Genomic DNA, 144,179 nt, shown 5'->3' with positions numbered 1-144,179 from the left:
AACAGCACCCAGGGTCTAATTACTTAAATCAAGGGTTAAAGTTCCTTATAAATGTAATGATGGGTCACAGAGTCAGCTCAAGACAAAATAAAGTGCATGTAATATTCACAAATGGCCATAAGGTGGTGCTATAGTAGCAAAACCACGCATATCAAGTAGCCTAAGCATATGAAGCTATCATTGCTAATAGAAGCATAGCTGACAGCCGTAGAAGATCACGATCAAGACTCACCCATAAAGTGCACTGGTGCCTGGATGTGTTAGAACGCCCCGATGAGCGTTTTGCATCTGGCTTCCTCAGGAGGAATTTAAGAATAAAATTTGTTACATTATAAATGGGACTCTGATACTTTATGTACTGACTGTGGGATTTATTGTTATGGGGTGCAAAATATTTCATTTGAATTTTGAGTATGCAAGTGTATAGGGAGTTGCTCCACTATCGATTGAATTAAAGATGATCGATCCTTGTGTCTCTAAATTGTATGTACCACTTATCCTCAATTGTAGCTTCCCCTTAAAAAAAACAACTACATGACTGATAGGTGAGCTTAGTATTTTTCTTTACTTATGGTCATTATCTTTTGCTCATTTGTGAGTTTTACTAGTGAATATTGATGCAGATTTATCTTTATTACTTTTAGATATGATGCATGTATTAGCTTTGATATAGCTATATACTTATATGTTATTGAGTAATAATTCATACTTATCACCACTTTTATATACGATAGGTTTATTTTGCATTAAAAGGGTTCCCACGGTTACTGACCCACCAATTTAGGTCCTTGTTTGCATCGCTGAGATTATTTTTTATATGATGTTTTTTATCAATTGTACCTAATAAAGTTTTAAAAAAAAATTGTTATGAATAATTTTTTTCCTGACACTAAATTTTATTTAGGTTGCTTCTATTGATACCTGAGAGCAATAAAAATAAATCTACATCTTTATCAAGTATATGGAACATTTTAGCAGTGCATTTTACTACAAAATCAAGCATGAACAAGAGGCGTATCTAGGGTAGGGCTGGCGGGGCATGTGCCCCGGGCGCAGTGTCAGGTGGGGGGCGCTGTCATGCCGACTGATGCAGCACTTAGTTTCCCCGGCGGCCATGGCTAGCGTCAGCACCTGGCTGTCAGCAAGGGTGGCAATAAAAATAAATCTACATCTTTATCAAGTATATGGAACATTTTAGCAGTGCATTTTACTACAAAATCAAGCATGAACAAGAGGCGTATCTAGGGTAGGGCTGGCGGGGCATGTGCCCCGGGCGCAGTGTCAGGTGGGGGGCGCTGTCATGCCGACTGATGCAGCACTTAGTTACCCCGGCGGCCATGGCTAGCGTCAGCACCTGGCTGTCAGCAAGGGTGGTGATGTATGCTGCTGCCCCCGGGCCAAGTTCCGGGGACCGCAGCCCTCCTGCCAGCAGCCCGCACTTTCCTGGTTTGTTGACTTTTAACTCCTCACTTGCACGGAGCTTTCACTACTGCGTGCAGGTCTGTGTCTGTGGGCGGAGCTAGCACGCACTGTGCACTGTGCTCCCCGTCCAACAGATGAAGGTAGATACTAGAATGTATAGGATCCTTCCAGGTATGACTTAATTTGTAATGAAGCTGGTCACACCCACTAACATGGAAGGAGCCCATACATTCTAGGCTCAACCCACAGAGGAGCCGAAGCATCTACATACCACTGAGCTGTATGTCATCCTTCCCACCCCAGTGCTGTATACCCCAAGTACTATCTGTCCCATGCCCCCCAGTGGTGTATACCCCCAGTACTATTTGCCTCACGCACCCCAGAGCTGTATACCCCCAGTATTATTTGCCCCACACACCCCAGACCTGTATACCCCCAGTACTATTTGCCCCACGCACCCCAGAGCTGTATACCCCCAGTACTATTTGCCCCACGCACCCCAGAGCTGTATACCCCCAGTATTATTTGCCCAACGCACCCCAGAGCTGTATATCCCCAGTACAATTTGCCCCACGCACCCCAGAGCTATACACCCCGAGTACTATTTTCCCCACGCACTCCAGAGCTGTATACCCCAGTACTATTTACCCCACGCATCCCAGAGCTGTATACCCCCAATACTATCTGTCCCACGCACCCCAGTGCTGTATACCCCAAGTACTATCTGTCCCACGCACCCCAGAGCTGTATACCCCCAGTACTATCTGTCCCACGCACCCCAGTGCTGTATACCGCCATTACTATCTGTCTTATGAACCCCAGAGCTGTATACTCCCAGAATTGTTTGTTTCCACCACCTTAGAGCTGTATACTCCAAGAACTGTTTGTCCCCCCACCCCAGAGCTGTGTACCAGAAGAACTGTTTGTCCCCACCACCCAAGAGCTGTATACCCCGGAACTGTCTGCCCCCCACCCCATTGCTGTATACCCCCAGAACTGTCTGTCTCCACCCCAGTGCTGTATATGCCCAGAGCTGTCTGTCCTCCCACCCTAGAGCTGTATACCCCCAGAACTGTCTGTCCCCCCACCCCAGTGCTGTATGCTCCCAGAACTGTCTGTTCTCTGACACCAGTGCCGTATACCCCCAGAACTGTCTGTCCACCGACCCCAGTACCATGTACCCCCCAGAAGTGTCTGTCTCTACAGTACAGTGTGCTATACCCCCAGAACTGTATGTCTCCCCACCATAGTGCGGTATACCACCCCACAGCTGTATAGCCCCCAGAGCTGTATCTCCCCACCCCAGTGCTGTACACCCCAATAGCTGTATGTCCCCCCACCCCAGTGCTGTATACCACTTCAGAGCTGTATGCCCCCCCCGGAGCTGTATGTGCCCTCATTGTTGTATGTCTCCAGCCTCTCCTCTGTTGTATATAGCAGTGTCAGTGTGCTCTGTGTGTGGCCATGTCTGTTAGCCATGGCCACCAATAAGCGCAGCACAACCACATGCCCAGGAGGAGATGGATGGGAGACAAGCTGGGGAGGTGAGTGAGGCTGCTGCCGGCTTCCCCTTATTAATATCTCTCTGTTGGGTGTTACAATTATGTATTTCTGTACAGGGCTTGTCTAAGTTTGAGATGAAATTCTGCAGTCACTCTAGGTGACTTCAGGTTTCTGAATTCTCACAATGCATGCTCTGCACACTTTTGTGATTCTCCGATGCCAGTGGCAAGAGTGGACGGTCATGTGATCGCAAGTATGATATTTTATATTTCTGGCCACATTCTGATTTGACGTGTCCAGCCTCTCTCAATTCATTTTAAGTAACGCCACTCATGTTTAGTCAGCACGTGACCACATATATGTAAATCACATACTTGTAGTTTCATGATCTCCCACTCTGACCATCGGCACCAGAGAATCCTGTGGCAGTGTGTGCACTGTGAGAATTTAGAAGTCTGTAGTCACATAGTATCTGCAGATTTTCATCTCAAACCTGGACAACCCCATTACTTATAAAATTAAGCACTGTATATCAATCATAACAGCATCTAATATACTCCTTGTCAGGATACAGCTCTGCGTTTGGTTCCAGCAGTCATTTGGCCACTCCACTCATATGTGATTTTCATACTTGCATGTGACAATTGGCTTTTTTTCATATGTTTCTCTTTTAGCATTAAGAGAATTAAATTATTAAGAGCAGCTCGTCATCACGTGACTGTGAGTGTGCAAATCACATATGAATGATTGGTCACATGGGGGGGGGCGCCAAACTGAAGTCTTGCCCCAGGTCCCAGAAAGCCTAGATACACCTCTGCATAAAAGACTTACTAAATGAAGACAATTGACTTTTTCCAGATAGATTTGACTTCATATATTTATTTAGATGAGTTAATTCCACTATTAAATCTCTTAGCGTATCTGAACTCTAAAATGTTCTATACTTCATAATAATAATTCATTTCTATATTCATAATCTAAATCCGAATAACTGTCTAAATACTGCTGATTATTCTTCTGCTATGCCTGAACATTTGTCTAACATCAAACGACATAGTCCAAAGATACTGCACTTCAACAATGCTTTAATTCTGTTTTTAAGTGGTACCCAATATATTTAGAATGTCCTAAAACCATTAGTGCAATACAAAAACATAAAATTGCCTAGATCATCTATAAAACATCTTATTTCTTGAGTAGCAGAGTAAACAATTCTCTATTTTTTTAATTTTATATGTTCAGATAATCTGCAGAAGAGAGGAAAATGTGTTCATTTATAAATATTAATATTCCCTTAAGAAAATAAGTACAAACAAGATAACAAATCTGGAACCCTTCTGGCAAAAGACAGAAAACAAGAAAATGAAAACTCCCTATAAATGCAGGCAATTATTATTTAGAAGATACTTAACCACCAAGGGATTTTCAATAGTTTTAGATATTTCTAGCAAGCAGATTAAAATGATTTTTCCAATGTCTAACCCACTCTGATTCTAAGGCTAGGTTCACACTAACACAATTCTATCCTCTGAGCATTACGTCAGGGTTTCTGTCAGAATCCTAAAAAAATAGTATGGGAATGTCAACAGAGCCTTTCACCTCAGCAAAGCTGATAGACTCAATTTCAATACTGTCTGGCTTCAGACTTGGTATTGTGCGTATTTTTCAGAAATACAAAAATATATCAGACAGGGGGTGTGGCTTGCCGATGGCGGGTTAAGCTGTGTGAAAGCTGGGCTCCTGCACACCTGCAGCACAAAACAACAAAAAGAGAGAACAGCAAGACCCCAAACCTGGCAATGGTCTGCAGTGTGGGGCTAGGCATCCTGTATTTCCCAGAGAACCTGCAACCATAAATAACATACCCAGACAAAGCTATCCCCAATTAGCAGAAAAGGACTGGGACTGGAAGACTCATATAAGGGCTATCCCTATTAAATAAGAAATGGATTCCCTCTTGTGCAGGCTGGAAGCTGCTCATGCACACAAGATATCTTCACCTGAAAAATGGAGACTTAGCAGGTGGGGCTGTGTATGGTGGGCATTGAAACCACTCAGGAGCAGCTATTTAATCACCTATATTCACAAAAGTGGGTCCTACAGAAACACTCTTTACAGATAACTGACATCTTGACTAATGATCGGCGGACCCGGACTATAAAAGTCCAGATCTGTACAGTTTCAAATGTACCCGAGTACCGGGCCCAGGATTCTCAGAGAATTCTGGGTATTGATCTGGATATAGCAACTCGAGAAATAAAAAAATAAAGAAGAAATAAAGAAAATAAGAATGAAGCAAGCTCTTCATACTTACAGAAGCTGCAGCGTGGCTGTAACTGCTCCTGCGGTCTCTTTGCTGTCCCTGCCTGTTTTCTTTAAAACTTTTAATGATCATATCCACTGTCATTTAATTAATGTTATTCAATGTATGTTTTTCATGCTTGTCCATTGCTGCCATCTACTGGTTAGGCCCTTCTGTTCCCCTGGTTCTTTAAGTCCAGCCTGTGGGAGTGTTTTCAGCCCTGCATGTGACCTCACATCCTGTGACCTCACATCCTGCCTCGATCTTAGTTTCACTTTTAGTCTGTGCATTTGTGAGGAGCACATCTATTTCTCCTTTGGACTTCAGAAAGCAAGGTTTTTGAACAGTAGGACAATCATCACAAGTTACCACAGTTACAGCCACTTGATCACTGTACTGCTGCACGTTTTTGTTCATGGAGGAAAAAATAATCCATGTTTGCTTCATCTCAGCGTGTGTACATTTGAATCCATCCACCCTGGAGCGCTCTGGTCATGTCTGCCTCATCTAGTGGAAACAAAGGTAAGACTCTTCACATCTCTACCCAACTACCTGCCTTCAATCACCTCTAAGTGGGGATAGAACAGTCAAAAACCCCTTTACAGCCCGAAGTCAAAAACTTCCTTAAACCCCAAATCAGTCACAAGACTCATTATCAGCCCAATACCCCGGCTACAGATCCCTAAAGACCTTGTATCCCTCTCTGTATTCTGCCTAGCAACAGGCCTTGTTCAGTAATCTGCCTGCAACACTGCATGCCTGGACAAGCTAAAGGGGAAACTCTCCCAACTGCCATGTCCTGAGTCACCTCTGCCTGCATTGTAGAGGAACAGTTTATGCCCCTGCTGTTTCCCTCTAGCCATACCCCTTCTATAGACTTGCAGTATATCATACCTCATTGCTGCAGATTGCTGGGCTGCAAAACCCTAAGATTCGCTAAAAACACCTTGGTAATCTCATCAGGGAGTCCTTACAGAGCTGCACAGCGATTTTCGATCCCTTATTCAAAAGTTGAGTTTCTTAAAGATACAATACACCTTAAATCAAAATGGCCAAAAAAGTTGTCCGACCAAGATGCTCTTCCAAACCAACGATAAAGGCCATTAAAAACTACCACACTATGGAAGATGAGCTATGTGAATACCTGAAAGAACAATGGGAACGAGTCTCCTATCACATGTCAAGACTTGAATCCTCTTCAGGTGATGCCGCAAGCTTACAAGCCACTATTGAACTGCTGAATACAGCTCAAGAAAGATACAAGAAACTGTTCACAAGGTACACTACCTTTCTAAAAGACTCTAAAATTGATAAAGCTCTTTATGACTTGAGAAGGCAGAAGAGGTGGACAGAGAAAGAGACGCCAAAGTGCAAAACGCCATAGACAAAACGGAGCACCGCATCTCTCACCAGCAAGAAACCAAATCACACCGATCAACCTCATCTAGATGTTCCCCTCAATCATCTGGGTCATCATCCTCAAGAAGCTCAGCCCTAAGCGACAGAATACTAGAGGCCCGCATAAGAGCAGAGGAATCCAAGGTGAGACGTTCCTTCACAGAAAAAGAGGCAAAAGCAGAAGCCCTTGCTAGAACAGAAGCAGTGAAAGCAGAAGCCAAGAGGGCAGAAGCAGAAGCCTTCACTAGAACGGAAGCAGTGAAGGCAGTGGCCAAGAGGACAGAGGCAGAAGCCCTTGCTAGAACAGAAGCAGTGAAAGCAGAAGCCTTCACTAGAGCAGAAGCAGTGAAGGCCGAAGCCAAGAGGGCAGAATCGGCAATTCAGATAAAGATTATTCGGTCACAGATGGAAGAAGTTGCGCTAGCTAAAATAAGGCTACTCGAGCAAGCATTTAGCCAATGTCCTGATCCAGTTTACTCGCCACCACTGGAAAGAGACAATCCAGTTGATCGCACCAAAGTCTATGTACTGAATCAGTTACCTGCAGCAACCCTGGTTTGCCATACCGTCAAAGCCGACAACACTGAAACCTCCAAATCAGCCCTACAAGCGCCAGTGCCATCCACAGCACCCGAGCAAGTCAAAAAAAGTCACCAAGAGGTGCCTTCTCAAACACAGTCACAGCAAGATGGCAATCAAGTGTTTCCTGACCCACCTCCACAGCTCAAGCAGCAGTTATCAGAATGTACAGAGGCTAAACCACAGCTCAACCTTGCAGCAACATCATTCTACCCGGGAACATCTCATCCTTTCATGCCAGGCAGCCCATTTGCCCCAGGGGCATCACGAGTCGTCGTGACAACAAGCGGTGAGAAATCAGATACGTCTGAGTTTGACAGGTTCATGGTGAGCAGAGAGCTGATCAATACTAGTCTCACAAAATTTGATGATCATGCAGAGAGCTACAGGACCTGGAAGGCAACTTTCAAGGCAGCCATCGCCAATCTCAACTTAACTGCAGAACAGGAGCTCGACCTCATGATCAAGTGGTTGGGCCCAGGCTCTACAAATCGTATCAAGAAACACGTGTTGGTTTGGCGTCGGCACGGCAGCAGGACATGACCGCAGGTAACGTCTCCTGATGATCCTTTCTGCCATTTGGCTTTACTTACCGATTTGTTCGGTTTTATATTCTCTGCCTCATATGGATGAGTGATGAACCTCCTCTTTTGTCTAGCACTGGTGCAAACAATAGATAGGAATTCCACTTGGATTCACTTAAATATATACTTCACTTAGTGCATATTACATATTTTGCACTATATTTGCACTTTATTGTACTATATATTTTTCAATACACTTTTTGATATATTTATACATATTATATAATTTTCTAATGTATTCCATCAATTTGTAAATCCAGTGTTATGCATAGTGATTGGCCACTTGGCACATATTTATATTAATTTTGCTCTCACTCTATATTATTGCGGAGCAGTTTGTGATTGTGTCCTTGTCCTCTGTCGTGCTGTCTCGTGCTATTTTGCACTTTTATACATTTTATTCATTAATAAAAACTATACCTTATTATTATTATTTGTTTAGTGGCTGTATTTTTCTATTGGTTTAAACCGTATCAAGAGTAGAGATGACCGAACCGGTCGTGGTTCGGCTCGAGTTCGGTTCGTCGAATGGAGGTCTCGTTCGAGTTCAGTTCGGCGAACGTTCGACGAACCGAACTCGAACCGCATAGGAAACAATGGCAGGCAATCACAAACATATAAAAACACCTAGAAAACACCCTCAAAGGTGTCCAAAAGGTGACAAACAACTCACAACACAACACAAACACATGGGAAAGTGACAAGGACATATACTCATGCGAAAACAAAAGAGCAGGACAAGGAAAAAGACGAGGAGACACAGATATGAGTATATGCAAGGAAACATCGATGCCATTACTGTGCAACTTGAGCCCTGCTCATTTTAGGCTTCCAATCTGGATAAATTGCCTGAGCTCACCACGTACGCCTTGGGGATCTTGTTGTGTCCCGCAGCCAGCGTTTTCTCGGAACGTGTCCACAGTGCTGCTGGGGGTTTGCTGACAGCTAAGCACACGCATCTGTCCACTGACAATGTGGACAGACTAACGGTCACCAAGATGAACAAGTCATGCCTCTCAGAGGACTTTTCTTCCCCTGGCTCAGCCAGGGGAGGTGAAAGGCACGCGTATTTTTGAGAGTGCTTCATGCAAAGCATCTTTTTCATCTTGAAAATGGGGTCAACTGATGCCAGTTAAGTGGGGTGTGTGTGGCCCAATAAGTGGAAACGAGGTAGACTGTGGTTGGAGTCCCCTCGCTTTTGAAAAAAGAACCAAGATGAACAAGTCATGGCTCTCAGAGGACTTTTCTTCCCCTGGCTCAGCCAGGGGAGGTGAAAGGCACGCATATTTTTGAGAGTGCTTCATGCAAAGCATCTTTTTCATCTTGAAAATGGGGTCAACTGATGACAGTCAAGTGGGGTGTGTGTGGCCCAATTAGTGGAAACGAGGGAGACTGTGGTTGGAGTCCCCTCGCTTTTGAAAAAAGAACCAAGATGAACAAGTCATGGCTCTCAGAGGACTTTTCTTCCCCTGGCTCAGCCACGTGAGGTGAAAGGCACGCGTATTTTTGAGAGTGCTTCATGCAAAGCATCTTTTTCATCTTGAAAATGGGGTCAACTGATGACAGTCAAGTGGGGTGTGTGTGGCCCAATTAGTGGAAACGAGGGAGACTGTGGTTGGAGTCCTCTCGCTTTTGAAAAAAGAACCAAGATGAACAAGTCATGGCACTCAGAGGACTTTTGTTGCCCTGGCTCAGCCAGGGGAGGTGAAAGGCACGCGTATTTTTGAGAGTGCTTCATGCAAAGCATCTTTTTCATCTTGAAAATGGGGTCAACTGATGCCAGTCAAGTGGGGTGTGTGTGGCCCAATTAGTGGAAACGAGGGAGACTGTGGTTGGAGTCCCCTCGCTTTTGAAAAAAGAACCCAGATGAACAAGTCATGGCTCTCAGAGGACTTTTCTTGCCCTGGCTCAGCCAGGGGAGGTGAAAGGCACGCGTATTTTTGAGAGTGCTTCATGCAAAGCATCTGTTTCATTTTGAAAAAGGGCATCAACTGATGCCAGTCAAGTGGGGTGTGTGTGGCCCAATTAGTGGCAACGAGGGAGACTGTGGTTGGAGTCCCCTCTCTGTGTTTTACATGCTTTTCGAAGGGCATGACATGCCTAAGAGGTTGCGTTTCAGCATCTGCAACTTGTTGGCTACAGAAAGGCTGCCTTTACACCCTTTTGAGACCGAGGATTTTCGAGACCTTATGCCCATTGCAGTGCCCCAAGAGCCGATGGCCATTCGCCACTCCTTCTCCAAGTAAGGCATGCCCGCGCTACCACAGCAGGTCGCACACAACATCACCGATTCCTCGAGAAACTCTGTGTGTGACAGGGTGCATTTCACCACAGATACTTGGACCAGTAAGCATGGACAGGGGAGTTACATGTTGCTGACTGGGCACTGGGTAACTATGGTGAGAGATGGAGAAGGGTCTGCTGTACAAGTCTTTCCGTCCCCACGAGTTGTGTGCTTTAATCCTTCCTCTGTATGTACAAGTTCCTCCACTGCTTCTGCCTCATCAACCTCGTGTTGTTCCTGCACCTCAGCTCAAACCCTTTGTGGTCAGGCCACCCTTCCTTGTAACTGCGCCCAAGGAATCCCACACACCTCCTTACTATGCTGGCAGCAGAGCTCAAGGCCATCATGCGGTCAAATGTTTACTTTGAAATGTAGGGGAAATGTGAGTCACACGGCTGAGAAGTTGTGGACGGTTAGCTCTGGAGACCAAGTTTTATCAATGGTTGTCTCCACTCAACCAACAGACAGGGAAGGCCGGGTGTGACAATGATGCAAACATGGGTGCGGCCCTTCGCCGTGACAATGTGACACACGTGCCTTGTGTGGCTCACGTATTGAATCTAATTCTCCAGCAATTTTTAAAACACCATCACGGCCTACATGGCCTTATGCAGCGGGCACGCTCGCTATGTGCTCACTTCCATCGTGCGCACACAGCAGCTCAACAACTTTCGTCGCTACAGAAGTCTTTAGGTCTGGTGGTTAAACGCCTGAAATGCGATGTGCCGACACGTAGGAATTTGAATCTGCACATGTTGCAGCGTTTGTGGCAGCACCGCCGAACCCTGCTGCAATACGTTATGACATATAGCCTGGGATAACTTGATCCAGAGGTGGTGCAGATCACGCTGCTGGAGTGGTGTCAGATCAAGGACCTATGCACCCTGCTACACAGTTTATAAATGTCGACGAAGATGTTTAGCACTGGTGATGTCATTCTCAGCGTGACAATTCTGGTCATCTACATGATGGAGCACACTGTAATTATTATTCGGAGTCAGGTGTTGGGACAAGTGGAAGGGGAGGAAGTACAGGAGGAGTCATATGCGGAAGGGATAACAAGATCTACGAGGTCCAGATGGTCAGCGGAACCTAGGCGGCAGTCATGGTGAGGGAGAGGGATTAACAAGGGCGCATAGTATCAGCAAAAAGTGTTGAGGAAGGTGCAGGAGCCCATGAAGAAATGGAGGACGAACTGGCGATGGGCATGGAAGACTCAGCAGATGAGTGAGAGCTTGTTCACATTTCGGTTGTGTGAGATTGTGGGGAGAGGGCAGAGGAAGGAGGCACGATTCTCACCTCTCTGCCACCAACATACCAAGGACTTGGTCCTCCTGGATGCACAAGACACATGAGCGCCTTCTTGCTGCACTACCTACAACATGACCCTCGGATTGTACGAATTCAAAGTAATCCTGACTACTGGGTTGCCACACTGTTAGATCCCCGGTACAAGACAAAATTTGGCGAAATAATTCCTGCCATAGAAATGGACGCACGTATACAGGAGTATCTGCAGAATGTGGTACGCAATCTTAGATCTGCTTTTCCACTAAACACCAGTGCTGCACAGAGTGAATCTCAACGCTTTGTCATGGATAGGAGGAAATGGTCTTTTACTTGTCCACATCTGAGGGACCGAGGGCTGGCTGCTGTGCTGAGATGGCATTTAGTACGGTGTCCCTGCAGAGTTGCACTTTTGGTCATATACCAAAATGAGTTGAAAAAGGACAGATGCTGGTGGAAAGGGGAACAGGTGTGTTGGAAAGGGGAAAAAAGTTTTGGTCCGTGGATTTGGTGGTTAAGCAACAGTAACATTTGCTGAAGAAACACCATCTGTTACAGTGGGACTGGCAGATTTGGATAAGGTGGTATATACTATGTTACCGCTATATAATGAAAATTAATAAGAAAAGAAAGAGAAAGGTATATATCCCCATCAGCAGTCAGTGTCCACCGTGCTCCCAGATGGAAAAGGAGAGGTTGGCAACTGGAAGGTTTGGTGGAGGATACAGAGCTGTGTGGCTATGAAACTAATAGTAGCCTGAACTGAGTTGGACACCATTCGGATCTGAAGACTGGGAGCCCTGTTAGCGTCACAGGGTCCACATGCCCACCCAGCCCAGGAACTCCCTGTTAACAACACAGGGGCCATTGAGTACGCTGACCGTGTGCGTAGGCGCCACACTTGTGGACAGCAGGCGCATCAGCAGCAGCAGGCCTTTTAATGCCACTGGGCTGCACAAGCAGGACTGGTAGGACAGGAGCTGGTCTTAATCGTTCTGCGTTACCAACTGTGGTGGTGGCCTGCATCGACACCCTATCCCTGCCTACCTCTGGCCTAAAGCCGCAATGGGTTCAACACATGGAGGTGTGCTCTTTCGGAGCATAATAGAAGACTGCGCACCACCTTGTTGGCTCCAGCCCCTTTTATAACCTGGGTCCGCCCCAAACCAGGGTGAACCACAATGCACCTCCTGGAGACAAAAGCAGAGTGACACGTCATGAGTGGCATAACTAGCGTCCTATTTGGAACCGCAACTTCAATGATGACCTCATGGCTGCCATGACCCAAACACCTCACAAGTCATCGTCTGACCATCAATAATGCGGTGACAAGTCATAGGGGTGGGCCTCTGCAAGCCATTTGGGAGTGGCCTGGCCACATCGTCAGGACACCTGATGCCCTGTGGTCTATATGGGACCCCCACATCAGGGGCAGGGCCAAAGAGTTCATTACCGGACCTAGTCTCTGATGCAGTAAGTGCCTGAGAATGCTCAGTAGCATGAAATACAGTCTCTGAAAAATGACTATCAGCTTTAGCATGGTGTCTAGGCACAAAACAGGACTTAGACCCGGCACGGAATGCAAGTACCTGTGCAAAGAGGCTTTTCACACTAAGTGTGGGAGCATGCGCTGTATCCCGAAATGAAGACTTAGCCTTAGCAATGGCACAGTCAGGCAGAGCATACTCACTAGGCGAAACACTGTAGTTAGGCTGCGGCTGGGGTAAATCGGCACACGCATGCGCACTAGCTGCCTCTCCACACTTAGACGTGGAGGAGAAAGTAGCCAGCTGGACAACCCAAGGCACAGCCCTAAATGGCAGCTGACGCCTGGGCGCAAATGAAACCGCAGCAGGTTTCAGGTTACAGGTTTTGTAACAACAAATACCATCCAAAAGAACAGGTGTACTTCTTCCCATGGATAATCTGATATGATCCTTTTTTTCACTGACACAACCATCGCTAACAAATGTAGATGAGGCCAAAACAGCAGCTGCTTCAATGGATCTCAAGTGCTCCATAAAGTGGCCTCTCCTCCACCCCAATTTCAAGATCCCAAATACTCCATTCCTCTGTGGTGTCAATCCAATCGCACTTGCTTCCTAACAGCTCTCAAGTTTCCACCAGCCCTGCTGAGTATGGGGTAACAGAGATGGTTGAGTTTGCATAGCTGTTCAGTCGCACTATAGCCTGGGAATCAGAGGTCTGCTCCAAAGCTGCAATGAGTACAGACAAGGAAGTTATTATTATTTTTATTATTATTGATTTATAGAGCACCATTGATTCCATGGTGCTGTACATGAGAACGGGGTTACATACAGAATACATATACAAGTAACTATAGACAGACTGGTACAGAGGGAAGAGGGCCCTGCCCTTGCGAGATTACATTCTAAAGGATTTTTGGGAGGAGACAGTAGGAGTGGTTTAGGTTGAGCGTCAAGTACGTATGGTGGTGGTGTCATTGAAGGTTATAGTCATTTCTGAACAGATGAGTTTTCAGATTCAGTGTGAAGCTTGCGGATGTAGCAGATAATCTGACGTGTTGAGGTAGCGAGTTCCATGAGACAGGGGAAATGATCTGCGCAGATGGCCAGAAGCTTTGTGAGTGGGATCCAGGCCCCGATGAAGTAGGTGCTGAGCCTAATCTACACCCTCATTTCCAAAAAGTAAATCCTCCTGGTGGAGACAATGGGGAACATGATGAGGAGCACAGATACCTGATTGGAATGACAACTTTACTATTCGGTCAGGGCAGGAAGAGGTTGTCTCGGAGGACTCAGGACGAGGGGAATGAAAACACACAGGGTTATTGATGAGGTTGGAGACCACACTTACTGTCAAACCAAAGTCAGCCAGTCGATGACGTCAGCAGAGGAGGTGGAGGAGGATGCTACTGACAAGGAGGTTACGTTGCGTCTTCCTGGCCAGAGACAAAGTACTGGAAGCACGTCAACAACTGAATCCTGGACCACAACTTTGACTCTGAGCAGAAGTCGTGTTGGCTATGCAGGTCGCATGGGCTGTAAGCCTTGCCTAGCCTGTGAATTTTTGGACATCGCAAAGGATCACCCAAGTCATGGAATCTGTAAGATTTGTCAACAATCTGTAAGTAGAAGGCAAAAACTCACACCTTTGAGTAGTTCCTCCATGAAGTGTCACATGGATATGAATTGATAGCGTGAAGCTGTATTGCTCAGCTTTAGCCACTGTCAATGCAACATGCTAATTTGCCATTGCATGCATTGTTGCAGACTACACACAAGGGGCTGCTGTTATTTTGGATCTGCCTTTGTTTGGTCACTATTAGTGATGAGCGAGTATGCTTGTTACTACTCGGTACTCGCACGAGTATCACTGTACTCGGGCTACTCGGCGGGTACCGAGTAATTTTGCAATACTCGTGCTTTACTCGTGGTCTTCATCCCTGCATGTTGGCACTCTTTTGAGAGCCAGCCCTCATGCAGGGATTGGCTGGCAGACCACTGCAATGCCACAGCCCTGTTAGTTGTGGAATTGCAGTGATTGGCCGGCCTGCACAGCGTGACCGAGCCTTTATACCGGCCGGCGCGCTGTGCTCTGTACACAGCCATCTCATATTCCCTGCTTTCCAAGCCCACAGGCGCCTATGATTGGTTGCAGTGAGACACGCCCCCACGCTGAGTGACAGGTGTCACACTGCACCCAATCACAGCAGCCGGTGGGCGGGTCTATACTGTGCAGTAAAATAAATAAATAAATAATTAAAAAAAACGGCGTGCGGTCCCCCCAATTTTAATACCAGCCAGATAAAGCCATACAGCTGAAGGCTGGTATTCTCAGGATGGGGAGCTCCACGTTATGGGGAGCCCCCCACCCTAACAATATCAGTCAGCAGCTGCCCAGAATTGCCGCATACATTATATGCGACAGTTCTGGGGCTGTACCCGGCTCTTCCCGATTTACCCTAGTGCGTTGGCAAATCGGGGTAATAAGGAGTTAATGGCAGCCCATAGCTGCCACTAAATCCTAGATTAATCATGTCAGGCGTCTCCCCGAGATTCCTTCCATGATTAATCTGTAAATTACAGTTAAAAAACACACACACCCGAAAAATCCTTTATTAGAAATAAAAAACACTAACAAAGTCCCTCATTACCAATTTATTAACCCCGACAAACCCTCCATGTCCGGCGTACTCCACGGACTCCGGCGTCGCGTCCAGCTCTGCTGCATGGAAGTGACAGGAGCTGCAGAAGACACCGCCGCTCCGGTCACCTCCACGCAGCTAATGAAGGGAATAGCGCGATCAGCTGCTGTCAGTCAGGTAACTCCCGGCCACCGCTGGATCCAGCGGTGGCCGCGATTAACCTCAGTGACAGCAGCTGATCGCTATACTCACCTCAGTTGGTGCATGGAGCTGACTGGAGCGGCGGTGAGTAGCGCGATCAGCTGAGCTGTCACTGAGGTTACCCGCGGCCACCGCTGCATCCACCGCTGGATCCAGGTAACCTCAGTGACAGCTCAGCTGATCGCTATACTCATCTCATTAGCTGCGTGGAGGTGACCGGAGCGGCGGTGTATTCTGCAGCTCCTGTCACTTCCATGCAGCAGAGCTGGATGCGACGATGGAGGACTGTGGAGTACGCCGGACATGGAGGGTTTGTCGGGGTTAATAAATTGGTAATGAGGGACTTTGTTAGTGTTTTTTATTTCTAATAAAGGATTTTTCGGGTGTGTGTGTTTTTTAACTGTAATTTACAGATTAATCATGGAAGGAATCTCGGGGAGACACCTGACATGATTAATCTAGGATTTAGTGGCAGCTATGGGCTGCCATTAACTCCTTATTACCCCGATTTGCCAACGCACTAGGGTAAATCGGGAAGAGCCGGGTACAGCCCCAGAACTGTCGCATCTAATGTATGCGGCAATTCTGGGCGGCTGCTGACTGATATTGTTAGGGTGGGGGGCTCCCCATAACGTGGAGCTCCCCATCCTGAGAATACCAGCCTTCAGCCGTATGGCTTTATCTGGCTGGTATTAAAATTGGGGGGACCGCACGCCGTTTTTTTAAATTATTTAATTATTTATTTCACTGCACAGTATACACACACCGGCTGCTGTGATTGGGTGCAGTGAGACAGCTGTCACTCAGTGTGGGAGCGTGTCTCACTGCAACCAATCATAGGCGCCGAAAAGCAGGAAAGCAGGGAATAGGAGATTGATTAATGAGCGGCCGGCTTTTTCAAAAGAGGAAAAGCCACCGGAGTTTGAACAGCTGTGCAGCGCCGCGGCAGTGATCGGGGAACGGTAAGTAAGAGAGAACTGACCGACAGACTGTGAGAGGGGGACAGACAAGACAGAGAGAGACAGACCGACGGACTGAGGGAGATAGAATAAAAAAAAAAAAATGACCGACATCGCTAGTAAAAAGCACAAAACGTGCGTTTTGGACATCGGAGTGCCACACAAGGTTTTCATGTAAAATCTTTCATGTATTAATCTCAAAAATTAACATACACCAGCTCTATCTCACTATTGGGTATGTGCCCTTAACATTTCCGCCATGAAAATTCATTTTGGTGTCATTTTGGAAGGTTTTCTGGTGAGTCCGTAAAAATGGCGTAAAACTTGGACAAAATTGTTCACAGCTGTGACTTTTGAGTGATAAATGCTTCAAGGGGTCTTCCCCATGCTGATGCCATGTCATTTGAGCACTCTTCTGAGACTTTTGTGACATTTTTAGGGTTTCTACATGCTGCCGGGGGGTCATTTCACAAAAATACTCGGGTCCCCCATAGGATAACATTGGGCTCGGTGCTCGGGCCGAGTACACGAGTATCTTGGGAGGCTCGGCCCGAGCTTCGAGCACCCGAGCTTTTTAGTACTCGCTCATCACTAGTCACTATAGCAATATCAAATTGCTCTTCGGGTGTGGACTTGGAGATGCTGTCTATGAACAGAAGGAAAAGCTAAAGGTGTGTGTTACAGCAAGGAGCCACCGCGGAAACACTTCGTTCAATTGTGAGGGGAGTCATGTTGTACTTTGATGATGAACCCCGTAATGCCAGTGATCAGCATCCTGTGCCACAGACCAACATTCTTACAGTGCTGTCTATACTGTTTACCGTGAGAGGAGCGTAAAGTCTGTATTTCTGGCAACTGGACATCAGAGTACCCGGGTACGGTAGGCTGTGCCCAGACAATAATGCGGGCACGCAACACTTTGTTTTATTAGCAAAACATATAACTGTTATGGGTAGGCCGACTATTTATAGACAATAAGACTTGCTGCCTCTGCACTGTCAAAATGTCACATACAGTTTAAATCATAGAGGGACAGCAACACATGTTTGCATTGACTTTTGCTTTCCAAGATTTCCATGACTGTGTTGCAGAGCTGTGTGGTTTGCATTCACACTGTTATCATCTGCATTATCTGTGAGGCTTCAGCTAACAAGGGTATTCAGGGGGGGTAATGTGTTTTGTCTATGTTTAGGTAGGTAACTTGGAAGCTCTTGTGATGCGCCACTGGTAAGTCGTGTTCGCACACACACACACACACACACAGGCACAAACACACAGTTACTGCTACACAGAGGGATTAGCAGGTAGTAGGCAACAGAATAGATTGTTCAACTATTTAAATTGTATGCATGGTTCTTATTGTTTGTTTTGGTAAAGTTAAACAATCATTTATCAACCCAACTGCCTAGAGTCATTTTCCTGCTGCCTGGTTTTGCTGCATACTGGGGAGCCCACCCTGTACACGACTTAAAATGAAGCATAAGTCGCAATGTGAATTTCACTGTGCTACAATGCAGCCTAGCGTGCCTGTGCAACCACCGCCTGCCCCATCAAGTGCATCTGCGTGCTCTTCATCATCTGTGACTGTGGGGACAGCAGTCACACATGGTTTTTCACACTGAACTTCCACTCCTTTACCCGCAACAGGGAGTGTGATTGGCAGGTCATCACTTGTTTTGGAAGTGGAAACAGAAGGTACTGTTGAGCTGTCAGACATCGAGAGAACCATCATTGGATGCAGGCTACATTATATCCACGCCTGCACCTTCGTCACAGATTGGCTGGACTACCTGCAGTTAATAATTGCATTCCAGAAAAGGAAAGGAGTGTAGAATGCACATGTGTTGTACCTTGCTTGGCAGCAAAGGAACACTAACTTAGTATTCCAAACAATTTTAGGATGGCAGAAAAAGAGTCAGCTCTTTGGGCAAATTAAATAGCGTGGCAAAAGTGGACAGATGGGTACAGGGGCCGTGTTCTGTGGGTACCAGGACAGTAAAAGAAGCCTCACTTTCTATCCCTCCTAATGATCAAATGCAGCAAGGAATTCCCTGAGTTTGCTATAAAATTAGCATAGCTAAATGTGCATGAGGGTAGAATGCAGAGGTGCTTGAGATTGCTTGGCACAAGTGGCACAATAAAGGAGTCCAACAGCCAGTTCTATGATGCCACTAAATGGCAGTATTTTTTGCTATCATTATAGCTTATTAAAAACAGAGAAGGAGGGTGTCCTGCACAGGTGCTAGAAATAGCTTGGCACCAGTGGAGCACTAATGGAATACAACAGCCAGTTCTATGATGCCACTAAATGGCAGTATTTTTTGCTATCATTATAGCTTATTAAAAACAGAGCAGGAGGGTGTCCTGCACAGGTGCTAGAAATAGCTTGGCACCAGTGGGTCACAATAAAGGAGTCCAACAGCCAGTTCTATGATGCCACTAAATGGCAGTATTTTTTGCTATTATTATAGCTTATTAAAAACAGAGCAGGAGGGTGTCCTGCACAGGTGCTGCACATAGATTTGCACCAGTGGGGCACTAATGGAGTACAACAGCCACTTCTTGTATGCCACTAAGTTTACTCAATTTTTGGTATTATAATGTCTTAGTAAGTAACAATGAGTTTGAGTGTGCAATGCAGGCAGATGTGCTGCAAATGTCTTTGCACTAGTGGGACTAGACAAAAGTCCAATAGCCACGTTTAGGATGCCACTAGGTACACTGAGTGTTTACTAGTATAAAGGCATAGTTATAATGATTTGGAGTGTGCAATGCAGGCAGACGTGCTGCAAATGTCTTTGCACTAGTGGGACTAGACAAAAGTCCAATAGCCATGTTTAGGATGCCACTAGGTACACTGAGTGTTTGCTAGTATAATGGCTTAGTTATAATGAGTTGGAGTGTGCAATGCAGGCAGACGTGCTGCAAATATCTTTGCACTAGTGGGACTAGACAAAAGTCCAATAGCCACGTTTAGGATGCCACTAGGTACACTGAGTGTTTGCTAGTATAATGGCTTAGTTATAATGAGTTGGAGTGTGCAATGCAGGCAGACGTGCTGCAAATGTCTTTGCACTAGTGGGACTAGACAAAAGTCCAATAGCCACGTTTAGGATGCCACTAGGTACACTGAGTGTTTGCTAGTATAATGGCTTAGTTATAATGAGTTGGAGTGTGCAATGCAGGCAGACGTGCTGCAAATATCTTTGCACTAGTGGGACTAGACAAAAGTCCAATAGCCACGTTTAGGATGCCACAAGGTACACTGAGTGTTTGCTAGTATAATGACTTAGTTATAATGAGTTGGAGTGTGCAATGCAGGCAGACGTGCTGCAAATGTCTTTGCACTAGTGGGACTAGACAAAAGTCCAATAGCCACGTTTAGGATGCCACTAGGTACACTGAGTGTTTGCTAGTATAATGGCTTAGTTATAATGAGTTGGAGTGTGCAATGCAGGCAGACATGCTGCAAATGTCTTTGCACTAGTGGGAATAGACAAAAGTCCAAAAGCCACGTTTAGGATGCCACTAGGTACACTGAGTGTTTGCTAGTATAATGGCTTAGTTATAATGAGTTAGAGTGTGCAATGCAGGCAGACGTGCTGCAAATGTCTTTGCACTAGTGGGACTAGACAAAAGTCCAATAGCCACGTTTAGGATGCCACTAGGTACACTGAGTGTTTGCTAGTATAATGGCTTAGTTATAATGAGTTGGAGTGTGCAATGCAGGCAGACGTGCTGCAAATGTCTTTGCACTAGTGGGACTAGACAAAAGTCCAATAGCCACGTTTAGGATGCCACTAGGTACACTGAGTGTTTGCTAGTATAATGGCTTAGTTATAATGAGCTGGAGAGTGCAATGCAGGCAGATGTGCTGCAAATGTCTTTGCACTAGTGGGACTAGACAAAAGTCCTATAGCCACGTTTAGGATGCCACTAGGTACACTGAGTGTTTGCTAGTATAATGGCTTAGTTATAATGAGTTGGAGTGTGCAATGCAGGCAGACGTGCTGCAAATATCTTTGCACTAGTGGGACTAGACAAAAGTCCAATAGCCACGTTTAGGATGCCACTAGGTACACTGAGTGTTTGCTAGTATAATAGCTTAGTTATAATGAGTTGGAGTGTGCAATGCAGGCAGACGTGCTGCAAATGTCTTTGCACTAGTGGGACTAGACAAAAGTCCAATAGCCACGTTTAGGATGCCACTAGGTACACTGAGTGTTTGCTATTATAATGGCTTAGTTATAATGAGTTGGAGTGTGCAATGCAGGCAGACGTGCTGCAAATATCTTTGCACTAGTGGGACTAGACAAAAGTCCAATAGCCACGTTTAGGATGCCACTAGGTACACTGAGTGTTTACTAGTATAATGGCTTAGTTATAATGAGTTGGAGTGTGCAATGCAGGCAGACGTGCTGCAAATGTCTTTGCACTAGTGGGACTAGACAAAAGTCCAATAGCCACGTTTAGGATGCCACTAGGTACACTGTTTGCTAGTATAATGTCTTAGTTATAATGAGTTGGAGTGTGCAATCCAGGCAGACGTGCTGCAAATATCTTCGCACTAGTGGGACTAGACAAAAGTCCAATAGCCACGTTTAAGATGCCACTAGGTACACTGAGTGTTTGCTAGTATAATGGCTTAGTTATAATGAATTGGAGTGTGCAATGCAGGCAGACGTGCTGCAAATATCTTTGCACTAGTGGGACTAGACAAAAGTCCAATAGCCACGTTTAGGATGCCCCTAGGTACACTGAGTGTTTGCTAGTATAATGGCTTAGTTATAATGAGTTGCAGTGTGCAATGAAGGCAGACGTGCTGCAAATGTCTTTGCACTAGTGGGACTAGACAAAAGTCCAATAGCCACGTTTAGGATGCCACTAGGTACACTGAGTGTTTGCTAGTATAATGGCTTAGTTATAATGAGTTGGAGTGTGCAATGCAGGCAGACGTGCTGCAAATGTCTTTGCACTAGTGGGACTAGACAAAAGTCCAATAGCCACGTTTAGGATGCCACTAGGTACACTGAGTGTTTACTAGTATAATGGCTTAGTTATAATGAGTTGGAGTGTGCAATGCAGGCAGACGTGCTGCAAATGTCTTTGCACTAGTGGGACTAGACAAAAGTCCAATAGCCACGTTTAGGATGCCACTAGGTACACTGTTTGCTAGTATAATGGCTTAGTTATAATGAGTTGGAGTGTGCAATGCAGGCAGACGTGCTGCAAATGTCTTTGCACTAGTGGGACTAGACAAAAGTCCAATAGCCACGTTTAGGATGCCACTAGGTACACTGAGTGTTTGCTAGTATAATGGCTTATTTATAATGAGTTGGAGTGTTCAATGCAGGCAGACGTGCTGCAAATATCTTTGCACTAGTGGGACTAGACAAAAGTCCAATAGCCACGTTTAGGATGCCACTAGGTACACTGAGTGTTTGCTAGTATAATGGCTTAGTTATAATGAGTTGGAGTGTGCAATGCAGGCAGACATGCTGCAAATGTCTTTGCACTAGTGGGAATAGACAAAAGTCCAAAAGCCACGTTTAGGATGCCACTAGGTACACTGAGTGTTTGCTAGTATAATGGCTTAGTTATAATGAGTTAGAGTGTGCAATGCAGGCAGACGTGCTGCAAATGTCTTTGCACTAGTGGGACTAGACAAAAGTCCAATAGCCACGTTTAGGATGCCACTAGGTACACTGAGTGTTTGCTAGTATAATGGCTTAGTTATAATGAGTTGGAGTGTGCAATGCAGGCAGACGTGCTGCAAATGTCTTTGCACTAGTGGGACTAGACAAAAGTCCAATAGCCACGTTTAGGATGCCACTAGGTACACTGAGTGATTGCTAGTATAATGGCTTAGTTATAATGAGCTGGAGAGTGCAATGCAGGCAGATGTGCTGCAAATGTCTTTGCACTAGTGGGACTAGACAAAAGTCCTATAGCCACGTTTAGGATGCCACTAGGTACACTGAGTGTTTGCTAGTATAATGGCTTAGTTATAATGAGTTGGAGTGTGCAATGCAGGCAGACGTGCTGCAAATATCTTTGCACTAGTGGGACTAGACAAAAGTCCAATAGCCACGTTTAGGATGCCACTAGGTACACTGAGTGTTTGCTAGTATAATAGCTTAGTTATAATGAGTTGGAGTGTGCAATGCAGGCAGACGTGCTGCAAATGTCTTTGCACTAGTGGGACTAGACAAAAGTCCAATAGCCACGTTTAGGATGCCACTAGGTACACTGAGTGTTTGCTATTATAATGGCTTAGTTATAATGAGTTGGAGTGTGCAATGCAGGCAGACGTGCTGCAAATATCTTTGCACTAGTGGGACTAGACAAAAGTCCAATAGCCACGTTTAGGATGCCACTAGGTACACTGAGTGTTTACTAGTATAATGGCTTAGTTATAATGAGTTGGAGTGTGCAATGCAGGCAGACGTGCTGCAAATGTCTTTGCACTAGTGGGACTAGACAAAAGTCCAATAGCCACGTTTAGGATGCCACTAGGTACACTGTTTGCTAGTATAATGTCTTAGTTATAATGAGTTGGAGTGTGCAATCCAGGCAGACGTGCTGCAAATATCTTCGCACTAGTGGGACTAGACAAAAGTCCAATAGCCACGTTTAAGATGCCACTAGGTACACTGAGTGTTTGCTAGTATAATGGCTTAGTTATAATGAATTGGAGTGTGCAATGCAGGCAGACGTGCTGCAAATATCTTTGCACTAGTGGGACTAGACAAAAGTCCAATAGCCACGTTTAGGATGCCCCTAGGTACACTGAGTGTTTGCTAGTATAATGGCTTAGTTATAATGAGTTGGAGTGTGCAATGAAGGCAGACGTGCTGCAAATGTCTTTGCACTAGTGGGACTAGACAAAAGTCCAATAGCCACGTTTAGGATGCCACTAGGTACACTGAGTGTTTGCTAGTATAATGGCTTAGTTATAATGAGTTGGAGTGTGCAATGCAGGCAGACGTGCTGCAAATATCTTTGCACTAGTGGGACTAGACAAAAGTCCAATAGCCACGTTTAGGATGCCACTAGGTACACTGAGTGTTTGCTAGTATAATGGCTTAGTTATAATGAGTTGGAGTGTGCAATGCAGGCAGACGTGCTGCAAATGTCTTTGCACTAGTGGGACTAGACAAAAGTCCAATAGCCACGTTTAGGATGCCACTAGGTACACTGAGTGTTTGCTAGTATAATGGCTTATTTATAATGAGTTGGAGTGTTCAATGCAGGCAGACGTGCTGCAAAAATCTTTGCACTAGTGGGACTAGACAAAAGTCCAATAGCCACGTTTAGGATGCCACTAGGTACACTGAGTGTTTGCTAGTATAATGGCTTAGTTATAATGAGTTGGAGTGTGCAATGTAGGCAGACGTGCTGCAAATGTCTTTGCACTAGTGGGACTAGACAAAAGTCCAATAGCCACGTTTAGGATGCCACTAGGTACACTGAGTGTTTGCTAGTATAATGGCTTAGTTATGAGTTGGAGTGTGCAATGCAAGCAGACGTGCTGCAAATATCTTTGCACTAGTGGGACTATACAAAAGTCCAATAGCCACGTTTAGGATGCCACTAGGTACACTGAGTGTTTGCTAGTATAATGGCTTAGTTATGAGTTGGAGTGTGCAATGCAAGCAGACGTGCTGCAAATATCTTTGCACTAGTGGGACTATACAAAAGTCCAATAGCCACGTTTAGGATGCCAATAGGTACACTGAGTGTTTGCTAGTATAATGGCTTAGTTACAATGAGTTGGAGTGTGCAGAGGACAGGAGGGTACAGTGCCAGGGTTGTGGGGCTCTGGGTAGAGGAAAGGAAGCCTGCCTTTCTATTCCCTCCTAATGGGGAAATGCAGCGACGAAATCCCTGACTTTAGCTACACAGACGCTGTCTCTGTTTTCAGGACCTGTCACCTATGGATCTGACCCTGCCGGTACGAGCCCTTAAAAGGACTGATAGAAAGTGCTCTCCCTAAGCTGTCCAGCGCTGTGTATGGAGCGCATACAGCAGTATCGGCGATAGGACAAAGGACGGAGCTGCGCCAGTGATGTCTGACACCAAGGACGCAGAAGGCAGATAATGGCGTGCTGTAGGAAAATGTCCAGTTTTATAATGCAGGGACATGTGACATGGACATCCTATCACACATGCCGTTGTTTCTCTGGCTAAAAGTCCACTTAGCTGTGTGTGTGTGGGATTGGCTGACATGCTGGCCCGCCCCACAAGACGCGCGCGCTTAGGGAAGGAAGACAAGAAAAAAAAAAAAAATGGCGATCGCCATTATACAAACAGCAGTGATCTGAAGGCGCTGTTCACGCACACTATACACTGAAATTTCATAATAGTGTGAGTCACAGAGTGACTTACACTATTACAGCGGAAAGCCAGCTAGGAATTAGCTGTTTTTTTGCTGCTAGAACCATTATCGAACGTTTCTAGAACTATCGAGCTTTTGCAAAAAGCTCGAGTTCTAGTTCGATCTAGAACAGGCCCCAAAATCACTCGAGCCTAGAACTGGAGAACCTCGAACCTAGAACCGCGCTCAACTCTAATCTTGACTTCTGCTTTGCAGACTGATGTCCCGGCGACAACGCGGCTCACTTCTGGTGCTGCTGGAGAGAACACAGATCGCTCCCTGTCATCTTCATGTAGCAGAGCTGACAGTGTTGTGTGGATTACTTCGGACCTGGATTGTTGTTTGGGGATTTTAATAAAAAGGTAAATGAGGTTTTATTTGTCTTTTATTCCAAATAAAGGATTGTTCGCTGTGTGTGTTTCTTTACTTTCACTTTCAGGTTATCATGGAAGGTGTCTCGGGGCGACGCCTGGCATGATTAACCTCTTATTACCCTGATTGCAACCACACCAGGGCAATTCGGGATGAGCTGGGTGGAGTCCCGGGACTGTCGCATCTAATGTATGCAGCAATTCCGGGCGGCTGCTGGGTGATATTGTTAGGCTGGTGGGCTCCCCATACCATGGCGCTCCCCATCCTGACAATACCAGCCTCCAGCTGTGTGGCTTTATCCTGGCTGGTATCAAATATGGGGGAAACCGCATTTTTTTTTATCATTTATTTATTTTACTGCACGATATAGAGCCGCCCGCCGGCGGCTGTGATTGGTTGCAGTGAGACAGCTGTCACTCAGCGTGGGGACGTGTCTGACTGCAACCAATCATGGGCGCCGGTGGGCAGGGAAAGCACGGAATAACTAATTGAATAATGAAGCGGCAGCCATTTTCAAAAAAGGAAATGCCGCTGGAGATTTGTGACAGCCGTGTAGCGAGACGCCCGTGATTAATGAGTAGGAAAGAGAGAGGGATTGTACTGGGGACGCAGGACACATGCAGATACGAAAGGTGCGCACATACTTACTGTGAAGAGCCACTCTTTTGGTGCTCGAACCATTCTCGAACGGAACTCAAACTCCCGAACTTTTAGCAAAAGGCTCGAGTTCGTCGAACATCTCGAATACCCCCTAAAATCACTCAAACATGAAATTGGCGACCCTCGAGCCTCGAACATCACTCATCTCTAGTGATGACATTCTCCTGTGTTCATCAATTGTCTGGCCTTTTACGAATGGTGGCAAGATGAAAACCTTTTCTTACAAGGAAACATATCCCAGACCAGTTATGTTTTGCAAATACTCAAATCAAGTTTGCCTAAACCATGTGAGACAAAATGTTACAGTTTGACTTAACTTTTTGATTATAATTCCAAAATGTATGTTTGGCACAAAGCCCACACTGTGCATCACCAAAAAACACCATACTCACATTGAAGCATGGTATGGGCAGCATTATGGTTTGGGCCTCTTTTCGGAAGCTCGAATTGAGGCTTTATTTAAGGTAAATTATGAAAAGTTCCAAATATCAGTCAAGTTTCAGACCTCGGCCAAAATGCAGAAGATGAAGAGGAATGTTACATGCCAGCACAACCATAACCCTAAGTATACCTCCAAATCAAGAAAAAATGACTTCACCAGAAGATCAAAAGTTTTGAAATGGGCTTGCCAGAGCCCAGACCTGAATCTAATTGAAAGCTTGGATTTTGCCCTGAAGTGGGCTGTACAAATGGGATGCCCCACATTCTGGCAGATTGGGGGCAATAGTGCAAGAAAGAGAGGGTATTAACCCTAGAATGCGCAACAATAGAAATCTACAATAGAAAACAAGTAACCTAGCAGGCCTGTGAGGCCCCAGGTATACGTTCTAGGGTTAATTGCCAATTCTAGACTCCTACCAAAAAAAAGAGAAAATGCTGTCATAAATTCAAAGGGTATTTCAGCAAGCAAATCGTTTATCGGTGTGTTTATTTTTCTGCAACTTCATCATTTCTTTTTTCACTCAAAAAGATTTTGGTTTTGTTTTCAACAGAAATATATAGATTATGGGTGAAATTAAAGGTGGAAAAAGTTCTTAAATTTTCTTTTTGGTATGACTTTGATTACATGCAAAACTTGGCATTTTAGAGATGCCAAGGATGTGTAGATTGTTTTTATACTCTATAGTTCTCTCTTGATATATTTTGCTCACATTATAATTTTAGTTTAACGAATCATCTCATTTATTTATACTGTGTGATCTTTATAAAAATACTGACAACCAAAACACTCAGTTTACTGTTATAAATTGATGAACTGTTACCTTGTACCATCTATCTATTGTTTTATTGACTCATGATGACTTTCAAAGCATTTGCATCATGATTCATTAAAAATATTTTAACTTTGTTTGTTTACTAGATTCTAAAAAGAGGCTCTTATAATGAATTAGTTTTTTCAGCTTCTTCTCTCAACAAGTAAATACATCATTAAAACAAAGACAACTATAGGGATAAATATTTAACATTCTTGATGTCCTTTTTGTTATATTCTCATTTAAAATCCATGAGATTTATATGGCTGAGCAGAATCCTTGAGATTGGAATGTGACCTCAGGGTAAGAAGTGTTCAAAAAAAATTAGTGTTTATCCAGCACAATTTTCATTTTACACAATGCAAACAAACTTCCTAAATAGTCCACTGAGGCCTAAACTTCTTATTGTATGTCTTCACCGGTTCCAGATTTTAAATATTTTTAAGAACTTCCAATACATTGCTTCCAGGAAAGTGCTGTTGACAAGAGAGTGGTGGTTTGCAAGATGTGCCATCAGAACCTAAAGCATGGGAAAAAACTTCTCAACCTGAGCACCGCCAACATGATGAGCTATCTCTCTTCTAAGCACAAGGTGCTGTGGGGTTTCTTGAGAAATCAGGAAAGAAATTCAGCTCTTTCTTCTCCCTCTTCTGCTGCGTGGGTGACCTCTTCAGCTGCGGTGCAGCATCTTGCATCCACTCACGATCATCAAGGCCACCTTCCTCCCCACAAGCACATGATGTGGCAGCAACAGAACCAACACAAACACCAGCACCATTACCAACATCCTCTAATATATCAATATGGAAGTCTTCATCACTCCATCCCACAAACCCTAAATAGAAAGAGAAAATACCCCCCATAGCAACGCACGAGCACTGGCCCTGAATGATAGCATTACTAAAGTGCTTGCCTTTGAATTTCTGCAATTCAGGCTGGTAGAGACAGGCAGTTTCCAACAAATGATCTCTCTGGCTCAACTGGAGTACATTGTTCCCAGCCGCCATTATTTTTCCAGCCATGCCAACCCTGCCCTGCACACACATGTGGTGGAATAAATCCATTATTCTGCGGATAATTGGGCCAGTAAACATGGGCAGGGACAGTATATCTTTCTAAAGGGTGCTTTACACGCTACGACATCGCTACCGATTGCTAGCGATGTCGAGCACGATAGCTCCCGCCCCCGTCGTACGTGCGACATTTGGTGCTCGCTGCTGTAGCGATCATTATCGCTATGGCAGCATCACATGCACATACCTTGGCAGCGTCACACGCACATACCTTGGCAGCAACATCGCTGTGACTGCCGAACAATCCCTCCCTCAAGGGGGAGGTGCGTTCAGCATCATAGTGACGTCACTGCGGCGTCACTAAGCGGCCGGCCAATAGAATGAACATCCCGCCCACCTCTTCCTTCCTCTTTGCCGGTGGACGCAGGTAAGGAGATGTTCGTTGTTCCTCCGGTGTCACACATAGCGATGTGTGATGCCGCAGGAACGATGAACAACATCGTACCTGCAGAAGCAACGATATTAAGGAAAGGAGCGACGTGTCAATGATCACCGTTTTTGAACGATTTTGCAATCGTTGATCATCGCTCCTTGGTGTCCCACGCTGTGATGTCGCTACCGGCGCCGGATGTGTGTCACTAACGACGTGACCCCGACGATATATCAGTAGCGATGTTGCAGCGTGTAAAGCACCCTTAACTGCACCCTGGGTGAACATAGTGGCTGCTGGGCATGAGGTGCCAGGCATTCAAGCGCATGTCCTATCACCATCTCGGATCGCTGTATGTTTGACTATCAGTGTTGCTTTATCTTCCTATGCTGCTTCCTTCACCTCCTTCTCTTCTGGTTATCAGAATCAAACTTGCACCACCAACTTCAGCACAGGCAGGTAAACGACAGCAAGCCGTTCTTAAACTCATCTGCCTTGTGGACAACTTCATACTGCATAGGAGCTGTGGATTGGCATAAAAGAAGAAACAGATGAGTGGCTTTTGAAGGTTATCCTACAGCTCGGCATGGTGGTGCGCGATAATGGACAAAATCTTCTCACAGCTCTGGGCCTAGGCAGCTTGACACACATCCCTTGCCTGGTGCATATGCTAAATTTGGTGGTGCAGAGCTTGCTCAAAAGTTACCCACATACTGTATGTCAGAGCTTCTGCTGAAAGTGTGGGCAGTATGTGCGCACTTTCAGCATTCTCACCCTAATTCTGCTCACCTGTCTGTGCTGCAGTCACTTCATCCTACCTGCCCACCGCCTTATATGCGACATACTAACAAGGTGGAGCTACACCTTGCCTATGCTGGAGAAAGTGTGGGAGCAGCAGCAGGCAATAGTGGAATTTCAGCTGCAGCATGCATGGCATAATCGCTCTGTGGACCAACCCCACTTCACTAGCAACGACTGGGCCTCCAAGTAAAACCTATGTGTGGTGTTGAGCTGCTTTGAATACTCTACCAACAAGGCTAGCACTGATGTTACCATAATTAGCGTCACTTTACCAATTTTATGCCTGCTGGAAAAAACACTCGAGCATATGATTGACAAAGTAGTGCCACCAGCGGAAGAGGAGCAGGAGGAAACATTGACTCACTTACCTGGGCTGTCATCCACATAGGACTCCAATGTACAGTTTATGTGCTGAAAGCAGTCATGACAATAACTTTCCAGCCAGTGGACAGTTTTGGAGGAAGAAGAGGAACCATCTGACCAGCAGGGGGGTTGGGAAGTTAGGTCAGGGGCATCACTGCAGCATGGTTGGGGCCATAGAGAGGAGCCATTCCCCACACCTGTGACCAGGACAACTCGTCATTGCCTCTGGAAAGCCTGACACACAAAAGCCAATACATGCTGTTGTGCCTGTGCAATGATCCTCAAATTGCAAGGATTCTGACCAGTGGTGATTACTGAATGGTGACCCTGCTGGATGCACATTACAAAGACAACACAGCATCGTTACTTTTGGCATTGGAATGGGATAAAAAAAATTCACAAATGTAAGGCCAAGCTGTGTAACACTGTACTTCCACCAGACATCGGGGGCACCATGGAAGAACAAGGCAGTGTAGGTGGAGGAGGAGAAAATAAACAATGCAGAGCTTCACAGGAGCCACTATAATCCTTTTCTACTCCTTCATGATGACTTTTGATGCTGGTGGATGTTGAAGACCTTGCGCTCCTCCACCTTAAGCTTGAGAAGGCCCCACATATACGCAACAGGGTTTAGGTCTCAAGATTTATTTGGCCAGTCCAGTACCTTTACCCTCATTTTCTTGAGCAAGGCAGTGGTCATCTTGGAGATGTGTTTGGGGTCATTATTATGTTGGAATATAAAGGGAGAGGATCATGCTCTCATTCAATATGTCACAATACATGTTGGCATTCAAGGTTCACTCAGTGAACTGTAGCTCACCACAGCCGGCAGCACTCATGCAACCCCAAACCATGACACTCCTACTGCCTTGCTTGACTGTTGGAAAGACACACTTGTTTTTGTACTCCTCACCTAGTTACTGCCCCCCATGCCTTACACTTTCTGAAACAAACAAGTTAATCTTGACCTCATCAGACCACAGGACATAGTTTCAGTAATCCATGTCCTTAGGGTACCATCTCACTAAACGATGTACCAGCGATTCCAACCATGATACGACCTGGTCAGGATCGCTGGTACATCACAACAGGGTCGCTAGTGAGCTGTCAAACAGTCAGATCTTCCCAATGACGCGGCAACGATACGGCGGTCGCTGGGATCCTGTCACATAGCACGATTCAAATCTTGATTATTAACATAGGCATGCATCTACATTGCCTTTACCGTGCCCCCTGTGCTCCGATTGGTGGTCATAACTACGTTGTGACTGGACGGCCTTTCCTTTAGAGAAGGCAACATAATAGCGCTTCCATCCTTCTTCATCCTTGTCCATCCTACAGTCCCGATGCAGAATGGACTGTATTACGATCTGCTGCTACATGTGGTCCGGGACAAGTGAATTCAGCCCTCTGAAATGTACTGCGATCTACAATACAAAAAATAGGATGGAAGCGACCAATCCGAACGCATTAGCGATCACCAATCGGAACAGAGAGGGCGCAGAAAACAACGAAGATGCACGCCTACGTGAGTCGCGAACAAGGTCGTTGGGTAAGGTGTCAAACACACCGATGCGTGCTGCCCTGCGAGAGCCCGACAACCAAAAAATGAACCAGAACAGTGTGTAATGATCAGCGATTTCGCAGCAGGGGCCAGGTCGCTGCTTAGTGTCACACACAGCGAGATCGCTGATTATGTCACTGGTACTTCACAAAACCTGTGACTCAGCAGCGATCTCGCTATGTGAGAAGTACCCCTTAGTTTACTTGTCTTCAGTAAACTCTTTGTAGACTTTCTTGTGCATTATCTTTAGAAGAGGCTTCCTTCTGGAATGACAGCCATGCACACCAATTTTATGCAGTGGGTAACATATGGTCTCAGCCCTTATGGGTGGACTCCCCCATCTTTTGAAACTCTGCAGACATGATGGTAGCACGCATACATTTATTTTAAAAAGATAACCTCTGGATATGACGCTGAGCAAAAGCACTCAACTTCTTTGGTCGACCATGATGAGGTCTGTTCTGAGTGGAACCTGTCTTGTTAAACCGCTACATGGTCTTGGCCACCGTGCTGCAGCTCAATTTCAGAGTGTTGGCAATCTTTTTATAGCTTAGGCCATCTTTATGTAGAGCAACAATTCTTTTTTTCAGATCCTAAGAGAATTCTTTGCCATGAGGAGCCATGTTGAACTTCCACTGACCAGTATGAGAGAGTGTGTGATCGATAACACCAAATGAAACACACCTGCTCCCCATTCACACCTGCGACCTTGTAACACTAATGAATCACATGATTGTGTGGAAAGAAAATGCCAAATTGGGCACAATTTTACCATTTTCACTTAAGAGGTATACTCGCTTTTATTTGCAGTGTTTTAGACATGAATGGTTTTGTGCTCAGTTATTTAGAGGTCACCAAATTTACACTATTACACAAGCTGTACACTGACTATATTTCATTGAATCAAAGTGTCATATTTTTAGTGTCGTCCCATGAAAAAAATATAATCAAATATTTACAAAAATGTGAGGGGTGTACTCACTTTTGTGAAATACTTTTTATAGGCAGATTCTGCAAAAAATGCATTGAAAATGGATGTATCAGAATACTTAAAAACAACTCACTGAAACTACATTCCTCATTCAATCCTTTTGGAGAAATTGTATCAAGGGGATACATCTATTATACTTCTCTTTGTAACAATCTCTTTTTTCTCTGTTTTACATAAAAAGTAAAATAGAAAGGAAGATATACCAGTAACATTGAGGCAAAGCAATTCTTTTGATGCAGCAATCGAATGTAGTTTATTGCAGTCATTACAAGATACAGTTATGAGTGAGGTGAAGAAAAAGTGAAATAACTAACAAAAAGTGTTCATAATTTAACTAAGGATGAAAAAGTAGCTTTGAATGGTTTAAGGGGGACTGAATCAATTGTTATCAAGAAAGCGAATAAAGGTGATGGAATAGTAGTTCAGAATAAAATGAATGACGCATTTAACCAGCTTGTGAATACAAAGATTTATAAATTACTTCCCAGTCATACCACTACCTTGATCAAACAAAAAATTGACTCGGTTATGCAAGAGGGAGGCAGCTCTAGTATTATTGACTTTAATACTAAAAAAAAATCATAAGACTTTAAAACACCATTCATGCAGGACCATTGTGTCTGTGTCCAACAGGTTGTGGTCTATGTAGATGGGTTCCTTCAAAATGTTTTTTTTAAAAAATCCTTCCAAATATCTTGATGTATACAGAGCACTTTCCCTCTAGAATAGAGACAGTGAAGTTATCACATGTACAACTATTGTGTATATTTGATGTGTTTAGTTTCTACGCTAATATCCCTAAGGCGGGCTTTGCACACTACGACATCGCAGGTGGGGTCAAATTGAAAATGACGCACTTCCGGCATTGCATGCGACATCGTAGTGTGTAAAGGCTCGATGATACGATTAACGAGCGCAAAAGCGTCGTAATCGTATCATCGGTGCGGCGTCGGCGTAATCCATGATTACGCTGATGCGACAGTCCGATGTCGTTCCTCGCTCCTGCGGCAGCACACATCGCTGTGTGTGAAGTCGCAGGAGCGAGGAACATCTGCTACTGGCGTCACTGCGGCTTCCATAGGATATGCGGAAGGAGGTAGGTGGGCGGGATGTTTACATCCCACTCATCTCCGCCCCTCCACTCTGATTGGCCGCCTGGCGTGTGATGTCGCTATGACGCCGCACGACCCGCCCCCTTAACAAGGAGGCAGGTCGCCGGCCAGAGCGACTGTCGCAGGACAGGTGAGTCCATGTGAAGCTGCCGTAGCGATAATGTTCGCTACGGCAGCTATCACAAGGAAATCGCTGCTGCGACGGGGGCGGGTACTATCACGCTCGGCATCGCAGCATCGGCCTGCGATGTCGCAGCGTGCAAAGTACCCCTAAAGAAGAAGATATTTGAGCAGTGAAAGACCGATGTGAGGATCCTAGAATTAGTAATCAAAACACATAGTTTATTTTGTCACTGTTAGACATAATTTTGAGTAAAAAATATTTTAAATTTGGTAATAATCAGTGATGAATGAGCGCACAAGTGCTTGGGTGATTTTCCTGGGACCCTATACTGTTATGTTGCAGGCAGGGGTGACCAACCACGGCAGGGAAGGCTACTCGAGGGGCTCGGATCCAGGATCATGGCTTTGGCTTGAGTGGCAGCCGGATCCGGGGCTCACGCAGCAGCCCGCCACCCACAACAATTAAAAGGGGGTATTTACAAGGGAAGAGTTTGTCAGTGACGCCACCCGTGGGTGGCGGTGATGGTTGGTGGCACCGCCGCTGCCTTGGTATGGGGCACCCGGGGCTGATGGAGCGGGGTAGCAGGATGGTTTCAACTCCACGGGTAGGGGAGGGCCCAGGTGTACGGGGGAAGGATGCTGCGGAGCATATTTTGCAGGGCTAGACCGGGTGATATTGGTGTACTCACAGTTCTAGAGAAATTCACACAAAGTCCAAGTGGTAAACCAAATTGCCAGTGACCGGTGACCTCCGGCGGGTGTATTCGGGTCCCACACCCTGGTACAGCAAACAGGGGTCCCTTCCTCCTGCACTTAGTGTTTGTTTCCTTAGTTTGAATACTCCGCTTGAAATGGGGAAGTCCACTCCCGGTGATTCTGTGTGTTGGGAACTGTGAGAACTGACCCGTGGGATCTTAGCAGGCAATTGCGGAGCCCTATCCCCCTCATTGGGCTTCCGTCTCGCTCTCTGGGCTTGCTGGTGGGACGAGATGTGGAATCTTGTACCCTGCTGGCTAATTGATAAGGGGCTTGAAGCAGTCCTCGCCCTAGGGTCCAGGCACCTCGACTGTGCATGGCCTCCGGACCGGATTCCAGCTGTCGGCACCGGCGGGCTACAATCCTGCCCTGGTCCACTTAAGGTCTCCCGCGACTGGATCTCTGTCACCTGTGGCCCTGTCTGCCGACTGCCACCTAGTCAGTAGTCCGGTAGTCCAGGGGCTCCAACCCCTTTCTACCCTGTCACTCCACACTCCTCTCACTTCCTCTCTCCGCACTGAACTGAACTCCCTTGTTTTCTCCCAGAACGCCTGAGGACCCCTAGGTGGGCATCACCATTTCCTTGGCCCCGCCCACTGGTGTGTCCCTATTGTCATGGGGGTGACTAGGCTTTGCTGGCTGATGTAGTGTACCTGGGTGTGGGTTTGTGTTGGTATGTCAAGGAGGATGGATTCCTGCACCTGGAAGATTTGTGCAGTCTCTGTCACAGTTACAGTCCTCAGTCACCACAGTCCCCATCATCCCCATGTAGCAGGCAGCAGACATTGCCCTGCAACCTCCTTTCCATATTTACATTCGCCACAGTCATCCATGTACAGCTGGCATCACCCGGTATGTGCCGTCCAAATGATAATCCCCGGCCAAATCCACTGTGCAGTTAGCTCCTCTCGAGTCCCTGTTCCAGAAAAATATAAAGAGATAGAGATTTATTATCTGGAGAGAGGACTATAGTGGAACAAAGCACACAGTTACTTTGACCAGAGTTGAACATTTGGATGGTGCACATTGAATAGAAGTTGCATGGAAATACTAGCTGCACATTGTTGATATGAACTGTGGTGGCCATGAAAACAGAGCAAAAGTTGCCGGGCGATATCAGTGTTACCTGCTACACATGGATGATGGGGACTATAGTGATCGGGGGCTATGTCAGGGCAGGTAACAGAATTGGGACTCAAACATTTAGCTCAAGCACCCCTGATACTCAATTGAGCCCCTATATGCCGAACACCCTGATGCTCAATCAATCACTGAGCAGTGCTGAACATGCTCGCTCATTACTAGTAATATAATCACTTGCAGCTATAGGGGACTACGATGGGGTCCCCTGCAGCTTCACGTTTTGCTAATATGTTCATCCAGAGTTTGAAAAGAAGTATATGTTTACTCGTGTGTTTCGTTCACATATTAAATTATGAGCCTGATTTGTGGATGATGTATTTATTTTTTGTTCTGCACCTGTCGATAATATCCTTGTTTTGATCAGTATATTAATAGATGTTATCCACTCATTATGTTAACGCTTGAGAGATATTAGAAGGAATTGAGATTTAAGGATGTTAAAGCTATGATTAAAAATGGCTCATTAACCCCTTTACTACTAATCCTGGTTTTCACCTTCCTGACCAGGTCATTTTTTTTCAATTCTGACCAGTGTGAATTTACAGGTTATAACGCTTTTACAGATCTCGGCGATCCCAGTGATTCTGAGACTGTTTCTTTGTGACATATTGTACTTTATGATGGTGGTAAATTTAAGACAATATTTTTTGTGTTTATTTGTAAAAATATCGGAAATTTAGTGGAAATGTTGACATTTTTGTCATTTTGAAACTTTGAATTTGTATACAATTAAATCTGAGTTATGTCACACAAAATAATATATAACATTTCCCACATGTCTTATTTACATCAGCACTATTTTTTGTTAGGAAGTTAGAAGGGTTCAAAGTTCATCACCAATTTCTGATTTTTTTCATCAAAATTTACATAATTAATTTTTTTAGGGACCACATCACATTTGAAGTGACTTTGAAAAGCATAGGTGACAGAAAATAACCAAAAGTGACACCATTCTAAAAATTGCACCCCTTAAACTGCTCAAAACCACATCCAAAGAGTTTATTAACCCTTTAGATTCTTCACAGGAACTATATCAAAGTGGAAGGATAAAATTATTATTTTTTTTTTTTTTTTTACTGGCTCAGTGGTTAGCACTGCAGTCTTGTAGCCCTGGGGTCCTGGGTTTAAATCTCACGAAGGACAAGATCAGCAAGGAGTTTGTATGTCCTCCCCATGTTCCTCCAGGTTCTCCGGTTTCCCCCCACACTACAAAGACATACAGATAGGGAATTTAGATTTTGAGCCCCAATGGGGACAGTGTTGCTGATGTATGTAAAGTGCTATGGAATTAATAGTGCTTTATAAAAGAAAATTATTATTATTACTTAGCCCCAAATTTTGCATTTTCACAAGGGTAACAAGTGAAAATGCACCATAAAATTTGTTGCGCAATATCTCTGTTGAGGTGAGACTACAAAGGGTCTCTTAAGGTCTGACTGCTGTGTTCCGATTATATTGTCATGTGTGCGCATGAGACTAAAATAACGGACTTACAGTCAGTTATAACTATCTCCATGACAGACACCAGAGCTTCTGTTCATTTAGGCTATGTTCACACACTGCGTTTTTTACCTGCGTTTTGGGTCCGTTTTTGCTGCAGAAATTTCTTGAGAAATTCTTGTAATCTTTCTGCAGACATTCCCCAGCAAAACCTATGGCAAAAAAAATTAGCTGTGCGCACACTGCGTTTTTTTCTTAAGAAAATTTTTTCAGTAGATTTTCTTAAGAAAAAGAATGAGCATGTCACTTCTTTTCTGCAGCTAACTGCGTTTTTTGCCATAGATAATTGGCACAATAACGCAGGGAGCAATTAGCGGTAAAAACGCACCAAAAACGCACCGAAAACGCACCGAAAACGCGGCAAAAACGCAGGTGCGTTTTTGGTGCGTTTTTTAACGCAGGTGCACTAATCCTTCACTCTTAAGAAATTTCTTAAGAAATTTCTTAAGAAAAATCATTTTTCTAGTGTGAACATAGCCTTATTGTTCCCAAAACATTTTATAGCTCTAGGGAAGAAAAGGGGGTAGACAAAATATAGTCCAATCAAATATCGCAGGCTGGACTCAGGATGTATAGGAATTTGCATAGTTTCTGCTGGATTGGTTGTTCCAAACTTTAGGAATTCCTCTGTTTCTCAACTTCTTGGGCGTTGTCCAGGATGTAGGAGCCATCTTTAAGTTACATGTGCTGGTATATTGTATTAAGGAAAATCACTGATCAAGAAATTGATAAGGGTGCCCATACTTTTGCACCGGTAAAATTTTGTTTAAATGCAGATTGCACATTTTCTGTTAGTACAATAAACCTCATTTCAATCCGGAAATATTACTGAGTCCATCATTTATTAGATATATGAAACTGAAATAGCTGTTGCAAAAACCCAAATTGTTATAAAGAAAAAAGGTTAACAATTAATAGGGGTGCCCAAACTTTTTCATATGACTGTATATAGTAAGAAACAAAAGCATTCATAAATATGTGTGTTAGGTTACATCAACTAAACTACATACCTAAGTCTATGAAATGGCTGAACAAAGTATTTTTGGTTACTTAATTCTTATCCTCAACATCTCATGTGTACAGTAATAACCCACATATGCTGGAGATCTACTGGTTTTGTGCTCGGCAGGGCTCGGAAGTAAAGGAGCACCATTTGACTTTTTGAATGCAAAACTAGCAGTTAGTGGACACCATGTTACACTTAGAGAACCTCTGATGTGCCTACACAGTGGAGCTCCCCTACAAGAGACCCCATTTTGGAAACTAGACCTCTCGATGAATTTGAAATTGAACCCCCAGGTGTTATAACATTAGGCCATTAAACTGAAAAAATACATTTTTTCCACAAAAATGTTGCTTTAACCTCAAATATTTCATTTTCACAAGGGTGACAGTAGAGCATGTAGTGTAGAATTTGTTGTGCAATTTCTCCCAAATATGCTAATACCCCAGATGTGGTGGAAATCTACTGTTTTGGTGCATGACAGGGCGAAGAAGTCAAAGAGCGCCATATGAATTTTTTTTTTTTTTTTTAAATCAGATCTTTTTTTATTAAATCATTAGGGATTAGTGATGAGCGAGTACTAAAAAGCTCGGGTGCTCGAAGCTCGGGCCGAGCCTCCCAAGATACTCGTGTACAAAAACAAAAAACCGAATATAGATAACCAGGTAGAGTATACTTGACAAAAACCGAAAAAATCCTTTTACCTAAAATCACAGTATTTATTGAACATATATGCCACAAACAGAGTACATACAAACATAAAATTGGATTAAATTACTGACAAGAAGGTGAGAAAAAGAGTGTTTGCCCTTCCTCACCCTTCCTTACAAACGGAGGTCGGCGTTCTAATTGATAATAACGCCCCCGTTCCACGTCGACTGATATCCTATCCTGACCCTCCACTCACTTTCAAAAGGACAGAGTGTGTCTAAATAGCAGTGGGTAAGGTGTCAAGGGAAAAGAGCCCACAAAATTATGAACACACATTAAAAATGTGCAGAAGAAAGATGTGTCCGTCACTAATCATCTGTCATAAACTAGTGGGGATCTTAATAATAGTGATAAAAAGGAACACCCAGATGGAGTACACATCGTTACCTGGGGACGTTTTTCTCACCTTCTTGTCAGTAATTTAATCCAATTTTATGTTTGTATGTACTCTGTTTGTGGCATATATGTTCAATAAATACTGTGATTTTAGGTAAAAGGATTTTTTCGGTTTTTGTCAAGATACTCGTGTACTCGGCCCGAGCAACGAGCCCAATGTTATCCTATGGGAGACCCGAGTATTTTTGTGAAATGACCCCCCGGCAGCATGGAGAAACCCTAAAAATGTCACAAAAGTCTCAGAAGAGTGCTCAAATGACATGGCAACAGCATGGGGAAGACCCCTTGAAGCATTTATCACTGAAAAGTCACAGCTGTGAACAATTTTGTCCGCGTTTTACGCCATTTTTACGGACTCACCAGAAAACCTTCCAAAATGACCCCAAAATGATTTTTCATGGCGGAAATGTTAAGGGCACATACCCAATAGTGAGATAGAGCTGGTGTATGTTACTTTTTGAGATTAATACATGAAAGATTTTACGTGAAAACATTGTGTGGCACTCCGATGTCCCTGAGAAGAGACGTACATGAAGGCCTCTTGAGTCTAATGTGCCCATTTTGAGGAAGTGAGTCTTTGTAGTATTTTCCTTTGCCAGGGCAGCCAAAAATTGGGAGGCTCCACGTTGTCCCTGGATAGAGACGTGCATGAGGGCCTGTAAACCTGAAGTGACCATTGGAAGGAAGTGGGTCTATTGTAGTATAGCCCTTAGGCAGGGCAGCCAAAAATTGGGAGGCTCCACGTTGTCCCTGGATAGAGACATGCATGAGGGCCTGTAAACCTGAATTGCCCATTGGAAGGAAGTGGGTCTATTGTAGTATAGCCCTTAGGCAGGGCAGCCAAAAATTGGGAGGCTCCACGTTGTCCCTGGGTAGAGACGTGCATGAGGGCCTCAAAACATTAAGTGTCCATTGTCAGGAAGTGGATGTATTATAGTATAGCCCTTAGGCAGGGCAGCCAAAAATTGGGAGGCTCCACGTTGTCCCTGGATAGAGACGTGCATGAGGGCCTGTAAACCTGAAGTGCCCATTGGAAGGAAGTGGGTCTATTGTAGTATAGCCCTTAGGCAGGACCAGCCAAAAATTGGGAGGCTCCACGTTGTCCCTGGGTAGAGACGTGCATGAGGGCCTCAAAACATTAAGTGTCCATTGTCAGGAAGTGGGTGTATTATAGTATAGCCCTTAGGCAGGGCAGCCAAAAATTGGGAGGCTCCACGTTGTCCCTGGGTAGAGACGTGCATGAGGGCCTCAAAACATTAAGTGTCCATTGTCAGGAAGTGGGTGTATTATAGTATAGCCCTTAGGCAGGGCAGCCAAAAATTGGGAGGCTCCACGTTGTCCCTGGGTAGAGACGTGCATGAGGGCCTCAAAACATTAAGTGTCCATTGTCAGGAAGTGGGTGTATTATAGTATAGCCCTTAGGCAGGGCAGCCAAAAATTGGGAGGCTCCACGTTGTCCCTGGATAGAGACGTGCATGAGGGCCTGTAAACCTGAAGTGCCCATTGGAAGGAAGTGGGTCTATTGTAGTATAGCCCTTAGGCAGGGCAGCCAAAAATTGGGAGGCTCCACGTTGTCCCTGGGTAGAGACGTGCATGAGGGCCTCAAAACATTAAGTGTCCATTGTCAGGAAGTGGGTGTATTATAGTATAGCCCTTAGGCAGGGCAGCCAAAAATTGGGAGGCTCCACGTTGTCCCTGGGTAGAGACGTGCATGAGGGCCTCAAAACATTAAGTGTCCATTGTCAGGAAGTGGGTGTATTATAGTATAGCCCTTAGGCAGGGCAGCCAAAAATTGGGAGGCTCCACGTTGTCCCTGGGTAGAGACGTGCATGAGGGCCTCAAAACATTAAGTGTCCATTGTCAGGAAGTGGGTGTATTATAGTATAGCCCTTAGGCAGGGCAGCCAAAAATTGGGAGGCTCCACGTTGTCCCTGGGTAGAGACGTGCATGAGGGCCTCAAAACATTAAGTGTCCATTGTCAGGAAGTGGGTGTATTATAGTATAGCCCTTAGGCAGGGCAGCCAAAAATTGGGAGGCTCCACGTTGTCCCTGGGTAGAGACGTGCATGAGGGCCTCAAAACATTAAGTGTCCATTGTCAGGAAGTGGGTGTATTATAGTATAGCCCTTAGGCAGGGCAGCCAAAAATTGGGAGGCTCCACGTTGTCCCTGGATAGAGACGTGCATGAGGGCCTGTAAACCTGAAGTGCCCATTGGAAGGAAGTGGGTCTATTGTAGTATAGCCCTTAGGCAGGGCAGCCAAAAATTGGGAGGCTCCACGTTGTCCCTGGGTAGAGACGTGCATGAGGGCCTCAAAACATTAAGTGTCCATTGTCAGGAAGTGGGTGTATTATAGTATAGCCCTTAGGCAGGGCAGCCAAAAATTGGGAGGCTCCACGTTGTCCCTGGGTAGAGACGTGCATGAGGGCCTCAAAACATTAAGTGTCCATTGTCAGGAAGTGGGTGTATTATAGTATAGCCCTTAGGCAGGGCAGCCAAAAATTGGGAGGCTCCACGTTGTCCCTGGGTAGAGACGTGCATGAGGGCCTCAAAACATTAAGTGTCCATTGTCAGGAAGTGGGTGTATTATAGTATAGCCCTTAGGCAGGGCAGCCAAAAATTGGGAGGCTCCACGTTGTCCCTGGGTAGAGACGTGCATGAGGGCCTCAAAACATTAAGTGTCCATTGTCAGGAAGTGGGTGTATTATAGTATAGCCCTTAGGCAGGGCAGCCAAAAATTGGGAGGCTCCACGTTGTCCCTGGGTAGAGACGTGCATGAGGGCCTCAAAACATTGTTCCCATTGCAAAGGAGCGGGTCTCCTGTCGTTGTAATGTCCATTCTGCAAAGAATGGGCGAAAAAATTTACCACTGGGGGTATACCTGAAACAAAGGCCTAAGTATTGCAATTTGTAACGGTCATCATGGTGGCGCATGAGGAGAAGGAGGAGCAGTCCAGTGATTATCCAAAGTCCAGAAGTGTGTACCCATGGGTGAGTGGAGGTACATGGCAAACTTTAAATTCCGCTCTCATTTGCTGGTGGTGTGGTGAAGTCTGGCCCAATCCAACCCTTGTTCATCTTGATCAGAGTCAGCCTGTCAGCATTTTCAGTTGACAGGCGGGTGCGTTTATCTGTAATGATTCCACCTGCGGCACTAAAAACACGCTCTGACAAAACGCTAGCGGCAGGGCAGGCCAGGACTTCCAAGGCGTAGAGAGCCAATTCATGCCACGTGTCCAGCTTGGATACCCAATAATTGTAAGGCACAGAGGAATGTCGGAGTACAGTTGTTCGATCTGCAAGGTACTCCTTCAGCATCTGGGCAAACTTAGGATTTCTTGTGGCACTACCCCGCACCTCAGGGGCTGTGGTACGTGAGGGGCTGAGAAAACTGTCCCACATCTTAAAGACTGTTCCCCTACCTCTGGCGGATTGGACTTGTGCCTCTCTCGGCTGTACGCCTCGGTTGTCCACTGATTCCTGACCTATGCCGCTAGCGTTTTGTGAGGGGAATGCTTTGCCTATTTCCGTGACTATGGCCTTCCAGGAACTGCTGCATTTTGGTTGACCTCTCCTCCACGGGAATAAGAGACAAAAAGTTCTCCTTGTAGCGTGGGTCTAACAGTGTTACCAACCAGTAATGATTGTCGGCCAAGATGTTCTTAACGCGAGGGTCACGAGACAGGCAGCTTACCATAAAGTCAGCCATGTGCGCCAGACTCTTAACAGCCAGGACTTCAGTAGCCTGACCAACAAGATGACTGAACATGCTGTCCTCCTCCTCCTCCTCCTCATCTACCCTGTCCTCTGGCCAGCCACGCTGAACCGAGGATATGACTGGTGTGCATGTCATATCCTCAATTTGGCCGGAGAGTTGCTCCATGTCTTCATCCTCCTCCTCGTCATAGTCCTCCACTGCACGTTGTGATGAGACGAGGCTGGGCTGTGTGTTATCATCACCCACACCCACTACTGTTTCTTGCTGCAACTCATCGCGCTCCGCCTGCAATGCATCATGTTTGTTTTTCAGCAGAGACCGTTTTAGAAGGCAGAGTAGCGGTATGGTGACGCTAATAATGGCGTCATCACCACTCACCATCTTGGTGGAGTCCTCAAAGTTTTGGAGGATGGTACATAGGTCTGACATCCATCTCCACTCCTCAGGTGTTATGTGTGGAGTTTGACCCATTTCCCGACGGCTTAGGTGATGCAGGTACTCAACAACTGCCCTCTTCTGCTCACATATCCTGACCAACATGTGCAGAGTTGAATTCCAACCCGTGGGGACATCACACACCAGTCTGTGAGCCGGAAGATGCAAACTGCGCTGAAAGCCGGCAAGGCCGGCTGAAGCAGTAGGTGACTTTCGAAAATGTGCAGACAGGCGGCGATCTTACCAGCAGATCAGACAGCTCTGGGTATGACTTTAGAAACCGCTGAACCACGAGGTTGAGCACATGGGCCACGCATGGAACATGTGTCAGCTGGCCTCGCCTCAAAGCCGCCACCAGGTTCCGGCCATTGTCACACACGACCTTTCCTGGCTTTAGGTTCAGAGGTGTGAGCCAGTGATCTGCCTGCTGTTTCAGAGCTGTCCACACCTCTTCTGCATTGTGGGGTTTGTCACCTATGCAGATTAGCTTCAGCACAGCCTGTTGCCGCTTCGCCGAGGCAGTGCTGCAGTGCTTCCAGCTTGTGACTGGTGTGGAGGGTACAGTGGATGAGGATGCGCAGGAGGAGGAGGAGGCTGAAGAGCATGACATTCCGGAGCTGTAGAGTGTGGGTGAAACACTGACTGAGGTAGGGCCTGCAAACCTTGGTGTGGGAAGGACGTGTTCCGTCCCTCGCTCAGACTGGGTCCCAGCTTCCACAATATTAACCCAGTGTGCCGTCAACGAGATGTAGCAGCCTTGCCCACAAGCACTTGTCCACGTGTCTGTGGTTAGGTGGACCTTGGGTGAAACAGCGTTGTTCAGGGCACGTGTGATGTTTTGTGACACGTGGTTATGCAACGCGGGGACGGCACACCGGGAGAAATAGTGGCGGCTGGGGACTGAGTAACGTGGGACAGCTGCCGCCATCAGGTCACGGAATGCTTCTGTCTCCACCAGCCTAAAAGGCAACATTTCCAGCGCAAGCAGTCGCGAAATGTTAGCATTTAGAACTGTGGCATGTGGGGTGTTGGCAGTGTATTTGCGCCTGCGTTCAAAGGTTTGCTGAATGGATAACTGAACGCTGCGCTGGGACAAGGACGTGCTTGATGATGGTGTTCTTTCTGCGTAGGCAACTGCAGGTGCAGGAGTGGAGGAGGCTTGTTCGCAGGCAGCATGGACAGGGGATTGGCTCGCATGCACAACCAGCGAAGACGTAGCAGTGACATCAGCAAGCACTGCTCCTCGACTCTGTTGTACTTCCCACAAAGTCGGGTGCTTGGCTGACATGTGCCTGATCATGCTGGTGGTGGTCAGGCTGCTAGTTTTGGTACCCCTGCTGATGCTGGCACGGCAGGTGTTGCAAATGGCCTTTTTTGAATCATCTGGATCCAACTTAAAAAACTGCCAGACTCGGGAAGACCTAACATTTGTACAGGCACCTTGTGTCGTCGTGTTGTTCTGGGGAACGGTTGCCTGACTTCTGCCTGGGGCCACCACCCTGCTTCTTACTGCCTGTTGTGATGCTACGCCTCCCTCCCCCTGTGCACTGCTGTCCTCGCTCTGCATATCCTCCTGCCAGGTTGGGTCAGTTACTGGATCATCCACCACGTCGTCTTCCTCTTCCGCACCCTGCTCCTCCTCCTTACTTCCTGACAATTGTGTCTCATCATCGTCCACCACTTGTTGAGACACGTTGCCAACTTCGTGAGAACGTGGCTGCTCAAATATTTGGCCATCTGTACAGACGATCTCCTCATGACCCACTTCAATATGAGCTGGCGAGAGGCCAGAATGTGTGAATGGAAACGTGAACAGCTCTTCCGAGTGTCCAAGTGTGGGATCATTAATGTCCGAGGAGGACGTGTACTCAGCCTGGTGGTAGGAAGGAGGATCAGGTTCAGAAATGTGCGGTGCAGTATCACGGCTACTGACACTTGACCGTGTGGAAGACAGAGTGTTTGTGGTGGTGCCAATCTGACTGGAAGCATTATCTGCTATCCAACTAACAACCTGTTGACACTGGTCTTGGTTCAAGAGCGGTGTACTGCTGCGGTCCCCAAGAATTTGGGACAGGACGTGCGAGCGACTAGATGTGGCCCTTTGTTGTGGCGAAATTAGAGCTTGCCCACGACCTCGGCCTCTGCCTGCACCACCATCACGTCCACTTCCTTGTTCCTTGCCAATGCCCTTGCGCATTTTGCAATGCTGTGCTGACGTGTATATTCACTACTTGTGCGTTATATCAAAGTTTGTGGAAATTGCACACAAGTGCACCTGTACGCTGCCACCGACAGGCACACACGTGCGGTTTTAAAAACCAAGCACGGACGCAATAAGAACCTAACAGGTTTTTTTGGGGAGCGACAATTACAGACAAGTCAGACACTATCTGGACTGTTTTAGACTGTGTACACCAGCCCCAGATATGATGAAGGCTGGTATACGGTCACCACTAGGAATGGCTATATATACCCTGCCTGCCTGCCTGCCTGTATACTGGTACAATAGTCCTGACAAGGACTCTTCTGGTCACTAGCCTGTATTCAGACCTGGCTATACCCTGCCTGTATATAGCAACAATAGTCCTGAGAAGGACTCTGCTACTGTACTCCGACCTGGCTATACCCTGCCTGCCTGTATACAACTTGAATAGTCCTGAGAAGGACTTTTGGTCACACTGTTTGCAGCCCTGCAACTGAAAAAGCTATAAAGGGCCGCAAAGCTTTCCCTGAATCAGCGACACTCTCCCTGCACTCACTGTCTGGATAGCTTTGAGCAGAGCACAGCGCGCCGGCCGGTATAAAGGCTCGGTCACGCTGTGCAGGCCGGCCAATCACTGCAATTCCACAACTAACAGGGCTGTGGCATTGCAGTGGTCTGCCAGCCAATCCCTGCATGAGGGCTGGCTCTCAAAAGAGCGCCAACATGCAGGGATGAAGACCACGAGTACAGCACGAGTATCGCGAGATTACTCGGTCCCCGCCGAGCAGCCCGAGTACAGCGATACTCGTGCGAGTACCGAGTAGTTACAAGCATGCTCGCTCATCACTATTAGGGATCAATACAGAGAGTATTTCACTTTTCATATAACTGATAACAATAAACAGATAAACACATATGATTTATAAATCAGGTTCTTTCTCTGCATATATGTAAATATAATAATAGAGTTCTCAAATCATAATTATATTATATAACTTGAGCCTACAAACCTCGTGGCTCTACAAATAAACAAAACTTAAATTATGCAATAATGCCTCAGACTAACAGGAACACCTCCTCCATCAGCCGTGTCGCTCCACATCATATTGCTATACTCTCCCGCCCCTCCCTCTCCGTGCAGTCATCCATGAAACCGTTCCAGTCCTCTCTCACCTCTTCTTTCAAAGTCCATTTCGCCACAGAAAAAACTAGTTTTAATTCCCTTCCTCACCCATGCCATCACTGCAGGCACAACAGTAACCGGTCCAGCATTGCATCCCGAACCAGTGCACTAGAGGGTAGGCCCGGCAACTCCATCCATGGCCGCCAAATGTTGTAAAACTTTTTCAATGTTTTTCTTTTTAAATAAACTCCCCTTTCCAATCTTATGACGTTATTTAATTTGTTTTTGAGCTCTGGTAATGTTGGTGGTAGAGGGTCTAACCAGTGATATGCAAGTAGCTTTCTTGCTTGGTACAAGATACGTGCTATTCCCAGGGCTGTTGGAGAATCCGGATCCACTTCTCCTTCCCATAGACTCAACAGGCACAGGCGGGGCGACGGTGGTATTGTGATATGATATATTTGACCTATAAGTCCCAGGGTTTGGTTCCAGAAATCACCAATGTTTCCACACTCCCACATAACATGCATCAAATGGGCATCATCCTGTCCACACCTAACACACTGTGTGTTTGGTCTGAGTCCCATCTTAAATAGTAGACTGGGAGTTTTATATACCCTGTGGATGAGATATATTTGAGACAGCTTTTGGCACTCCGATACCGCCAGTTTAGGAACTTGTTCCAATATATCAGACCACTGGCCTTCCGTCAGGGGACCGACGTCTCGTTCCCATTTGCTTTTAACAAGCAATGGATGTGTTTCCAGATGGGCAGGTAGTAATTTTTTATATAGTTCCGAAATAAGACCCTTAGAGGACTCAGATGTAAGCAGCCTATGTAATGTTTGATTATGTGTCACTGTGACCGGGTTTGTCCTCCCCTGTCTTTCCAGTGCGTGTCTCAGCTGTAAATACTGATAAAAGAAGACATGCGGAAGGTGAAACTCCGTTCTCAGTTGTTCAAAGCTTTTAAGAGTATTATTTTGTAGTACTTGTGACACTAAATGGATCCCTTTATCCTCCCATCCTCTGAACCCTACTAATTTTTTAATTTCTGGCAAGTCGGGGTTCTGCCACAGTGGCCAGAGCTCTGTAGGTCCGCTTATCCCCAAAAGAGACTTACCCCTGTCCCACACCCGGAATATCATAGCCAGTGTGGGATATCGTGCCCCATTTATCTGTCTTTGTCCCACATCCAACCGGCAACCTGGGTACTTCCATACTGATCCCTCTCTCACTATATCACCACTGGTATCATACCCTCCTTCTTTGCCCCAACCCCTCAGATGTTGCATCTGGGAGGCTATATAGTATATATATGGGTTTGGTACCGCCAGTCCTCCCTTCTCCTTTCCCCGCTGTAGCACTTCCAGTCGAATCCTAGCTTGCTTTTTCTTCCAAATAAGTTCCCGGAATATTGTATTAATTTTTTACAAAAAATTCCCTACATATCCACACTGGAGAATTATGTATAAGGTATAGTAATTGTGGCATCATTACCATTTTAATTAAATTGGATCTGCCGACATTTGATAGCGGCAAACGGCACCAGGTATGCACTTTTGCTCTGAATCGCTGTAACAGGGGTTCCAGATTTAGGGCCTGGAAATCCTTCGGGATTGGGCTGACAATTACTCCCAGATATTTAAACTCCCGGACCACAGGAACTGGAATCTGTAAGTCCGAAAAGTCCCCCGGAAGGGGGTCCAACGGCATTAAAGCCGACTTGGACCAGTTGATTAGTAGACCAGACCTCTGTCCAAATTCCCGAATGATATTCATTGCCGGCAAAATTGAGGAACGTACCCTGTCTAAATATAAGAGTAGATCGTCTGCGTATAATGATATCTTTTGTTCCACGGCTCCACACCGAAATCCCTCTACCTCCCTGGATTTCCGTATTGCCACTGCCAACGGCTCCACTGCAGTCGCGAATAGCAAGGGTGAAAGCGGGCACCCCTGTCTAGTACCTCTTCCAAGAGGAAAAGACTCGGAGACCCTGCCATTAACCCTAACCTTTGCCACCGGTGAGTCATATAGCAGTTTTACCCAATTTATGAATCTATGTCCAAAGCCCATTTTCCGAAGTACAGCCCACATATATTCCCATTCAAGGCTATCGAACGCCTTAGCGGCGTCTAATGACAAAATTGCCCTTTCCCCCGGTTCCTCAGAACTATGTTGAATTCCCAAATATAATTTCCTGAGATTCATAGATGTGGCTCTGCATGGAATGAAGCCTGTCTGATCACTCTGCACTATAGATGAGATGACTCGGGACATCCTATTGGCGAGCACCTTGGCCAGCAATTTAATGTCTGTTTGTAGGAGAGAGATTGGGCGATACGAATCCGGGATCTCTGGATCTTTTCCAGGTTTTAATATTAAGACTATTAAGGCTTCCCTCATAGAGGGCGGGAGGACCCTCTGCCTTTCAGCCTCTTCAAATACCTTAAGTAGTTTGGGTAGCAGTAAGGGTGCATACGCTTTATAAAACTCTCCAGGCAGGCCATCCGTTCCCGGGGCTTTTTCATTTTGTGTCTGGCCGAGCGCTTCCTCCAGTTCTTCCAATGAGATGTCCCGGTCCAGCAATTCCCTGTTTACATCACTCAGTGAAGGAAGAGAGAGAGCATCCAAATACTGCTCAATCTCAGTCTCCGTGAGGTCACAGTCTGATGTGTATAGCCGCATATAATACCTCTTTATTTCTCTTATTATATCCTCGCTTTCTGTTACAAAGTCACCTGATTCCGTCTTTAACCTATTTATATAAGAAGATCCTTCCTGTGCTCTAATGACTGTGGCCAGTAGGTGCCCCACGCCCTCCCCCGCCATAAAATAATTTTGTTTAAGGAAATAGCGTTTATTTTCTGCCACCGACATGAGATTCATATGAATTTTTGAATGCAAAATTAGATGTAATTGTTAGCGGACAACATGTCGCAATTGGTGACCCCCTGATGTGCCTAAATAGTGACAATAACTGATCATAGATCAAACAGTTAGTTTATAATAGGAAATGGGATTATTTTTTTTTTGTAAATTTTGTACTTGTATGTGTTTAATTTAATAAAGTAGTGTTTTCATATTAAAAGGGAAAAGGACTCTTCAATGTTTTGCAAATGCTTCTTTGGGGAAGTATGTGCGAAATGTGCGTCGGGGCGTGAGTCAGTGAGCTGGGACACATTACTCTGATGGGTAATTATTAGAGATGAGCGAACCGGCCGTGGTTCGGCTCGAGTTTGGTTCGTCGAACGGAGGTCTCATTCGAGTTCGGTTCAGCGAACGTTCGACGAACCACTCGAACCGCATAGGAAACAATGGCAGGCAATCACAAACACATAAAAACACCTAGAAAACACCCTCAAGGGTCCAAAAGGTGACAAACAACTCACAACACAACACAAACACATGGGAAAGTGACAAGGACATATACTCATGCGAAAACAAAACAGCTGGACAAGGAAAAAGAGGAGGAGATACAGATATAGGCATGGCACGCCCTTCTAAAATCATGTAAAACACCGCAAGGTGACTCCAAGCGGAGTTCTCCCTTTTTTCCAAAAATTGGGCCACACAGACACTCACCCCTTCAGCGGCAGCATTTGTGCCCCAGTTGTACACTTCACAGCTAGATTTGCATCAAGCACATTCAAAAATACGCCATCCTTAACCGTCCCCAGGAGGACACCGGGGTAGGTAGCAAAGTCTTTGCTGATCCTAGATCTGTTCATCTTGGCTCCTTTTAAAAAAACACAGCAAGGGTTACTCCAAGCGGAGTCTCCCTTTTTTTTTCCAAAAATTGGGCTACACAGACACCCACCCCTTCAGTGGCAGCACTTGTGCCCCATTTGTACACTTCACAGGTAGATTTGCATCAAGCACATTCAAAAATACGCCATACTTAACCGTTCCCAGGATGACCCCGGGGTAGGTAGCAAAGTCTTTGCTGAACCATGACTTGTTCATCTTGGCTCCTTTTAAAAAAACACAGCAAGCAAGGGTTACTCCAAGTGGAGTCTCCCTTTTTTTCAAAAAATTGGGCCACACAGACACTCACCCCTTCAGTGGCAGCACTTGTGCCCTAGTTGTACACTTCACAGGTAGATTTGCATCAAGCACATTCAAAAATACGCCATACTTAACCGTTCCCAGGATGACCCCGGGGTAGGTAGCAAACTCTTTGCTGAACCATGACTTGTTCACCTTGGCTCCTTTTAAAAAACACCGCAAGCAAGAGTTACTCCAAGTGGAGTCTCCCTTTTTTTCAAAAAATTGGGCCACACAGACACTCACCCCTTCAGTGGCAGCACTTGTGCCCTAGTTGTACACTTCACAGGTAGATTTGCATCAAGCACATTCAAAAATACGCCATACTTAACCGTCCCCAGGAGGACACCGGGGTAGGTAGCTAAGTCTTTCCTGATCCCAGCTCTGTTCATCTTGGCCCCTTTTAAAAAACACAGCAAGCAAGGGTTACTCCAAGTGGAGTCTCCCTTTTTTTTTCCAAAAATTGGGCCACACAGACACCCACCCCTTCAGAGGCAGCACTTGTGCCCCATTTGTACACTTCACAGGTAGATTTGCATCAAGCGCATTCAAAAATACGCCATACTTAACCGTTCCCAGGATGACCCCAGGGTAGGTAGCAAAGTCTTTGCTGAACCATGACTTGTTCATCTTGGCTCCTTTTAAAAAAACACAGCAAGCAAGGGTTACTCCAAGTGGAGTCTCCCTTTTTTTCAAAAAATTGGGCCACACAGACACTCACCCCTTCAGTGGCAGCACTTGTGCCCTAGTTGTACACTTCACAGGTAGATTTGCATCAAGCACAATCAAAAATACGCCATACTTAACCGTTCCCAGGATGACCCCGGGGTAGGTAGCAAAGTCTTTGCTGAACCATGACTTGTTCATCTTGGCTCCTTTTAAAAAACACAGCAAGGAAGGGTTACTCCAAGTGGAGTCTCCCTTTTTTTCCAAAAATTGGGCCACACAGACACCCACCCCTTCAGTGGCAGCACTTGTGCCCCAGTTGTACACTTCACAGCTAGATTTGCATCAAGCACAATCAAAAATACGCCATACTTAACCGTTCCCAGGATGACCCCGGGGTAGGTAGCAAAGTCTTTGCTGAACCATGACTTGTTCATCTTGGCTCCTTTTAAAAAACACAGCAAGCAAGGGTTACTCCCAGCGGAGTCTCCCTTTTTTCCAAAAATTGGGACACACAGACACCCACCCCTTCAGTGGCAGCACTTGTGCCCCAGTTGTACACTTCACAGCTAGATTTGCATCAAGCACAATCAAAAATACGCCATACTTAACCGTTCCCAGGATGACCCCGGGGTAGGTAGCAAAGTCTTTGCTGAACCATGACTTGTTCATCTTGGCTCCTTTTAAAAAACACAGCAAGCAAGGGTTACTCCAAGTGGAGTCTCCCTTTTTTTCAAAAAATTGGGCCACACAGACACTCACCCTTTCATAGGCAGCACTTGTGCCCTAGTTGCAAACATGATGTTTTGATTTGCATCAAGCACATTCCAAATCCACAAGCATTTACTCTCCCCAGGATGACACAGGGGTAGTAAATTCCTTGTGGATCCATGACTTGTTCATTTTGATGAACGTTAGTCTGTCCACATTGTCACTTGACAGACGCGTGCGCTTATCTGTCAGCACACACCCAGCAGCACTGAAGACACGTTCAGAGACAATGCTGGCAGCTGGACACGACACAATCTCCAAGGCGTAAGTGGAGAGCTCTGGCTATTTTTCAAGATTTGAAGCCCAAAATGAGCAAGGCACCATTTGCAAAGTCATGGCATCAATGTTCATTTGGAGATACTCCTGTATCATCCTCTCCAGCCGTTGACTATGTGTCAGACTTGTTGTGTCTGGTGGCCTTGCAAAGGAGGGTCTAAAACAATTATGAAAAGATTCAATAAAATTGCTGTTACCAGCATCAGTTACGGTGCTACTGGTACAGGTAGACTGTTGAAGATGACGAGACCGTCCCATTTTTGTCAAGTTACAACTGGGAGATTCACTCCCTGCACGGTTGTTTGGTGGAAAAGCCGAGCAAATATCGAGTAACAGCTTCTGCTGATACTCCTGCAAACGTGCGTCCCTTTCTATGGCTGGAATTATGTCACAAAATTTGGACTTGTACCGGGGATCTAATAGTGTGGCAAGCCAGTAGTCATCATCACTTCTAATTTTGACAGTACGAGGGTCATGTTGGAGGTAGTGCAGCAAGAAGGTGCTCATGTGTCTTGCGCAGCCATGCGGACCAAGTCCACTCTGTGTTTGTGGCATAGAGGTGCTAACCGTTCTTTCTTCCTCTGACATCTCCCCCCAACCTCTTTCAACTGAAATTTGATCAAGGTCTCCCTCATCCGCTGAGTCTTCCATGTCCATGGACAGTTCGTCCTCCATTTCTTCATGTTCTCCTGCACCTTCCTCAACATTTCGCCTGCTACCATTCGCACTTGTTGATCCCTGTCTCCCATGGTCCCATGCCTGCCGCGTTGGTGATGATGAACGTCTGGACCTTGGTGATGTTGTTGTCTCTTCCGCATATGAATCCTCCTGTAGTTCCTCCCCTTCCTGTTGTCCCACCCCCTGACTCTGAATAGTGTTTAGCGTGTGGTCCAGCATGTAAATGACTGGAATTGTCAGGCTGATAATGGCATTGTCAGCGCTAAACATATTCGTCGCCATGTCGAAACTGTGCAGAAGGGTGCATAGGTCCTTGATCTGAGACCACTCCATCAGGGTGATCTTCCCCACCTCTGCATCTCGTTGGCCCAGGCTATACATCATGATGTTTTGCACCAGGGCTTGGCGGTGCTGCCACAGTCGCTGTAACATGTGGAGAGCCGAATTCCAGCGTGTCGCCACATCGCATTTCAGGCGATGAACCGGCAGGCCGAAAGACTTCTGGAGCGATGCAAGTCGCTCAGCAGCGGTGGTTGAACGGCGGAAGTGAGCAGACAGTTTTCAGGCCCTGTTCAGAAGGCCATCTAGGCCGGGATAGTGTGTTAAAAATTGCTGGACAACAAGGTTCAACACGTGATCCATACAAGGCACGTGTATCACCTTGCCCAGGCGAAGGGCCGCACCCAGGTTTGCAGTATTGTCGCACACGGCCTTACCAGGCTGCAGGTTGAGTGGAGACAACCATTTATTAAACTCAGTCTCCAGAGCTGCCCACAACTCAGCCGCTGTGTGACTCTTATTTCCAAGACATTTCAAGCTAAAGACCGCCTGATGCCGTTGCGCTCTGCTGCCAGCATAGTAATGAGGGGTGCGTGATTCCTTCTGCGCAGTGAGAACGCTGGTGGCCTGACCAGGCAGGCTTGGGGTGGAGGTGGAGGACCCAGATGAGGTGGAGGAGGCAGAAGCAGTGGCGGAACTAGTGGAAGTGGGACACTAATGGAAGTCCAACAGCCACTTTTAAGATGCCACTAAGTTTACTCAGTGTTTGAAAGTATAATGGCTTAGTAAAATTGAGTTTGAGTGTGCAATGCAGAGGTGCTGCAAATATCTTTGCACTAGTGGGACAATAATGAAGTCCAACAGCCACTTTTAGGATGCCACTAAGTTTCCTCAGTGTTTGCTAGTATAATGACTTAGTAACAATGAGTTTGAGTGTGCAATGCAGTGGTGCTGCAAATCGCTTTGCACCAGTGGGACACTAATGGAAGTCCAACAGCCACTTTTAGGATGCCACTAAGTTTCCTCAGTGTTTGCTAGTATAATGGCTTAGTAACAATGAGTTTGAGTGTGCAATGCAGTGGTGCTGCAAATAGCTTTGCACCAGTGGAACACTAATGGAAGTCCAACAGCCACTTTTAGGATGCCACTAAGTTTCCTCAGTGTTTGCTAGTATAATGGCTTAGTAACAATTAGTTTGAGTGTGCAATGCAGTGGTGCTGCAAATATCTTTGCTCCAATGGGACATTAATGGAAGTCCCACAGCCACTTTTAGGATGCCACTAAGTTTACTCAGTGTTTGCTAGCATAATGGCTTAGCAACAATGAGTTTGAGTGTGCAATGCAGAGGTGCTGCAAATAGATTTGCACTAGTGGGACAATAATGAAGGTACAACAGCCACTTTTAGGATGCCACTAAGTTTCCTCAGTGTTTGCTAGTATAATGGCTTAGTAACAATGAGTTTGAGTGTGCAATGCAGAGGTGCTGCAAATATCTTTGCACTAGTGGGACAATAATGAAGTCCAACAGCCACTTTTAGGATGCCACTAAGTTTCCTCAGTGTTTGCTAGTATGATGGATTAGTAACAATGAGTTTGAGTGTGCAATGCAGAGGTGCTGCACATAGATTTGCACCAGTGGGACACTAATGGAAGTCCAACAGCCACTTTTAGGATGCCACAAAGTTTACTCAGTGTTTGGTATTATAATGGATTTGTAACAATGAGCTTGAGTGTGCAATGCAGAGGTGCTGCAAATATCTTTGCACTAGTGGGACAATAATGAAGTCCAACAGCCACTTTTAGGATGCCACTAAGTTTCCTCAGTGTTTTCTAGTATAATGGCTTGGTAACAATGAGTTTGAGTGTGCAATGCAGTGGTGCTTCAAATAGCTTTGCACCAGTGGGACACTAATGGAAGTCCAACAGCCACTTTTAGGATGCCACTAAGTTTACTCAGTGTTTGCTAGTATAATGGCTTAATAACAATGAGTTTGAGTGTGCAATGCAGTGGTGCTGCAAATAGCTTTCCCCCAGTGGGACACTAATGGAAGTCCAACAACCACTTTAAGGATGCCACTAAGTTTTCTCAGTGTTTGCTAGTATAATGGCTTAGTAACAATGAGTTTGAGTGTGCAATGCAGTGGTGCTGCAAATAGCTTTGCACCAGTGGGACACTAATGGAAGTTCAACAGCCACTTTTAGGATGCCACTAAGTTTACTCAGTGTTTGCTAGTATAATGGTTTCGTAACAATGAGTTTGAGTTTGCAATGCAGAGGTGCTGCAAATATCTTTGCACTAGTGGGACAATTATAAAGTCCAAAAGCCACTTTTAGGATGCCACTAAGTTTCCTCAGTGTTTGCTAGTATAATGGCTTAGTAATAATGAGTTTGAGTGTGCAATGCACAGGTGCTGCACAAAAATTTGCACCAGTGGGACACTAATGGAAGTCCAACAGCCACTTTTAGGATGCCACTAAGTTTCCTCAGTGTTTGCTAGTATAATGGCTTAGTAACAATTAGTTTGAGTGTGCAATGCAGAGGTGCTGCACATAGATTTGCACCAGTGGGACACAAATGGAAGTCCAACAGCCACTTTTAGGATGCCACTAAGTTTACTCAGTGTTTGGTTTTATAATGGATTTGTAACAAAGAGCTTGAGTGTGCAATGCAGAGGTGCTGCAAATATCTTTGCACTAGTGGGACAATAATGAAGTCCAACATCCACTTTTAGGATGCCACTAAGTTTCCTCAGTGTTTGCTAGTATAATGGCTTAGTATCAATGAGTTTGAGTGTGCAATGCAGAGGTGCTGCAAATATCTTTGCACTAGTGGGACAATAATGAAGTCCAACAGCCAATTTTAGGATGCCACTAAGTTTCCTCAGTGTTTGCTAGTATAATGGCTTAGTAACAATTAGTTTGAGTGTGCAATGCAGTGGTGCTGCAAATATCTTTGCACCAGTGGGACATTAATGGAAGTTCCACAGCCACTTTTAGGATGCCACTAAGTTTACTCAGTGTTTGCTAGTATAATGGCTTAGCAACAATGAGTTTGAGTGTGCAATGCAGAGGTGCTGCAAATAGATTTGCACTAGTGGGACAATAATGAAGTCCAACAGCCACTTTTAGGATCCCACTAAGTTTCCTCAGTGTTTGCTAGTATAATGGCTTAGTAACAATGAGTTTGAGTGTGCAATGCAGAGGTGCTACAAATATCTTTGCACTAGTGGGACAAAAATGAAGTCCAACAGCCACTTTTAGGATGCCACTAAGTTTCCTCAGTGTTTGCTAGTATGATGGATTAGTAACAATGAGTTTGAGTGTGCAATGCAGAGGTGCTGCACATAGATTTGCACCAGTGGGACACTAATGGAAGTCCAACAGCCACTTTTAGGATGCCACAAAGTTTACTCAGTGTTTGGTATTATAATGGATTTGTAACAATGAGCTTGAGTGTGCAATGCAGAGGTGCTGCAAATATCTTTGCACTAGTGGGACAATAATGAAGTCCAACAGCCACTTTTAGGATGCCACTAAGTTTCCTCAGTTTTTGCTAGTATAATGGCTTAGTAACAATGAGTTTGAGTGGGCAATGCAGAGGGGCTGCAAATATCTTTGCACTAGTGGGACAATAATGAAGTCCAACAGCCACTTTTAGGATGCCACTAAGTTTCCTCAGTGTTTGCTAGTATAATGGCTTGGTAACAATGAGTTTGAGTGTGCAATGCAGTGGTGCTTCAAATAGCTTTGCACCAGTGGGACACTAATGGAAGTCCAACAGCCACTTTTAGGATGCCACTAAGTTTACTCAGTGTTTGCTAGAATAATGGCTTAATAACAATGAGTTTGAGTGTGCAATGCAGTGGTGCTGCAAATAGCTTTCCCCCAGTGGGACACTAATGGAAGTCCAACAACCACTTTAAGGATGCCACTAAGTTTTCTCAGTGTTTGCTAGTATAATGGCTTAGTAACAATGAGTTTGAGTGTGCAATGCAGTGGTGCTGCAAATAGCTTTGCACCAGTGGGACACTAATGGAAGTCCAACAGCCACTTTTAGGATGCCACTAAGTTTACTCAGTGTTTGCTAGTATAATGGTTTCGTAACAATGAGTTTGAGTTTGCAATGCAGAGGTGCTGCAAATATCTTTGCACTAGTGGGACAATTATAAAGTCCAAAAGCCACTTTTAGGATGCCACTAAGTTTCCTCAGTGTTTGCTAGTATAATGGCTTAGTAATAATGAGTTTGAGTGTGCAATGCAGCGGTGCTGCACATAGATTTGCACCAGTGGGACACTAATGGAAGTCCAACAGCCACTTTTAGGATGCCACTAAGTTTCCTCAGTGTTTGCTAGTATAATGGCTTAGTATCAATGAGTTTTTGTGTGCAATGCAGAGGTGCTGCACATAGATTTGCACCAGTGGGACACTAATGGAAGTCCAACAGCCACTTTTAGGATGCCACTAAGTTTACTCAGTGTTTGGTATTATAATGGATTTGTAACAATGAGCTTGAGTGTGCAATGCAGAGGTGCTGCAAATATCTTTGCACTAGTGGGACATTAATGAAGTCCAACAGCCACTTTTAGGATGCCACTTAGTTTCCTCAGTGTTTGGTATTATAATGGATTTGTAACAATGAGCTTGAGTGTGCAATGCAGAGGTGCTGCAAATATCTTTGCACTAGTGGGACAATAATGAAGTCCAACAGCCACTTTTAGGATGCCACTAAGTTTCCTCAGTTTTTGCTAGTATAATGGCTTAGTAACAATGAGTTTGAGTGTGCAATGCTGAGGGGCTGCAAATATCTTTGCACTAGTGGGACAATAATGAAGTCCAACAGCCACTTTTAGGATGCCACTAAGTTTCCTCAGTGTTTGCTAGTATAATGGCTTGGTAACAATGAGTTTGAGTGTGCAATGCAGTGGTGCTTCAAATAGCTTTGCACCAGTGGGACACTAATGGAAGTCCAACAGCCACTTTTAGGATGCCACTAAGTTTACTCAGTGTTTGCTAGTATAATGGCTTAATAACAATGAGTTTGAGTGTGCAATGCAGTGGTGCTGCAAATAGCTTTCCCCCAGTGGGACACTAATGGAAGTCCAACAACCACTTTAAGGATGCCACTAAGTTTTCTCAGTGTTTGCTAGTATAATGGCTTAGTAACAATGAGTTTGAGTGTGCAATGCAGTGGTGCTGCAAATAGCTTTGCACCAGTGGGACACTAATGGAAGTCCAACAGCCACTTTTAGGATGCCACTAAGTTTACTCAGTGTTTGCTAGTATAATGGTTTCGTAACAATGAGTTTGAGTTTGCAATGCAGAGGTGCTGCAAATATCTTTGCACTAGTGGGACAATTATAAAGTCCAAAAGCCACTTTTAGGATGCCACTAAGTTTCCTCAGTGTTTGCTAGTATAATGGCTTAGTAATAATGAGTTTGAGTGTGCAATGCAGCGGTGCTGCACATAGATTTGCACCAGTGGGACACTAATGGAAGTCCAACAGCCACTTTTAGGATGCCACTAAGTTTCCTCAGTGTTTGCTAGTATGATGGATTAGTAACAATGAGTTTGAGTGTGCAATGCAGAGGTGCTGCACATAGATTTGCACCAGTGGGACACTAATGGAAGTCCAACAGCCACTTTTAGGATGCCACAAAGTTTACTCAGTGTTTGGTATTATAATGGATTTGTAACAATGAGCTTGAGTGTGCAATGCAGAGGTGCTGCAAATATCTTTGCACTAGTGGGACAATAATGAAGTCCAACAGCCACTTTTAGGATGCCACTAAGTTTCCTCAGTTTTTGCTAGTATAATGGCTTAGTAACAATGAGTTTGAGTGGGCAATGCAGAGGGGCTGCAAATATCTTTGCACTAGTGGGACAATAATGAAGTCCAACAGCCACTTTTAGGATGCCACTAAGTTTCCTCAGTGTTTGCTAGTATAATGGCTTGGTAACAATGAGTTTGAGTGTGCAATGCAGTGGTGCTTCAAATAGCTTTGCACCAGTGGGACACTAATGGAAGTCCAACAGCCACTTTTAGGATGCCACTAAGTTTACTCAGTGTTTGCTAGAATAATGGCTTAATAACAATGAGTTTGAGTGTGCAATGCAGTGGTGCTGCAAATAGCTTTCCCCCAGTGGGACACTAATGGAAGTCCAACAACCACTTTAAGGATGCCACTAAGTTTTCTCAGTGTTTGCTAGTATAATGGCTTAGTAACAATGAGTTTGAGTGTGCAATGCAGAGGGGCTGCAAATATCTTTGCACTAGTGGGACAATAATGAAGTCCAACAGCGAATTTTAGGATGCCACTAAGTTTCCTCAGTGTTTGCTAGTATAATGGCTTAGTAACAATTAGTTTGAGTGTGCAATGCAGTGGTGCTGCAAATATCTTTGCACCAGTGGGACATTAATGGAAGTCCCACAGCCACTTTTAGGATGCCACTAAGTTTACTCAGTGTTTGCTAGTATAATGGCTTAGCAACAATGAGTTTGAGTGTGCAATGCAGAGGTGCTGCAAATAGATTTGCACTAGTGGGACAATAATGAAGTCCAACAGCCACTTTTAGGATGCCACTAAGTTTCCTCAGTGTTTGCTAGTATAATGGCTTAGTAACAATGAGTTTGAGTGTGCAATGCAGAGGTGCTACAAATATCTTTGCACTAGTGGGACAAAAATGAAGTCCAACAGCCACTTTTAGGATGCCACTAAGTTTCCTCAGTGTTTGCTAGTATGATGGATTAGTAACAATGAGTTTGAGTGTGCAATGCAGAGGTGCTGCACATAGATTTGCACCAGTGGGACACTAATGGAAGTCCAACAGCCACTTTTAGGATGCCACAAAGTTTACTCAGTGTTTGGTATTATAATGGATTTGTAACAATGAGCTTGAGTGTGCAATGCAGAGGTGCTGCAAATATCTTTGCACTAGTGGGACAATAATGAAGTCCAACAGCCACTTTTAGGATGCCACTAAGTTTCCTCAGTTTTTGCTAGTATAATGGCTTAGTAACAATGAGTTTGAGTGTGCAATGCAGAGGGGCTGCAAATATCTTTGCACTAGTGGGACAATAATGAAGTCCAACAGCCACTTTTAGGATGCCACTAAGTTTCCTCAGTGTTTGCTAGTATAATGGCTTGGTAACAATGAGTTTGAGTGTGCAATGCAGTGGTGCTTCAAATAGCTTTGCACCAGTGGGACACTAATGGAAGTCCAACAGCCACTTTTAGGATGCCACTAAGTTTACTCAGTGTTTGCTAGAATAATGGCTTAATAACAATGAGTTTGAGTGTGCAATGCAGTGGTGCTGCAAATAGCTTTCCCCCAGTGGGACACTAATGGAAGTCCAACAACCACTTTAAGGATGCCACTAAGTTTTCTCAGTGTTTGCTAGTATAATGGCTTAGTAACAATGAGTTTGAGTGTGCAATGCAGTGGTGCTGCAAATAGCTTTGCACCAGTGGGACACTAATGGAAGTTCCACAGCCACTTTTAGGATGCCACTAAGTTTACTCAGTGTTTGCTAGTATAATGGTTTCGTAACAATGAGTTTGAGTTTGCAATGCAGAGGTGCTGCAAATATCTTGGCACAAGTGGGACAATTATAAAGTCCAAAAGCCACTTTTAGGATGCCACTAAGTTTCCTCAGTGTTTGCTAGTATAATGGCTTAGTAATAATGAGTTTGAGTGTGCAATGCAGCGGTGCTGCACATAGATTTGCACCAGTGGGACACTAATGGAAGTCCAACAGCCACTTTTAGGATGCCACTAAGTTTCCTCAGTGTTTGCTAGTATAATGGCTTAGTATCAATGAGTTTTTGTGTGCAATGCAGAGGTGCTGCACATAGATTTGCACCAGTGGGACACTAATGGAAGTCCAACAGCCACTTTTAGGATGCCACTAAGTTTACTCAGTGTTTGGTATTATAATGGATTTGTAACAATGAGCTTGAGTGTGCAATGCAGAGGTGCTGCAAATATCTTTGCACTAGTGGGACAATAATGAAGTCCAACAGCCACTTTTAGGATGCCACTAAGTTTCCTCAGTGTTTGCTAGTATAATGGCTTAGTAACAATGAGTTTGAGTGTGCAATGCAGAGGTGCTGCAAATATCTTTGCACTAGTGGGACATTAATGAAGTCCAACAGCCACTTTTAGGATGCCACTTAGTTTCCTCAGTGTTTGCTAGTATGATGGATTAGTAACAATGAGTTTGAGTGTGCAATTCAGAGGTGCTGCACATAGATTTGCACCAGTGGGACACTAATGGAAGTCCAACAGCCACTTTTAGGATGTCACAAAGTTTACTCAGTGTTTGGTATTATAATGGATTTGTAACAATGAGCTTGAGTGTGCAATGCAGAGGTGCTGCAAATATCTTTGCACTAGTGGGACAATAATGAAGTCCAACAGCCACTTTTAGGATGCCACTAAGTTTCCTCAGTTTTTGCTAGTATAATGGCTTAGTAACAATGAGTTTGAGTGTGCAATGCAGAGGGGCTGCAAATATCTTTGCACTAGTGGGACAATAATGAAGTCCAACAGCCACTTTTAGGATGCCACTAAGTTTCCTCAGTGTTTGCTAGTATAATGGCTTGGTAACAATGAGTTTGAGTGTGCAATGCAGTGGTGCTTCAAATAGCTTTGCACCAGTGGGACACTAATGGAAGTCCAACAGCCACTTTTAGGATGCCACTAAGTTTACTCAGTGTTTGCTAATATAATGGCTTAATAACAATGAGTTTGAGTGTGCAATGCAGTGGTGCTGCAAATAGCTTTGCACCAGTGGGACACTAATGGAAGTCCAACAGCCACTTTTAGGATGCCACTAAGTTTACTCAGTGTTTGCTAGTATAATGGTTTCGTAACAATGAGTTTGAGTTTGCAATGCAGAGGTGCTGCAAATATCTTTGCACTAGTGGGACAATTATGAAGTCCAAAAGCCACTTTTAGGATGCCACTAAGTTTCCTCAGTGTTTGCTAGTATAATGGCTTAGTAATAATGAGTTTGAGTGTGCAATGCAGCGGTGCTGCACATAGATTTGCACCAGTGGGACACTAATGGAAGTCCAACAGCCACTTTTAGAATGCCACTAAGTTTCCTCAGTGTTTGCTAGTATAATGGCTTAGTATCAATGAGTTTTTGTGTGCAATGCAGAGGTGCTGCACATAGATTTGCACCAGTGGAACACTAATGGAAGTCCAACAGTCACTTTTAGGATGCCACTAAGTTTACTCAGTGTTTGCTAGTATAATGGCTTAGTAACAATGAGTTTGAGTGTGCAATGCAGAGGTGCTGCAAATATCTTTGCACTAGTGGGACATTAATGAAGTCCAACAGCCACTTTTAGGATGCCACTTAGTTTCCTCAGTGTTTGCTAGTATAATGGCTTAGTAACAATGAGTTTGAGTGTGCAATGCAGAGGTGCTGCACATAGATTTGCACCAGTGGGACACTAATGGAAGTCCAACAGCCACTTTTAGGATGCCACTAATTTTACTCAGTGCTTTCTAGTATAATGGCTTAGTAACAATGAGTTTGAGTGTGCAAAGGGCAGGAGGGTACAGTGGCAGGGTTGTGGGTCTGGGTAGAGGAAAGGAAGCCTCCCTTTCTATCCCTCCTAATGGGGAAATTCAGCGAGGAAATCCCTGACCTTAGCTACACAGACGCTGTCATCTTGTGTAGCTGTTAAAATCTGTTTTCACGGACCTGACTGTCACCTATGGCTCTGACCCTTCCGGTATTAGCCCTTACAAGAACTTATAGAAACTTCTATCCCTATTCTGTATAGCGCTGTGTATAGAGCGTACACAGCAGTATCGGAGACAGGAGCTACGCCAGCGGTGACTGACACCCAGACGCAGAAGGCAGATAATGGCATGCTGGAGGAAAATGTCCGTTTTTATAATGCAGGGACATGTGACATGGACATCCTATCACACATGCCGTTGCTTCTCTGGCTAAAAGTCCACTTAGCTGTGTGTGTGTCTGGGATTGGCTGACATGCTGGCCCGCCCCACTACACGCGTGCGCTTAGGGAAGGAAGACAAGGAAAAAAAAAAAATGGCCATTATCCAAACAGCAGTGATCTGAATGCGCTGTTACCGCACAATATACGCTGAAATTTCATAATAGTGTGAGTCACAGAGTGACTTACACTATTACAGCGGAAAGCCAGCTAGTAATTAGCTTGTCTTTTTGCTGCTAGAACCGTTCTCGAACATATCTAGAACTATCGAGCTTTAGCAAAAACTTTGAGTTCTAGTTCGATCTAGAACACCCCCCAAAATCACTCGAGCCGCGAACTGGAGAACCACGAACCGCGAACCGCGCTCAACTCTAGTAATTATCAGTTATAATTACCGTATTTTTCGCTCTATAAGACGCACCGGATTATAAGACGCATCCCAAGCTTAGACATAAAAAAAGGTAAAAAAAAGAAAAATGGGGTCTGTCTTATAATCCGGTGTTCTCTTACCGGAGGGGGGCAGCAGTGGTGGTGAAGCGGGGTCACAGGAGGCAGAGGTTTTGCTGGCAGGCACTGCAGGTGAGTGGTAGCGGGGTCCGTGGTGGTGGCGGCAGCAGCGTCGGCGTCGACAACGGCGGGTGAGTCATGCAGCAGGCCGGTGCAGTGAGTGTCCCAGTGTCCGCGGTCCCGGTTCAAATAATGGCGCCTGCGCAGATGGAGCTCTCATCCAAGGGCTCCATCTGCGCACGCGCTGACTCCCGGGGGGAGTGCGTGCGCAGATGGAGCTCTCATTGAAGAGCTCCATCTGTGCACACGCCCGCTGCCATCATTTGAAACTTGGACAAACTGGGTAACTTGCTGCACAGCCGCCCGCCCCGCACGCACAGAGTGGCAGCCAGCAGGCTGCCCGCCCACCCTGCGTGTAAGAGGCCGGGTACCTGTGCTTGCGTGCGGGTGGCAGCCATCTGCCACCCGCACAGGCACCCGACCGCCGCCCACACACAACACCCGGCCGCCGGCCGATGCCCGCACACAGCACCCAGCCGCCACCCGCACACAGCACCCAGCCGCCGGCCACTGCCCGCACACATCACCCAGCCGCTGCCCGCACAGTGCACCCAGCCGCCGCCCGCACACAGCACCCGGCCGCCGGCCGCCACCCGCACACAGCACCCGGCCACCGGCCGCCGCTCGCACACAGCATCGGGCCACCGCCCGCACACAGCACCCGACTGCTGCCCGCACACAGCACCCGGCCGCTGGCCGCTGCCCGCACACAGCACCCGGCCACCGGCCACAGGCCGCATACAGCACCCGACTGCCGCCCGCATGCAGCCACGGGTACCCGGCTGCCACCGCATTCAAGCACAGGTACCCGGCCGCTTGCACGCAGCCACAGGCACCTGGCCGCCCGATCACCGCACAGACAGGACCCCCAGGTACCGCTATATTCGCTTTATAAGACGCACCCCCCATTTTCCTCTCAAATTTTTGGGAGGAAAAGTGCGTCTTATAAAGCGAAAAATACGGTATGTGGTCTTATGGTGGAAAAAAAATATTTTCTTGGCATTTCATACTTATGGCTTTGTTGTTTTGTGTGTTACATGAGCCATCTTGTGGCCAGTATAGGCTATTACAATACGGTTTCCTCACCTGACTATATTATTTGTCTTTCTTTACTTTTTTTATCAGGACACTGTTCCTTAGATTATTTTGCATCTGTGTCCTTGGCTACTTTCTTGTCATCGGTCCTTACCCTGAACCTATTATGTATTTTGTACATTTTGATATGTTTATTACGGTATATCATTTTAATAATGATTTTGCAATAAAGATAATATTTTGTTAATTTTGTTGTTTAGCATTAATTGCCCATTTTTGGTTAGGGAGCTCTTAGCCTGTTTAGGGTCCATTGATTACATGTCCCCTGATTTGTCCATCAGTGTGTGAATAAGGACGCAGTGGGAAAAGAAACTTTACGCCCCTGATCACAAGCACTTGTGCACATATACAGTAGGTCTTTCAGGGGACATTGCGATTAACTGCGTTGGTCACAGCACGGGTGATATTATAATACACTTTGTTGTTGTGGGGCAAAAAATAGTGGTGGCTGACGAGTATTTCCCGAAGGCCAGTCGCTGCCATGAGACTGTGGCAAGCATCAGTGTCTACAAGCCTAAATGGTCTCATTTCCACTACAAGCAGTCTATAATTATGTCAGTTTAGTGTTTGGGTCTGTGGGTGGGTGGGGGCTTCTTTGGCTGGCTATAGATCTTTGTTTCCATGTCAAGGCCTGGATTGGATATCTAAACGCTGGTCTGGGAAAAAAATATCTGAGAACGTTGCTGATTGTGCTTCCAAATGTGCAATGCCAAGAGGGCTCTGTGCCTGCATCCTGGACAGAGGATTGGCAAGCATGGTAGCACCCTGTCATCACCGCCTTGGTATTTTCTATATATTTTTGTAGAAAATCACAGATCTCAGACATTTATGTTCCCTACTCAATTCTTATGTGTGGAAGCTGACCCTGATACCGTATTCCATATTGTAGCTGTTGTAGCAGAATGTTTGTGCCATATACTGTATATAGAAAACACATCTGAAAACCTATATGTTGTTTCCCAGCCACCTCCAGTGAGAGCTGGGAGCATGGATTAGTATATTTGCTAATACAGCTGTGAAAAGCTCCTCCACAGAATTTGACCCTATAGAAAAAAATGGAGCCATATAAATCACTACCAAGATTGAAAAAAAATCATGTAAACTTTATTAGACATAAATACAAACAATTCAAGTCAATAAAATACAGAAAAGTGCATGGTGCAGGACTACAGGCAAAATAAAGTGCTTACTGCCAAGTACCAAAAATCCTTAAAGAAGGAATCATGTCTCCAATGGGATATGTATACACATAGTAAAGTCAAGTAAATGTAACCGCTGAGCAACAGAATAAACACAGGTCAATATTTAGTGCACTCACCCATAATAATCTCAGTCAGTATATGGCACTGCTATAACCCCTGCACGTTTCGCATGGGCTTCCTCGGGGGTCTCAAGAGGCTATGTCCTCTAGATCTTATATACCCAGCTGGCCCTGTTATTAATCACGCATGCGCAGTCCCGTCAAATCAGTTGGGTGTCAGACGCCTCAGCGGTCACATGAGTTCATTCAAAGAGATTCCCTCCTGTCATCAGGGGAATCTAAGAACTCTATAGGCTGAGAGCAGACCAGATGGACTGCGCATGCGCGACTACGGTGCCATGTTGAAGACTGAATGCACAGTAAACAGATGGAGGATGCCATGATTCGGGGGATCCTGGAGATGCTTGCAGAGACCAGAATTGGAACACAGGTTTGAAAACATATAAAAAGCCCTTCTACAAAGGGATTAACAATATTGATGAAGTCATCAGGAATAGCAAAAAATGCAGTCTTACATGCCTCTGAGAGTTCATTTAGATTCTTTGATTTTGTCTTCCAAGCTTCCTCTTTTATCCTACCCCAAACATGCTCAATGATGTTCATGTCTGGTGACTGGGCTGGCCAGTCCTTGTGCACCTTGATCTTGTTTGCCAAGAGGAACTTTGTTGTAGAGATGAATGTATGAGATGAAGCACCATCCTGCTGCAGAATTTGACCGCTTTTATGATTGGGAAAGTAAGAGGTAGCTAATAGTTCTTGATATTTTAGGATATTGATATTGCCTTCTACCTTGCAAATGTTTCGCACACCCCCATATTGAATGTAACCCTAGACCATGATCTTTCCACTGCCAATCTTAACTGTTTTCTGGATCCATACGGGCTCTAGTAGATCTCCTGCAGTATTTGTGGCAGCTGTGGTGTAATTCAACTGAAGATTTATCAGAGAAATCCACCTTCTGCCACTTTTCCAGCATCCATCTGTTTAGCAGGCTATGGGACTTGGCAAATACCACACAGTTTTTTAATTGCCTTTTGTTTAGTGCTTGCTTCTGGGCACTGATTCAACCATGGAGGCAATTTCGAGACAGACTCCTACAAACTGTTCAGGTTGACACAGAGACTTGAGGTGACCAGGCCTGTTGGAGCTCTGCTGCAGTGGAAGAGGGTCTGACTTTGGATTTTCTAACCAACAAACGTTCCTCCTGAGCAGTTGTCTTGCAGGGTCTGTCAGACCTGGGCTTGTCAAAAACATCTCCAGTCTCTTCAAATTTTTTTTTAATTCTTTATACTTGACGCTGAGACACATTAAAGGTGCCAGCCACCTCTGCAGTGGATCTGATCTTCGGCCTTTTGATAATCAAGACTTTGGTAGGAGGGTGGATTTTTTTGCATGTTGTCAGAGGTCAAGTTGCAGTTCAAGTGAAGGTTTGCAGTGCTGGGTTTCTTTTTATACACGCTCACTAATTAACCGATCATTTAGTGAGCACAGGTGAGGATGTAAACTATAATTGGGTGCATTATATGACAAAGCAACAAAACTTTTGTCTTGCCAAAATCTGACCTTTCTGTGCTCATTAAATGATCAATATTTCAGCTTTGCAGCAACTCTATTTTCATTTTCTAAACCAAATTTGGGAGGGTTTCAGCTTTCAAAAGAGTAATTTATGAAACCAATGGATGAATTTAAAGTCAGGTTATAAGCAGTCACGGTATTTCCATAACATGGATAAGCTAAAGGACTTCTGCCAGAGGCTGTATGTATATATATATGTATATATATATATATATATATATATATATATATACAGTTAGGTCCAGAAATATTTGGACAGTGACACAATTTTCGCGAGTTGGGCTCTGCATGCCACCACATTGGATTTGAAATGAAACCTCTACAACAGAATTCAAGTGCAGATTGTAACGTTTGATTTGAAGGTTTGAACAAAAATATCTGATAGAAATTGTAGGAATTGTACACATTTCTTTACAAACACTCCACATTTTAGGAGGTCAAAAGTAATTGGACAAATAAACCAAACCCAAACAAAATATTTTTATTTTCAATATTTTGTTGCGAGACCTTTGGAGGCAATCACTGCCTTAAGTCTGGAACCCATGGACGTCACCAAACGCTGGGTTTCCTCCTTCTTAATGCTTTGCCAGGCCTTTACAGCCGCAGCCTTCAGGTCTTGCTTGTTTGTGGGTCTTTCCGTCTTAAGTCTGGATTTGAGCAAGTGAAATGCATGCTCAATTGGGTTAAGATCTGGTGATTGACTTGGCCATTGCAGAAGGTTCCACTTTTTTGCACTCATGAACTCCTGGGTAGCTTTGGCTGTATGCTTGGGGTCATTGTCCATCTGTACTATGAAGCGCCGTCCGATCAACTTTGTGGCATTTGGCTGAATCTGTGCTGAAAGTATATCCCGGTACACTTCAGAATTCATCCGGCTACTCTTGTCTGCTGTTATGTCATCAATAAACACAAGTGACCCAGTGCCATTGAAAGCCATGCATGCCCATGCCATCACGTTGCCTCCACCATGTTTTAGAGAGGATGTGGTGTGCCTTGGATCATGTGCCGTTCCCTTTCTTCTCCAAACTTTTTTCTTCCCATCATTCTGGTACAGGTTGATCTTTGTCTCATCTGTCCATAGAATACTTTTCCAGAACTGAGCTGGCTTCATGAGGTGTTTTTCAGCAAATTTAACTCTGGCCTGTCTATTTTTGGAATTGATGAATGGTTTGCATCTAGATGTGAACCCTTTGTATTTACTTTCATGGAGTCTTCTCTTTACTGTTGACTTAGAGACAGATACACCTACTTCACTGAGAGTGTTCTGGACTTCAGTTGATGTTGTGAACGGGTTCTTCTTCACCAAAGAAAGTATGCGGCGATCATCCACCACTGTTGTCATCCGTGGACGCCCAGGCCTTTTTGAGTTCCGAAACTCACCAGTCAATTCCTTTTTTCTCAGAATGTACCCGACTGTTGATGTTGCTACTCCAAGCATGTCTGCTATCTCTCTGATGGATTTTTTATTTTTTTTCAGCCTCAGGATGTTCTGCTTCACCTCAATTGAGAGTTCCTTAGACCGCATGTTGTCTGGTCACAGCAACAACTTCCAAATGCAAAACCACACACCTGTAATCAACCCCAGACCTTTTAACTACTTCATTGATTACAGGTTAACGAGGGAGACGCCTTCAGAGTTAATTGCAGCCCTTAGAGTCCCTTGTCCAATTACTTTTGGTCCCTTGAAAAAGAGGAGGCTATGCATTACAGAGCTATGATTCCTAAACCCTTTCTCTGATTTGGATGTGAAAACTCTCATATTGCAGCTGGGAGTGTGCACTTTCAGCCCATATTATATATATATATATATATATATATATATATATATATATATATATATATAATTGTATTTCTGAACATGTTTTTGTAAACAGCTAAAATAACAAAACTTGTGTCACTGTCCAAATATTTCTGGACCTAACTGTATATATATATATATATATATATATATATATACATATATATATACATACAGCCTCTGGCAGAAGTCCTTTAGCTTATCCATGTTATGGAAATACCGTGACTGCTTATAACCTGACTTTAAATTCATCCATTGGTTTCATAAATTACTCTTTTGAAAGCTGAAACCCTCCCAAATTTGGTTTAGAAAATGAAAATAGAGTTGCTGCAAAGCTGAAATATTGATCATTTAATGAGCACAGAAAGGTCAGATTTTGGCAAGACAAAAGTTTTGTTGCTTTGTCATATAATGCACCCAATTATAGTTTACATCCTCACCTGTGCTCACTAAATGATCGGTTAATTAGTGAGCGTGTATAAAAAGAAACCCAGCACTGCAAACCTTCACTTGAACTGCAACTTGACCTCTGACAACATGCAAAAAAATCCACCCTCCTACCAAAGTCTTGATTATCAAAAGGCCGAAGATCAGATCCACTGCAGAGGTGGCTGGCACCTTTAATGTGTCTCAGCGTCAAGTATAAAGAATTAAAAAAAAATTTGAAGAGACTGGAGATGTTTTTGACAAGCCCATGTGTATATGTATATATATATTAATATATACAGTGCTGGCCAAAAGTATTGGCGCCCCTGCAATTCTGTCAGAGAATACTCAGTTTCTTCCTGATAATGATTGCAGTCACAAATTCTTTGGTATAATTATTTTCATTTATTTTGCTTGCAATGAAAAAACACAAAAGAGAATGAAACAAAAATCAAAGCATTGATCATTTCCCACAAAAATCCAAAAATGGGCAAGACAAAAGTATTGGCACCCTTAGCCTAATACTTGGTTACACAACCTTTAGCCAAAATAACTGCGAACAACCGCTTCCGGTAACCATCAATGAGTTTCTTACAATGCTCTGCTGGAATTTTAGACCATTCTTCTTTGGCAAACTGCTCCAGGTCCCTGAGATTTGAAGGGTGCCTTCTCCAAACTGCCATTTTGAGATCTCTCCACAGGTGTTCTATGGAATTCAGGTCTGAACTCATTGCTGGCCACTTTAGTAGTCTCCAGTGCTTTCTCTCAAACCATTTTCTAGTGCTTTTTGAAATGTGTTTTGGGTCATTGTCCTGCTGGAAGACCCATGACCTCTGAGGAAGACCCAGCTTTCTCACACTGGGCCCTACATTATGCTGCAAAATTTGTTGGTAGTCTTCAGACTTCATAATGCCATGCACACGGTCAAGTAGTCCAGTGCCAGGCAGCAAAGCAACCCCAAAACTTCAGGGAACCTCCGCCATGTTTGACTGTAGGGACCGTGTTCTGTTCTTTGAATGCCTCTTTTTTTTTTACTGTAAACTCTATGTTGATGGCTTTTCCCAAAAAGCTGTACTTTTGTCTCATCTGACCAGAGAACATTCTTCCAAAACGTTTTAGGCTTTCTCAGGTAAGTTTTGGCAAACTCCAGCCTGGCTTTTTTATGTCTCGGGGTAAGAAGTGGGGTCTTCCTGGGTATCCTACCATACAGTCCATTTTCATTCAGACGCCGACGGATAGTACGGATTGACACTGTTGTACCCTCGGACTGCAGGGCAGCTTGAACTTGTTTGGATGTTAGTCGAGGTCCTTTATCCACCATCTGCACAATCTTGCGTTGAAATCTCTCATCAAATTTTCTTTTCCTTACACATCTAGGGAGGTTAGCCACAGTACCATGGGCTTTAAACTTCTTGATGACACTGCGCACCGTAGACACAGGAACTTTCAGGTCTTTTGAGATGGACTTGTAGCCTTGAGATTGCTCATGCTTCCTCACAATTTGGATTCTCAAGTCCTCAGACAGTTCTTTGGTCTTCTTTCTTTTCTCTATGCTCAATGTGGTACACACAAGGACACAGAACAGAGGTTGAGTCAACTTTAATCCATGTCAACTGGCTGCAAGTGTGATTTAGTTTTTACCAACACCTGTTAGGTGCCACAGGTATGTTACAGGCGCTGTTAATTACACAAATTAGAGAAGCATCACATGATTTTTCAAACAGTGCCAATACTTTTGTCCACCAACTTTTTTATATTTGGTGTGGAATTATATCCAATTTGGCTTTATGACAATTTTATTGTTTTCATTGAAGACAAATTAAAGGAAGATAATAATACCAAAGAATTTGTGATTGCAATCATTTTCAAGAAGAAATTGAGTATTATCTGACAGAATTGCAGGGGTGCCAATACTTTTGGCCAGCACTGTATATATATATATATATATATATATATATATATATATATATACAGTACACACCAAAAGTTTGGACACACCTTTTCATCTCTAGAACAACTATTAAGAGGAGACTCTGTGCAGCAGGCCTTCATAGTAAAATATCTGCTAGGAAACCACTGCTAAGGACAAGCAACAATCAGAAGAGACTTGTTTGGGCTAAACAACACAAGGAATGGACATTAGACCAGTGGAAATCTGTGCTTTGGTCTGATGAGTCCAAATTTGAGATCTTTGGATCCAACCACTGTGTCTTTGTAGAAAAGGTGAACGGATGGACTCTACATGCCTGGTTCTCACCGTGAAGCATGGAGGAGGAGGAGGTGTGATGGTGTGGGGGGGCTTTGCTGGTGACAGTGTTGGGGATTTATTCAAAATTGAAGGCATACAGAACCAGCATGGCTACCACAGCATCTTGCAGCGGCATGCTATTCCATCTGGTTTGCGTTTAGTTGGACCATCATTTATTTTTCAACAGGACAATGACCCCAAGCACACCTCCAGGCTGTGTAAGGGCTATTTGACTAAGAAGGAGAGTGATGGGATGCTACGCCAGATGACCTGGCCTCCACAGTCACCAGACCTGAACCCAATCGAGATGGTTTCGTGTGAGCTGGACCGCAGAGTGAAGGCAAAAGGGCCAACAAGTGCTAAGCATTTCTGGGAACTCCTTCAAGACTGTTGGAAAACAATTTCCGGTGACTACCTCTTGAAGCTCATCAAGAGAATGCCAAGAGTGTGCAAAGCAGTAATCAAAGCAAAAGGTGGCTACTTTGAAGAACCTAGAATATAAGACATATTTTCAGTTGTTTCACACTTTTTTAAGTATTTCATTCCACATGTTTTCATTCATAGTTTTGATGTCTTTAAGGTGAATCTACAATTTTTAGAGTCATGAAAATAAAGAAAACTCTTTGAATGAGAAGGTGTGTCCAAACCTTTGGTCTGTACTGTATATATATATATATCCATATATCTATATTTATTTTTATATATATATATATATATATATAGACGGTTGTCACTGCAATGACGTCATTTTGGAGCAAAAAAGACAAACAGACAGACAGAATAAGGCAATTATATATATATTTATATATATATATATATATATATATATATATATATATATATATATATACATATTTATATATAATTGCCTCATTCTGTCTGTCTGTCTGTCTATCTTGCTCCAAAATGATGTCATTACAGTGACAACCGTCGCCACAACGCTTGCGCTAGAGAACCTGCGACCAACTGCTCAGCTAACTGAACAGCCCGAACTACGGGCCAACAGGACGACGCCTGACACTTTTTGCCGCACCCACCCACACAAAGCCCGACTCCCCGGTGAGTGCTGCACCCCCGGGAGCCCACACCGGCAAACCCAGCCGACACATACCCACTGCTCGCCTCCGCCCCTCACACACATTACCCTGCTCGGCTCCGCCCCCCTCGCACTCCGCCCTCCTCCTCATTTAGTATACACTAAACACACACACGAATAGTCACCTGTCCACAGCCATGCAGTCCCCAGCACTAATGTCCTCAGCGCCATGGCCTCACTCGGCTCCACCCCACCCGCACTCCACCCCCCACACACATTACCCCGCAGGATGGGGGCACATGTCAAGATGGTGACTGCACCACAATGGGGGCACATGCCAGCATTGGGCCACATCACAGCATCAGCCCACATACCAGGATGGGGGTCATACAAGGATGGAGACTATACCAGGATGGGAACCAGTTTTTCGCCATGGACAACTATACGTTGCGTTTTCGAAAGTGAGAATGAGATCCAACGTCAAAGTGCAAGTTGTTGACACCCCTTTACAAGGAACGTTACTTACAGATAGTGAAAAGGTCTTCACACAAAATGTGGTGTACAAAAATATTTTTACTTAACTTTACACTGTTCATGGCCTTCTTTCATTACAAGCCATGGACATCATTAAACATTAGACTTATCTATTAAAACTGTTCCTTCTGTTTTTTGTCATTTTAAAACCAATATTATTATTATTATTTTATTATTATTTATTTATTCCATGGTGCTGTACATTAGAGGGGGTTACATACAGAGTACATCTACAAGTTACAATAGACAGACTAGTACAGAGGGAAGAGGGCCCTGCCCTTGCGGGCTTACATTCTAAAGGGTTTTGGGGAGGAGACAGTAGGTGGGGTGTAGGTAGGTCGGCACCTCCGCATGGTGGTGGGGCGGTGGCTCTGCAGGGTGGTGGGGCGGCAGCTCCGCAGGGTGGTGAGGAGGCAGCTCCACAGGGTGGTGGGGCGGCTGCTCTGCAGGGTGGTGGGGCGGCTGCTCCGCAGGGTGGTGGGGCGGCTGCTCCGCAGGGTGGTGGGGTGGCAGCTCCACAAGGTGGTGGGGCGGCAGCTCCGCAAGGTGGTGGGGTGGCAGCTCCACAAGGTGGTGGGGCGGCAGCTCCGCACGGTGGTGGGGTAGCAGCTCCGCAAGGTGGTGGGGTCATTGAAGATTATAGGCAGTTCTGAACAGATGAGTTTTCAAGTCCCGTTTGAAGTTTGCAAGTGTGGTAGACTGTCGGACGTGTTGAGGCAGCGAGTTCCGGGATACTGGGTATGCTCGGGAGAAGTCTTGGAGTCGGTTGCGTGAGGAGCGAATGAGAGAGGAGGAGAGAAGGAGATCTTGGGAGGACCAGAGATTACGTTTTGGAGTGTAGCGAGAGATTAGTTCAGAGATATACGGAGGAGATAGATTATGGATGGCTTTTTAGGTCAGTGTTAGTAGTTTGAATTGGATATGATAGTAGATTGGGAGCCAATGGAGGGATTTGCAAAGAGGAGAAGTGGGGTGGTATTGAGGAGAGAGGTGGATCATTCGGGCAGCAGAGTTAAGGAAGGACTAGAGAGGGGCGATCGTGTAAGCAGGAAGACCACAGAGGAGGATGTTGCAGTAGTCGAGGCGGGAGATTATGAGAGCATGCACTAGCATTTTTGTCGATTGGGAATTGAGGAAAGGGCGGATTCTGGAAATATTTTTGAGTTGAAGACGGCAGGAGGTGGTGAGGGATTGGATGTGTGGTATGAAGGACAAGGCAGAGTCAAAGGTCACTCCGAGGCAGCGAACTTTGGGTACTGGCGAGAGCGTGATGTTATTTATTGTAATAGATAGATCAGGTGGAGAGTGTAGGTGAGATGGAGGAAAGATGATCAGTTCAGTTTTGGCCACATTGAGCTTTAGGAAGCGAGAGGAAAAGAAGGAAGATATAGCCGATAGGCACTCTGGGATTCTGGACAGCAGAGAATTGACATCTGGGCCAGAGAGGTAGATCTGAGTGTAATAAACAATTATAAGAATACTAAACTAAACTTAACCCATCCAGTCCATTCATCACATTATTATTCAATCTGCTAACCTAAATACATATTCTAGACTACTCGATACATTAGAATCGGGCCACCTTCTAGTATATAAATGTGGCGCCCCTGACCTGGTTAGGCACCACAGAGTACTGCCCCCATGCTGGGGCAGTGCTTCCATGTAAACTCCAAAGGCCAGAATGGGGTTTGTACACACAGACACATAGCAACCAGGTCTCCAACACCACTAGATGGGACCCTTGGGCAGTCCCCAATCTGGGGGCGGGCTTACAATTCTTTGTCAGGGGGTGGAGTGGAGAGGCTGGGAGTCAGTTGTTGCAGGAGAGTCTGAAGGGAGGAAGCAGGAGAGGAGACACTGCAAGTGTGGTAGCAGCTGGCAGGGGAGAATGGGTACCTGTGAGTCAGCCTAAAAGACACCTACAGAAAGGTGGTCGAGTACAGGGACTGCTGGTATTCCGGCACGCACGGGGATATAGGTCCCCAGAGCAGAAATCTATTTACTGGAGCTGCTCAACCTGCCGGTGAGGGTACTTGAGGTACCTCACCAGAAACACAGAGTCCGAGCCCAAGCAGCAACAGGGGACCCACAAGGAGACAGTGCCAGAACCCATCTCATCAAGGTCTACGCTGCCGGCAGACGGGCCAGGGAGGGGAGTGAAGTCAGAAACATCTTCCGTGGAGGAATCCCACCATACTACCAGTAAGGGGTCCTCCCAAACAAAACAAGTGCTAGGAAGGCGAGCTAGCGGCTACCCTCAATCTGGCCTAATGGAGTTCCTGGTTCCTCCTGGTACAATCTTAGCATCGCCCGGGTATCTCACCGACCAGCAAAAAGTGAGTAAAGCAGTTAAAAGACATTCTGGACTCTGCCTGTATTATTTTGCAACCTGTGGCTCGACACCCATACACCCGAGCATCTGGGGCCGGCCTCACTCTCGGGAGGCCATACCACATTACTGCCGATACCACCACCCCCAAACGTTCGTTAAACGGCAGTGCTGGTCACCTACCCATGACCGCAAATACCGAGAGTGGCGTCACGACTAGAATAATAAAACCAACCTACCTGTTGTCCCGCTGACCGAGTCCGGTGGCGTCCCTGAACAGGATCATCGCTCCTGGGGTGTCACACATATATATATGTGTCAGTGATCTGCCACTTGCAAGTGCTGCTGAAGGGCTGCCATAGAACTGGTAGCTGGAGTTGACTTGTGGTAATGGGAGCACAAACAACGTACCTTCACAAGTAGCTCAGGTAAATTAGCTTGTTTTTCACAAAACGCTGAAACACTAAGTTGAGCGCTTTGGCCAGCCATGGTACTTGTGTGAGCTAGCGAAGCTTCAGAACCAACACCAGAATACAGGCACTGCATCAAACATGAAACAGTTACAGGTCCAGATACAAGAGTCAAAGATTTGTCTGATCTTGGATCTTACAACTAGAGATGAGCGAACCGGTCGCGGTTCGTCTCGAGCTCGGTTCGCCGAACCGAGGTCTGGTTCGAGTTCGGTTCGGCGAACCACTCGAACCCATAGGAAACAATGGGAGGCAATCACAAACACATAAAAACACCTAGAAAACACCCTCAAAGGTGTCCAAAAGGTGACAAACAACTCACAACACAACACAAACACATGGGAAAGTGACAAGGACATATACTCATGTGAAAACAAAAGAGCTGGACAAGGAAAAAGAGGAGGAGACACAGATATATGAATATATGCAAGGTAACATCGATTCCATTACTGTGCAACTTGAGCCCTGCTCATTTTAGGCTTCCAATCTGGATAAATTGCCTGAGCTCACCACGTACGCCTTGGGGATCTTGTCGTGTCCCGCAGCCACTGTTCTCTGGGAACGTGTCCTCAGTGCTGCTGGGGGTGTGCTGACAGATAAGCACACGCGTCTGTCCACTGACAATGTGGACATACTAACGTTCACCAAGATGAGGAAGTCATGGCTCTCAGAGGACTTTCCTTCCCCTGGCTCAGCCAGGGGAGGCAAAAGGCACGCGTATTTTTGAGAGTGCTTCATGCAAAGCATCTTTTTCATCTTAAAAATGGGGGTCAACTTATGCCAGTCAAGTGGGGTGTGTGTGGTCCAATTAGTGAAAACGAGAAAGACTGTGGTTGGAGTCCCCTCGCTTTTGAAAAAATAACCAAGATGAACAAGTCATGGCTCTCAGAGGACTTTACTTTTCCTGGGTCAGCCTGGGGAGGCGAAAGGTACGCGTATTTTTGAGAGTGCTTCATGCAAAGCATCTTTTTCATCTTGAAAATGGGGGTCAACTGATGCCAGTCAAGTGGGGTGTGTGTGGCCCAATTAGTGGAAACGAGGAAGACTGTGGTTGGAGTCCCCTCGCTTTTGAAAAAAGAACCAAGATGAACAAGTCATGGCTCTCAGAGGACTTTTCTTCCCCTGGCTCAGCCAGGGGAGGCGAAAGGCACGCGTATTTTTGAGAGTGCTTCATGCAAAGCATCTTTTTCATCTTGAAAATGGGGGTCAACTGATGCCAGTCAAGTGGGGTGTGTGTGGCCCAATTAGTGGAAATGAGGGAGACTATCGTTGGAGTCCCCTCGCTTTTGAAAAAAGAATCAACATGAACAAGTCATGGCTCTCAGAGGACTTTACTTCCCCTGGGTCAGCCAGGGGAGGCGAAAGGCACGCGTATTTTTGAGAGTGCTTCATGCAAAGCATCTTTTTCATCTTGAAAATGGGGGTCTACTGATGCCAGTCAAGTGGGGTATGTGTGGCCCAATTAGTGGAAACGAGGGAGACTGTGGTTGGAGTCCCCTCACTTTTGAAAAATGAACCAAGATGAACAAGTGATGGCTCTCAGAGGACTTTTCTTCCCCTGGGTCAGTCAGGGGAGGCGAAAGACATGCGTATTTTTGAGAGTGCTTCATGCAAAGCATCTTTTTCATCTTGAAAATGGGGGTCAACTGATGCCAGTCAAGTGGGGTGTGTGTGGCCCAATTAGTGGAAACGAGGGAGACGGTGGTTGGAGTCCCCTCGCTTTTGAAAATAGAACCAAGATGAACAAGTCATGGCTCTCAGAGGACTTTACTTCCCCTGGGTCAGCCAGGGGAGGCGAAAGGCACGCTTATTTTTGAGAGTGCTTCATGCAAAGCATCTTTTTCATTTTGAAAAGGGGGTCAACTGATGCCAGTCAAGTGGGGAGGTTGTGTGGCCCAATTAGTGGCAACGAGGGAGACTGTGGTTGGAGTCCCCTCGCTGTTTTTTACATGATCTTCGAAGTGCATGACATGCCTAAGAGGTTTAGTTTGAGCATCTCAAACTTGTTGGCTACAGAAAGGTTGCCTTTACACCCTTTTGTCACCGAGGATTTTCGAGACCTTATGCCCATTGCAGTGCCCCAAGAGCCGATGGCCATTCGCCACTCCTTCTCCAAGAAAGGGGTGCCCTCGCTACCACAGCAGGTCGCACACAACATCACCGATTCCTTGAGAAACTCTGTGTGTGACAGGGTGCATTTCACCACAGATACTTGGAACAGTAAGCATGGACAGGGGAGTTACATGTTGCTAATTGGGCACTGGGTAACTATGGTGAGAGATGGAGAAGGGTCTGCTGTACAACTCTTTCCGTCTTCACGAGTTGTGTGTCAATCCTTCCTCCGTATGTACAAGTTCCTCCACTGCTTCTGCCTCATCAACCTCATGTTGGTCCTGCACCTTAGCCTAAACCCTGTGTGGTCAGGCCACCCTTCCTTGTAACTGCACCCAAGGAATCCCACACACCTCCTTACTATGCTGGCAGCAGAGCTCAAGGCCATCAGGCGGTCAAATGTTTACTTTGGAATGTAGGGGAAATGTGAGACACCGCTGAGGAGTTGTGGACGGTTAGCGCTGTAGAGTGAGACCGAGTTTCATCAATGGTTGTCTCCACTCAAACAGCAGCCAGGGAATGTCGGGTGCGACAATGATGCAAAACAGTCTGCGGCCCTTCTTCAGGTGTTGAACCTGGTTGTCCAGCCATTTTTAAACCACTATCCCGGCCTACATGGCCTTCTGCAGAGGGCACTGTGTAACACCTGCCTGGGTCGACACACTCAGACGGGCTGTAAAGGATAGGCTAGAGGGAAGCCACTCACCAAGCTGGACCCCCAGAACCCAGAAACCCTTTAACCCCTATACAGTGATTTTGAATGACACAGGTCCCAAGTTGATCAATACCTGTGGAAGGCTGCAGTTCCAGAGAATAGTAGTCAGGCAGGGTCAAAACATTAATTGAGGAAGAGGAACAGAATGGGAGGGACAGGACTTAATCAGAAAACAAGCAGAGGTGAAATGCGAATCGGCCAACGAGGTACATAAACAGCAAGCAGGAAAAGTAGTCAGGTAACAAGCACACAAAATCATAAAACTGAACTGGGGGTAACAGTAACCAGAGGTTCATAGCTATGTCTGGCAGTGGTCTGCAGACAGGAGGAGCCTAAAAAAGGGTGTTGTGTCTTCCCATTGGTTGTAGCTGAATGGTGGTACTTCATCTGTGAGATACCCACCACCTGCATTCAGCCATTGGTTCTGCATCTGTCAAGGTAACGCAGCCCAGTGGGTGAGCATAATCTGCGTCCGCCTGCGCTGCTGGCGTCGACTCCTCTCCCATCATCAGCACTATGCACGAAAGGAACACGTTGTCACCTTGCGACAGGAGTACAAATTGACGTAGCGGACTCCGTTGGTGACTTAACAGCCGTGTGCGGCAATGATGCAAACATAGCTGCGGGCCTTCGTCAGGGCAGTGTGACACACGTGACTTGTAAGGCTCACTTGTTTAATCTGATTCTCCAGCAATTTTTAAAACAACATCCTGGCCTACATGGCCTTGTACAGCGGGCACGCTCGCTATGTGCTCACTTCCATCGTTCTCACCCAGCAGCTCAACAACTTTCATCACTCCTGAAGTCTTAAGGTCTGGCGGTTAAACGCCTGAAATGCGATGTTCCGACAAGCAGGAATTGGAATCTGCACATGTTGCAGCATCTGTGGCAGCACCGCAGAGCCCTGCTGAAATACGTTATGATGTATACCCTGGGCTAACGTGATCCAGAGGTGGTGCAGATCACGCTGCTGGAGTGGTGTCAGATCAAGGACCTATGCACCGTTCTACACAGTTTACAAATGTCCACGAAGATGTTTAACACTGGCGATGGCATTCTCAGCGTGACAATTTTGGTCATCTACATGATGGAGCACACTGGAAGCATTAATCGGAGTCAGGTGTTGGTACAAGAAGAAAGGGAGGAAGTACTGGAGGAGTCATATGCGGAAGGGATAACAAGATCTACAAGGTCCAGACGGTCAGCGGCACCTTGGCGGCAGTCATGGTACGGTGGGGGAGAGGGATTATCAAGGGCGCATAGTATCAGCAAAACTGTTGAGGAAGGTGCAGGAGCCCAGGAAGAAATGGAGGACGAATTGGCGATGGGCATGGAAGACTCAGCAGATGAGTGAGAGCTTGCTCACATTTCGGTTGTGCGAGGTTGGGGGGAGAGGGCAGAGGAAGGAGGCACGATTCTCACCTCTCCGCCACCAACACACCAAGGACTTGGTCCTCCTGGATGCACAAGACACATGAGCGCCTTCTTGCTGCACTACCTACAACATGACCCTCGGATTGTACGAATTCGAAGTAATGCTGACTACTGGGTTGCCACACTGTTAGATCCCCGGTAGAACACAAAATTTTGCGAAATAACTCCTGCCATAGAAAGGGACGCACGTATGCAGAAGTATCAGCAGAAGGTGGTATGAAATCTTAGATCTGCTTTTCCACTAAACACCAGTGGTGCACAGAGTTAATCTCAACGCTTTGTCATGGATAGGAGGAAATGGTCTTTTACTTGTCCACATCTGAGGGACCGAGGGCTGGCTGCTGTGTTGGGATGGCGTTTAGTGCGGTGTCCCTGCAGAGTTGCACTTTTGGTCATATACAGATTTGAAAATGGAGAGATGCTGGTGGAAAGGGGAACAGGTGTGTTGGAAAGGGTAAAAAAGTTTGTGTCCGTAGGTTTGGTGGTTAAGCAACATTAACATTTGCTGAAGAAATAACATCTGTTTTGGTGGGACTGGCAGATTTGGATAAGGTGGTATATACTATGTTGCCGCTATATAAAAAAATTAAGAAGAAAATAAAGAGAAAGGTAGATATTAGTGATGAGGGAGTACTAAAAAGCTAGGGTGCTCGAAGCTCGGGCCGAGCCTCCCAAGATACTCGTGTACTCGGCCCGAGCAACGAGCCCAATGTTATCCTATGGGAGACCCGAGTATTTTTGTGAAATGACCACCGGCAGCATGTAGAAACCCTAAAAATGGCACAAAAGTCTCAGAAGAGTGCTCAAATGACATGGCAACAGCATGGGGAAGACCCCTTGAAGCATTTATCACTCAAAAGTCACAGCTGTGAACAATTGTGTCCGCGTTTTACGCCATTTTTACGGACTCACCAGAAAACCTTCCAAAATGACACCAAAATGAATTTTCATGGCGGAAATGTTAAGGGCACATACCCAATAGTGAGATAGAGCTAATGTATGTTACTTTTTGAGATCAATACATGAAAGATTTTACGTAAAACATTGTGTGGCACTCCGATGTCCCTGAGAAGAGACGTACATAAAGGCCTCTGAGTCTAATGTGCCCATTTTGAGGAACTGAGTCTTTGTAGTATTTTCCTTTGACAGGGCAGTCCAAAATTTTGAGGTTCACCAATGACCCTGCATACAGACGTGCATGAGGGCCTGTAAACCTGAAGTGCCCATTGGAAGGAAGTGGGTCTTTTGTAGTATAGCCCTTAGGCAGGGCAGCCAAAAATTGGGAGGCTCCACGTTGTCCCTGGATAGAAACGTGCATGAGGGCCTGTAAACCTGAAGTGCCCATTGGAAGGAAGTGGGTCTTTTGTAGTATAGCCCTTAGGCAGGGCAGCCAAAAATTGGGAGGCTCCACGTTGTCCCTGGATAGAGACGTGCATGAGGGCCTGTAAACCTGAAGTGCCCATTGGAAGGAAGTGGGTCTTTTGTAGTATAGCCCTTAGGCAGGGCAGCCAAAAATTGGGAGGCTCCACGTTGTCCCTGGATAGAGACGTGCATGAGGGCCTGTAAACCTGAAGTGCCCATTGGAAGGAAGTGGGTCTTTTGTAGTATAGCCCTTAGGCAGGGCAGCCAAAAATTGGGAGGCTCCACGTTGTCCCTGGATAGAGACGTGCATGAGGGCCTGTAAATCTGAAGTGCCCATTGGAAGGAAGTGGGTCTTTTGTAGTATAGCCCTTAGGCAGGGCAGCCAAAAATTGGGAGGTTCCACATTGTCCCTGGATAGAGACGTGCATGAGGGCCTGTAAACCTGAAGTGCCCATTGGAAGGAAGTGGGTCTTTTGTAGTATAGCCCTTAGGCAGTGCAGCCAAAAATTGGGAGGCTCCACGTTGTCCCTGGATAGAGACGTGCATGAGGGCCTGTAAACCTGAAGTGCCCATTGGAAGGAAGTGGGTCTTTTGTAGTATAGCCCTTAGGCAGGGCAGCCAAAAATTGGGAGGCTCCACGTTGTCCCTGGATAGAGACGTGCATGAGGGCCTGTAAACCTGAAGTGCCCATTGGAAGGAAGTGGGTCTTTTGTAGTATAGCCCTTAGGCAGGGCAGCCAAAAATTGGGAGGCTCCACGTTGTCCCTGGATAGAGACGTGCATGAGGGCCTGTAAACCTGAAGTGCCCATTGGAAGGAAGTGGGTCTTTTGTAGTATAGCCCTGAGGCAGGGCAGCCAAAAATTGGGAGGCTCCACGTTGTCCCTGGATAGAGACGTGCATGAGGGCCTGTAAACCTGAAGTGCCCATTGGAAGGAAGTGGGTCTTTTGTAGTATAGCCCTTAGGCAGGGCAGCCAAAAATTGGGAGGCTCCACATTGTCCCTGGATAGAGACGTGCATGAGGGCCTGTAAACCTGAAGTGCCCATTGGAAGGAAGTGGGTCTTTTGTAGTATAGCCCTTAGGCAGGGCAGCCAAAATTTGGGAGGCTCCACGTTGTCCCTGGATAGAGACGTGCATGAGGGCCTGTAAACCTGAAGTGCCCATTGGAAGGAAGTGGGTCTTTTGTAGTATAGCCCTTAGGCAGGACAGCCAAAAATTGGGAGGCTCCACGTTGTCCCTGGATAGAGACGTGCATGAGGGCCTGTAAACCTGAAGTGCCCATTGGAAGGAAGTGGGTCTTTTGTAGTATAGCCCTTAGGCAGGGCAGCCAAAAATTGGGAGGCTCCACGTTGTCCCTGGATAGAGACGTGCATGAGGGCCTGTAAACCTGAAGTGCCCATTGGAAGGAAGTGGGTCTTTTGTAGTATAGCCCTTAGGCAGGGCAGCCAAAAATTGGGAGGCTCCACGTTGTCCCTGGATAGAGACGTGCATGAGGGCCTGTAAACCTGAAGTGCCCATTGGAAGGAAGTGGGTCTTTTGTAGTATAGCCCTTAGGCAGGGCAGCCAAAAATTGGGAGGCTCCACGTTGTCCCTGGATAGAGACGTGCATGAGGGCCTGTAAACCTGAAGTGCCCATTGGAAGGAAGTGGGTCTTTTGTAGCATAGCCCTTAGGCAGGGCAGCCAAAAATTGGGAGGCTCCACGTTGTCCCTGGATAGAGACGTGCATGAGGGCCTGTAAACCTGAAGTGCCCATTGGAAGGAAGTGGGTCTTTTGTAGTATAGCCCTTAGGCAGGGCAGCCAAAAATTGGGAGGCTCCACGTTGTCCCTGGATAGAGACGTGCATGAGGGCCTGTAAACCTGAAGTGCCCATTGGAAGGAAGTGGGTCTTTTGTAGTATAGCCCTTAGGCAGGGCAGCCAAAAATTGGGAGGCTCCACGTTGTCCCTGGATAGAGACGTGCATGAGGGCCTGTAAACCTGAAGTGCCCATTGGAAGGAAGTTGGTCTTTTGTAGTATAGCCCTTAGGCAGGGCAGCCAAAAATTGGGAGGCTCCACGTTGTCCCTGCATAGAGACGTGCATGAGGGCCTCAAAACATTGTTCCCATTGCAAAGGAGCGGGTCTCCTGTCGTTTTAATGTCCATTCTGCAAAGCATGGGCAAAAAAATTTACCACTGGGGGTATACCTGAAACAAAGGCCTAACTCTTGTAACGGTCATCATGGTGGCGCATGAGGAGAAGGAGGAGCAGTCCAGCGATTATCCAAAGTCCAGAAGTGTGTACCCATGGGTGACTGGAGGTACATGGCAAATTCCCGTTACAAACTTTAAATTCCGCTCTCATTTGCTGGTGGTGTGGTGAAGTCTGGCCCAATCCAACCCTTGTTCATCTTGATCAGAGTCAGCCTGTCAGCATTTTTAGTTGACAGGCGGGTGCGTTTATCTGTAATGATTCCACCTGCGGCACTAAAAACACGCTCTGACAAAACGCTAGCGGCAGGGCAGGCCAGGACTTCCAAGGCGTAGAGAGCCAATTCATGCCACGTGTCCACCTTGGATACCCAATAATTGTAAGGCACAGAGGAATGTCGGAGTACAGTTGTTCGATCTGCAAGGTACTCCTTGAGCATCTGGGCAAACTTAGGATTTCTTGTGGCACTACCCCGCACCTCAGGGCCTGTGGTACGTGAGGGGCTGAGAAAACTGTCCCACATCTTAAAGACTGTTCCCCTACCTCTGGCGGATTGGACTTGTGCCTCTCTCGGCTGTACGCCTTGGTTGTCCACTGATTCCTGACCTATGCCGCTAGCGTTTTGTGAGGAAAATGCTTTGCCTACTTCCGTGACTATGGCCTTCCGGAACTGCTGCATTTTGGTTGACCTCTCCGCCTCGGGAATAAGAGACATAAAGTTCTCCTTGTAGTGTGGGTCTAACAGTGTTACCAACCAGTAATGATTGTCGGCCAAGATGTTCTTAACGCGAGGGTCACGAGACAGGCAGCTTACCATAAAGTCAGCCATGTGCGCCAGACTCTTAACAGCCAGGACTTCAGTAGCCTGACCAACACGTTGACTGAACATGCTGTCCTCCTCCTCCTCCTCCTCCTCCTCATCTACCCTGTCCTCTGGCCAGCCACGCTGAACCGAGGATATGACTGGTGTGCATGTCATATCCTCAATTTGGCCGGAGAGTTGCTCCATGTCTTCATCCTCCTCCTCGTCATAGTCCTCCACTGCACGTTGTGATGAGACGAGGCTGGGCTGTGTGTTATCACCCACACCCACTACTGTTTCTTGCTGCAACTCATCGCGCTCCGCCTGCAATGCATCATGTTTGGTTTTGAGCAGAGACCATTTTAGAAGGCAGAGTAGCGGTATGGTGACGCTAATAATGGCGTCATCACCACTCACCATCTTGGTGGAGTCCTCAAAGTTTTGGAGGATGGTACATAGGTCGGACATCCATCTCCACTCCTCAGGTGTTATGTGTGGAGTTTGACCCATTTCCCGACGGCTTAGGTGATGCAGGTACTCAACAACTGCCCTCTTCTGCTCACATATCCTGACCAACATGTGCAGAGTTGAATTCCAACGCGTGGGGACATCACACACCAGTCTGTGAGCCGGAAGATGCAAACTGCGCTGAAAGCCGGCAAGGCCGGCTGAAGCAGTAGGTGACTTTCTAAAATGTGCAGACAGGCGGCGAACTTTTACCAGCAGATCAGGCAGCTCTGGGTATGACTTTAGAAACCGCTGAACCACGAGGTTGAGCACATGGGCCACGCATGGAACATGTGTCAGCTGGCCTCGCCTCAAAGCCGCCACCAGGTTCCGGCCATTGTCACACACGACCTTTCCTGGCTTTAGGTTCAGAGGTGTGAGCCAGTGATCTGCCTGCTGTTTCAGAGCTGTCCACAGCTCTTCTGCATTGTGTGGTTTGTCACCTATGCAGATTAGCTTCAGCACAGCCTGTTGCCGCTTCGCCGAGGCAGTGCTGCAGTGCTTCCAGCTTGGGACTGGTGTGGAGGGTACAGTGGATGAGGATGCGCAGGAGAAGGAGGCTGAAGAGCATGACATTCCGGAGCTATAGAGTGTGGATGAAACACTGACTGAGGTAGGGCCTGCAAACCTTGGTGTGGGAAGGACGTGTTCCGTCCCTCGCTCAGACTGGGTCCCAGCTTCCACAATATTAACCCAGTGTGCCATCAACGAGATGTAGCGGCCTTGCCCACAAGCACTTGTCCACGTGTCTGTGGTTAGGTAGACTTTGGGTGAAACAGCGTTGTTCAGGGCACGTGTGATGTTTTGTGACACGTGGTTATGCAACGCAGGGACGGCACACCGGGAGAAATAGTGGCGGCTGGGGACCGAGTAACGTGGGACAGCTGCCGCCATCAGGTCGCGGAATGCTTCTGTCTCCACCAGCCTAAAAGGCAACATTTCCAGCGCAAGCAGTCGCGAAATGTTAGCATTTAGAACTGTGGCTTGTGGGGTGTTGGCAGTGTATTTGCACCTGCGTTCAAAGGTTTGCTGAATGGATAACTGAACGCTGCGCTGGGACAAGGACGTGCTTGATGATGGTGTTATTTCTGCGTAGGCAACTGCAGGTGCAGGACCGGAGGAGGCTTGTTCGCAGGCAGCATGGACAGGGGATTGGCTCGCATGCACAACCAGCGAAGACGTAGCAGTGACATTAGCAAGCACTGCTCCTCGACTCTGTTGTACTTCCCACAAAGTCGGGTGCTTGGCTGACATGTGCCTGATCATGCTGGTGGTGGTCAGGCTGCTAGTTTTGGTACCCCTGCTGATGCTGGCACGGCAGGTGTTGCAAATGGCCTTTTTAGAATCATCTGGATCCAACTTAAAAAACTGCCAGACTCGGTAAGACCTAACATTTGTACAGGCACCTTGTGTCGTGTTGTTGTTCCGGGGAATGGTTGCCTGACTTCTGCCTGGAGCCACCACCCTGCTTCTTACTGCCTGTTGGGATGCTACGCCTCCCTCCCCCTGTGCACTGCTGTCCTCGCTCTGCATATCCTCCTGCCAGGTTGGGTCAGTTACTGGATCATCCACCACGTCGTCTTCCTCTTCCGCACCCTGCTCCTCCTCCTGACTTCCTGACAATTGTGTCTCATCATCGTCCACCCCTTGTTGAGACACGTTGCCAACTTCGTGAGAACGTGGCTGCTCAAATATTTGGCCATCTGTACATACGATCTCCTCATGACCCACTTCAACATGAGCTGGCGAGAGGCCAGAATGTGCGAATGGAAACGTGAACAGCTCTTCCGAGTGTCCAAGTGTGGGATCATTAATGTCCGAGGACGTGTACTCAGCCTTGTGGTAGGAAGGAGGATCAGGTTCTGAAATGTGCGGTGCAGTATCACGGCTACTGACACTTGACCGTGTGGAAGACAGAGTGTTTGTGGTGGTGCCAATCTGACTGGAAGCATTATCCGCTATCCAACTAACAACTTGTTGACACTGGTCTTGGTTCAAGAGCGGTGTACTGCTGCGGTCCCCAAGAATTTGGGACAGGACGTGCGAGCGACTAGATGTGGCCCTTTGTTGTGGTAAAATTAGAGCTTGCCCATGACCTCGGCCTCTGCCTGCACCACCATCACGTCCACTTCCTTGTTCCTTGCCAACGCCCTTGCGCATTTTGCAATGCTGTGCTAACGTGTATTCACTAGACTTGTGCGTTATATCAAAGTTTGTGCAAATCGTGCACCTGTACGCTGCCACCGACAGTCACACACGTGCGGTTTTTAAATGCAAGCACGGACGCACTAAGAACCTAACACAGGTTTTAGGAGCAAAAATTAAGAACTCTGACACTATCAGCCACTGCTGACTGACGTGTATTATACACTACACTTGTGCGTTATATAATATTTTTGTAAAAACGCACACAAGTGCACCTGTACGCTGCCACCGACAGGCACACACGTGCGGTTTTTAAATGCAAACACGGACGCACTAAGTACCTAACACAGGTTTTAGGAGCAAAAATTAAGAACTCTGACACTATCAGCCACTGCTGACTGACGTGTATTATACACTACACTTGTGCGTTATATAATATTTTTGTAAAAACGCACACAAGTGCACCTGTACGCTGCCACCGACAGGCACACACGTGCGGTTTTTAAATGCAAGCACAGACGCACTAAGAACCTAACACAGGTTTTAGGAGCAAAAATTAAGAACTCTGACACTATCAGCCACTGCTGACTGACGTGTATTATACACTACACTTGTGCGTTATATAATATTTTTGTAAAAACGCACACAAGTGCACCTGTACGCTGCCACCGACAGGCACACACGTGCGTTTTTTAAATGCAAGCACGGACGCACTAAGAACCTAACACAGGTTTTAGGAGCGACAATTGCTGAGAAGTCTGACACTATCAGGACTGTTTTAGACTGTGTACACCAGCCCCAGATATGATGAAGGCTGGTATACGGTCACCACTAGGAATGGCTATATACCCTGCCTGCCTGCCTGCCTGTATACTGCTACAATAGTCCTGACAAGGACTCTTTTGGTCACTAGCCTGTATTCCAACCTGGCTATACCCTGCCTGTATACAGCAACAATAGTCCTGAGAAGGACTCTGCTACTGTACTCCGACCTGGCTATACCCTGCCTGCCTGTATACAACTAGAATAGTCCTGAGAAGGACTTTTGGTCACACTGTTTGCAGCCCTGATACGGAAATAGCTATAAAGGGCCGCAAAACTTTCCCTGAAGCAGCGACACTCTCCCTGCACTGACTGTCTGGATAGCTGTGAGCAGAGCACAGCGCGCCCGCCGGTATAAAGGCTCGGTCACGCTGTGCAGGCCGGCCAATCACTGCAATTCCACAACTTACAGGGCTGTGGCATTGCAGTGGTCTGCCAGACAATCCCTGCATGAGGGCTGGCTCTCAAAAGAGCGCCAACATGCAGGGATGAAGACCACGAGTACAGCACGAGTATCGCGAGATTACTCGGTGCCCGCCGAGTAGACCGAGTACAGTGATACTCGTGCGAGTACCGAGTAGTAACAAGCATGCTCGCTCATCACTAGTAGATATCCCAATCGCCATTCGGTGTCCACCCTGCTCACAGATGGAAAAGGAGAGGTTGGCAACTGGAAGGTTAGGTGGAGGATACAGAGCAGGTTGACTCTGAAACAAATAGTAGCCTGAACCGAGTTAGACGCCACTCGGATCTGGAGACTGGGAGCCCTGTAGCATCACAGGGTCCACATGACCACCCAGCCCCAGAACTCCCTGTTAACAACACAGGGGCCATTGGGTATGCTGTCCGTGTGCGTAGGGGACACACCTGTGGACAGTAGGCGCAGCAGCAGGCCTGTTTATGCCACTGAGCTGCACTAGCAGGACTGGTAGGACAGGAGCTGTTCTTAAACGTTCTGCGTTACCAACTGTGGTGGCGGCCTGCATAGATGCCCTATCCCTGCCTACCTCTGGCCTAAGGCCGCAAAGGGTTCAACACATGGAGGTGTTGTTATGGTTGCTGTGGCACTGGAGACTATGTTCGGATTTCTTGCTACTGCACATGTGCAAGCGCAGGAGACTAAGGGCGACTTTGCACACTACGACATCGCAGGTGCGATGTCGGTGGGGTCAAATTGAAAGTGACGCACATCCGGCGACACTTGCGATGTCGTAGTGTGTAAATCCTAGATGATACGATGAACGAGCGCAAAAGCGTCGTTATCGTATCATCGCTGCAGCCTCCGACATTTCCATAATGCCGGTGCAGCGACAGGTGCGATGTTGTTCCTCGCTCCTGTGGCAGCGCACATCGCTGTGTATGGAGCCGCAGGAGCAAGGAACTTCACCTTACCTGCCGCCGGCTGCAATGAAAAGGACGGAGGTGGGCGGGATGTTTACATCCTGCTCATCTCTGCCCCTCCACTTCAATTGGCCGCCTGCCGTGTGACGTCGCTGTGAGGCCGCACGACCCGCCCCCTTAGGAAGGATGCGGGTCGCCGGCCAGAGGGACGTCGCACGGCAGGTAAGTGCATGTGAAACTGCCGTAGCGATAATAATCGCTACGGCAGCTTTCACTAGATATTGCACGTGCGACGGGGGCGGGACTATCGCTGCAGCATCGGTAACACATTGTTACCGATGTCGCAGCGTGCAAAGCCCGCCTAAGTCCTATCTTGGAGCCATTGCACATGTGTGGGTGACATCATCGCTGACACGAGGTCACATGTCTCTGACACCTTCTAAGCTGATTGGCCGCTGGTCATGTGCTTGTGACACGTGGTCACATGTCTATGACACCTTCTATGCCGATTGGTCGCTGGTCATGTGTTTGTGACGCTTTGCTCGGTGATAGGCCAGCGTGACGTTATTGCTGTCATTCTGGCAGCGGATTGGCTTTGGTGTCCTCCATCTTGGATGAGGCACAGAGTCTATATAAGACCCTGACGCACGCCGCCCGGCGCTCAGTCCTCTTGGTTCATGCATGAGAGTAGACGCTCTGTGCACGTCCCTCTAGGCATCTCTCTGTCTATGCTAGGTGAGCGCTACCAGCAGGGTAGCGTTCTTCTACCTTACTGCTTCGGCTGCGGTCCGTATCCTTACATCTTAGTGGAGGGGACATAGGCAGGTGCCTGAGGCACATGGTCCGCCTGGGCCTTGTGATTCTACTCGTAGGTGGACGTTACCGCTAGGGTAACGTTCCTTATACTGCGTCTGGCAGTTGTTCGTATCCTCGCACACTTGGGAAACGAACATAGGTAGGAGCTTTGTGCGGCTTGTGCGGCTGTCCGTCTCTTTTGCACCACTAGTGGAGCGGACCTAGGCAGGTGCCATATCTAGTGGTTCGTGTCCTCGCACACTAGTGGAGCGAACGCAGGTAGGAGCTTTGTGCGGCTTACGCTGCTGTCCGTCTCCTGGCACCACTAGAGGAACGGACCTACTGTAGGTAGGTGCCATTTCACACTCACTGCTTTTGTCTCTGTGATCATTAACAGAGACCATACCCCACACCCTCCGAGTAAGGGAGGAATTGCTTTATTTCCTAACTATATGCCTCTGTGAGTTTAACAGAGGTATTACACTCTGCACTTGTGCTACTACTATTTACAGCAGCACACTTATATACTCTTCCTCACTCATTAACCTATCCCTTTTACGTAAATGCTAAATACGGTAGTCGCTGTGACTTTAACAGTACACGCCGTGATTGGCTCTAGTTTCACTGAGACGTATCAGTGTCAGTACTGCTTCCGTAGTACAAGATACCCCTTATCCTCTGTCATAGTCTGCAGCAGAGACTTTGCACGGTGGACCCTGACTGTCTGATATCCCTTTGGTTTTTATAATCAGACAGCCCCGTAACATTAGGACTGAGCCAAGGGTCTGGCAGTTATGGCAGAATATCAGCAATTACACTGTTACATACAAGTACTTGAGTCGCGGCTCAAGAGTATAGAAGATAAACCTCAGACTATGGTGACATTTGCACATGATCCTCGACTTGCTCTGCCAAACAGATATTCTGGCGATGCCAGATCATGTCGTGGTTTCATTAGTCAGTGTCAGATACACCTAGAGGTCAACTCTTCTCGCTTCTCTACAGAGAGGTCCAGAGTAGGCTTTATCATCTCCTTACTTCAGGACAAAGCCTTAGAATGGGCGACTCCCCTATGGGAGCGCTCTGATGTGGTTACTCTGAGACATCAAGACTTTCTTGATGCTCTTAAAGCGGTATTAATGGGTCCATAGGTTACCCATGATGCGGCGCTGAGACTGTTAGATCTATATCAGGGTTCGTTATCCACTAGTTCTTATGCCATTGCTTTTAGAACTCTGGTGGCAGAACTAGATTGGCCAGAGAAGGTGTTGATTCCTATCTTCTGGAGAGGGTTGGCAGGCTATGTCAAGGATGCCCATGCTACTCGTGAGGTCCCTGCTTCTCTGGAGGACTTGATCACAGTAGCAACGAGGATCGACGTACGCCATAGGGAACGTAGACTCGAGGTCTCTTCCTCACGCCCTAAGCATCGGGCTATTCCAGTTGTTGAGGGTCCCCCACCATCTTCCTCAGCATCTGAAACATCTCCCACTCCTATGGAGTTAGGTCATACGTCCTCTAGACTACGCAAGTCTGATCCTCCTATATGTTACGTATGTCGTCAGGCTGGGCACTATGCCAACAAGTGTCCTAGCCATCAGGGAAACTCCCAGGCCTAGTAACCATTAGAGGGGGGTTACTACAGACATCTTCTGCACCCTCTAAGTGTAGTATCCAAGGTCAGCTCTCATTCTCTAAGAATACATGGCGTATTATGGCTTTTTTGGATTCTGGAGCTGAAGGGACTTTTGTGTCCTCAGGATTTGTAAAGAGGCACAATATTCCCTCTATCATGTTAGAGGCACCTATTCCTGTGCATGTTGTTAATGGGACTATGTTGTCTGACTCCATTACATTGAGGACAGTTCCCTTGCTCCTTTCCCTGTCTCAGGGTCACATAGAGGAGATTTCTTTTCTTGTTTTGCCTGAGGGTATAGATGACGTCCTTCTGGGTCTCCCATGGCTTCGGACTCATGCTCCTCTAATTGACTGGGAGTCCGACAACATTATTAGTTGGGGTTCGAAATGTCAGTCCCGTTGTCTTCTCTTACCACCTAAGGTCGTTGCGGTTGCATCAACTGATCTCTCTGCCATACCTACACCCTAATTGGATTTTGCTGACGTGTTCTCCAAACAGGGTGCTGAGGTTCTTCCACCCCATAGGCCATATGACTGTGCCATAAACCTTATCCCAGGTTCGGTTCCACCTAAGGGCAGGGTTTACCTCCTGTCAATACCTGAGTCGGAGGCCATGTCGACCTATATAAGAGAGAGTTTAGAGAAGGGGTTCATTTGTAAGTCTGTCTCTCCCGCGGGAGCTGGGTTTTTCTTTGTTCGGAGGAAAGAGAGTGATTTGCGTCCCTGCATAGATTACAGGGGTCTCAACGCAATCACAATAAAGAACAAATACCGTTACCTCTAATTTCGGAGCTCTTTGACAGACTGAGGGGAGCTCAGGTTTTTACCAAGTTGGCTCTGCGGGGTGCGTATAACTTGGTACGAATTCGAGAGGGTGACGAATGCAAGACCGCTTTTAACACCCGAGACGGTCACTATGAATACCTCGTCATGCCTTTTGGTTTATGTAATGCACCCGCAGTATTTCAGGACTTCGTAAACGATGTGTTCAGGGATTTACTGTTATCCTCCATCGTGGTGTATCTGGACGACATTCTGATTTTTTCTCCTGATCTGGAGACTCATCGTCAGGATGTCGTTCGTGTCCTTTCCCGTTTAAGGGAGCACTCATTGTTTGCTAAACTCGAAAAGTGTGTATTCGAGCAGTCATCCTTGCCTTTTTTGGGTTACATTATCTCACAAGAGGGTCTGGCTATGGATCCTGCAAAGCTCTCTGCTGTCCTGGAATGGTCCGAACCTCATTCCTTGAAGGCGGTGCAACGCTTCTTAGGATTCATAAATTTTTACCGGCAGTTCATACCCCATTTCTCCACTTTGGTGGCCCCTTTGGTGGCTTTGACTAAGAAAGGTGCTAATCCACAAGTCTGGTCTACTGAGACATCCCAGGCTTTTGAGGCAGTAAAAAGACACTTTTCAACTGCTCCCGTTCTTCAAAGACCCGATGAGAATAAGCCCTTCCTCTTGGAGGTTGATGCCTCTTCAGTGGGTGCTGGTGTGGCCTTGTATCAAAAGAACGGTGTAGGTAGAAAAAGGCTGTGTTTCTTCTTTGCTAAAACCTTTTCATCGGCAGAGAGAAACTATTCCATTCGTGATAGGGAACTGTTCGCCCTGAAATTAGCCTTGGAGGAGTGGCGTCACTTGCTAGAAGGAGCGAAATATCCTTTCCAGGTCTATACAGACCATAAGAATCTGACATACTTACAAACCGCTCAGCATCTGAATCCTCGCCAAGCCCGCTGGTCCTTGTTTTTCTCCCGCTTTCACTTCTCCATCAACTATCTGTCTGGGAGTAAGAATAACAAGGCAGACGCCCTGTCTCGCTCTATGGTTTCTACCCAGGAAGAGATTGACGAACCTCGTCTTATCCTTCCCTCCAGGGATTTTCATACGCTCTCCCCTGTGACATTAGACCAAATCCCACCGGGCAAGACCTTTGTTCCGCCTGATCGACAGAATGATATACTGTCGTGGGCCCACACCTCAAAGGTGGGTGAGAATTTTGGTATTAGACGGCCACGAGAGTTACTCGAGAGGTGGTATTGGTGGCCACACTTAACCAGCCACGTCAAGAGATGTGTCGGTTCCTGCTACTCGTGGACTCGCAACCGTCCGTTACGGCAGAGACCGGCTGGGCTCTTGCATCCTTTACCAGTGCCAGATAGACCATGGGAGGTGGTAGGCATGGACTTTGTGGGTGACCTTCCATGTTCACAGGGACATAGATTTGTGTGGGTCATTACGGACCATTTCTCCCGGATGGTTCATCTCGTACCGTTATCGAGAATCCAATCTTCCAGGGTACTAGCCAAACTATTCCTCAAGCATGTCTTTAGGCTTCACGGGATGCCAGATCGTATCATTTATGATAGAGGTCCGCAATTTGCTTCCCGTTTCTGGAGAGATCTTTGTAGCCTTCTGCAAATAGTTGTATCTTTCTTCGGCATACCATCCGGAGACCAATGGTTTGGTTGAGCGTACCAATCAATCCATGATTATATACCTTCGATACTTTGTTGCTGAGAACCACGATAACTGGTCCTCCCTCCTACCCTGGGCAGAATTTGCCCTTAACAATTCGCTGGCTGAGGCCACTGGGCAGACACCGTTCGTACTCAATAATGGGCAACACCCTAGGGTACCGGTACCGTTTCCCGCTGCTGCACCTCCTCCTCTTGTGGCCGACTGGGCAACTAATGCCAGAGAGGTTTGGGATCGGACTCAAGAGTCGATCCAAGCAGCTAAGGACCGTATGAAGACGGTGTCCGATCGGTTTCGTCGCCCGGCTCCTGTCTTTTCTCCAGGGGACTTTGTGTGGCTCTCTGCAAAACACGTGAGACTTAGAGTGAGCTCTGTCAAATTTGCTCCTCACTTCCTGGGTCCTTATGAGGTTCTTCGACAGGTAAATCCTGTAGTCTATTAATTGAAGTTACCCGTCCATCTTAGGATCCATGACAAATTCCATGTTTCACTGTTAAAGCCGGCTATTTTACCTCACGCTCGTGAAGTGCACTCTCCTGCCTCTGATTCCTCTCGCTCTAGCTATGAGGTACGAGCCATAGTTGGTTCTGAGATGGTTCGAGGGCGCAGGTTCTTCTTGATAGATTGGGAGGGCTACGGCCCGAAACATTGCTCTTGGGAGCCTGAGGAGGCTGTCCATGCTCCCGACTTAGTTGCCAATTACCTGCGTCGCCGGGAGGGGGGCCCTTGAGGGGGGAGTACTGTTAAGGTTGCTGTGGCACTGGAGACTATGTTCTGATTTCTTGCTACTGCACATGTGCGAGCACTGGAGACTATGTTCGGATTTCTTGCTACTGCACATGTGCAAGCACAGGAGACTAAGTCCTATCTTGGAGCCATTGCACATGTGCGGGTGACATCATCGCTGACATGAGGTCACATGTCTCTGACACCTTCTAAGCTGATTGGCCGCTGGTCATGTGCTTGTGACACGTGGTCACATGTCTCTGACACCTTCTATGCCGATTAATCGCTGGTCATGTGTTTGTGACGCTTTGCTCAGTGATGGGCCAGCGTGACGTCATTGCTGTCATTCTGGCAGCGGATTGGCTCTGGTGTCCTCCATCTTGGATGAGGCACAGAGTCTATATAAGACCCTGACGTACACCGCCCAGCGCTTAGTCCTCTTGGTTCATGCATGAGAGTAGACGCTCTGTGCACGTCCCTCTAGGCATCTCTCTGTCTATGCTAGGTGAGCGCTACCGGCAGGGTAGCGTTCTTGTACCTTACAGCTTTGGCTGCAGTCCGTATCCTTACATTTTAGTGGAGCGGACATAGGCAGGTGCCTGAGGCACATGGTCCGGCTGGACCTTGTGATTCTACTCGTAGGTGGACGTTACCGCTAGGGTAACGTTCCTTATACTGCGTCTGGCAGTTGTTCGTATCCTCGCACACTAGGGGAGCGAACATAGGTAGGAGCTTTGTGCGGCTTGTGCTGCTGTCCGTCTCTTTTGCAGCACTAGTAGAGCGGACCTAGACATGTGCCATATCTAGTGGTTCGTGTCCTCACACACTAGTGGAGCGAACGCAGGTAGGAGCTTTGTGCGGCTTACGCTGCTCTCCGTCTCCTGGCACCACTAGAGGAACGGACCTAGGTAGGTGCCATTTCACACTCACTGCTTTTGTCTCTGTGATCATTAACAGAGACCATACCACACCCCCTCCGAGTAAGGGAGGAATTGCTTTATTTCCTAGCTATATGCCTCTGTGAGTTTAACAGAGGTATTACACTCTGCACTTGTGCTACTACTATTTACAGCGGAACACTTATATACTCTTCCTCACTCATTAACCTATCCCTTTTACGTTAATGCTAAACACGGTAGTCGCTGTGACTTTAACAGTACACGCCGTGATTGGCTCTAGTTTCACTGAGACGTATCAGTGTCAGTACTGCTTCCGTAGTACAAGATACCCCTTATCCTCTGCCATAGTCTGCAGCAGAGACTTTGCACGGTGCACCCTGACTGTCTGATATCCCTTTGGTTTTTATAATCAGACAGCCCCGTAACAGGTGTGCTCATTCGTTGCATAATAGACGACTGCGCACCTTCTTGTTGGCTCCAGCCCCTTTTATAACCTGGGTCCGCCCCAAACCAGAGTGGACCACAATGCACCTCCTGGAGACAAAAGCAGAGTGACACGTCATGAGTGGCATAACTAGCGTCCTATTTGGAACCGCCACTTGAATGATGACCTCATGGCTGCCACAACCAAAACAGCTCAACAGTCATCGTCTGACCAACAACAATGAGGTGACAAGTCATAGGGGCGGGCCTCTGCAAGACTGTTGGGAGTGGTCTGGCCAAATTGTCGACACCTGATGCCCTGTGGTCTATATGGGTCCCCCACATCAGGGGCAGGGCCAAAGACTTCATTACCGGACCTAGCCTCTGATGCAGTAAGTGCCTGAGCATGCTCAGTAGCATGAAATACAGTTTCTGAAAAAAAGAGTATCTGCTTCAGCATGCTGTCTAGGCACAACACAGGACTTCGACCCAGCACGGAGTGAAAGTACCTGTGGTAAGAGGCTTTTCGCAGTAAGTGTGAAGCCCCACAGGTGTTGTGTCGGTGCATTACCTTCAGGGACTCCACGTGGAGGAAGAGTCTGGTCACACTTAGGTTGCTTGTTTATATGTATTTTCGTGACGCCACTCTCGGTATTGCGGTCAGTGGAGACCGCCACTCCAGTGTAAGGGGACACCTGGGGCTGATGTTGGGTGCAGTTAGTTTTAGTGGCCTCCTGATAGTGAGTCAAGCCCCAGGGCCCTGTGTAAGTGTGTTGAGCCGCAGGTCACAGAATGACTCAGACACAGTCCAAACGAGCATGCGCTGTAGCCCAAAATGAAGACTTTGCCTCAGGAATGACACAGTAAGGCTGAGCATACTCAGTAGGCGAAACACTGGAGTTAGGCTGAGACTGGGGTAAATCAGCACACGCATGCGCACTGGCCGCCTCTCCACACTTACATGTGGTGGAGAAAGCAGCCAGCTGGACAACCCGAGGCACAGCCCTAAATGGCAGCTGACGCCTGGGCGCAACTGGAACCGCAGCAGGTTGCTTGCGTTTACGGCGGCACCAATTCATAACAACAAATAACAGCTAAAATAACAGGTGTACTTCTTCCCTTAGATAATCTGATATGATCATTTTTTCACGGACACGACCATCGTTAACAAAAGTAGAAGAGGCACCAAGACAACAGCTGCTTCAATGGATGTCAGTGCGCAATAAAGTGGGCTCTCCTCCACCTCAAGTTCAATATCACAAATACTACATTCCACAGTGGTGTAAACCCAATCGCACTTGCTTCATAACTGCTCTCAAGTTTCCACCAGCACTGCTGAATAAGGGGTAACAGAGATGGTTGAGTCTGCAGAGCCTGTCAGTCACACTGTAGCCTGGGAATCAGAGGTCTGATCTAAAGCTCCAGTGAGTACAGACAAAGAAGTTCTTATTATTATTATTATTATTATTATTATTATTAATATTTATTTATAGAGCACCATTGATTCCATGGTGCTGTACATGACAAGGGGGTTACATACAGAATACATATACAAGTAACAATAGACAGACTGGTACAGAGGGCAGAGGACTCAGCCCTTGCGGAATTACATTGTAAAGTATTTTATGGAGTAGACAGTAGGTGGGGTGTAGGTTGGGCAGAAGTTCCGCACCGTGGTGGTGTCATTTAATGGTTATAGTAATTTTTGAACAGATGAGTTTTCAGGTTCCGTTTGAAGCTTGCGGGTGTAGCAGATAATATGATGTGTTGAGGCCCCGATGAAGAAGGTGCTGATCATAATGTACACCCTCATTTCCAAACCGTACATCATCCTGGTGGAGACAATGGGTAACATGATGAGGGACTCAGATACCTGATTGTAACGTCAACTTTGCTTTTTGGTCAGGGCAGGAAGAGGTTGTCACGGAGGACTCAGGACGAGGGAAATGAAAACACACAGGGTGATGATGAGGTTGGAGACACCACTTACTGTCAAACCAAAGTCAGCCAGTCGATGACGTCAGCAGAGGAGGTGTAGGAGGATGATACTGACGACGAGTTTACGTTGTGTCTTCCTGGACAAAGACAAAGTACTGGAAGCAAGTCAACAACTGAATCCTCGGCCACAACTCTGCCTCTGAGCATAAGTCATGTTGGCTATGCAGGTCGAATGGGCTGTAAGCCTTGCCTAGCCTGGGAGTTTTTTGGACATAGCAAAGGATCACACAAGTCATATAATCTGTAACAATCTCTAAGTAGAAGGCAAAAAATTTCAACTTTGAGTACTACCACCATGAAGTGTCACATGGATATGAATTGATAGCATGAGGATGTATTGCTCAGCTTTAGGCACTGTTAATGCAACATGCTTATTTGCCGTTCATTGCATGCATTGTTGCAGACTACACACAAGGGGCTGCAGTTTTTTTGGAGCTGCTTTTGTCTGTTTGTTCACTATAGCAATAGCAAAACGATCTTCGGGTGTGGACTTGGAGATGCTGTCTATGAACAGAATGAAAAGATAAAGATGTGTGTTACAGCAAGAAGCAACCGCGGAAACTCTTCGTTCAATTGTGAGGGGAGTCATTTTGGAGTTTGGTGAGGAGTACCATAACGCCATTGAGCAGCATCCTGTGCCACAGACCAACATTCTTCCGGTGCTGTCTATACTGTTTACCATGATAGGAGCGTAAAGTCTGTATTTATGGCAAATGGACATCACAGTACCCGGGTACGGTAAGCTGTGCCCAGACAGTAATGCGTGCACGCAACACTTTGTTTTCTTATGAAAACACATACCTGTTCTGGGTAGGATGACTATATAGACAATCAGACTTGCTGCCTCTGCACTGTCAAATTGTCACGTACAGTTTAAATCATAGAGGGACAGCGACATATGTTTGCATTGACTGTTGCTTTTCAAGATTTCCATGACTGTGTTGCAGAGCTGTGTGGTTTGCATTCACACTGTTATTATCTGCCTTATCTGTGAGGCTTCAGCTAACAAGGGTATTCAGGGTGGGTGATGTGTTTTGTCTATGTTTAGGTAGATAACTGGGAAGCTCTTGTGATGCGCCACTAGTAAGTTTTGTTCGCACACACACACACACACACACACACACACACAAACACACAATTACTGCTGCTACGCAAAGGGCTTAGCAAGTAGTAGGCAACTGAATAGATTGTTCTATTATATCAATTTTATGCATGGTTCTTATTGTTTGTTTTGGAAAGTGAAACAATCATTTATCAACCCAACTGCATACAGTGCTTTTCATGTTGCGTGGTTTTGCTGCATACTGGGGAGCCCACCAAATACAAGACTTAAAAGGAAGCATAAGTCGCAATGGGAATTTCACTGTGCTACAATGCGGCCTAGCGGGGCTGTGCAACCACCGCCTGCCCCATCAAGTGGATCTGCGTGCTCTTTATCCTCTGTGACTGTGGGGACAGCAGTCACACATGCTTTTTCACACTAAACTTCCACCCCGTTACCCGTAAGCGGGACTGTGATTGGCAGGTCGTCACTTGTTTTGTAAGTGCAAACAGATGGTATGGTTGAGCTGTCAGACTTTGATAGAACCACCATTGGATGAAGGAAACATTATATTCACGCCTGCACCTTCGTCACAGATTGGCTGGACTACCTGCAGTTAATAATTGCGTTCCACAAATGGAAAGGAGTGTAGAATGCCCATGTGTTGCACCTTGCTTGGCAGCAAAGGAACAATAACTTAGTATTCCAAACAATTTTAGGATGGCAGAAAAAGTGTCAGCTCTTTGGGAAAATTAAATAGCGTGGCAAAAGTGGGCAGGTGAGTACAGTGGCCGTGTTCTGTGGGTACCAGGACAGTAAAGGAAGCCTCACTTTCTATCCCTCCTAATAATGAAATGCAGCAAGGAATTCCATGAGTTTGCTATAAAAATAGCGTAGCTAAATGAGCAGGAGGGTGTAATGCAGAGGTGCTGGAAATTGCTTGCCACCAGTGGGGCAGAAATGGAGTACAACAGCCACTTTTTGGATGCCAATAACTTGCAGCATTTTTTGCTATTATTATAGCTAATTAAAAATGAGCAGGAGGGTGTAATGCAGAGGTGCTGGAAATTGCTTGCCACCAGTGGGGCAGAAATGGAGTGCAACAGCAACTTTTTGTATGACACTAACTTGCAGCATTTTTTGCTATTATTATAGCTAATTAAAAATGAGCAGGAGGGTGTAATGCAGAGGTGCTGGAAATTGCTTGCCACCAGTGGGGCAGAAATGGAGTACAACAGCAACTTTTTGTATGCCACTAACTTGCAGCATTTTTTGCTATTATTATAGCTAATTAACAATGAGCAGGAGGGTGTAATGCAGAGGTGCTGGAAATTGCTTGCCACCAGTGGGGCAGAATTGGAGTACAACAGCCACTTTTTGAATGTCACTAAGTTTCCTCAGTGTTTGCTATTCTAATGGCTTAGTAACAATGAGCTTTAGGGTGCAATGCAGAGGTGCTGTAAATTGCTTGGCACCAGTGGGACACTAATGAAGTCCAACAGCCACTTTTTGGATGCCACTAAGTTTCCTCAGTGTTTGCTATTCTAATGGCTTAGTAACAATGAGCTTGAGGGTGCAATGCAGAGGTGCTGTAAATTGCTTGGCACCAGTGGGACACTAATTAAGTCCAACATACACTTTTTGGATGCCACTAAGTTTCCTCAGTGTTTGCTATTCTAATGGCTTAGTAACAATGAGCTTGAGGGTGCATTGCAGAGGTGCTGCAAATTGCTTGGCACCAGTGGGACACTAATGAAGTCCAACAGCCACTTTTTGGATGCCAGTAACTGGCAGCTCTCTTTTCAATTAAAATGGCTTTGCAAAAATGTGCAGGAGGGGAGAATGCAGAGGTGGTGGGACTTGCTTGGCACAAGTGCCACAATAATGGAGGACAGCAGCCACCCTTTGGATGGCACTAACTGGCAGCACTCTGCAATTAAAATGGCTTTGCTAAAAAGGGCAGGAGGGTACAGTGGCCGGGTTGTGGGTCAGTGTAGAGGAAAGGAAGCCTCACTTTCTATTCCTCCTAATGGTGAAATGCAGCAAGGAAGTCCCTGAGCTTAGCTACACAGACGCTGTTATCTGTAGCTGTTAAAAACTGTTTCCACAGACCTGACTGTCACCTATGGCTCTGAGCCTGCTGTAATTAGCCCTTAAAAGGGCTGAAAGAAACTTCTATCCCTATTCTGTATAGCGCTGTGTGTAGAGCGTACACAGCAGGATCGGCGGCAGGAGCTGCGCCAGCGGTGACTGACGCCCAGATGCAGAAGGCAGATACCCATTTTTATAATGCAGGGACATGTGACATGGACATCCTATGACACATGCCCTTGCTTGTCTTGGAAAAAGTCCACTTAGCTGTGTGTGTGTCTGGGATTGGCTGACATGCTGGCCCGCCCCACTACACGCACGCTTAGGGAAGAAAGAAAAGAAAAAAAACAAAAAAATGGCGATCGCCATTATCCCAGCAGCAGTGATCTGAAAGCGCAGTCCCCGCACACTATACGCTGAAATTTCATAATAGTGTGAGTCACAGAGTGACTTCCACTATTACAGCGAAAAGCCAGCTAGTAATTAGCTTGGCTTTTGGCTGATAGAAACGTTTTCGAACGTAACTTGAGCTAACGAACTTTTAGCATAAAGCTCCAGTTCTAGTTCTATCTAGAACACCCCCCAAAATCACTCGAACCGCGAACTGGAGAACCACGAACCACGCTCAACTCTACTTACAACAACTCTGCTGCAGTGTGAAGTTAATCACCTAAAGATAGTAATTGAAGCACAGCCTGTAGTCGGGTCACCGAAGCAGTGCTGCAGTGCTTCCAGCTTGGGACCAATGGGGTGAGTAATTCAAACACAGATAAAATGAAGTAGATGAAGGGCCTTCCCAAATTTCTGTTAGAGGACCACCTGTGAGCCCTCCAAAATGTATTACAGATTTAAGAGTTGTATGAGAGAGGGCCCTCCCAAATGTGCAACAAATCTCCAAGGAAAAAAAAAGCAACATACAAAAAACGGACTTAAAAATTCTTATTGATTTTGCTAGCATTGGGTTTTTTCTTCGGAATGAATACTTGATTATTTGAAATTATTTGGCTTGAATAATCCTAACCCAAATATTTCAATATCCACCCATCTCTAATCTGCACCCCGTAAATTAAGCGGGCTCTCCTCATTATAATAATGCCAAATATGTGGACACTAAGACCAGTTTCACACATCCGGCTTTTCGACGGTTTGCCAGTTCCGGTGCACGCCAGTACAGTGTATACAGTACAATGGCAGCGCAGTAACTTCCAGGTCACATGCCCCGGTCACATGACAACATGTGACCGGAGCTTGTCGCGCTGCCACTGTACTGTATACACTGTACTGGCATGCGCCGGAACTGGCAAACCCGATGTGTGAAACTGGCCTAACTGTGGCTTAGGCACATTGTAGGGCTCAGATGGGAAGGTGGCATTTGGATTTGGGAGCACACATTTTGCTGGATTGCTTTTTTGAGAGGAGCCATAACATTTTCCACAGCCTTTGTCTTACCAGTAGCGTGATAACCCCTATGCTGTATTCCATTAACAGATGATAGATCTGGGTGGGGACTAGTGATTTTGAGGGTTGAATTGAATGTTATGTGGTGACAATTTGGGGTACTGAACATTTGGGATCAGTCTACATTTATCCTGTTCAAGAGGAGAAGAAAAAAAATCCAGCTCTTGTAGTAATAGTATATAATGGCATTCCGGACTTCTTAAATTAAAAATATTTTTTATTTCAACCACTAAAAAACCAAAAGAATTGCTGGCCTATGTGTTTTGAGCAGTTTGCTCAAAACGGTTAGGCCAGCAATTCTTAGAAGTCCTGTTTTTCTAATAACGTTATGCTTTTGGATGGAATTATGGTGCTGTATGATAAATGGGGGATGTGTTTAATGAGTAGAGGAGGTGGAAACTCAAGAGAAGCCAGATATGTGGGCGCCATTTTTTTTCTTAACGTTAATTCCGGATGTTCCTGCACTTACTCACAGTGCAGCAAACATTCAGACACAAGGCCTTGTGTCATTGGCTGCCTAAGTCACATGTCAGTCTGTATACAAAATGTGAACATGCGCCATTGACGCCTTTCAGTGAATGTGAAACGTTAGAGAATGTGCTGCAGTGCTGTCACTGGGGCTGCTATACAGGTGGCTTAGCTAGGTGTTTAATGATAGGTAGTTGAAATAGATATGAGAGCGACAGTGTAGAATAGGGATGTTCAGTGTAGGGAAAGCTGTGTGCCACAAAACGGCATTTAATGATAGAAATAGGGATAGCTACTTGACAGTGCCTGCTAAAGGGTTGCCAGTGAAGGATCTAAATAGCTATTGCTACTTATTACTGGCTGCTCCGAGTTATCCAGTCAATCACATTTCTAGCTATTGTTAGTTACTACTGGCTGCTGTAAATTTGCTTGTTAACTAGGGAAAAGGTCTTGGCACTTTTCATTGCCTGCTCAAAATTACACAGTCAATCCCATTTCTAGGTTTTGGCAGTTAGTACTGCCTGCTGTAAAATTGCTAGAGAACACTGCAAAAAGGTCTTGGCAGTTTTCATTACCTACTCAAAGTTATGCAATCAATCACATTTCTAGGTATTGTTAGTTAGCATTGCCTGCTGTAAATTTTCTAGTGAAATAGGTAAAATTGTTTTGGCAGTTTTATTGCTTACTCAAAATTATGCAGTCAATCACATTTCTAGGTATTGGTAGTTTAGTACTCCCTGCTGTAAACTTGCTAGTGAACTCGGTAAAAAGATCTTAGCAGTTTTCATTGCGTGCTCAAAACTACGCAGTCAATCACAATTTCAGGTATTGTTAGTTAGTACTGCCTGCTGTAAATTTGCTTGTGAACTAGGTAAAAAGGTTTTTGCAGTTTTTTTGTTGCCTGCTCAAAATTACTAGACCAAACTGAAAATAAATCCTTCTCTAAAACCAATATTTTATTTGTCAATTACTTTAAAATAAAAAAACAGACACATTAAATACATACACAGTGTTTATGTGATCAGTGCATACTGGGTAACACACGTGTCCATGGATTAACAGGACTAAATGGTGCAGTGGTATAATAATAGCTAGTTATAATTATTTACTAGCAAAAACGGGAATGAGAATAATACTATCCCACCATTGAACCCTTCCTGACAATGGGGCTTTAAGCACCCTAGATGTGTGGTGCCCCCATTCCACGATGGCTGTCCCTTAATTTTTCCCTGCCTAACTCGAATGATTACCCATCACCATACCTGCCACCAAAGGTGCTTAGTGCAAAAAATAATAATGCATACTGGGTACATTGATACCAACAGGAGGGTACTAAATTTGTAAGTAACTATGTATCACCCCCCCCCCCCCCCCAAGACCCAGAATCTCTTACAGCTACCCTAGATCCAATTATATCTGTAAAAATACATTGCCTTGTGGCTTATATGAGAAAGGAGCTAGTAATCTAGCTAAATCTTGAAGATAATGGGGTAATTAGCGTTTAGATGGTAACCCTCCTAGGTTACAGAGAGGATCCGTATGCCATAAAATGTCCACCCATCTGAGTACCATAACTCTTGATTACCAAGAAAAAATCCCAATGCGTTTCTTCCAATTATTCTTTGGGGTTCATCAGGGGAATTACTGGTGGCTGTTGAGGACCAATGGTATGTCCCAAATATGGTAATGCCACCTAAAACAGCTAACGGCTTGTCAACTAGCTAATATCATCTTGCTACTGGAACCTATTTACTGCCCGTGGACAATGCCTTATGGGGATTTTTTCCCAGGCACCCTGGAGTATCTTTGTTAGCCATTTTAGGTGGCAAATAAAATATTGGTTTTAGAGGAAGATTAATTTTTGTTTGGTCTAGTAGCATAGGAATCTCCTAATAAACATTACACAGGTAGCAGGTACCAACAGGACAGGCTGGTAGCAGGTACAGGGAGAACAGGACTAGACTAGATGCCAAGAGATCAGGATGGGCTGGTAGCCAGGTACGGGCTGGACAGGACAGGGCAAGGAGCAGACACAAAGGTGAATCATGACATAAATAATTTAAGGCAAAAAACAAAATTTGATCACCAGCCAAGGTGAAGCTGACAGCTGGGATCTGTTATGCTTAGGTTGGTAAGGCCCATGGTTATTGGGCCCTCCCCAACCTAAAAATAGCAGACCACGCCACCCTAGAAGTGGTACATCCATTGGATGCGCCAATCCTGGTGCTTTGCCTTGGCTCTTCCCATTGCCCTGATGCAGTGGCAAATGGGGTATTGTATGGGATCATTGCCAGCTGTGAATTGGCAGCTGGCATCAAGTACTGGTATTAGTAATGGGTGGGCATCTAGAAGACACCCCCATTACTAATCCAGTATTTGTATATATTAAAAATGCAAAAAAATATTTTAATCAGAATAAAACCCCCAACACAACCACTCATTCACCAATTGATTTGAAAAAATAAAAACATGTGCCGTAATCCACAAGGAAGTCCCACAACTTTCCTCCAAATGGAAATTCAAAGACATAAAAAGAAAGAACAATTAAAGAAAAAAGACAAAAGACACTCTCATTCACCAATATATTATCCTTCATAACCATAATCCAGGTCTGCTGTAATCCAATAAATCGGTCCTATGAGGTCCGCAGACTGTGCCATCTTTTAAAATACAGAATGTTCCCCATTGGCTGAAACAGCAGTCACTGCAGCCTCACACACTGCTGTGTGAGAACCACATCAATGAACTGCGATGACCTCATGAAGTTACTGCAGGTCACAGCATGTTGGTCACACAGTAGCATTTGACCTGCCTCTGGCATTGATGTGCATTAATGTCATAGGTTCACCGCAGGTCAGTGCCCGAGACGGTTGTCACACAAAGAAGCACGAGAGCACAAATGCATTCCACTGCGAGCCCTTGATGCATTCCACAGCAGGTCCTTGCATTCCAGGTCAACGAAGCAGTACGGTATAACCGTGTATATGTGTGCATGTGTGTCTGTTTCATGTGTTTCGCCACACGTTCCACTGCAGGTCTTCATGTTCCACAAAGTCCCGATCTGGTGAGTCTGATTGCAGGGTCTGTCTTTTTTCTTTTGGGGGTGTCTGCTTTCTTTAATAAAGTGTCCTACAGAACATCCACACATTAAGTTAAGAAAAAAAAAGGAGTCCGACGCTCCTCTGATGCTTCCCCACCTCCTTCCCTCATTAAACACCTCCCCCTCGCTCATCATACAGCACCACTATCCTAGCCAAAGTCATAATAAGGTAGAAGAAAAACATTGGTGAAAATAGAAAGAATTACAGAACAAATGGCAAATTTTGCAGATTTTGAGAACAGTGTTTGGAAATCCAAATCTGAATCCGAATCCAAATGGGTTATGTTTCATGCCGAATTTGAGATGTGCAAAGGTTTTTCAACAAGTTCACTTATCTATAGTTACTATAGACGGTGGAATCTGTGGTGTTGAGGCTCATTCATCATGAGCTTAGCTGTGGCTGGCAAGGGCACAACTCCTGAGCGGTGCCATCTCTGTGACTCAACTGTAAGTTGAAATGCGATCTGGACATATAGTTAAATCATTTTGTGGGAAAGAGTTAAAAAGCTGTGACATTAGTTAATATACTTGTTTCTTGACCACATAGCAGATTGTGGCAGAAAAAGATGCATATCCAAAATTTGTCACTAAAGGAAGACATTAACAGGTGTTTCATTATAGAAAAAAAATATAAATGTTGTATACACATGCTGGTTTTATCACAGAAACCTTGAAAATGCTGCATAGAACAGCTGATGCACAAAGTTATATATGAAGCTATGTAACCAATACTGCCACAATGGATATACACTTCTCTATCAGCACCTAATAAATACATTATACAATGTAAGCCGGAGTGAAAGACTACATGGAAAGTAGTATAATATAGAATAAACTGATAAAATAGAAGAAAAGAAGAAAAACCTTGTTTCATTGAATTTTTTTTTTTGAAGCACAGACAATTAGAAAAATATTTCAGTCATGATGGAATGATTAGGAATGATTATGGTAAGTATAAGAACTGGTCCTGAATAATAAAATCTAATAGCAAATTTTATCAATAATTTTCCAAGGGGTTCCACATAAAAATGGAGTACAATATAATAAAAAAAATCTGTATGAATGTTGTCAATCTACTGTACATTCTTCCTCCAATGTATTCCCAAAGCAAAATACGGACAAAAAAAGAACAGAACCACAATTGCACATGGTGGGTGCCAGGCCTATAAAACAACTATTGAATTATTGCACTCAACAAAATATAAAAACAGAGGCATCACTCGAGGATGAATAATTAGTAATGGGAGGCGTCTATGAGTCCTCCCCCTCATTACTAATCCTGTAAGTGAAAGGAAATAAAATAGAAACCGCAAAAAAATCCTTTATTTGAAATAAAATACATATGTGACGTCCTGGCAAAACCAGGTAGTCACAAACAGTTCACATCCTCCTTGTCACCATCAGAAACCCACACTTAGGCAGAACACACAGCCATTAAAAGCCTAGCCACCCCCTGATGATAATAAGGATACACCAGTGGGCGGGATCAGGTGGATGAGAATGCCCACCTAGGGGTCCTGAGGTGTCAGAAGCGGCAACACGAGAGTTGAGAGCAGTCTGAGTTAGAGTGAAGTTCAAGTGGTAGTGTGGAGAGCTGACAGCAGTGTAGTCAGGGGTCATTGCCCTTGGACTACCTGGCTAGGTGGCGAACAGTGAGCAGGGCCACAGGCGACTGAGATCCAGTCGCGAGAGACCTAAAGTGGTCCGGGGCAGGGTTGTAGCCCACCGGTACCGACAGCAGGAATCTGGTCCAGAGGCCATGCCAAGTCAGGCCATGCCTGGAGCCTAGGGCGAGGAAGGTTGCAAGCCCCTCTCCAATTGACCAGCCGGGGACAAGGTTCCAAACATTGTCCCATTAATTGCCCAGATAGAGTGAAACGGAAGCCCAACGCGGGGGATAGGGTGTCTGTCAGAACCCACTGAGATCCCAAGGGTCAGCTTTCGCGGGCCACAGCTCCCAACACATAAAGAACCGGGAGTGGACTTCTCCGTTCCAAGTGAAGTCGTCCAAAAAGAAAAGAAAAACACAAAGTGCAGGAGGAAGGGACACCTGTTCATTCACCTGGGTGCGGGCCCCGAATGCACCCTTCTAAGGCAGCCGCCCACTGGCAACTTGGTTTACTACTGGACTTGTGTGAAATTACTGAATTATAGTACACCATTGTCCCCCGGTCCAGCCCGGCGCGCCACCTCCTGCAGCCATCACTCCCGTGTTCCATCCTCGGGCCACGGGACTACACCTCCTCTACCCGTGGAGGGGACCCCACCTTGCTGCCCCGCTCCATCAGCCCCAGGCGCCCCATCACCAGGCAGCGACGGTGACACCATCCCTCACCGCAACTCACGGGTGTCATCACAGACTCAACAATTCCCCTGTAAATATCCCCTTTCCAACGATTGTGAGGACGGGCGGTCATGAGAGCCCGGATCCGGTCACCACTTGAGCCGTAGTAGCAAACCCGGATCCGAGCAGGCCCCCAAGAGAAAGAAGCAGCCCCCGCTCGCAACACATACACCCTTTTTCACCCCTTTATTAACCCCCAAAACACCACTGAAGATCCGACGTAATCCATACGAAGTCCCACGGCAATCCTCAGTCCTTCTACATCCATTACCTGGAGAGAGGGAAACCTATCCGCTCTCTTCAGGCTCTGAGAAACACTTGCAGACAAGGGGGAGCCTGTTTGTTAGCAGTGATGCCACTCAGTTCACCAGGGATTCCCACAGTTTGACCTCCGGTGACCTGACTGTCGGAGTGAGGGTCAGGGCCATGTGCAGCACTCTGCCTGCAGTTTGAAAGTGACTGCCAGAGTGCAGGTCACAGCCATGTCCCGCACTCTGCCCACATTCCACCCACACTTTGAAATTGAAAGTGACCACTGGAGTGCGGGTCGCAGCCATGCCTTGCATGCCGTCTGTAATTTGAAAGTGACTGCTAGAGTGTGAGTCGCAGTCTTGCCCCTCATGCCGCCTACATTTTGAAAGTAACTGCCAGAGTGCAGGTTATGGGGTTATGGCCGTGCCTTGCACTTTGAAAGTGAAAGTGACAGCAGAGCTGTGGATCATTGTCTGACTTCATATGGCTTATGTCGGACCTTCAAAGGTGTTTTGTGGGTTAATAAAGGGGTGAAAAAAGGTGTGTATTTAATTTTGAATAAAAGACCTTTTTGGGGTTTGCTTTATTTCTTTTTACATATAGGATTAGTAATGATGGGTTTCATTGACCTCTCCCCTTTACTAATCCAGGGGTTGATGGCAGCTCTTATTTTTGTCAAATCCCAGTTGTCATTAATACCTTATATTACCCTAATTGTTACCGCACCAGGGCAATCAGGATAATCCAAATACAGCTGCAAGATTAGCACATCTAATGTGATGTGTCAATTCTGGGTAGCTGCTGGCTAATATTTTTAGGCTGGAGAGGCCAATATACAGTACATGGTGCCTCCCTTCTTGATAATACCAGCCCCCACTTGACTGCTTTACGGTAGGTAGATAACAAAAAGGCGGTGAATCCTATGTCATTTATACCATTTAACTTCTACCACAGTCCCCTAGCACTTACTATGGCCATTTTACAGCATTCAACATTTCGTCCCCCTTGACTTGCATAAGGTACATTTTCTGAGGTCAAGTTCGCGCGCCAAACCCATTTTTTTCCCTTGCTGGTTCATGGAACATGAATATCCATGAGCTCTCTTAACACTAGAGTTGAGCGATGTTCGAGTCGAATGGTTTGCAAATTTTATAATTGAGTGATTTTGGGGGGTGTTCGAGTCGTTTGATGAACTCAAACAATTTGCTTAAAGTTCGGCAGTTCGAGTTACGTTCGAGAACAGTTCGATCACCAAAAAGAGTAGCTAGTTACTAGCTGGCTTTTCACTTTAATAGTGTGAGTCATTGTGAATCATGATATTATCAAAATTCAGCGTATAGTGTGCGGGGAGGACGAGGTTTACATCAGTGCTGCTGCTGAGTGCTGAAAGAATGGCGCCATTTTTTTTTTTTCCTAACTGCACGTACAGTGGGGCGGGCCAGGCTGTCAGCAAATCACAGACCCACACACAGCAAAGTAGATGCCAGACAAGCAAGGGCATGTGTCATAGGCTGTGCATGTCACATGTCCTTGCCATTTTCCCCGTCGCCGCCATTATCTGTATGCTGCGGGAGGGTGACAGTCACCGCTCCCACTCCCGCTGCTGCTGCTGTGTGCGCTATACACATACAGTGCAATCTACACAGCACTTTAGGGATTAGGGATTACTTGTAATTTCAGCCCTTTTCAGGGCTGCATTACAGCCGTTCATAACCATTGTTGCTAGGCAGGTCTGTGCCAACGCTGTGCAGGGGTTTACTGTATATCACAGCATCTTCCTATATCAGCTCAGGCAATTCTTTGGGGCATTGTTTCATTGGCAGGGATAGAAAGTGAGGCTTCCTTTGCTGACCAGCTAGCTACAGCATCTGTGCATTCTACACACCTGTCCATTTTTGCTACGCAATTTTAATTGCAAACAGTGCTGACACTTTTAGTGGCATACTAAAATTGTCTGGGATACTAACTTGGTGTTCCTTTGCTGACCAGCTAGCTACAGCACCTGTGCATTCTACACACCTGTCAATTTCTGCTACGCAATTTTAATTGCAAACAGTTCTGACTCTTTCAGGGGCATAGTAAAATTGTCTGGGATACTACCTTAGGGTTTCTTTGCTGTCAAGCAAGGTACACCACATGTGCATTCTACACTCCTCTCCATTTCTGCTACGCAATTTTAATTTCCAAATTTGCTGACTTTCTTAGGGGCATAGTAAAATTGCCAGGGATACTACCTTAGGGTTCCTCTCCTGTCAAGCAAGGTACACCACATGTGCATTGTACACTCCTCTCCATTTCTGCTACGCAATTTTAATTTCCAAAAGTGCTGACACTTTTAGGGGCATAGTAAAATTGTCAGGGATACTAACTTAGGGTTTCTTTGCTGTCAAGCAAGGTACACCAAGTGCGCATTCTACACACCTCTCCATTTTTGCTATGCCATTTTTAACTGCAGGTATTACAGGCAATCTCTGATGAAGGTGCAGGCGTGGATATAATGTTGCCTTCATCCAAAGGTGATTCTCGAGAGAGAGCTCAACACCAGCAGCTGTTTCCACTTCAAAAACAACTGACGACCTGCCAATCACACTGACTGTTGCGGGTAAAGGGGCAGAAGGTCAGCGTCAAAAGGCATGTGTGACTGCTGTCCCCACAGTCACAGAGGAGGAAGAGCATGCAGATGCCATTGATGGGGCAGACAATTCCAAAAGCCTACACCCCTATGCTGCGACACTTGTAATGGCGATTTATACTCCCTTCTCACCAACTTTTGCCTAACCAAGGGACTGTCTAAACAGTTGCCTACTACCTGGTAATCCTCTGCGTAGCAGGAGTAATTGTGTGTGTGGGTGTGGGTGTGTGTGCGAACACAACTTACCAGTGTCGCATCACAAGCGCTTCAAAGTTATCTACCTAAACATAGACAAAGCACATTACCCCCCCTGAATATCCTTGTTAGCTGAAGCCTCACAGATAAGGCAGATGATAACAGTGTGAAGGCAAACCACACAGCTCTGCAACATAGTCCTGGAAATCTTGTAAAGCAACAGTCAATACAAACATGTGTCGCTGTCCCTCTATGATTTTAACTGTAACTGACAAATTGACAGTGCAGAGGCAGGAAGTCTTATTGTCTATATAGTCGGCCTAACCTGAAATGATATGTGTTTTGCTAAGAAAACAAAGTATTGCTTGCATGCATTACTGTCTGGTCCCAGCCTACCGTACCCGGTTACTGTGGTGTCCAGTTGCCATCAATACAGAGTTTACGATCCTCTCCCGGTAAACAGTATAGACAGCACCGGAAGAATGTCGGTCTCCGGCACAGGATGCTGCTCATAGGCGTTACGGTCCTCCTCACCAAACTCCAGCATGAGTCCCCTCACAATTCACCAAAGTGTTGCCGCGGTGGCTCCTTGCTGTAACGCACACCTTTAGCTTTTCCTTCACTTCACAGACAGCACCTCCTCCGCTCTCCAAGTCCACAGCCAAAGACCGTTTTGCTGTTACTATAGTGACCAGTCAAAGGCAGATGCAAAAAAACAGCAGCCCCTTGTGGGTAGTCTGCAACAATGCATGCAATGAATGGAAAATAGGCATGTTGCATTCACAGTGGATAAGGCTCATCAATACACCCTCACACTATCACTTCATATCCATGTGATAGTTCATGGACGAAGTACTCAAAGTAGTGAGTTTTTGGCTTCTACTTAGAGATTGTTGACAAATCTTACAGATGACATGCCTTGGGTGATCTCTTGCGATGTAAAAAAAGCCCCAGGCTAGGCAAGGCTTACAGCCCATGCGACCTGCAGAGCCATCACGACTTCTGCTCAGAGGCAGAGTTGCGGCTGAGGATTCAGTTGTTGATGTGCTTCCGGTACTTTGTCTCTGTCCAGGAAGACCCAACGTAACCTCGTCGTCAGTAGCATCCTCCTCCACCTCCTCTGCTGACCTCATCGACTGGCTGACTTTGGTTTGACAGTAAATGGGGTCTCCAACCTCATCACTCCCCTTGTCCTGACTCCTCCGAGCCACCCTCTTCCTACCCTGACCGAATAGTAAAGTTGTCGTTCCAATCAGGTATCTGAGTCTCATCAGCATGTTCCCCATTGTCTCCATCAGGAGGATTTAAAGTTTGGGAATGAGGGTGTACATTATGCTCACCACCTTCTTCATCGTGACCTGGATCCAACTCACAAAGCTTCTGGGCATCAGTGAAGATCATTTCCATGTCTGGACTCACAGCAGCTTTGGAGCAGACCTCTGACTCCCAGGCTATAGTGTGACTGAACAGCTCTGCAGACTCAACCATCTCCAATACCCCATACTCAGCAGTGCTGGTGGAAGCTTGAGAGCTGTTGGGAAGCAAGAGCGATTGGGTTGACACCACAGAGGAATGGAGTATTTGGGATATTGAAGTTGAGGTGGAGGAGAAGCCACTTGATGGAGCACTTGAGATCCATTCAAGCACCTCCTCTTTTGGTGCCTCATCTACATTTGGTAGCGATGGTCGTGTCCCTGAAAAAAGGGATCATATCAGATTATCCAAGGGAAGAAGTACACCTCTTATTTGGCTGGTAGTTTGTGTTACGAATCGGTGCCACCATAGACGCAAGCAGCCTGCTGCGGTTCCAGTTGCGCCGAGGCGTCAGCTGCCATTTTTGGCCATGCCTTGGGTCATCCAGCTGGCTGCTTCCTCATCCACATCTAAGTGTGGACAGACGGCTAGTGCGCATGCATGTGCCGATTTACCCCAGACACAGCTTAAGTACAGTGTTTTGCCTAGTGAGCATGCTCAGCATGACTGTGCGATTCATTAGGCTAAGTCCTCAGTTAGTGCTACTGAGCATGCTCCCACACTTAGTGAGAAATTCCTCTTTGCACAGGTACTTGGACTCTTTGCCGTGTCTAAGTCCTGTGTTGGGCCTACAGAGCATGCAGAAGTCTGTTTTCTGAGACTGTTTTCAGGCAAATGAGCATCCTCAGGCACTTAGTGCATCAGAGGCTAGGTCCATTAAGAAACTCACTGGCCATGTCCTTGATGGGGCAGTCCATGATAGTCCAGAGGGCATCAGGTGTCCTGATGATGTGGCCACTCCGGGCTAGCTCGCAGAGGCCCGCCCCTATGATTTGGCACCTCATCATTGTTCGTCAGACGATGACTGGTGAAGTGTTTGGGGCGTGGCTGCCATGAGGTCATCATTGAAGTAGCGGTTACGGATAGGTTGCTGGTTGTGTCACTGATGACGTGGCGCTCTGCTTTTGGCTCATAGAGGGGAATTGTGGTCCACCCTGGGTTGGGGCGGACCCAGGTTAGAAAAGGGGCTGGAGACAACATGGAGGTGCACAGTCTTCTATTATGTTCAGACAGAGCACACCTCCATGTGTTGAACCCATTGTGGCTTTAGGGCAGAGGTAGGCAGGGATCGGGCGTAGGTGCAGGACGCCACCACACTTGGTAACGCAGAACGGTTATGACCATCTCCTGTCCTACTGTCGCGGGTGGGGAGGACGCCATCGCTGCTGCGCTCTTGCTAACGCTCGAGTCCGGCGCTGCTGCGGCTGCTCGGTGGCTCGAGCGGTGGGCCGGATCCAGGGACTCGAGCGGCGCTCCTCGCCCGTGAGTGAAAGGGGTGGTTGGTTTGGGGGATTTAGTCCGTGATGCCACCCACAAGTCGTGGTGAAGATAGGCACCACTTCTACTGATGACGGGGATCCCGAGAGTGATGGTAAGGAGCAGCTGGAATGTTGTTTTCCCCCTCCGTGGGTAGGGGTCGGTGGTCCCGGGGCCCGATGATGTTGTGACGGGGAGGCAGGGTCAGTGAGGTGCAGGGTTGCAGGGACAGCATGGTGGACGGCAGCAGGCCGGGCCCCTCAGCCGTATCAACCGATCCCTCAGGGACATAGGGGCGTGGGTCGCTTACCCGCTCCTCTGAGAGCACCTCCACTTCGGATGCCCAAACGGTTGTGGCCAGGCCCTTCATCTCCGACGTCCACTTCGCCAGCATGAAGTGGACTTGGGCCTGGAGCTCCTGGCACATCTTGCTGCTGGATCCAGGAATGTGTTTCAGCAGAGTCCTGGCGTCCCTGCACGCTGCAGCGCTAGTTACATGCTGCCGCGGCTGCGACCGCCACTCCTCCAACAGCTCCGTCGGGCGCAGACATCTTTTTCCCATCCCCCCTTGGTACTCTTCAGCACTTCCGTTTGTTGGGGGCGGGGCTTCACTTTTGTGCCTTCGCTGCTCGGAGAAGACGCTCGAGCGGGAGATTTTCACGCTAAGATGGCGGCACTTCAAAATTTTCGGCCGGACACTGCCGACGGAGATCACAAGGCGCACTTCTACTGGTAAGTAGAGGGGTTCAATCCTGTTCGTGATGCCAAGTTGTCGCGGGCGGGGAGGACGCCGTCGCTGCTGCGCTCTCGCTAACACTCGGGTCCGGCGCTGCTGCGGCTGCTCGGTGGCTCGAGTGGTGAGCCGGATGCAGGGACTCGAGCGGCGCTCCTCGCCCGTGAGTGAAAGGGGTGGTTGGTTTGGGGGATTTAGTCCGTGACGCCACCCACGGGTCATGGTGAAGATAGGCACCACCGCTGCTGATGACGGGGATCCCGGGAGCGATGGTAAGGAGCAGCTGGGATGTTGTTTTCCCCCTCCGTGGGTAGGGGTCGGTGGTCCCGGGGCCCGATGATGTTGTGACGGGGAGGCAGGGTCGGTGAGGTGCAGGGTTGCAGGGACAGCGCGGTGCGGTGCCAGATGGCACGGGTGTACTCACTCAGTAAGAAAACATACAAAGTCCTTGGTAAACCAAACGGCTGGATGGACGGGTCCCGCAGCCGGCTGCTGTGTCTCTCCCCGGACAGGTGATGGCGGCTGTCTTTCCCTACACCTTGATGTTCTTCTTTCTGACTACTATGGATTCCCAATGGTAGTCCGCTCCCTGGTGTATGGGTACCGGAGGAGCCCATTTGCCCGCAGGCGCTGGCCCTTGGGTCTCTAGCCTTAGGCAGTAGCTGTATACCCTCACGGTGTGGGCGGTTGCCATCAATCGGGACTTTTGCTGTTGTGAAACCCCTGGAGTTTCAGTCACATTCGGATCTGACTATTGTCGGCGGCTCCAAGCCTGGTCGGGGTCCGATGGCCCTGCCTGTGTGTGCTGGCTTCACTTCGCTCCCCGGTCGGTACCGGCGGGCCGTCGCCCGTCCCCGGTCCTACGGTTCCACGTTGCTCCACCACTCCTGCAGACGACCACCACCGTCTTCCAACCTTGCTGTCAGTGCCTGGGCCACAAACCCAGACACCCAATTGTTCACTCCTCTTCTCACTCCAAACTCTATCTGACACTTTTCCCGCCTCCAGGCCTGTGAACTCCTCGGTGGGTGGGACCAACCACTTGGCTCCGCCCCACCTGGTGTGGACATCAGACACTGGAAGGAGGCAACAAGGGTTTTTGTTTGGCTGGTGTCCCTGTCTAGTGGGGGTGGGGGTGTTTGTATGTTATCTGTGACGACCTGGCTAGGCCAGGGCGCCACACTACCAGTCCAGCTAGTGCAGCACAGTGGCATTAACTGGGCTGCTGCTGTTGCTGCGCCTGCTGTCCACAGGTGTGCCCCCTAAGCACACGGACAGCGTACCCAATGGCCCCTGTGTTGTTAACAGGGAGTTCCTGGGCTGGGTGTGTGGACCCTTTGACTCTAACAGGGTTCCCAGTTTCCAGATCCGAGTGTCGTCTAACTCGGTTCAGGCTACTATTTGTTTCACTGCCACCCAGCTCTGTATCCTCCTCCTAACCTTCGGGTTGCAAGCATCTCCTTTTCCATCTAGGAGTACGGTGGTCCCTGACTGGCGACTGGGATATATACCACCTTATCCAAATCTGCCAGTCCCCCTGTAAGAGATGGTGTTACTTCAGCAGATGTTATTGTTGCTTAACCACCAAACCCACGGACAAAAACTTTTTTCCCCTTTCCACCAGCATCTGGCCTTTTTCCACTCATTTTGTATATGAACAAATTTGCAACTCTGCAGGGACACCCTACTCAACGCCGTCTCAGCACAGCAGCCAGCCCTCGGACCCTCAGATGTGGACAAGTAAAAGACCATTTCCTCCTAGCCATGACAAAGCGTTGAGATTCACTGTGCAGCACTGGTGTTTAGTGGAAAAGCCAATCTAAGATTGCGTACCAGCTTCTGCTGATACTCATGCATACATGCGTCCCTTTCTTTGGCAGGACTTATTTTGCCAAATTTTGTCTTGTACAGGGGATCTAACAGTGTGGCAACCCAGTAGTCAGCATTATTTCAAATTCGGACAATCCGAGGGTCATGTTGTAGGTAGTGCAGCAAGAATGCGCTCATGTGTCTTGCGCATCCAGGAGGACCAAGTCCTTGCTGTGTTGGTGGCGGAGAGGTGAGAATCATGCTTCCTTCCTCTGCTCTCTCCCCCCAACCTCGCACAACAGAAATGTGATCAAGCTCTCCCTCATCTACTGAGTCTTCCATGCCCATTGCCAGTTCGTCCTCAATTTCTTCCTGGGCTCCTGCACCTTCCTCATCAGTTTGGCTGATACTATGCACCCTTGTTAATCCCTCTTCCCCACCATCTGATGCCTGCCGCCTTGGTGCTGCTGAACGTGTGGACCTTGTAGATCTTGTTATCCGTTCCGCATATGACGCCTCCTGTACTTCCTCCCCTTCCTCTTGTCCCACCACCTGACTCTGAATAATGTTTAGAGTGTGATCCAGCATGTAGATGACCAGAATTGTCATAATGATAATGGCATCGTCAGCGCTAAACATCTTCGTCGCCATTTGTAAACTGTGAAGAAGGGTGCATAGGTATTTGATCTGAGACCACTCCAGCAGCGTGGTCTTCCCCACCTCTGGATCTCGATAGCACAGGCTAACGTATTGCAGTCATAACGTATTGCAGCAGGGCTCGCCGGTGCTGCCACAGACGTTGCAACATGTACAGATTCAAATACCTGCGTGTCGGCACATCGCATTTCAGGCGGTGAACAGGCAGACCGAAAGGCTTCTGGAGCGATGCAAGTTGTTTAGCTGCGGGTTGTGAACGGTGGAAGTGAGCACATAGCAAGCGTATCCTCTGCAGAAGGCTATGTAGTCCGAGATAGTGGTTTAAAAATTGCTGGACAACCAGGTTCACTACGTGAGCCATACAAGACACGTGTGTCACATTGCCCTAGTGAAGGGCCGCACCCAGGTTTGCATCATTGTCGCACACGGCTGTTACTTCACCACCGGAGTCCGCTCCAGCAACTTGTACTCCGATCGCCAGGTGACACCGTGTTCCTTTCGTAGATAGTGCTGGTGATGGGAGAGGAGTCGATGCCGGTGGTCGCAGGTTCCGCACAGACACTGGGCTGGGTTACCTTGAGATCTGCAGTACCCCTGGCTGACTGTAGGTGGTGGTTGTCTCACAGCTGAAGTACCATTATTCAGCTACAACCAATGGGAAGACACCACACCCTTTTTAGGCCCCTCCTGTCTGCAGACCACTGCCAGACATAGTTCTGAACTTCTGGTTCTTGTTCCGCCCAGTTCTGTTTTGTGATTTTGTGTGCTGACTATCGCTTGTTTCCTGACTACGTCTCCTGCCTGCTGTTTATGTACCTCATTGCCCGATCCGCATTTGACCTCTGCTTGTTTTCTGATTAAGTCCTGGCCGTCCGATTCTTTTCATGTTCCTCAATTCATGGTTTGACCCTGCCTGACTACTACTCTCTCGAACTGCCGCCTTCCACAGGTATTGATCACCTTGGGCCCTGTGTAATTCCAAATCCCTGTATAGAGGTTAAAGTGTCTCAGGATTCTAGGGGTGCAGCTTGCTGAGTGGCTTTCCTCTAGCCTATCCTTTACAGCCCCTCTGAGTGTGTGGATCCAGGCAGGCGTTACACTGTGCCCTCTGCAGAAGGCCATCTTGGCTGGGATAGGGATTTAAAAATTGCTGGACAACCAGGTTGAACACGTGAGCCATACAAGGCACGTGTGTCACATTGTCAAAGCAAAGGGCCGCACCCAGGTTTGCATCATTGTCGCACATGGCCTTCCCTGGCTGCTGGTTGAGTGGAGACAACCATTGATGAAACTCGGTCTCCAGAGCTAACCCTCCACAACTCCTCTGCGGTGTGACTCACATTTCGCATACATTTCAAAGTATTGATTTGACCACCTGATGGCGTTGAGCTCTGCTGCCAGCATAGTAAGGAGGTGTGCGGGATTCCTTGTGCACAGTTACAATGCAGGTGGCCTTACCAGACAGGTTTTGAGCGGAGGTTGAGGACCTAGATGAGGTTGAAGAGGCAGAAGCAGTGAAGGAACGTCTACATACAGAGGAAGGATTGACACACAACTCGTGGGAACAGAAAGACTTGTACAGCAGACCCTTCTCCATCTCTCACCATATTTACCCAGTGCCCTGTCAGCTACATGTAACTCCCCTGTCCATGCTTACTGGTCCAAGTATCTATGGTGAAATGCACCCTGTCACACACAGAGTTTCTCAAGGAAGCGGTGATGTTGTGTGCAACATGCTGGTGTAGAGCAGGCACAGCTTTCTTGGAGGAGTTGTGACTGGGCATCTGCTCTTGGGGCACTGTGATGGGCATAAGGTCTCAAAAATCCTCTGTGTCAAAAAGGTGGAAAGGCAGCATTTCTGTAGCCAACAGCTTGCAGATGCTGAAAGTCAACCTCTTAGGCATATCATGCCCTTCTAAATTGATGTAAAACACAGCAAGGGAACCACAGTCTCCCTCTTTTCCAAAAATTGGGCCATACACACACCACTTCACTGGCATCAGTTGTCCCCCAGTTGCAAACTTAAAAAGTTGATTTGCTTAAAGCACTATCAAAAATCCACCAGCCTTTTGTCTCCCCTGGATGACACAGGGGTAGAAAAGTCCTTGCGGATCCATGACTTGTTCATCTTAATGAACGTTAGTCTGTCCACAATGTCACTGGACAGACGCATGCGCTTATCTGTCAGCACACACCCAGCAGCACTGAAGACACGTTCCGAGAGAACGCTGGCTGTGGAACATGACAAGATCCACAAGGCATAAGTGGCGAGCTCAGGCAATTTATCCAGATTGGAAGCGCAAAATGATGAAGGCTCAAGTTGCACAGTAATGGTATCGATGTTCACTTGCAGATACTCCGATATCTGTGTCTCCTCCTCTTTTTACTCGTCCAGCTTTTTTTTTTTTCTCATGAGTATATGTCCTTGTCACTTTTCCATGTTTTTGTGGTGTCTTGTGAGTAGTTTGTCACCTTTTGGACACCTTAGAAGGTGTTTTCTATGTGTTTGTATGTGTTTGTGTTTGCCTGCAATTGTTTTCAATGGGGTTCGAATTGGTTCATCGAACGTTCATCGAACGTTCGACGAACTTGTCCTCTGTTCGATGAACTGAACCGAACTCGAACTCTAGGGGGGTTGGCTCATCTCTACTCAACACTGATCTTGATTGTGCGGGGGAACTGGGAATACGGGCTCTGTAAGGTCTTTTTTTTAAATTGTTGGTCTATGGAGAATCCATCTCTGTGGGGTCACTGTTAAAATTTTTATTTTCTTATTTTCTTAATTTTGTTGCTATGTAACCATAATTACTAGTGTGACAGAAGCCTTTTAAGTCATTTAGCTATCAACATTTGTTTTCAGGGCAATTGGCATGCTCTTACCCGCATAAAGGTTCCTTTTGCAGCCCCCTAGCCCTTACTATGATCATTTTACAGCCCAATACATGGGCTTCCCATTTACTTGTATAGGGTTCATTGTTTTGGGTTAAGTTTGGCATCAAGTTCGCTCACCAAATAAAAATTTTGTTTCCCTTGCTGGTTTGGTGAACCCAAATATATACGGGTTTGCCCAAGTCTAATTGTAGTAGGGCACAAGCTGGAAATTCCTCTTTCCATCCACATCACAGAGTATGTCAGGAAATGAATGTTGAGATATTGTAATCCCAAACTGGAAAGTGCTGGTTCCATCTGCAGCACAGAGTATTTCAGGAAATGAATGTCGAGATATTGTGGTAGGTCACAACCTGAAAAGTGCTTTTTTCACCCACAGCATGGAGTATTATTGGAAATGAATGTGAAGAAAATAGGTCACAAATTGGAAAGTGCTGTTTCCACCTGAAGCACAGAGTATTTCAGGAATGAATGTTGAGATATTGTAGTAAGCTGGAAAGTGCTGGTTCTGCTCTAAGCACAAAGTATTTCAGGAATGAATGTTGAGATATTGGAGTAGGACACAATCTGGGAAGTGCTGGTTCCACCCACAACCCAGTATTTCAGGGGTACGAGAATCATATGAATGGTCACAGACTGAGAGTTACACAGTGAATAAAGAACTAAATTCCTGCAGTACAGAGTATTTCAGGAAATGAATGTTGAGATATTGTTTTAAGTCACATGCTGGAAAGTGCTGTTCCACTCTCAGCACAGAGTATTTCAAGAAATAAATGTTGAGATTTGGTAGCAGGTCACAAGCTCGAAAGCGCTGGCTCCACTGGCAGAACAGGGTATTTCAGCAGCAGATGTGGGCTGATATCAGGTTGGGAAGGGGCCATTATCCATGGCTCAGACAGTATGAGAACTCCGGCACATTAACTATCACCCTTGGAGACAGAGAAAATTGGAGAACATAAAGTTGATGTCAAAATCCTTTTCTTTTTATTTTGTGGTGAAAAAGTGCAGATAGTGCTGTGCAATAGTCCGCCAATCACAACGTTTCGGCCGATTTGGCCTTCTTCAGGTCAGACAGGCTAAATACAATATTTACAAGAAAACAAAACAAAAATACAGGACATCCATCAGTATAGAATATTGGAACATATTATTGTATAATAAGACACATGTTAAGGTATCAGATAGTCAATGAGAGACAATAATGTAGAACCGTGGTTACACTGAATTGGAATCACGTCATCATAAAAGGATTAAAGGGAAGAAGGGAAGATTGCATTGAGGATGGTGCTATCCATAGAGAGTGTTCCCATGCATCCAGATACAGTTATTTGTGTGCATATGTATATTGTAAACACCGTGTGGTGTATGTGGTAAAGAGGCTCACCTTAAGAATAGCAGGACACTGAGTGGGTGGGTATATACAGGACACTATTTCTTGGCCTATAGTATAATAGAATTGGTCATATTGTGAATAAGTAGCATCGAGATACCATGGTTAATAGATTGTTATGTAAACATACCAATGCTGGATTGCTGTGTGGATCAAGATATGTGAAATAACCAATTTCGGAATGCACTATGGGTAGAGGATGACACTAAGGAAAGATAATTTATGTATAGAATAAGGGAGATCAAGACTATGTGTGGATTAAAGTGCAATGGTTACCTGTTATGAAAAAAATGCATCAATTCCAGACATTGTACCTAAGCGACAATGTGGTGGTGCATGGTCATGCACAGAAGGTCTGGATTACATCAGAACCAATACCTATGGTAGATAACATATATAATAGTAAATATGATCAATGGAAGAGTGAATGTCATAGGAGTGACATAAATCATAGGTTACCTCAATAATCTTTAGTATGTGGATAAGTCTCTGGCGTAGTCGGGAGTCTAAGATTGCCTAAGGAATACGGTAATTCCTATTCAAGGATAAGAAAGAGAAAAGAGGGAAAAGAAAAGAGGAGAGGACAGGGAGGAGAGAGAGAAAAAAGGAGTAGAGGGAGAGAGCAAGGAAAAGGGAGGAAGAAGAGAGAAGAGGAGAAAGAAAAGTGAAGAGAGGAAAAAGAGAGGGGAGATAGGGAAGAGGGGAAAAGGAGGAGAGGAAAAGAAGAAGAGAAAAAAAGAGGGAGGAAAAGAAGAGGAGAAAAAGGGAAAGGGAGGATAGGAAGAAAGAAGAGAAGGGAGAGGGGGGGGAAGAAAGGAAGAGAAAAACAGGTGAATTCAACATTAAAAATAACTTGTCCATTGAGGAGTCTAGAGCCCTACAGAGTCTCAAGGAGAACCAGGCAATTATAATTAAACTAGCCGACAAGGGGGGGCCATTGTCATCCTAGACCGACAGTACTACATCTTCGAAATTATGGGACAACTGTCTGATAGATCAACTTACGAACCAGTCCCCTATAATCCCACTACTGATATTGCCTCCTTGATCAGATCCATGGCTCAACAATATTTCGAACGTGGCACAATAGACCAGAAACTAAGAGACTTTCTGAATTACCCCAAATCCCATCACCCCCGTTTTTTATACCCTTCCAAAAGTCCACAAACATCTGACCCAACCCCATGGTAGACCCATAGTGGCTTCCACCGATTCAGTCCTCTCACCTCTGGCCAAAACGATTGAAAATTTTTTATCATCATTTGTCCCTCTAACACCATCTTACCTTAAGGACACATCTCACTTCTTGGAGATACTCACAGATTTATACCAAGTCCCGACCACATCTCTACTCGTCACACTGGATGTCAACTCACTATGTACCAGCATTAATCACCACGATGGCGTACAGGCCATACACTGGTTCCTAGATCAATTTACTACCTTACCGGCTGATAATAAGGAATTTTGCATGGATCTACTTAAGATTATCCTCGAAAAAAAAAAATTTCTATTCCAGGACCAGTTTTACATGCAGCGTAGGGGGACCGCAATGGGCTCAAACGTCGCGCCCCCCTACGCCAACATCTTTATGGCGTCCTTTGAAGACAGACATATACATTCCTATCCCTTAATTGTACGTCATGCTCTACTATGGCATCGATATATCGACGACATATTTGTGATTTGGGACAGTCCCCTTGAGACCTTGATGGCATTTTTTGATGAGATCAACACATTTTTACTTGGCTTGACATTTACCATCCATCATAGTATCAATGAGATTAATTTCTTGGACTGCATGATTATCAAAAACAGCGATGGCACTATCACGACCGACATCTACACAAAACCGACAGACAAGAATAGCCTTCTCCATTTCGCGAGTAGTCACCCAAAACACACTAAGAACTCCCTACCGATTAGCCAACACACCAGGGTTGACCGTATAGTGAGTTGTAAGGAGGCCCGCACAGTGAGACATAGGGAAATGAGCAACAAATTTACACAGCGAGGATATCCTGTCAACATAGCCAACAACATGACATCTCATCCATCTGGCCCATCAACACAATCCAACCGCATCCCTCTGGTAAATACCTTCCATCCTTTCTCTCCACTAGTTAAGAAAATAGTATTGAAACACTGGCCACTTTTAGGCCTCGCTTATCCACAGATCAATGAATTTCAGGCATCTCCCTTATTCTGCTATAAGAAGTCACCCAACATCAGGGACAAACTTGTCCGAGCCGACATAGGCCCCTCCACCCAGGTCCCTAGACAAAGATTTCTATATAACCCACAATTTGGCACTTTTCCCTGTCTCAGATGTGCACAGTGCTCAAACGTCACCAAGGGCAGCTCTTTTACTCACCTCAGAACAGGTGAATCCTTTCAAATCAGAGATTTCTTTACCTGTGACAGCTCCTATGTGGTCTATTACATAAAGTGTCCCTGCGGTCTCGGATATGTTGGGGAGACCACCCAACATGTCCGAGACCGCATAAACAAACACAAGTCCGACATCAGATACAGACGCACTTTGTTGCCTATCCCTTCCCATTTTATTTCAGCAGGGCACAGGATTTCTCAGCTTAGGTTCCAGGTTATTGACCAAGTGGGTATTCACCGTAGGGGCGGTGATAGGGGGGTCAAACTACTCCGCGACAGGGAAGCGCGATGGATTCATACCCTGGGGACTCTTGAGCCCCATGGTTTGAATCGCAAATACGAATTGGGTCTTTGATGATTTTATGTACCAATCATTTCAATTATTCTTCATGTATTAATAAAATGTATTAATATGTTCTCTCCCTCTATGTATATATACATGCCAGCTCCTGCATAAGATTTCCCAGAGTCCTTTATCGGGTAATGATGTTGACAATGTTACTCAATTACTGTACTGTTATGATATTCATTATACAGCTGACAATACACCTTATTCTTATATCAGCATTAGTGTACCTGTAATATATGTAATTCACCGGTATGATGTTATATATGCCCCCCTTTTTACCCTATGTCTCCTAATTTTCCCTTTTTCCTCCTTTACAGAACTAACACCATCTCTGTGGTGGGGCACCCTGTATATGATCCTGGGCCACCATTAGCCTCTCACTCGCCCCTGCACTTATGCCCTGCTTCCATCTGGGACCATCTGCCGGCATCACTATGTGCCCTGCGAGCACGCCCTCATAGGCACATGAGCGCTCCAACACTCCCCTCCAACGCTCCACCCAGTGGTATGACGCTTATTGCCAGGCAACCACCTCCCACAACAACTGGCTCGTGCATTTCTCCCTCCGCGCATGCGCAGTTATGCGTTTCCTGCTTCATTGATGACTGACAGCACGAAACCGGAAGTGACGTCGCGACACCGTTCTTGTTAAATAGACCATCCATGCACATGTCTCACTACCTACAGGACGTGCGGTTCACTCCCATAACCACGCAGGCACATGGTAAGTGGCTCATCTTGATGATCTGGACACATTCACTGAGGCCATACATGCTTACGTAGCAATCCCTTTTTCTTTCCATTTTCAATCTGCCAGCTACCCGGACTCCTACCACTATATCCCAAGGACCCCCATCCAGATTAAAACCAGTGGAGTCTCAGGTACAGATCTCTTTCCTACTGTTTCTTTCCTCCTTTCATATTCTACAATATTTATTTCTTTTCTCCACCCCTTTTTCCTATACAGTCAGGTAGTCACCTGGACCAGTACCTATCTGCCTCACCACCCTCCAATTGCTGATCAATTTTTTGATCATATTGTGGCTTCTTACTCTTGGCCTCTACACATTACTCCAGGTATACCATAACCATCGGTCTGTCTATCCTCTATTTTTATTCCAGTTCTCATGCCATGTAATCCACTCTATTTCACATGTGTGAATATATTCCCTTTTCTACCCTCTCCTACCCCATCTTCCTTTCCTCTTCTCTTCTTCTCTCTTCCTTTTTCACTTCCCCTCCTCGCTTCCTCTTTTTTCCTCCCCTTCTCTCTCTCTCCGTTCTCTTTGCCTTTCCTTCTTTCCTCCTCCCCTCTTCACTTTCTCTTCCCCTCTTTCTTTTCTCCCCCTCTTCTTTCTTTCCTTCTGATCTACTTGCCTTCTCTCTCTTCTCCCCTCTTCCTTTCTTCCTTTCTTTCCCTTCTTCCTTTCTCCCTTTTCCCTTTACCTCCTTTCTTATTCTCCTTTCTTCTTCCTCTGTTCTTCTCTTATCTTCCCTTCTCCTCCTCCTCTTCTCCTCCTTTTTCTCTCTTTTCCTCTACTCTTCCTTCTCTTTTCTCCTCCTCTCTTTTCCTCTTTCCCTTTTTTCTCCTCTTTCTCCCCTTCCCCCCCCTTTTTTTTTCCTTTTTTTTCTCTTCCTTTCTTTCCCCCCACTCTCCCTTCTCTTCTTTCTTCCTATCCTCCCTTTCCCTTTTTCTCCTCCTCTTTTCCTCCCTCTTTTTTTCTCTTCTTCTTTTCCTCTCCTCCTTTTCCCCTCTTCCCTATCTCCCCTCTCTTTTTCCTCTCTTCACTTTTCTTTCTCCTCTTCTCTCTTCTTCCTCCCTTTTCCTTGCTCTCTCCCTCTACTCCTTTTTTCTCTCTCTCCTCCCTGTCCTCTCCTCTTTTCTTTTCCCTCTTTTCTCTTTCTTATCCTTGAATAGGAATTACCGTATTCCTTAGGCAATCTTAGACTCCCGACTACGCCAGAGACTTATCCACATACTAAAGATTATTGAGGTAACCTATGATTTATGTCACTCCTATGACATTCACTCTTCCATTGATCATATTTACTATTATATATGTTATCTACCATAGGTATTCGTTCTGATGTAATCCAGACCTTCTGTGCATGACCATGCACCACCACATTGTCGCTTAGGTACAATGTCTGGAATTGATGCGTTTTTTTCATAACAGGTAACCATTGCACTTTAATCCACACATAGTCTTGATCTCCCTTATTCTATACATAAATTATCTTTCCTTAGTGTCATCCTCTACCCATAGTGCATTCCGAAATTGGTTATTTCACATATCTTGATCCACACAGCAATCCAGCATTGGTATGTTTACATAACAATCTATTAACCATGGTATCTCGATGCTACTTATTCACAATATGACCAATTCTATTATACTATAGGCCAAGCAATAGTGTCCTGTATATACACACCCACTCAGTGTCCTGCTATTCTTAAGGTGAGCCTCTTTACCACATACGCCACACGGTGTTTACAATATACATATGCACACAAATAACTGTATATGGACGCATGGGAACACTCTCTATGGATAGCACCATCCTCAATGCAATCTTCCCTGCTTCCCTTTAATCAGTTTATGATGATGTGATTCCAATTCAGTGTACCCACGATTCTACATTATTGTCTCTCATTGACTATCTGATACCTTAACATGTGTCTTATTATACCCTAATATGTTCCAATATTCTATACTGATGAATGTCCTGTATTTTTGTTTTGTTTTCTTGTAAATATTGTATTTAGCCTGTCAGACCTGAAGAAGGCCAAATCGGCCGAAACGTTGTGATTGGCGGACTATTGTACAGCAATATCTGCACTTTTTCACCACAAAATAAAAAGAAAAGGATTTTGACATCAACTTTACGTTCCCCAATTTTCTGTGTCTCCAAGGGTGATAGTTAGTGTGCCGGAGTTCTCATACTGTCTGATCTAATTTTTCTCCTGAGCACCTACATGAGGTGACGCGAGGTTTTCTCCTTATCATTATCCATGGCTCTTCTTATCCTCATAACATCAGCACCCTGTTGTCAGCTTTACTTTGTCTGGTGATCAAAAAATGGAGGGGATTCCATGCCATTTTTTAAATTATTTAATTAAATAATTAAAAAAAAAAATGGCTTCAGCTCTGCTTTATTGTTTATGACCAGCTAAGGTACGGTGGATGATAATAGAGAGAGGTAGAAAAGGGCTTTTTTTCACCGCGCCAATGATCACTGATGAATATGTTGGATTAATGTAACTTTATTTTGCACAGGTCTACGCATTTCTGGAGGCTCAGCTCCCTTCTTCAGGACCGACAGGCACAAGAAACATCAAATCTGCCGGGATAGAGGCAGACAAAACATATATACACACAACATGACGTCAAAGACCCACCTCCTTCAAGAAAACAACGGCGCGAAACTATACATTTCACTCTGATGTGATGTAATGCACTGATAATCACGAATAATAAAACATGTCCACCAGGAACACTTTACTCTAAAAAAGTATCATAGAGAAAAATGAAATAAAAATTATTATGACGAAAAAAACGGTCTGTATTAAATGTGTAAAAATATATGTGTAAACGTATATAAATGTGTATAAGGGGATTCAAATTAAGTGTGTGAAATCAGTCTAGAACTCACATCAGCAGAGAGTTCTACATGTTACATACTCAGAAGGGTGCAGGTGAAAGGTATGTGACCACACAACCATCACCATGTGTGGTGTTTCTGTGTGTGAAACAAAAAAGGAAGGTGAAGATAAAAACATACAAAGAAAAAGAGAGAAAAGAAACAACGAAAAAACGGGGGAGGGGGGGTAACCAATTTAATAAAATTGTATTCATGGCAAGGTATCATGTGCATCTTATGACTTAGAACACTGACGGAAAAATAGGAAGTATCGTATATTCCCTGAGGACGGGTTGATTCGGGTTCATGAGCGTGGGAAAGAAAACATAAGCGCATGCGCTAATGATAGGCAATGAGCGGGAGGTCCGTGACAAGAAAAGTGATGGAGCGCATGAAAGTGTAGTATAAAGAAAAATATATATAAATGTATGTGTATATGACACGGGAATGTGTGTCCATTCCCTTAATCAATCCCTGGTAAGAAAAAAGGAGAATTTTAAGAGATTATAACCCGTGAAACTGCACATAAAATGCAAAACCCACATTTAATGTAAATCTTGCATCGTAATGCGTTCCCGGAAAAGAAAGGGGAAGCCTTCAAATAGGAACTACATACAAGGAACAACAAAGTGTGCAGATCCCTGGACCAGAACACTGTAGGGGAGGATATCCAGCTATACCACTAGTGGACTGAGGACAGGGTCAATAGAGTTCATGAGCGTGGGAAAAAAGGGGGAGCGCATGCACTAGTAACAGACAATGAGCAAGTGCTAGATATTCACCATTAGCACAAAAAAACTTCATTCTAGATGGAATGAAGTTTATTTTGATGAACAATTTCTTTACCTTCCAGGACACACTGTACCACCAATGCTGTGGCACAGTGATGGGCTCGAAAGTAGCACCTACCTTCACTAACTAGGTCATGGGTTTATTTGAACTACAATATATTTATTCTTCTTACCTCTTTAAGCATGTCATTGTATATAAAAGGTACATCGATGATTTATTCATCATCTGGGATAACTTAGAAGGCAACCTGCGGTCCTTTTTAGAACATATAGAAAACAATGATTGGGGATTTAAATTTCCCCCCACTGTAGAGAAAAATTCGAAAGAATTCTTGGACTTAACGATTGCACATAATAAAGGGGTAATTCAGACAAAAACCTTTTTTAAAAAAAGTTGACAGCAATAACTATATTGATTTTACTAGCAGCCACTATGATAAATGGTTGTTAAATGCTTTAATGATTAAAGAATCAATTCCAGAGAATACGAAAAAATTGCACTCTGGATAGAGATTTTAAGGAACAAGCTTCAGTCATTAAAGAAAGGTTTTTAAACAAAAAATATCCTCTAACGGTCATTAAGAAAGCTTATCGGGATAATAGCAGCCTAAAGCAGACGGATTTATTCACCCAAAAAAATAATCTGGGTACTAATAGTAACAAAACTGATCAGAACACTTTTTCCTCTAATTTTTTGATGACATATAGCAGTGATGGTGAAGTAATCAAAAACATCATCCGCAAACATTGGACTATTCTTCAGAATGACCCTTTCCTAAAGGAAGTCCTACCTGTCTCCTGGGACCACCTACCGTAGGGCCTCTAGTCTGAAAAATCAATTAGCCCCTAGCAGGCTTAAGGAAAAAACGTCTACCATTACCACCAATAAACCCATGGGATCTTATAAATGTTGTGCAAAAAATTGCCTATGCTGTAAGTCAATACAACATAAAAGGGTCAGTTTTGGTTCTGAACCTGGGGGGGTTGAATTCCTCATTAAGGGTCATCTTACCTGTCAGTCGGATTTCGTTATTTATTTAATAGAATGTGACTGTGACAAACGCTATATTGGCAGGACGACGCAAGCACTATAAACTTGATACTCTAAAACCTTGGCCTAATCGTATTGAGGTGCTTAACAGGAAAGAAACCTATTGGATTTATAAACTTGATACTCTAAAACCTCAGGGTCTCAATGAGGTTACAGATCTATTCCACTAATGGAAGATCGGCATTCATTGTAATTTCCTTGTTCTGTTTTTACTTTTATATGTATATTTATTTATATGTTTCAGGTATTTATCATATTAGTTTTTAATTTATATGTTTTTAATTGATGGTTATATATTGTAACATTTTTCATGTGCCAGGTCTCATTCGTTTTTATTGATGCATCTATTTTGTCCCCCGCTTTTGTACCCCACATGCTCATTTTAGTTTTTATAAGTTCTTCTTACAAATTGTCCAACATATTAACATGAATAAATAATTTGGCAATTTTAAGGTTCCTTACGGCATGGAGCACCTTTTTTCATGTCTGTACTCACACTTTTATGTGGTATATCTTATGTTTTCTAACCTTTACTTCACTTACCTGTTTGATAATCGTCGGCTTTCACTTATCTAATAATAATTTTTTTTCTGGTCCCCACCTCCCCACTTTTTTTCGTTCCCCGCTGCTGTAATCTTAGAGCAGATTACATGGGCGTGTGTTTCTTTTTCATATATACATATCTTTTTTATATATACACTTTTTATAGATACACATCTTATTATTTTTATATATATATGTATATATATATATATATATATATATATTTTTTTTTTAAATATTTTCTACATACTTTTAATCTGTTTCCAAGACACATACTTGCTGAAGGTAGTACGGTCTGCTCATCCAGAACAATGGTTTCTGTGAGCAGACTGTGTTTCAGGATTCACATTGTGTGAGTTCTGGGCAGGGTGTGCGTGGGAAATGTACGCAGCCCCCTATAATCTTCCTCCCCCTCCCCCGATTTATTGTTAAAACCACATGAGAATATATCCTTCCATCAGATATATATAGCTGTAGTTTACCTATTTTTTCCCTATACTAGATATTCTAATGTATTGCTAAAATACTGTTAGAATAGATTTACATCCTTCCTTCAGAGGTGTATATAGTTATGATTTACCTCGGCCCATCTCGATATATATTTTTTACATTGGTGAATATCTAGCACTCGCTCATTGTCTGTTACCAGCGCATGCGCTCCCCCTTTTTTCCCACGCTCATGAACTCTATTGACCCTGTCCTCGGTCCACTAGCGGTATAGCTGGATATCCTCCCCTACAGTGTTCTGGGCCAGGAATCTGCACACTTTGTTGTTCCTTGTATGCAATTCCTATTTGAAGGCTTCCCCTTTCTTTTCCGGGAACGCACTACGATGCAAGATTCACATTAAATGTGGGTTTTGGATTTTATGTGCAGTTTCACAGGTTATAATCTCTTAAAATTCTCCTTCTTTTTTTCTTACCAGGGATTGATTAAGGGATTGGACACACATTCCCGTGTCATATACACATACATTTATATATATTTTTCTAATTATACTTTATACTACACTTTCATGCGCTCCATCACTTTTCTTGTCACGGACCTCCCGCTCATTGCCTATCATTAGTGCATGAGCTTATGTTTTCTTTCCCACGCTCATGAACCTAAATCCCCCCATCCTCAGTGAATGTACGATACTTCCTATTTTTCCGTGTTCTAAGTCATAAGGTGCACATGATACCTTGCCATGAATACAATTTTATTAAATTGGTTCCCACCCCCCGTTTTTTCATTGTTTCTTTTCTCTCTTTTTCTTTTTGTATGTTTTTATTTTCACCTTTTTTGTTTCACACACAGAAACACCACGCATGGTGATGGTTGTGTGGTCACATACCTTTCACTTGCACCCTTCTGAGTATGTAACATGTAGAACTCTCTGCTGATGTGAGTTCTAGACTGATTTCACACACTTACACTCATGGCCAAAAGTTTTGAGAATGCTACAAATATTAATTTTTACAAAGTCTACTGTTTAAGTTTTTCTAATGGCAATTTGCTTATACTCCAAAATGTCATAAAGAGTGATCAGCTTATCAGCAGTTACTTGCAAAGTCAATATTGGCTAAGAAAATGAACTTTAACCTCCAAAACACATTTCAACATCATTGTATTCCTGCCTTAAAAGGAGCAGCTAACATTGTTTTAGTGATTGTTCCATTAACACAGGTGTGGGTGTTGATGAGCACAGGACTGGCGATCAATTAGTCATGATTAAGTAAGAATGACACCACTGGACACTTTAAAATGAGGCTGGTGCTTGGTATCATTGTTTCTCTTCAGTTAACCATGGTTATCTCTAAAGAAACACATGCAGCCATCATTGCTCTGCACAAAAATGGCCTAACAGGGAAGAGTATCGCAGCTACAAAGATTGTACCTCAGTCAACAATCTATCGCATCATCAAGAACTTCAAGGAGAGAGCTTCCATTGTTGCTAAAAAGGCTCCAGGGTGCTTAGGAAGGACCAGCAAACGCCAGGACCGTATCTTAAAACTGTTTCAGCTGCGGGATCGGATTACCAGCAGTGCCAAGCTAGCTCAGCAATGGCAGCAGGCTGGTGTGAGTGCTTCTGCACGCACTGTGAGGCGGAGACTGCTTGAGCAAGGCCTGGTTTCAAGGAGGGCAGCAAAGACGCCACTTCTCTCCAGAAAGAACATCAGGGACCGACTGATATTCTGCAAAAGGTACAGGGAATGGACTGCTGAGGACTGGGGTAAAGTTATTTTCTCAGATGAATCCCCTTTTCGATTGTTTAGGACATCTGGAAAACAGCTTATTAGGAGAAGAGGTGAGCGCTACCACCAGTCTTGTCTCATGCCAACTGTTAAGCATCCTGAAACGATTCATGTGTGGGGTTGCTTCTCAGCCAAGGGAATCAGCTCACTCACAGTCTTGCTTAAAAACACAGCCATTAATAAAGAATGGTACCAGAATGTCCTCCAAGAGCAACTTCTCCCAACTGTCCAAGAGCAGTTTGGCGCCCAGCAATGCCTTTTCCAGCATGATGGAGCACCTTTCCATAAAGCAAAGGTGATCACTAAATGGCTCATGGAACAAAACATAGAGATTTTGGGTCCATGGCCTGGAAACTCCCCAGATCTTAACCCCATTGAGAACTTGTGGGCAATCATCAAGAGACGGGTGGACAAACAAAAACCAACAAATTCTGGCAAAATAGAAGCATTGCTTATGCAAGAATGGCCAGCTATCAGTCAGGATTTGGTCCAGAAGTTGATTGAGAGCATGCCAGGGAGAATTGCAGAAGTCCTGAAGAAGAAGGGTCAACACTGCAAATATTGACTCATTGCATTGCATTAACTCATTCTAACTGTCAATATAACCTTTTGGTACTCATAATATGATTGCAATTATATTTCTGTATGTGATGTAAACATCAGACAAACACAATTAAAAACCAGAGGGCAACAGATCATGTGAAAATATAATTTTGGTGTTATTCTCAAAACTTTTGGCCATGACTGTAATTTGAATCCCCTTATATACGTTTACACATATGTTTTTACACATTTAATGCAGACCGTTTTTTTTGTCATAATAATTTTTATTTCATTTTTCTCTATGATACTTTTTTAGAGTAAAGTGTTCCTGGTGGACATGTTTTATTATTCGTGATTATCAGTGCATTACGTCATATCAGAGTGAAATGCATAGTTTCCCGCCATTTTTTTCTTGAAGGAGGTGGGTTGTTGACGTCATGTTGTGTGTATATATGTTTGTCTGCCTCTATCTTTATATGTTATGTCTGCCTCTATCCCGGCATATTTCATGTTTCTTGTGCCTGTCGGTCCTGAAGAAGGGACTCCAGAAACGCGTAGACCTGTGCAAAATAAAGTTACATTAATCCAACATATTCATCAGTTATCATTGGCGTGGTGAAAAAAAGCCCTTTTCTACCTCTCTCTGTTATCAGCCGCCTGGGGTACTGCTGCCATGATCTGGATTTTACATGCTTTTATAGGAGTTGTGACTTTCACAACTCTATTTGGTGAGTAGGTTTGCTCATTGTATATACCCTGCATATATTAGGGTAAGACCCTATTGCGCTTTTCTTTCCACAGCCTTTTATCCTTTGACTTTGCTGGACCTGGCGTTACCAGATCTTCTATATCTGTGGAAATAGCAGAGGGTCCACATATTGGAATATGGATTACTTCAATAATCGATTGTCATCCAGGGAAAAGCTGATTCTACAAACAGTAGGTGCAGCTGAGATTCACACTGCTGATTGGGATCTTGATTTACCCAACGTGTATTCAGAGGAAGATACTGTCACGATGAAAAAACTATTTTTACGTTTAGAAGACTTGCTTAAAGAGGAACTGCGGTTTGGGCTGGATGCCCGGTTCCTTACCATATACATGGAAGAGAAACTTTGCCCAAGGGGCCTAAGAATCAAACATGATTCTCCTTTTCCATCTGATCCTATGTTTACGACTGAATAGGACGGTATCCTACGCAATTGTATGCAGGGCATGCTGCAATGCTTGTACAAGAAAATAAATATTATTGCTAATGAGGCTACTGTAAATATCACTGAACTCTACAAAGAGCTCAATAGATTTGACCTGCATCCTGAGTATAGAATCCTAAATTCGGACATTAACACCAAGCTTACTCAGTTAGAACAAGACACCATTTTCAGGAAGTCTAAAAAACTTCAGCGGGATAGACAAGATATGATCCCCAAGAATCGCCAGTGCTCTGATGATAATGAAAAGCCAAAAAGGTCTGTCAATCAGAGACCTAGATTTAATAGTAATTATAGGAATTTTTTCAACAGCAAATTCCATAAAAAGAGGTCCAATTCCTATACAAGGAAAGATACAACTAATTCCAATAGTGACAGTTATAAAAAGACTCAAAATCCCCACACACTTGAGGTCATTAGTCCTCAGGCATCCCCTATTATCATTACCTCGGATGAGGCTTTTTCTGTGATACCTGACACTGAATCTCTAGTTGTGATCACCCCAGCTGAAACAGCCTCAGCTGATCCAGGGGTAGAACGTCAAAAAGCTAAAATTAAACCCAGAGATTTTGAAGAATCTAGGAGACAACTAAAATCCCTTAGGTTACAAATTGAAAGAATCCGTAAAAATAGAGATCTTTCAATAGAACAAGAGGTGATTGACTACATACCTATAAAGGGTATTTTGCCTGACAAAGATTTTACTGACCTTTTGGAATTATCTATACATGAGGAGGATATCCCCCTACCCATGTCACAGGAGTCTGATGAAGGCATTACTCCTATATTACCTGCAGTCTTTTCTCTTGATGTCCCCAAAGAGGGCACCATCACAATTGATAATACATTGAAAGGAGATTCCTGTGTACCTTTTTTTACCCGGGGCCAGGAACATACAAACCCATATAACCAATTTTCTAACACCCAGGGGAGGAAAGAGAAAAAATGTTACACAGGGGCCAGAGAAGGTTCTAAGATCCAACAAAAAAGAGAGAAAAAGTGTACGATAAGTAAAGAAACTAATGGCATTTTTAATTTATCAAGTCACATTTTGTCCAAAAGTGAGATTAATGTTCTAAAGAAAGGACTTTCTTTCTGCCCAGCCATGCCTTCTAACGACTTTGAGTTGTATTTAGATTTCCAAAGGTTTATCAGGAAACTTACATTGACCCGTCACTTTCAGATCAATAAATCCAACCCCAATAATGATGGAATAATACATGACAATTTCCATCACACAGATCTTAGACTCAAGTCAAATTATTACCCCTTACAAAGTAAAGGGCACCATATAAAAACTTTTAACAACCTAGTATTGGAGGATTTCAAAAAACTCATGATCAATAGGACCTCATCCAAAACTAATCTTACTAGGAAGGAGAAAACTGCCCTTTTGGACCTGAAAAACAACCCCCTCCTTGTTATCAAGAATGCCGACAAGGGTGGGGGGATAGTCATACAAGATAAAGGGACCTATATACAGGAAGCCCTAAGGAATTTATTCAACTCTCTGCACTATGAGATAGCTGATATGGCACGATATAACCAAGCCATCTTAGATTACCAGACACTAATACAGGAGGCTGCAACCAAAGGGATCTTAAGGAAGGAAGAGAAAAAATTTCTAGAAGTGAATAGCCCTAATATGGCATTTTATTATCATTTACCTAAAATTCATAAGTGCCTACATAATCCTCCAGGGAGACCCATTATTTCTGAGATAAGCTCCCTGACTGAGAATCTAGCAGCCTACATTGACCAGATTATGAGGTTAGATGTTACTAATCTCAAAAGTTATTTAATAGATTCAACACACCTCATAAACATCATCAAGGATATTAAATGGAAGGAATTCTTCCTCTTTTTGACATTTGATATTGCTTCCTTGTACACTAATATTCCACATGTTTTGGGTTTGGAATGCTTTAAACAATTTCTTGAGGTTGATGACCGATTACCATTAGCACAAAAAAACTTCATTCTAGATGGAATGAAGTTTATTTTGATGAACAATTTCTTTACCTTCCAGGACACACTGCACACCAATGCTGTGGCACAGCGATGGGCTCGAAAGTAGCACCTACCTTCGCTAACTTGGTCATGGGTTTATTTGAACTACAATATATTTATTCTTCTAACCTCTTTAAGCATGTCATTGTATATAAAAGGTACATCGATGATTTATTCATCATCTGGGATAACTCAGAAGGCAACCTGCGGTCCTTTTTAGAACATATAGAAAACGATGATTGGGGATTTAAATTTTCCCCCACTGTAGAGAAAAATTCGAAAGATTTCTTGGCCTTAACGATTGCACATAATAAAGGGGTAATTCAGACAAAAACCTTTTTTAAAAAGTTGACAGCAATGGCTATATTGATTTTACTAGCAGCCACTGATAAATGGTTGTTAAATGTTCCCAAGAATCAATTCCAGAGAATACGACAAAATTGCACTCTGGATAGAGATTTTAAGAAACAAGCTTCAGTCCTTAAAGAAAGGTTTTTAAACAAAAAATATCCTCTAACGGTCATTAACAAAGCTTATCGGGATAATAGCAGCCTAACACAGATGGATTTAATCACCCAAAAGAATAATCTGGGTACTAATAGTAACAAAACTGATCAGAACACTTTTTCCTCTAATGTTTTGATGACATATAGCAGTGATGGTGAAGTAATCAAAAACATCATCCGCAAACATTGGACTATTCTTCAGAATGACCCTTTCCTAAAGGAAGTCCTACCTGTCTCCTGGGATCACGTACCATAGGGCCTCTAGTCTGAAAAATCAATTAGCCCCTAGCAGGCTTAAGGAAAAAACGTCTACCATTACCACCAATAAACCCATGGGATCTTATAAATGTTGTACAAAAAATTGCCTATGCTGTAAGTCAATACAACATAAAAGGGTCAGTTTTGGTTCTGAACCTGGGGGGGTTGAATTCCTCATTAAGGGTCATCTTACCTGTCAGTCAGATTTCGTTATTTATTTAATAGAATGTGACTGTGACAAACGCTATATTGGCAGGACGACGCAGGCACTTTATAATAGAATAAACTCACACAGACACAATATAAAAATCGGGTTTATGCTACATGGTCTGTCCAGACATATAACTTTGTGTCATGATAAAAAATCCAAACTGAGAGTCACGCCCATTGAGCAAATACCCCTCTATACCCCTAATCGTATTGAGGTGCTTAAAGGGAACCTGTCAGCAGAAATTTCCCCTAAAACCTAACAGATTCCCCCTCTGCAGCTCGTGGGCTGCATTCTAGAAAGGTCCCTGTTATTATTGTGCCCCCTTTCTGACCAAAAAAAAGAGTTTATAAAGAGGTACCTTTTTGGCTTCGGATTCTATAAATCAGACACGGGGGCGGGCAGCCTGATGGCCGTTATTCTGCCCCCTGGTCCTGTATGCTGCCCCCATCGCTGATTTCCATACTTTTGGACGCCGCCCACTGCTCCAGCCATCCCCGCGCATGCCCAGTGCCAGTCTCACGGGACTGAGCACTGTGACTGCTGGTGACGTGTGCGCAGGCAAGTGATTATGGGCGGGACTGTGACTGTTATCAGCAAGTACCCGCCCATAATCTCGTGAGTGCGCAAACCTCTCCAGCGTCACACTGTGCTCAGTGTAGATGCTAGACTGTATGGGCTGCTTCCAGGGATGACGTCCCTTTGTCACGTGATAGTATTTTGAACACGCCCCTATCACGTGACAAAGGGACGTCATCCCTGGAAGCAGCCCATACAGTCTAGCATCTACACTGAGCACAGTGTGACGCTGGAGAGGTTTGCGCGCTCACGAGATTATGGGCGGGTACTTGCTGATAACAGTCACAGTCCCGCCCATAATCACTTCCCTGCGCACACGTCACCAGCAGTCACAGTGCTCAGTCCCGTGAGACTGGCACTGGGCATGCGCGGGGATGGCTGGAGCAGTGGGCGGCGTCCAAAAGTATGGAAATCAGCGATGGGGGCGGCATACAGGACCAGGGGGCAGAATAACGGCCATCAGGCTGCCCGCCCCCGTGTCTGATTTATAGAATCCGAAGCCAAAAAGGTACCTCTTTATAAACTCTTTTTTTTGGTCAGAAAGGGGGCCCAATAATAACAGGGACCTTTCTAGAATGCAGCCCACGAGCTGCAGAGGGGGAATCTGTTAGGTTTTAGGGGAAATTTCTGCTGACAGGTTCCCTTTAACAGGAAAGAAACCTATTGGATTTATAAACTTGATACTCTAAAACCTCAGGGTCTCAATGAGGTTACAGATCTATTCCACTAATGGAAGATCGGCATTCATTGTAATTTCCTTGTTCTGTTTTTACTTTTATATGTATATTTATTTATATGTTTCAGGTATTTATCATATTAGTTTTTAATTTATATGTTTTTAATTGATGGTTATATATTGTAACATTTTTTATGTGCCAGGTCTCATTCGTTTTTATTGATGCATCTATTTTGTCCCCCGCTTTTTTTACCCCACATGCTCATTTTAGTTTTTATAAGTTCTTCTTACAAATTGTCCGACATATTAACAAGAATACATAATTTGTCAATTTTAAGGTTCCTTACGGCATGGAGAACCTTTTTTCATGTCTGTACTCATACATTTTTATGTGGTATATTTCATGTTTTTTAATCTTTACTTCACTTACCTGTTTGACAATCGTCGTCTTTCACTTATCTAATAATATTTTTTTTTCTGGTCCCCCCCTCCCTACTTTTTTTCGTTCCCCGCTGGTGTAATCTTAGAGCAGATTACATGGGCGTGTGTTTCTTTTTCATATATACATATCTTTTTTATATATACACTTTTTATAGATACAGTTAGGTCCAGAAATATTTGGACAGTGACACAAGTTTTGTCATTTTAGCTGTTTACAAAAACATGTTCAGAAATACAATTATATATATATAATATGGGCTGAAAGTGCACACTCCCAGCTGCAATATGAGAGTTTTCACATCCAAATCGGAGAAAGGGTTTAGGAATAATAGCTCTGTAATGCATAGCCTCCTCTTTTTCAAGGGACCAAAAGTAATTGGACAAGGGACTCTAAGGGCTGCAATTAACTCTGAAGGCGTCTCCCTCATTAACCTGTAATCAATGAAGTAGTTAAAAGGTCTGGGGTTGATTACAGGTGTGTGGTTTTGCATTTGGAAGCTGTTGCTGTGACCAGACAACATGCGGTCGAAGGAACTCTCAATTGAGGTGAAGCAGAACATCCTGAGGCTGAAAAAAAAGAAAACATCCATCAGAGAGATCGTAGACATGCTTGGAGTAGCAAAATCAACAGTCGGGTACATTCTGAGAAAAAAGGAATTGACTGGTGAGCTTGGGAACTCAAAAAGGCCTGGGCGTCCACGGATGACAACAGTGGTGGATGATCGCCGCATACTTTCTTTGGTGAAGAAGAACCCATTCACAACATCAACTGAAGTCCAGAACACTCTCAGTGAAGTAGGTGTATCTGTCTCTAAGTCATAAGTAAAGAGAAGACTCCATGAAAGTAAATACAAAGGGTTCACATCTAGATGCAAACCATTCATCAATTCCAAAAATAGACAGGCCAGAGTTAAATTTGCTGAAAAACACCTCATGAAGCCAGCTCAGTTCTGGAAAAGTATTCTATGGACAGATGAGACAAAGATCAACCTGTACCAGAATGATGGGAAGAAAAAAGTTTGGAGAAGAAAGGGAACGGCACATGATCCAAGGCACACCACATCCTCTGTAAAACATGGTGGAGGCAACGTGATGGCATGGGCATGCATGGCTTTCAATGGCACTGGGTCACTTGTGTTTATTGATGACATAACAGCAGACAAGAGTAGCCGGATGAATTCTGAAGTGTACCGGGATATACTTTCAGCCCAGATTCAGCCAAATGCCGCAAAGTTGATCGAACGGCGCTTCATAGTACAGATGGACAATGACCCCAAGCATACAGCCAAAGCTACCCAGGAGTTCATGAGTGCAAAAAAGTGGAACATTCTGCAATGGCCAAGTCAATCACCAGATCTTAACCCAATTGAGCATGCATTTCACTTGCTCAAATCCAGACTTAAGACGGAAAGACCCACAAACAAGCAAGACCTGAAGGCTGCGGCTGTAAAGGCCTGGCAAAGCATTAAGAAGGAGGAATCCCAGTATTTGGTGATGTCCATGGGTTCCAGACTTAAGGCAGTGATTGCCTCCAAAGGATTTGCAACAAAATATTGAAAATAAAAATATTTTGTTTGGGTTTGGTTTATTTGTCCAATTACTTTTGACCTCCTAAAATGTGGAGTGTTTGTAAAGAAATGTGTACAATTCCTACAATTTCTATCAGATATTTTTGTTCAAACCTTCAAATTAAATGTTACAATTTGCACTTGAATTCTGTTGTAGAGGTTTAATTTCAAATCCAATGTGATGGCATGCAGAGCCCAACTCGCGAAAATTGTGTCACTGTCCAAATATTTCTGGACCTAACTGTACACATCTTATTATTTTTATATATGTATGTATATAATTTGTGTATATATATATATATATATTTATTTAAATATTTTCTACATACTTTTAATCTGTTTCCAGGACACATACTTGCTGAAGGTAGTATGGTCTGCTCATCCAGAACAATGGTTTCTGTGAGCAGACTGTGTTTCAGGATTCACATTGTGTGAATTCTGAGCAGGGTGTGCGTGGGAAATGTACGGAGCCCCCTATAATTTTCCTCCCCCTACCCCCCCGATTTCTTGCTGAAACCATATGAGAATATATCCTTCCATCAGATATATATATAGCTGTAGTTTACCTAATTTTTCCCTATACTAGATATTCTAATGTATTGCTAAAATACTGTTAGAATATATTTACATCCTTCCTTCAGAGGTGTATATAGTTATGATTTACCTCGGCCCATCTCGATATATATTTTTTACATTGGTGAATATCTAGCACTCGCTCATTGTCTGTTACCAGCGCATGTGCTCCCCCTTTTTTCCCACGCTCATGAACTCTATTGACCCTGTCCTCGGTCCACTAGCGGTATAGCTGGATATCCTCCCCTACAGTGTTCTGGGCCAGGAATCTGCACACTTTGTTGTTCCTTGTATGCAATTCCTATTTGAAGGCTTCCCCTTTCTTTTCCGGGAACGCACTACGATGCAAGATTCACATTAAATGTGGGTTTTGGATTTTATGTGCAGTTTCACGGGTTATAATCTCTTAAAATTCTCCGTCTGGGGTACTGCTGCCGTGATCTGGATTTTACATGCTTTTATAGGAGTTGTATCTTTCACAACTCTATTTGGTGAGTAGGTTTGCTCATTGTATATACCCTGCATATATTAGGGTAAGACCCTATTGCGCTTTTCTTTCCACAGCCTTTTATCCTAAGATACGGTGGATAGCAGGGGGCTGGTATTATCAGGGTGGGAAGGACCATGGATATTTGGCCCTTCCCAGCCTGCAGCTTTCCCAGATTTTGGAAATATAGCAGCCTGCAGCTTTCCCAGGTTTGGCCCATTCTTTAGATGCGCCAGTTATGGCACTTTGCCCAGCTCATCACAATTGCCCTGGTGTGGTAGCAATCAGGATAATTATAATTATTATTTTTGGCAGCCCTTGCACATAGTGGATAGGCTTTACTAGTCTAGGAGTCACACTCCTTAATAATTGGGGGTATTGCAATCTTTCCTTCAAGGTTTTGACAGCCATTGCACTTAGTGCATAGGCTTTATGAGTATAGAAATCCTGATACCTAAAAAGTTTAACAGAATGTGTATGAGCCCTCATCCATGTCTAATACAGGGTGTATCAGAGTGCCTCTTCCTTCTTATTTTTAACAGTTCTTGTGCTGTCCGCATAGGCTTTGTGAGGTTTAAAGTCCCTCCTTCATAAATTAAACAGGATGTGTCTGAACAGGTCAAGCACCACATTCCCAGATAAGGTAATAATATGTTAAAAATACATTTACTGGTGAATGTTTTTTTCACCATTGAAATCAATTTCCATGTCATGTCCATGATATGGGCTGGAGCTGACCAATCTATGTTAGGGACAATTATATTCACCTGCTTACAGGACCAGTTTTAGACAAAGTGTGGCCTTGGGCAAAAGTGTAATCCCTTTACCCTAAGCAGTCAAGATATGCAAGCACATTGATCCCTGTTCAATTTCTTTCTCCATCACCACAGGATGTAGCCATCTAGTAGTTCATTTTATGTACTGCTCTATGGTATCCAGTTAGGTAGGAAGTAGTTAAAATGTTGTAGGAACAGCCCATGGGAGGAGTTCAGCAATTAAAACAGGCTGACTCCATTTTAGTAAAGAGAGAAGTAGAAATGTTAGATAAGCATCAGGTTGCACTGGTGGGATGTATAGCGTGGAGTGGGCCAGTACCAGTCCCTCAAGGTTACTCCAGGGTGGCTGAAGCAAGTGGAAAAGAGGTCTCTTACG

The sequence above is a fragment of the Anomaloglossus baeobatrachus genome, chromosome 6 (assembly GCF_048569485.1).
Source record: "Anomaloglossus baeobatrachus isolate aAnoBae1 chromosome 6, aAnoBae1.hap1, whole genome shotgun sequence".
Classification (NCBI taxonomy): Eukaryota; Metazoa; Chordata; class Amphibia; order Anura; family Aromobatidae; genus Anomaloglossus; species Anomaloglossus baeobatrachus.
This window is presented reverse-complemented; position numbering follows the sequence as displayed.